This window comes from Lycium barbarum, chromosome 1 (assembly GCF_019175385.1).
Source record: "Lycium barbarum isolate Lr01 chromosome 1, ASM1917538v2, whole genome shotgun sequence".
Classification (NCBI taxonomy): Eukaryota; Viridiplantae; Streptophyta; class Magnoliopsida; order Solanales; family Solanaceae; genus Lycium; species Lycium barbarum.
Genome location: NC_083337.1, coordinates 162,837,483 through 162,980,264, shown reverse-complemented (window position 1 = coordinate 162,980,264; position 142,782 = coordinate 162,837,483). Strand labels below are relative to the sequence as shown.

Here is a 142,782-nt window from a genome sequence, read left to right as displayed (position 1 = left end):
TTCAAGATTATATAAAAACAATTAAGGTGTGGTTTTGTTAGATATGCCCTTTTTCCAATCTCTTCGATCAAAGTCTCCTTTAAGAAGATCAATGTTAAAATTGAGAATAAAAGTATATCCAAATTTATCTAATGCAAAATCAAACACATATTTTATATTATATCTTGTATCATGTTTTAATCGAATGAACCAAATATCTACAAATAAATAAATCTACTAAATAACTCATTACTATTATTTAGTCATCATATTATATATGTACATTATAATTTCAGTACAATTTGTTTTCGGACAAAACGACCCTTAGGTACACACTTCCCGACTATAGTATAGTTAAATGTGGTCTAGGACTGCTCTAGGTAAAAATCTCTCTATTGAGGAATCAAAAATCGAGGACCTAATCGAAGTTTAAACAAAACTTTAAGGATCGCTTTATAATTCACTAGGTACATACTTTAACGCACGACGTCTCACTCCCCTCAGTTGAGTTTCAAGAACTCCTCGAAGATTCTTTTGGCAGGTAAATTACTAATTTTAGGGTTTTTAACTCAAAGTTCTTACATCTACTGTATCATCCCTTTGTTTAAAATACATGCTTTATACAGACGATAAGAGAAAGAGGGTACTGTGGTGGAATTTAGGGTTTATATTCAATGAACTTAATGTGATTATGTTTGTGGGTTAAATTATACTGTATATACAAGGTTAAAATTAATTTTTATGTATATATATATATATATATATAGTAGATGTTGAATTTCCTTGGCTTTTTAGTGAAAATGTTGGCTCCGCCGCTGCCCATATTTATGCTGTACATTCTGTTTAAAACTTTAACACGAGGTGCAAAACTTTTAAGATCAATAGTTTCAGTATAAAGGTTACTAAGTTGTTTATTATTTGCATTTGAAACATTTGTTCTGATGAGTTCTTATTTGGAGATTATTTGTTTTGCAAAATTCCGGGGTCTCACTGCATAATGGAGTTTGTGTTGTTTTCTAGAGAAAGGAAATAATATATTTTAGAATTGAAAAGAAAACCCTATTGTTCATTTTGGTGTAAAGAGGGATTGGTATTAGGTTCATCTGTTGGCTCACTAGAATAACCTATCTGAGTTTGATTATGTTGTAAGCTTTTTAATTCCCTTCATTAAACAGAAAAAAATAAAAAAAAAATGGGCATAATTGAGCTTTTCAAATGATCTGTCTTCATTTTGGTTATAATAAGCAGGGTCACTTATCTTTTTATGTGTCAGCATACTAGGATGACCATTCTTGATCGTCTGCGCGAGAATTTAAAAGTTTCTAACATAGCTAAATGAATTTGTATGAAGCAGTAGTGAATTTCTCGTTATTAGTCGGAATTGGGGTTCAGGACTGAATTTGAGCCCTAGCATACTAGAATAGTCAATCTCGATCCATTTGGGTGAAAGCATGTGAACATCCCTGATGTACTTAAGCGAACACACAATCATTTTCATGAAAGCACCCCATGTCCTTAGAGATTGTTTTTTGAGCCATTAACACTGCATATTCATTTGGCATAAGAACTTGTAAGCACGCTTATTATAGTCAAGTACACTAACTCGGAATTTTACAAATGCAAACAATATACATATTTCTCGCTTGCTTTAACAAATAGGATTTGGAAATGCTTCCTAGAGCATTATCTTGTTCCTTTAGGCCTCAAACTTGCTAGCATCTCCAAATATAGACTGGGCAGAACCATATTTTTTTAACAAGGGGATAGAACCTTATTCTTGTACTTATTCAACTATTAGTTCTGGTAGAGCTTGACATTAATCGAAGCAATCAGGTTACCTCAGTTAGGTGCAGGCAGTTGATCATCCAGCTGTTAAAAGTCACTTAAAACATAATAGGCCTTTTCCATCTATGTAGATAACAGTATTATATCTTTCCAATAGTGTCTTAACTTCAACCTCTGATACATGCATGTCATGTCAATATAATGTGCCTTTAACTCTTTTTGTTCCTAGTTTACCTCATGTATCTTGCACTTCAATTTACATTCATTGTCTCCAAGTCTTTATAATATATGTTGCCACACCATAATTTTTGGAACTAATAAAGTAGAAAAGGTAAGAACTTCCTGTGTTTCCAATTTCTTTTTTTAATTTTTCTCCTTAGAAGCTCCACCACTCTCTCCTGGAAAAAAAAATAGTTTCATTCTGACTCCATCTTTTGAAGTCTGTTCTGATTTTGTGGTCCATAACCTTCTTTTTCACCTTTGACCTTCTGTTATCTTTCACAATTCATGGGCTGTCTAAGCCCGCCATTGGAGCTTATAATGTCAAAGTTAAAATGACAACAGCCCTTGTAGCATGTGTATGATCCATTCCTTTTTCAGCAGGCCTAAAAGGGATATACAGATAGTACTCAAGAATTCGTCTTTCATTTTATTGAAACCTAAATCATAGCTTTTGATCTTGGGATTTGAGAGAAAAACATTTAGAAAACTCTCTGAGTGAAGGTGGATAAGAAAAAGGAATTGGAAGATTTTTATATTCAACAAAATGACCTGTGATTGCATTACTGTATATCTTTCATACCCAGGTATAAAAACAAACGACAATGTTATGATTGTCCAAATCTTTACTTGATTAGGCTGTGTTCAGTTCTTTGTTTGATCTCTTCAATGAATCACCTTTTCCTAGAAAAATGAGCAAATGCCTCACCAAGAAAGTTTAGTCAGCAAATACTTTAATTCCACGTAGCTCTTGTATGGTGACATTCTCGCATCATTAGTGTGATTAGTCCATATTAATATTATTCTAACTTGTGGACTTTCTATTGTGGTTTTGACAAGGTTTAAGCATACGTTTACTGTAGAAGCTGGCAACTAAGTTTCTGCTAACTCTGCAACATGTCAACTGGACTTGGGCTTGAGTCTCTTGTTGATCGTAAGTTATCCTTGTATTTATTTTCTCTGTCTTGCTTTATGAGGTTAGCTCATGTTTTAAGGAATAACACTCTTTGTTTTTTCTTTTGGTGCTTCCAGAACAAATCTCAGTTATTACAAATGATGGACGGAATATTGTGGTGAGACACTGTTTGCTTATGTTGCCAACACTCTGACTGGAGACACTTTATTTTGCTGACTAGTTGGTTCTTTTTCAGGGAATTTTGAGAGGATTTGACCAGGCTACAAACTTGATTCTTGATGAATCACATGAAAGAGTATATTCAACAAAGGTCCGTCTAAGCCCATCTGAGAATACATCAATCATTTCTAGACATTTCATTTTAATAGTGATGTACAGTAATTTATAAAAAATTCTTTTGAACAATGTTCTGGATATATGTGGACTTTTCCTATTTATTCGTTGCAATTCCCTTGGATACCAAGTCTTCTACCAGCTCATTAATCTTTGCAATAATTTCTTCTGTCATTACACGGCAGTCTAGTTAGTTGCTAGGAATAGTACCTTTGGTCTAGTTTTGTTGCTAGAGAGTAAACCATTTGAATGCCTGAATATTTTAACTTTCAGGTTCAACTTTCTATCTAAGTAGGTAGTTGTCTCATAAAAAATTGCCAAAGAAGTACAAAGCAACATGCAACTATGCCGTCTTGTCAAACAGGATTGCCGAATGTGGGACCTAACTACTATCTACTTTAAGTTTTGGTGTTACTGGAACAATTCATTTAGTCGTTCACTGCAATATGAGAAATTCCCTCATGGTTTCATAGTCTGAGAATTGAAGAGTGAGATTACATCTCGTATTTTGCTTTATCTGAAAACGGCGTATCATAATATCCTCATGGCGGAGTATGGTTTTCGTGAATGTCCACCCTGTAGCAGTAGATGTGAAGATGTATTGGTATGACTGAAATTGTGTTTGCTAACTAGAGATCCATGCTATACTCGTCTACTATAAGTTTCGGGGTTACTGGAACAATTCATTTGGTCGTTCACTGCAATTTAAGAAATCCCTCATGGTTTCATAATCTAAGAATTGAAGAGCGAGATTACATCTTGTATTTTGCTTTATCTGAAAACCGGGTATCATAATATCCTCATGGCGGAGTATGGTTTTCGTGAATGTCCACCCTGTAGCAGTAGATGTGAAGATGCATTGGTATGACTGAAATTGTGTTTGCTAACTAGAGATCCATCCTATACTGGCTTCTTTTGCATTAAGATTCCTTTTTTGCCATGCTTAATTCCTTTTTCCTTCATTTCCAGTTATGCTGTGGTTTATTGGCATCGTTGTCCTTGGTGTGTTGAGTAGTACTAATCCTTATCTTTGATGTGCAGGAAGGTGTGCAGCAACTTGTGTTGGGTCTTTATATTATAAGGGGGGACAACATGTATGTGTACTGTTTGCTGCCACTTCATATTTAAGGATGAATATAGTTTGCCAAAAACAAGGATTCCTTTTAGCTCTAATAGGTTGTTTTGTTTCATTGTCGCAGAAGCGTCGTTGGGGAATTAGATGAAGAGCTGGATGCCAACTTGGATATGTCAAAACTGAGAGCACACCCTCTAAAGCCAGTCGTTCACTGACCTGCAACTTGGTGTGAGAGTGGAATGAGGGACTTTTGTACAACTATCAAGTTAAAGCTTCAGACATGTTCTGTAGCTAAGAACACAAAACTGTTTTAGTTTGTTAGGTGCCATTATATGTCTTTAAGTTTCCCTTTCTGATATTAGCTTGTGGAAGATTTTGAACCCTGAGTGGATGAAACATCAGTTGAGGAACTTTTTTACAACTATCGAATTAAAATTGCAGTCATGTTCTGTGGCTAAGAGCACTAACTGTTTTAGTTCGTTAGGCGCCATTATATGTCTTCAGTTCAAAAGAATTTGAACCAGAAATGCTAAGTATCATGTAGCTCTTCTGGTCCTGATTAATTGTATTAAAGTCTCTTGCAGTGCTTAACATAAGCAGTCCAGAGGACGGATGGGTGGGTTAGGGGAGTGGGGTTGTGAAGATGACAAAGTATAGTTGTATAATTTTGATGATAAGAATCATGGTTAGTGAATTTGTATTTGGGTTTAACCACCTGGTATCTGAAGGAAGAAATTGTACGGTTTGCCCCTCAAATGGGCTGGTCTTTAATTTTGCCCTTCAAAATTGAAGGCATAAGTTCTTTATGCCTTGGCGGGTAGAAGTTCTTTAAGGGTGTGGGCGTATGGGATATTGTGATGAATATGTAAACTTATGTTCCGCGAAAAAGTTATTTTGTTTTGAAGCGCAAAAATAATGACCATTGACCAGCACAAAATGCGGCCAAAAGTGCAAATGGCCCTATATGAAGCTCAATGCCCCCAGATAATTCCAATTCACGCTGGATAAGTCCACTAAGGTAAAACGTTTCTATTGAAATAAAAATTCTCAACTCTATTCCCCCACCCCACACGACCCCACGCCTTCACCCCAGGTGGTGACTAGTAAATTACTAGATGGCCTATGTAAACACTTTAGATTATAGTGTATCTATGTGTATGTAGTTGTGTTTGAATAGTGATAATATATATATATATATATATATATATATATATATATATATATATATATATATATATATATATATATATATATATTATGTTCAAAACACGATTAATATAACATTGTAGTTTGTGTTCCGTATCTAAAACTTTATTATATTCGTGTTTGTTACTAATACAAAGTCGGTAAAAATTTATTAATACTTTTTAAAAGAGAAGACTTGTTTAAAAGGAAACTATTTTCCTCTCTCTGACATAAAACAATAGCAATATTTAAGCATCAGTTGATATTTTTAATTTTAATTCGATTAATTTAAAGGTGTAAAATACTTATTATTTTTTATGAAATTTTGATTTAGATAATTCTAATTTAAATTATTAAATTAATTTTACATCTTTAAAATAAAACAAAGTAGAAATTAATTTTCTATTTAAATGAAGAAATACTGTTTTTTAATTTTTGGTAAATAATCTCGGTTTAGCTCATTTTACTTGTCATGTTGTTTTTTGTATGATTTTTTTAAGGAAACGTCAATTAGAATTATAATTTGACTAATTTATCTTATTTATTATTTGATCTTCATTTGATATTAATCTCTTTTCACATTTATTAGAGTAAGAATAAAAATGTAAATTCTATCTTATTTTAAAATATAAATATTTTAAATATATTTATTTTAATAAACATAACAAATAAATGACATGGCGGAATAACAAATACAACAGTTAAATATCTAGATTAGATATCAGGCTAATATAAGAAAAGAAAGGAAATTGTATGTATTTGGCTACTTAACCTTTTGAAGAAAAGCAATAATATGGGGTCCATATTTTTTTGCTGTGCAATAATTTTATTTGCTTCCACTAATGGGTTGATACGCATGTGACAATGAATCCACTATTATTGACTTGATGGGGAAACTTTGGGAATGACATGAATATCGTTTGGATTTTTAATATACGGGGTGCATATTTTTTTTTGTTTTGACATTATATCCACTTTATTATATCCACTAAAGGGTTTACTTTTTTTTTTCCATGAGTTTGGAGAGAGCGGGTCCACTTTTTTTTATGAGTTTGGAGAGGGTGGGATCCACTTTTTTTTCCCTTTTTTTTTGTAAATATTGCTTGGTGTTTTTAGTATGGGGTCCACCTTTTTTTTTTTTTTTAAGAGTGACGAAGCATGGGTAAACCGATGCTTCTATATAGTAGAAAAATAGAAATATAATAAAGTATTTCTATCTACATTTTTTTGCCCTTAAATAAAAAAGTGGAACTAAAGGACGGACGATGATCTTGCTTATAAACTGGCTCTTCTATATAGTAGTAAAATATAAGTATTTTAAGTATATTTATTTTAGTAAACATAACAAATAAATAACATGGCAGAATAACAAATACGACGTTTCAATATCCAGATTACATCTCAGGCTAATATAAAAAAAAAATTGAATGGTTTGGCTACTTAACCTTTTGAAGAAAAGCAATAATATGGGGTCTATGTTTTTTGCTGTACAATAATTTAATTTGCTCCCACTATTGGGTTGATACGCATGTGGTAATTAATCCATCATTATTGATTTAATGAGATACTTTGGAAATTACATGAATATTGTTTGATATTTTATATTGGATGCACTTTTTTTTTTACATTGTTTGTTTTTTTAATATGGGATTCACCTTTTTTTTAAAAAAAAAATTGCTTGATTTTGTTAATTTGGGTCTACTTTTCTTTTGTTTCCCGTGACTTTGGAGATGGTGAGTTCCACTTTTTTTTTTTAATATTGGTTTGTGTTTAATATGGAGCCCACACTTTTTTTTTTTAAATGAATTGACGACTGATGACGAAAAAGTAGTCAACCGGCTCTTCTATATAGTTAATAACATTATAGTTTGTACTCCATATCTAAAACTTTATTATATTAGTGTTTACTATGAATACAAAGTTTGCACTTTTTTTTTTATATTATTTTTTTTAATATGAAATTCACTTTTTTTTTTATATTGCTTGGTTTTATTAATATGGGATCCGCTTTATTTTACCGTGAGTTTGGAGAAAGTGAGTTCCACTTTTTTTTTTTATGTTGCTTTATGTTGTTTAGTATGGGGTCCACCCTTTATGGGGTGCACTTCTTTTTTTGACATTATTAGTTTATACTATTTTTATGCATATAATATATATACATATACTATATTCAAAACACGATTAATATAACATTATACTTTGTGCTCCGTATCTAAAACTTTATTATATTAGTGTTTGTTATGAATACAAAGTCTGCACTTATTTTTTAACATTATATTTTTTTTAATATGGGGTTCACTTTTTTTTTTTTTTGATATTGCTTGATTTTGATAATATGGGGTCCACTTTTTTTTTCCCATGAGTTTGGAGATGGTGAGTTCCACTTTTTTTCTTCCTTTTTTTTATTGCTCGGTGTTATTTAGTATGGGGCCCACCTTTTTTTTTAAGGGACAACGGACAACGAAGCATGTGTCTAAACCCATGATTTATATAGTTTCTTCTTTTTTTTTAATATTTTTTTTATATTGCTTGGTGTTGTTTAGTATGGGGCCCAACATTTTAGACATTATTAGTTTGCATTATTTTTATGCATATAATATATATGCATATACTATGTTCAAAACACGATTAATATAACATTGTAGTTTGTGCTCCGTATCTAAAACTTTATTATATTAGTTTTTGCTACGAATACAAAGTCTGCACTTTTTTTTTGACATTGTTTGTTTTTTAATATGGGATTCACTTCTTTTTTATATTGCTTGATTTTGTTAATATGGGGTCCAGCTTTTTTTTTTCCCGTGAGTTTGGAGATAGTAAGTTCCACTTTTTTTACTTCTTCTTTTTTTTTTAATATTGGTTGGTGCTTTTTTTTATTTTTTTAATATTGGTTGGTGTTTAATATGGGGACCACACTTTTTTTTTAAATGCTTAACGGACGACGAAGCATGAGTTGAGACCCATGCTTCTATATATATATATATATATATATATATATATATATATATATATATATATATATATACTATTTTCAAAATACGATTAATATAACATTGTAGTTTGTGCTCCGTATCTAAAACTTTATTATATTAGTGTTTGCTACGAATACAAAGTCTGCACTTTTTTTTTGACATTGTTTATTTTTTTAATATGGGATTCACTTTTTTTTTTATATTGCTTGATTTTGTTAATATGGGATTCACCTTTTTTTTCCTTGAGTTTGGAGATGATGGGTTCCACTTTTTTTACTTCTTTTTTTTAAAAACAATATTGGTTGGTGTTTAATATGGGGATCACACTTTTTTTTTTAAAATGCTTAACGGACGACGAAACATGGGTTGACAGCCATGCTTCTATATAGTAGTTATATATATATATATATACTATTTTCAAAACGCGATTAATATAACATTGTAGTTTGTGTTCCGTATCTAAAACTTTATTATATTAGTGTTTGCTACGAATACAAAGTCTGCACTTTTTTTTTACATTGCTTGTTTTTTTAATATGGAGTTCACTTATTTTTTTATATTGCTTGATTTTTTGTTAATATGAGGTTCACCTTTTTTTCCGGTGAGTTTGGAGATGGTGGGTTTCACTTTTTTTTATTTTTTTTTTAAATATTGGTTGGTGTTTTTTTTTTAATTTTTTAATATTGATTAGTGTTTAATATGGAGATCACATTTTTTTTTTTTTGATGGGGGAGGACTGACGACGATGTGTGGGGGAGGACTGACGACGATGCTTTGGCTACTCTATAGAAACGCTTGATTTTTTGTTAATATGAGTTTCACCTTTTTTTCTCGTGAGTTTGGAGATGGTGGGTTTCACTTTTTTTTACTTTTTTTTAAAATATTGGTTGGTGTTTTTTTTTTTTTTTTAATATTGATTAGTGTTTAATATGGGAATCACATTTTTTTATTTTTTTTTTATGGGAGAGGACTGACGACGATGCTTTGGCTACTCTAGAGAAACTCACGTTTCTATATAGTAGTAATATTTTGCTCCCATTCTTCCAGTGGTGCCAATTTGGTCTTCAACTCCTCATAACATTAGATTTGTTTTATGACCAGGTAGACAGGCAATTTCAATGGAGCTTTTAAAAAGTTCAAATCTCCAGCATAACAAAATTTTAAAACGCATTCACGATTCACGAGAATACAGAAAAAGCTTACGTAATCAATGAGTCAATGGGCTTGTAGCTTAGTAGCATTTGATTCTAGTCTGAACCTTTAGCTTGTGGGAGGTGGTTTTTGGCAAAAATGAAAACAACAGACTGCTATAACAAATAGAGTTGGATCATTTGCACTTTTGTCCCTATTTTGTGCTGGTCTTTAATTTTGTCCGTTGAAATCGAACTTATGCCTAAAGGGCATAAATTACGCATCAATTATATCCACAAGTTATGCTAGCGCCTTTTAAGAACCTATGCCCCCCGCTAGGCATAAGTTCGATTTTGAAGGGCAAAAATTTTGAAAACCAGGCCATTTGAAGGAAAAAAATTAAAGACCAGTCCATTTGAACCGTGCAATTACTTCAATAGAGTTTCAAAAAGTCCAAAACAATTGCTAACTCATTTCAACCGAAAGCCTCCTTAGTCCTAAAAAGATTTTGAAGATGGACAAAATCCTGCTCCCTAAGCAGAATTGGCATAGATAAAGAAGAGTCATTGAAAAATCAAAAGGAAATAATAGCGCTAAACTCTAAATAAATGTGTCCACAATTTAGACCATTACCTACACAGTATTATCCTCATTCTAGTCTAATGGAACAAGTCTTCAAAAAACCAAGTGAAGTATCAGTATTAACAGCCTATACGGTTGTAACCCACTAATATCAACATTAACAGCCTCGTTTGCACCAGCTCAGATCATACTGAACAGGTCATCCAGATCAAAGATGCCTTCATCGTCAATGCTGGTGTTTGAATTTGGGCATACTCCAAGACCAAAGTTAGATGAAGGGGCAACGGGAGGTAACTGAGAAGGACCAGCCACCATGTCCTGAGGTGTACTCATAGCGTCGATACTAGCAACTGTGGGCCATACTCCAACACCAAAGTTAGGTGAATGGGCAACGGGAGGTAACTGAGAAGGACCAGCCACCATGTCCTGAGGTGTACTCATAGCGCCGATACTAGCAACTGTGGGCCATACTCCAACACCAAAGTTAGGTGAATGGGCAACAGGAGGTAACTGAGAAGGACCAGCCACCATGTCCTGAGATGTACTCATAGCACCGATACTAGCAACTGTCGGCCATACTCCAACACCAAAGTTAGGTGAATGGGCAACGGGAGGTAACTGAGAAGGACCAGCCACCCTGTCCTGAGGTGTACTCATAGCGCCGATACTAGCAACTGTGGGCCATACTCCAACACCAGAGTTAGGTGAATGGGCAACGGGAGGTAATTGAGCAGCCACCCTGTTCTGAGGTGCAGTATTAGAACTTACACTAGCAACTGAGGACCATACTCCAACACCAAAGTTAGGTGAAGGGGCAGTGGGAGGTAACTGGGAAGGACCAGCCACCGTGTTCTGAGGTGCATTCGTAGCACCAATACTAGCAATTGTGGGCCATCCTCCACCACCAAAGTTAGATGAGGGGGCAATGGGAGGTAATCGAGTAGGATCAGCCACCGTGTTTTGATGTGCATTTTTAGCACCGATACTAGCAACTGGATAGCTCGGCATTCCACTATGAGCAGCAGTGGACAGCATTGCATGAGAAACAGATGCTTTCCCGACGTTATAAATAGAACTGATATCATTGTCTCCCACCATATGTTCAGTGACCAATGCTTCAAGTTCACTCCCAATTCTAGTGATAGGATGACAGTAAGTTTCACTGCTAGCATTACACGGTTGTTTGCTGGGTAATTGGGATCTTCCGGTGTCAACCAGAAACCCGGCTTCATTAGTGCCCTCCGGCTCCACGATTAGGTCATTAATATTTAATATGAACTCATCATCCGCATCAGGGGACAGACTATTCATTCCATTGACAAATGCAGCACTAGGGCCTGAGGAGCCTCCTCCAGCAACTGCTCTCATCTGCTCAGCATTGGTACTTTCTCGAGGCAACATGCTCTCATTGTCCGTGCTTGCCGCTGAGTGTGATCTTCCACAAGCTGGCCCAATCATGACCTCAGTATTTGGTACTTGGGAAGTTCCAGCGGTTTCAGCATCCACACTAGTTATATCGTGAATGCTTGATCTTCTATTGTCTTTGTTGACGGCTTTGAGGCGATTGAAATACTTTTGGGCATGGCTAGCCACCTGCGTTGGTGTTCTAGATATCACACAGTGCCTGGATATACTTCTCCAATCTCCTCGCCCAAATTTCACTAACCCCCGGAGAAATGACCTATAACAGGAAAGAGGAAAAAAGAAGTTATTATCAGCTTTGAAGTTAATCCAGGAAACAAGATCGCAAGACAGCATTTACTTAAGAGTTCTACGTTCTTTCAATCAGCTAACCACGCAATACATCTTATAAAACCCAGAGCCAAATATGTATGATTCCATAGGCATATTTATTGCCATCTGCATGCACTGTATAACATCACAGATAACACTATCAAAACTAACAACACCCTAACCCCAAAATAAATTCACCATCCATTTATTTTTTCGAGAAAGAGGAAGGGACCTAAAATCAGGGGATAACAAATGTCATTCTTTGGATACCTAAAATCAGGGGATAACAAATGTCATCCTTTGGATATGGGACTCCAATATTTGCTGAATTATCCATTGCCCACTATTTTTCGCTCAACTACATGTGTTTTTTTTATAACCACTTCAACTATATGTGCTGTTTAGCTTCTCAACTTGGAATAGGCTATCCTCAAAAGTGATATCTCAAATGTAATTTCTTACTCAAACAGAAAAGTGAGAAACATCAAGAAAAAGAAGAAGAAGAAGAAGAACAAGACATATCCATGAAAAAAAAATGCCCCCAGGGGTTGGTTCACTTGGCAAAGGTTGAGACTTGTGTCTTAGGTCACAGGTTCAAGCCCCACGCCAAGAGAACTGACTCTGGTATTTAAGTGGAGAAGGTAGAGGGGTGGGCCCAGCATCCCCGAGTTTCGAATGCTGCAGTTGGCCCGAAGGGTTGGGTCCAAATGAATTTCTCGGTCATAAAAAAGAAAAAAAGATACATCAGAAAAAAACTTCATACCAAATTAATGACCAAATTCAAACATATTATTGGTTAATGGAGCCTTTAGATGTGGGAAGAAGCCTTTGGGGGGAGGGAGGATGGCGGCTTTATTACATCATTGAGGAAACCTAGAGCCCAATCAATTTCTGATTTAAGCCCAAGCAACAAAGAAATTGAAAAAATTAAGGAGAGAAGAAAAAGAACACAAGCACTCATGTGGTTATGAACACCAAAAACACCTATGACATATATGGATCTGTTCTCTGCTCCACAAAGTAAAGGACTAAAATCTCAAAAAGTAACAAGAAAATTTCTTCGAGAAAAACATTAACATTAAAATGCACAAATTCCAAAAAGACAAGCAAATAAGCCCTTTCCCTTCATTGCATTGTGTTTCAGAAAATCACTCCAGATGAAATAACATTTTACTATTTTTTTTCTTTTTCCATCAGTGGGTTTCACTAAGGTTACAGAATAGCGCATGGATCTAACTAATGAGCAAGACACAATTATAGAAATATAATAATAGCAATTTAGATGATTAGAATTTAGAAGCACACCAACTAGGTTATTAAGAAATAGGAAATTTTGAAAATCCTTTCTAGTAAAGTGAAAGACGTGCAATAATTACAAGACATGATTATAAACATCAATTCAGATGATTAACAGCGTCCTCAAGAAATGTACAGGAAACCCACCTGTGTTCCTCTTCCGTCCACGCAACCCCTCTTCGCCGTTCTAAATCTGCTTTTGAAAATCTACTATTCTGGTTGGAATGGCTTGGCATTTCTGGATAATTCGGTAAGGGAACACTTCCCGACTCGATCGCATCCACATCTTCAACTAATAAATTGTAGTGATGAGTGATATCATCAAGTGATTTTCCAGGAAGTGCTTCGGCCATCTTCCTCAATAGATGGTCATCTGTAAAGTAGAGCGCCAGGGTATTCTCAAAGATTTTATCCTCTTCCTTAGTCCAGAAGGAGCCATTGCATGTCTGATCGGTGTTCATTTTCTTTTAGATCTACAAGGAAAGGCTCAAGCATGAAAAGGGAAAGTTCTTGAAAGAGGATTCAGAAAACAGATGAGTTTCAATATATGACAAAAACTGCCTCAAAAACCTCTGGCTTCTAAAATAAGATTCTGTAACCCGACACTTGGTATATAGAAAGAACGGCAGCAAGACATATATTCTTTTAAATCAGTTATAGATTCTAAGAGAAGTAATGAGCGACTGGTAGAAGGAACTGACAGGTGGCATGACCAAAACAGAACGACCAAACAATCAAAGTTCTCAGAAATACAAAAGATTAATTGATGAGGCCCACGGGCACAATAAGCAAGAATGATATTTCTAAAAAAAGTTATGGTTAACGGTATCTGATAATAGTCATAATGTAATCTACTATATAGGTACTTCATATTTATTAGAATGGTTTCCAATCAAGTAAGGCAAAAGAAGTAGATGAAAGATGTTTAATTAAGGAGATAGCGTAATGACAGTTCACATTAGTATAGGACAAACACGACGATACTTCCGAGTAGCATATATGGGACAAACACGACGATACTTCACCAGTAGCATATATGGGACAAACACGACGATACTTGTGGTATACTTCCCATAAAAGTCCCAAGAGATATGAAGCATATTAAGAAAGCTTCTACGTTCTTTACCTTTTCTATCAGATGGAAGGTTTTATAATAAGAAAGAAGAGTGCAAAGAAGAAATTAATTGTCTCAAGATAAACAAAAATTATATCACCGAAGAATCTATTTCTGTTCTTTTAGTGACGTCAAAAAGATTTATGGCCTTGTACCACATAAAGGGAAAGAAAACCTGCCAATCCAACATATGTTTATCAAAAGAAATCAATCCACATATGTTTTTAGGTTTTACATTCACACTAAATACAGCTTAACACAACCTACATGACACTGCTCAATAGAATCTTACCATTACCATTACAACCAAAGCCTGGCTTTCAACAACTAAGAACTCATTATGTGATGATGAAGACTTGAACCAATCATTAAAAATGCTAAAAGGATAAATTCAGAAACCCGGAGTAGTGGATTACCCAAGCTCTTAATTCACCTTGACATACTCGTGTCAAATAGTTACTTCAAAGATAAGGATATCTTGTATGGAACTTCCAAAATACACTAAAAACTTACTAGAAGTGAGCAGTGGCGCAGCTAGAAATTTTATCAAGAGTGTTCAAATTTTGAAGAAGTAAATAAACTTTTATTTTGTTGAATTGGTGCACCAAAAGTTTTAATCAAAACACATAGCAATATGTAGCTAAATTATAAAAGCATTTATAACAGAGCTAAAAATTATATAAATCAAGATTAACATAAAGAAGTCAACAAAAAAAGGTTCTTTCAGTGAAAGCATAACTCAAAAATATATTACTTTCAATTACACTCGACGAGGTTTCATCTCTTGAAATATATTTATAATAGACTCATTAAAAATAGTATTAAATACTTCTCTTTCTGCAAGAAGCAGTATACAACCTCCTAAAATTTTCGTCATTCGTTTGATAAGTCATTCTTGATGAACTTCATTACTGAAAAACTCTTTCAACTATTGCAGTGGCAACTGACAGAAGCAAAGAACATTTCCTGTGTGGAATACAAAAGGATAAATAATTTGATTCTACGACGCCGTAGTGAATAAGAAAGAAAATAGAATTTTAAGATAGAGAAATAAAAGTACATCTCCTTGTTCTGCAATTTGACTTTCGTTGAATTTTCAATTTATTTAATATAAGAATAATAATATAATATCATAACAGGAAAAAAGAGAGAGAGAGAGAGAGAGAGAGGGCACCCACTTATGTAAAGCTTATACTAGATTTCATAAGATAAGCACATTTAAACGAAAATTGCATTAATTATCAAACAAGGAGAGTGAGATTATAAAGGTCATGCCGCTTAAAAAGAAAAAGTATAAATGAGTCAAATGGAAACAAGAATCTATTTGTAGACTGAAAATCAACGAATTTCACAAGAAAAAGTGGCGCCGGTTTCGTTTTAAAGAAAAAATGTAGGCCAATGTGCAAAAATAGTAGCGTTGTAGGCAGGTATCGAACACATGGATCCCAAGTCGCCTTGAACACCATTCACCGTTGGGCCACCTATCTTGGATAGCACCGAAGGTGTTCAAGAAGAGGTATATAGCAGTAACAAGTGATATTTGACCTATATACTCGGTAGTCAATATGATTTTCCAACGAAGGATGTTCGAGTGACCACCCTTTCCCAGTGATAAGCATTGTTTGCTTCTATTATGTTCTTGTTATGTTATCCTATATGTTCTTGTTATTTCGGAAACAGCTTCTCTACCTCCCAAGGTAGCGGTAAGGTCTGCATACACTCTACCTTCCCCAGACCCCACTTGCGGTATTACACTGGGTATGTATTTGTTGTTGTTGTTGTTGTTGTTATGTTATCCTATACATTGTTTTCAAGAAATGGTAGGTCTTTTGAGATAACCTCCATCTATATGATTTTAGGTTTTAATAGTCTCCTCTAACTGCCTTTCATTATTGACTGTCGTAACAATAACTTATCCAAAATCATCTCAAACAACATTTTCTCAATTTATATGTGCACTTACAAACCCTCTATACTTAAACTCCAGTCAGATATGATCATTTCTAATTTTGTCTACTAAGAATTCTTCCAGAAGAAAGAAAATGCTTATATAAATGAGAAAAGTAAATTTTCTAATCTATTTTACAAATTTTAGTCATAAATGTAACTATCTAGAACAATGATCACATTATGCCACAACTATCCGAAGCCTCAATCATGTGAATGTTAATTTTCTATTGCAAAGTTAAAATCATCACCTTTCCTCAACTTAGATATAATGTGCCAAGCTCTCCAAATAGACATTTTTGGTTTTCCATATTTACTTCTCCAATTTTTATGGGTAAGTAGAGCGGGATGGAAGGATCACGCATATGCATCATGATTCCTTCATTACAACTATAACCTTATAATTTGAATTTTGAAGCAAGACCACAAGTGGACCCACATTGCGTTTGGTGGGTGCTAAAGCACCCATTACTCTCGATTGGGATGCTATATACATCTATAGGCTATTGGGATAACTGTTAAAAGAAAGGAGTGGGCACCCACCAACACTAAAGATATATGGTTGTCTCGGTCTTGGTAACTGTTTTAATGGGTGCCGACCCTTGCGTATGGTCTTTGACAATCCTTACATAATGAACTAGCTTTTGGGTTGAGTTAGGCCCAAGGTCCATTTACATGGTATTAGAGTCCGGCCACTCACGTTATGATGTCTACCACTGCTGGGGCCCCGTTTTATGCTGTCCACGCTCCAGTTGGTAGGCATACGTATGGGAAGGTGTTAAGTGTCCCACATTGGTTGATGGAAGAGTTATTTGTCTTCTTATGGTCTTGGGCAACACTCACCTTATGATCTAGCTTTTGGGGTTGAGTTAAACCATGGTACATTTTTTTACGCTAATATATAAATGAATTTTACCTAAGCTATACTACTCCATTCTAAAATTTAGGTTTTCTAATTAACAAGGAACATATCTAAAGTAGTAAGAGCTTATATTGTCTCTATATATTAATAGAAGTAGGTCAGAAATAGAGATAAAGTAAGTTTTTGAAGATTGCAAACTTGTTTAAGACAAAACTGGGTTAATGGTGCTTTGTTAACAATCAAATATAACAAAGCATTAAAGATCCTAAGGAAAATAAACACTTTGTTTCAAAGAATAGGAAATTCAAGAGGACACAATTCCAATATTTGCTACTATGAAAATAGTAATTAAGAAGCTAGACGTATAATCATATTTGGGGGAAATAATTGCTAAAGATTGTAAAATAGTAATAACTGAAATGGCTAAAATTTGGTATCAAGCCGCTAGTCCATTGTGTTTCACAAGGCCCAAACTAATTCGTGATTAACTAGGGATAGTATTCCACATTGATAACAAGAAAGATGAACACCATATATTTACAGATTAGGAGCAATATTCTAGAGTAATACCTGAAAAGCTTTCTCTCCTCAAAAAGTAGAAATTTAACAAGACGAATGTAATCAATTCAAATAAGAGAGTGTCAGTTCGCATCCCTTCATAATCAACCCCAAAATTCACAAGGTAAATAAATCACTATGATATTGTCAATACATTCTCCTGTATCTTCTAGTTACTTATATACAACTTGAAATAGCAAATGATTGCCCATTTAGCAAAGGAAATATCCAAAATCCCTTGTAACACAATCTAACCACTTAAACCTAAGGTACGTACAAGATAACTTATATCCATGACAAGAAATCAAAAGGAAAGCTATACAAAATCTTATTTTTTTTTTCCTTTTTGAGAAACACTCATAATCTCTACACATTAACTTTCAAAATGGAAAGCATGTTAATGAAGAGTAAAAACAAGATTACTCTAATGATGTTCAAGTAGGTGAGTATCACTTTGCATATATCTTCAGAATACACAAATCAATCATTCTGCGATTGTCTATACATTCTCTTGTATCTCTTCTATTACCTTTATACATCATCAAATAGCATATTATTGTTCAATTGAGTGAAAGTTTTACAGAACCACGACAACAAACTAAATAAATAAAGCTATAAAAAGTATCACTTTTCCCTTCAAAGAACCATTCATATCAAGCTTTATAAACACAAAGTATATTAAAGAAGAGTACCGATAAATGTTGGCACAACTGATGATCACAAAGCACAGTTAAGCAAGCTTCTGAATAAACCAACAACACTGATAAGCTGTATCACTTATGTATACAAGTATTCAACCAAAAAGGAGATACACATATATAGTAAAAAAATAAATTCACAAAAAACACAATAGATTTTATACAAAGTGATTATTTTCACACCTGGATTTTTTTTTTTACCTTACATTAATTAAGAAACTTCTTAATAAAGTTACTTAATTAGGAATTTTACACATTTTAAGACAAATATTGATATCAAGATTAATGTAGTTTGTAACTTTTAACAGTTTACTATAATAGAAAGAAAAAAAAAATCTAATATGTGCAGAGCTGTATTACCTAATCTGCCAAAACTCGGCAAATTAAATCCTCCTTCCGGTTTTCGTTGAATTGAATTGTGAAAAAACCGGCAAAATTTGAAATCAAGGGCACTGAAAGCTTCCATATTTGGTAACTCCATAGATGAACAATTGAATATCATACTTTGCATATTGGGACCTTTTAGGGTTCTTCTATCAATTGATTTTGAAGTTTCAAGCGAATTGAGAGACAGATTGAGTGTAGGAGAAGTTATCAAGGTGATGAAGAGAGATGGCTTTGAAACGAATTAAATTCAAAATGATAAATTCGGTTCGTTTTTTTTTTTTTTTTTATATATTCAAACCTTAATACAATAGCTTAACATTCATAGAATTTTTCACTTTTTTTCTGATTTTTTTTTTTCATCTTATTTGAAAATATAAGCATTTGGCCATAAAATTCCAAATATAAATTGAAATTGTATCAAATCTATTTTCACTTTTTTCATTTTCAGTATATTCAAATAGTTAAACATTTTTTGTAAAAACTATAACCAAACATAACTCCATCTTCAATTCCAACTTCAAAATTTTCAAAAAAATTAAAGTGAAAAATATTTTATTTTCATGCCAAACGCCTATTAACATTCACAGAATTTTTCACTTTTTTTGGATTTTTTTCACTTTATTTAAAAATCAGCATTTGGCCATAAAAAAATTTAATTGAAAAAATACCTAAAACCTTTTTTTCACCTTTTTTTTTTCACTTTCATTACATTCAAACAACCAAATATTTTTTACAAAACCGATGATCAAATACAACTCCAACTTTAAAAATACAAATAAAGTGAAAAATATTTAATTTTCATAGTCAAACGCCTACTTAATCAATTCAAAAAAATTAATTTTAATGAAAGCTGCTGGGGCCTAAAAAAATGACATGTTTTAAGCAGTTTCTCATTTACCAATTTCACTTGGTTTTATCTCAAAAATTAATCATTAATACTCCCATATTCGAGGCTCCATGAGAAGTGTTCCTTGCATCTTTTATTTTATATATGAATAAAAATAATCTCTTATTTTAGTGAGAAATAGGAACTCTCATATCGCAAACCACGCCATTTATAGTTGGATTGAAATTCCAATAGTTTTTCTAATTCAATATAAAAATCCCACCTCACAGAAATCATCAGATAACACGAAACTACCTTTTTAATAATGATTCAAAAATTTGTCAAACAACTCATTGAAAAAAGTTGATTATGTTATAAAATAAAACTATGAAGTAGATACACAGAAGAAATATGTAGAGAGATATCAGATTATATTACTTCTACTCTTTCAACATTGCATCTGTGCATCCTATTTATAGAGAAACAGGACATGAGATATTTTGAGATATTTTGGGATATTTTGGATATCCACTATTTGGGATATTTTTGACACTCCCCCTTGGATATCCATTAATAGATGATGTGTCTCGTTAAAACCTTATTAGGAAAAACCCTGTGGGAAAAAGTCCTAATGAAGGAAAAAGAGTGCGCATATCTAATAATACGCTTTGAGAGTTGCCTCATTAAAAACCTTACCAAGAAAACCCAATGGGACAAAACTTGGTTAAGGGAAAAAGAGTACAACACGTATTTCACTCCCCCTGACGAAGACCAAGATTCAGATGTCGGAGTCTTCGCATTCCAATCTTGAATATCATCTTCTCAAGAGTTGAAGTTGGCAAAGATTTAGTGAACAAATCTGCAGGATTGTCACTTGAACGGATTTGTTGCACATCAATATCACCATTCTTCTGGAGATCATGTGTGAAAAATAACTTTGGTGAAATGTGCTTTGTTCTATCTCCTTTTATGAAACCTCCTTTTAATTGAGCTATGCATGCAGTATTATCTTCATATAATACTGTTGGTATTTTTGTATCACACTTCAAGCCACATCTTTCTCTGATGAAATGTATCACTGATCTCAACCACACACATTCTCTACTTGCTTCATGAATAGCGATTATCTCAACATGATTTGAAGAAGTAGCAACAATGGACTGCTTGGTCGATCGCCATGATATAGCAGTACCTCCGCATGTAAACAGATAGCCCGTTTGAGATCGAGCTTTATGTGGATCAGATAAATAACCTGCATCTGCATAACCAACAAGATCTGTACTACCTTTGTTAGTATAAAACAGACCCATATCGCTAGTTCCCTTCAGATATCGCAATATATGCTTAATCCCGTTCCAATGCCTCCGTGTAGGAGAAGAGCTATATCTTGCTAGCAAATTAACAGAAAATGCTATGTCAGGTCTTGTAGCATTAGCAAGATACATAAGTGCACCTATTGCACTAAGATATGGTACTTCAGGACCAAGTAGCTCTTCGTTTTCTTCCTGAGGTCGGAACGGATCTTTGCTCACTTCAAGTGAGCGAACAACCATAGGAGTACTTAAAGGATGCGCATTGTCCATGTAAAACCGATTTAAAACTTTCTCAGTATAGGCAGATTGATGTATAAAGATCCCTTTTGCGAAATGTTCAATTTGCAGACCAAGACAGAGTTTTGTCTTTCCGAGATCTTTCATCTCAAATTCTTTCTTCAAATATTCAATCGCCTTTTGGAGCTCTTCTGGAGTTCCAATGAGGTTTATGTCATCAACATAAACAGCAAGTATAATGAACCCTGATTTTGTTTTCTTAATAAAAACACATGGACAAATGGCATCATTTATATATCCTTCATTTATCAAGTACTCACTTAGGCGATTATACCACATACGCCCTGATTGTTTTAAACCATATAATGATCTTTGTAATCTGATTGAATACATTTCCCGAGACTTTAAACCAAATGCTTCAGGCATTTTATATCCTTCAGGAATTTTCATATAAATTTCATTATCAAGTGAACCATAAAGATAAGCTGTAACTACATCCATAAGATGTATTTCAAGGGTTTCATAGACAGCTAAACCCATGAGGTATCGAAATGTTATAGCATCCATAACTGGTGAATATGTTTCTTCATAGTCGACGCCGGGTCTTTGAGAGAATCCTTGTGCAACAAGGCGTGCTTTGTATCGCACAATTTCATTTCTCTCATTTCTTTTCCGTACAAAGACCCATTTGTGACCAACTGGTTTTACACCATTAGGCGTTTGGACTACAGGTCCAAAAACCTCACGTTTAGCAAGTGAATTCAATTCTGATTGAATTGCTTCTTGCCATTTTGGCCAATCATATCTTCGTCGACATTCTCCGACAGATTGAGGTTCCTGATCCTCACTGCCCTTTATAATATTTAGTGCAACATTATATGCAAAAACACTATTCACCACAATTTTCGAACGATATAGTTCTTCACTCACTGAAGTCTCGGGTTTGCTGATTTCTTCAGGAATATCAGAATTAATCAGATCTTGAATCTCTTCATGAGATCCTTTCATAGTGTCATTCTGATCATTGTTTGTATTTCTTTTTCTTGGATTTTTATCCTTGGAGCCCAATGGCCTACCACGCTTCAGGCGTGGATGAGATTCAGAGGCTATGACACTAGTAGATTGTCCCTTTGGAACATCAATTCGAATAGGCACATTCTCTGCAGGGATATGCGACTTAGTTATTCTTTTCAAATCAGTAAATCCGTCTGGCATTTGATTTGCTATTTTCTGTAAGTGGATGATCTTCTGGATCTCCTGCTCACATATAGGGGTACGTGGATCAAAATGAGATAGTGATGGAACTCTCCACGCAATTTCTCTTTTGATTTCTTTTCTCTCTCCCCCTAATTGTGGAAATTTTGTTTCATCAAATCGACAATCTGCAAATCGGGCAGTGAATAAATCTCCCGTCAATGGCTCAAGATAGCGAATAATGGAGGGTGATTCAAACCCAATATATATTCCTAACCTTCTTTGGGGGCCCATCTTAGTGCGCTGTGGTGGTGCTACAGGCACATATACAGCACAGCCAAAGATTCGGAGATGAGCAATATTTGGTTCATGACCAAATACTAATTGTGACGGGGAGTATTTATTATAATGAGTCGGTCTAAGACGAACAAGAGATGCTGCATGTAAAATAGCATGACCCCAGACGGTTGTAGGCAACCGTGTTTTCATAAGTAATGGTCTTGCTATCAATTGTACACGCTTAATAAATGATTCAGCAAGGCCATTTTGGGTTTGAACATGTGCTACAGGATGTTCAACCTTTATCCCAACTGAGAAACAATAATCATCAAAAGCTTGGGATGTAAATTCTCCAGCATTATCAAGATGTATAGCCTTTATAGGATAATCTGGGAAGTGTGCCCTTAAGCGTATTATTTGTGCCAATAATTTCGCAAACGCCAGGTTGCGAGACGATATGAGGCACACATGAGACCATCTTGAAGACGCATCTATTAGAACCATAAAATATCTAAATGACCCACAAGATGGGTGAATAGGTCCACATATATCCCCATGTATACGATCTAGAAAAGCAGGGGATTCAATGTCAACTTTCATTGGTGATGGCCTGGTTATCAATTTGCCCTGATGACAAGCGACACATGAAAATTCACTACTTTCAAGAATCTTCAGGTTCTTAAGTGGATGCCCTTTTGAATTTTCAATAATTCGTCTCATCATTATTGATCCAGGATGACCCATTCGGTCATGCCAAAGCACAAAAGTTCCTGAATCGTTAAACTTCTGGTTTACGATTGAGTGTGCTTCCATTGTACTAATTTCTGCATAGTACAGGCCAGAAGACAAAGTTGGTAATTTCTCCAAAACATATTTCTGGCCGGAGACATTCTTTGTAATGATAAGATATTCATCATTTGTTTCATTTAATGTCTCAACGTGATACCCATTACGGCGGATATCTTTGAAACTCAACAAGTTTCTTGGGGATCTAGAAGAGAATAGTGCATCTTCTATAACAAGTTTCGTCCCCTTAGGTAGAAATATAGTAGCTCTTCCGGAGCCTTCAATTAATTTCGAATTGCCAGAAATTGTATTAATATTTCCTCTTTTTCTACGCAATTGAGAAAAGTATTTCTCATCTTTGAATATAGCATGCGTTGTTCCACTATCAATCACACAAATATCTTCATGATTCGTCATTGATCCAAATAATATTTGAGGATTTTCCATATATTCTTCAAAACGAAAGAATAGGCAAAGTAAACATCGAAGTAGATATTTTGATTAGACAAAGTATTTCACACACTTTATTATATATATATGGAAACATAACCACATTAGATAATACAAATGACATGTATGAAATATCTAAGTTAATACAGATCCATCACCGATCAGATGATATATTTTCCCTTCAGGGAGTTCAAAGAAATCTGCCACATCTAGATGCATGGGCTCAACATTATCTTCAGACATAAAATTTGCTTCGGCATCCTTTTCTGCCCTTTTGAGGGAGGCTTGATATAGCTCAACAAGGTGCTTTGGCGTACGACAGGTACGTGACCAGTGCCCTTTTCCTCCACATCGGAAGCAATTATTTTCTGAATTTTTCTTTTGCACAACTTCATGCTTTTCATCCTTCCTTTTACACTGCTGGTGGTGAAGGGTATTATATGGTGCAAAACGAGAATCATGATTAAAATTCCTTCCTCGACCACGACCATGACCACGACTGGGGCCACGACCTCTTCCACGCCTAGAATGGCGAAAATTTGCCTCATTCACTTCAGGGAATGGGGCAGTACCAGTGGGTCGGCTTTCATGATTTTTCATCAGTAATTCATTATGTTGTTCAGCCACTAGAAGATGTGAGATTAGATCAGAATATTTTTTGAACTTCATCTCTCGGTATTGCTGCTGCAGGAGCATACTCGAGGCAGGAAAAGTGGAGAATGTTTTCTCCAGCATATCAAGATCAGTAATATTTTCACCACATAATTTCAATTGAGAAATAATTTTAAACATAGTAGAATTGTATGCCTTAACAGATTTAAAATCTTGGAACCTTAAATGGAGCCAATCAAAACGTGCTTGTGGAAGTATGACCATCTTCAGGTGATCATATCTATCTTTCAGATCATTCCACAGCGTAAGAGGATCTTTAACCGTGAGATATTCCATTTTCAAATTCTCATCAAGATGACGGCGGAGGAATATCATTGCCTTAGCACGGTTTTGGTTTGATGCCTCATTTTTATCTTTGATGGTGTCTTCCAGACCCATCGCATTAAGGTGAATCTCGGCATCAAGAATCCAAGACATATAGCTATTATCGGATATATCTAAGGCTACAAATTCACATTTAGTAAGATTTGCCATTAGTAAAGGAAAACGAAGAAATTAATACCTTCGAGGTTTTGAAGTATTTGCTCGAGATAACAGAGTCTCGTGCTGATAACGTGTTATAAAATAAAACTATGAAGTAGATACACAGAAGAAATATGTAGAGAGAATATGTAGAGAGATATCAGATTATATTACTTCTGCTCTTTCAACATTGCATCTGTGCATCCTATTTATAGAGAAACAGGACATGAGATATTTTGAGATATTTTGGGATATTTTGGGATATTTTGGATATCCACTATTTGGGATATTTTTGACAGATTAGTATTTTGGAGATTTAGGAACGAAGGAGGTTGACCCTTTAATTAGTTCCTAGACAAAAGTTGATAAGCGACAGTTTAATAACTAAAAATGATTAATATTGAGATAATATTTCACAACAAATAACTTAATATATAAAAAAATATAGAGAGAAAAGTAAATGCTAAAGGAAAGAAAAATGATTAATGACAACTAATCTATATATAATATAAAGTTAGGCATAGACAAAGTGATGTGGCACCTCTCTATGGCCTCCATTGATATTTATCTTTTTTCTCCTTTTTTTGAATTTTTTTATACATAATCTACTACCAAATTGGCTTAGAAAAGCCTCACAAAATAAATGTTGAAGCCCACGTATCAGTAATCACGTCAAATCTTAATGTTAATTAATTTTGTTTGCATTAAGCAGCTCCCTAATAAATGAGGAAGTCAAAAGACACAGTTTCACAAATATCGAAAAGACGCTGTTAATTCTGGTCAAAGGATAATACATAAGAAAAGGAAAAGACACCAGTTCAAAAGATTTAATTGACATTGTTTCAAAATTTTAATTAAGGAAAGAGAAATGACACCGTTTCAAAATTGTAATCTTAAAACCAAAAGAAACGTAATAAACATCTTTAACTGTCCAATATAAAGAGGAGTAATTCCATTGCATGTGCAGATTTGCTTCTGCTCCGATGACTATTAGTTATTTATCCAATAGAATGTAACAATTAAGTTCACCAAACATTTGATACAAGAGCTTCTGATGTTAAGGAGATTGAGAAAAGATATAACATTATGACATGGGATTCCTGTTGAAGCTCCCACTAGAGAACTTGCCATCAACTAATCTCAATCGCTTTGATTTCTACTTATTTCGCATAATAAGGTAATAACATGTGTTTCCTGTTAGTTTTTTTCTCTCTTCTTATTTTATTTCCTTTTGGTCCTCTTTTTTCTTTTTATCACTTTCTTATATGGTTATTAAGGTACATAGAGAAAAAGAAAGCAGTTGGGAAACAAAATAATAATCTATTGATTGCTTGATCATTAGAATTGTAGTGTTGGGTAGAAGACTTTTGATTGCTTCAGTAACTGTTCACCGTATGTTTTTCATTTCTTCTCTGCTTTTGATCATTAGAATGGGGAGATCATTTAATTAGGAGATGTAATTAAAGTGGGCAAATTCGGAACTTGTGTTGCCACTTTTTTTTTCTCTTTATGTGATATATTTCTTCATGCTTTCTTTTATTTGAAATGAAGCTTTTGAAAAGCTAAAATTATATTATCGAATTTTAGAAATCTAATATTACTATTGGAAATGAAAATATTCTTTTATATCTTTTTTTAAGGAAAATATAATAATAAAATTACAATTCATCTAGCCTTTATTCTCATATAATATTTTACAATTGCAATTTCAACGATATTTGCAATTCTTTTTTGCATATACATGAAAAGTTTTATCTTATTTGTTTTTACAAAACTAATGCACCGCGCTAAGCGCGGATATATTTCCTAGTTCAAAATATATTTTCTCTTCTATTGTTTCATCCTTATTGCCTCAAATGTGCATTTTGACCAATTTGACTCTTAATACTATAGTATAGTCGAGTTTGCTCTATTTTCTTATTTCTTTAACTACCAATAATATGATTTTTTTTTTTGGTAAATACCAATAATATGATTTGCTTATTAAGGAAACAAATATATGCACCTTAAAGGTTTCGTCAACTTGGTTTAGATTCTTTAATTTCTTGTTTAATTATTGTATTCTTTTGCTAATTAGTTAAATCGGATAGTTAATATTTTATTTTCAACATTAAAAAGAATATTTATTATTTATTTATTCAAATTCTTAGTATTAGCTCATTTCAGATATTGAATATTTAATTATAATTATAATCTTATCTAGTAAGAATTTTATTTTCAAAGAGTAAGGAATGTCAAACGAATGTTGATTGATAAAAAATGATCAAAATGTTAACCGACTTTTCTGCCCTTCAAAAAATGAATTATTTCTTCAAACTTGGATAAATTATAATTCAAATCTTGGACTAATATTAAGTCACAAATGTTAGACAGAGATAGATACCTCATAAATCAACTTAAAATTACGGTGAAAACTTATATTAGCACTGGATGTTTACAATAGATCGATACAATTTTCCATCGTTAAGTAATTTAATAAAGTGAATATATACATTAATTAACCATGATTAAGTGATAGTTATGTATATACAAATACATATCATGCGTCTATTTTCTATTTTTTTTATGTAAATACCCTCTTTGTTGATAATTACTACCTAAAATTGTCTTCTCTACGTTTTATATGCCAATTAGGGTGGCTCAAAGGAGAGGCTAGGCCTTTACTTTAGGCCTCAAACTATTTTTTTTCTTTTTTTGATAATAAACTGTGAATATATTACCGTACCAACAAAACAAAGCAATACATCATCCAAATACACAAGAGCAATAGCCACCTTCCAAGAAGGTTGCTATTCTCCAGTGTCTCAAAGCTAAAACAAAATGAAACCTATACACTTCTGAATCTAGAAATGCAAAACAGATTTTGCTAGAATTTCAGCTCAACTACACAATTGTTAGACCAAGTGTCTACTACTATAAGCTCTTTTTGTACATCTGAAGAATCCTATTCTTTCCTTCACCTCCTTCTGGATTTGGGCAGTTGCAAGCTAAGGTTGCACATACTTTTCCTGAAACTGCTTTCCATTTCTTGCCATCCAGGTGTGGTATATCATAGCACCCCAAATGGCAATGACCATCACCTTCTTGAACTTCTTCCATTTCCTTCTCCTGACCCATTGCAATGTGTGTTGAGTACGCATACTCCTGTATGAGATCCCAGACCAGTTGACTACTGCATCCCTCAATTCTTTAAACCATGCACAATTTGCAAATATGTGCCTATGTGTTTCCAGCTGAGCATTTGAGCATAATCCATAGGTTTCATCATCAACATGTATGTGCATCTTAGTAAGCATATCCTTTGTCAACAACCTTTCTTGATTAGCTAACCACACAATGAATCTATGTATAGGTACCATGATAGAGTTCCAAACCAGTGCAGCTTCAATCATCCTTGTGTGCCTGCCTAGCAATGCATTGTAACTCTTTGAAAGTGAATATTCCCCATTCTTTGTCAGGATATACACCCCATTCCTATACCATTGAACTATTGTACTTTTCAGAGAGTTGATTTTTTCAACTGCAATCCTTTGGTGCTTGATGTTCCCAGATATCTATTTCCCCTTTCATATAAATACCATGCACCCATTTGACCCATAACATCTCTTTATTGTTGGCTAGTTGCCATATGAGTTTACCTACTGATGCTACATTCCAGAGCTTGCAACTCTTAATATTCAAACTACCAGACTTCTTAGGCAAACATATTTTTTCCCATGATACCAATGCTATTTTCCTTTTCTCCTCAGAACACCCCCACAAATAATCCCTACACTTCTTATCCACTGCCTTTATGATGCTCTGAGACAGGATAAAGACAGCCCCCCACTAGCTATATATAGAAAATAGTGCAGCCATAATGATTTGCAGTTGCCCAGCATAAGACAGTGTCCTAGCATAAGCTGCTGTAATTCTAGCCTCAAACTATTTTAATTAATAGTGAATTTAAGATTTTATTTTCGCTTAAACAATATTGAAGTTTGCAGAAAAAATGTAAGAAGTAAAAAAAAAATTAAGAAAAAAGAAGAAGCATTGACTACCTTTCATAGTAGAACTATTTTAAAATTTGAATTAAACTACTCACATCTTCATATTAGTAAATACAATTTGATATAATAACATCCAACAGATTGTACTGCAATCACATGGATAACATCCTATTAACTTAAATTAAATCTTACTAATATAAATGATAATTTGATATTTTACCAACTTATCTTTTCTTTAATCTAAGATTTTTGCTATGTCTAATTGATAAAATAATGCATTTAATGTCGTTTACTCCCATTTTACAGGTTTTATATGATTGAGAAGTGATCGGGAAGAAACCAAGTGAAAAACAAGTCAAAAGAGACCAAATTAAAGAAAATGAGAAAAGTGGCTAAAATTGCAAAAATGGCCAGATCTGGAAATCTGAAGTTCGAAGGCTATTTTTGTCACTTTTTATTGGGAAATTTTTGGAAACTTTAAAAGCAACACTTGGGAGACAATATTTTCATCTTGTAATGATCCCGATAAGGATCTAAGCTCGAACAATTAGAATTACGAAAATTAAAGAGATTTTGGGACAATTTTCTGATTTATTGAAACTGAAAAAATGGTACTCGATTACAAGAGAAAGAAATGCGGGATTAAACTAAGCTAATTGAATGGGTAGCTCGCCATTGACGTTGCAAATCTGTAGGAAAAGGGAAAGACGAGAAATTTAGAATTGAGAAGGAAGAAGAGAGAAAGAGTGTGAAGAAGGGGAAGAAAGAGAGAGAAAAGACCTGCAATATTCGTTCATTCCTGTAGCTAGATCAGTTAGGGATTATATCCACTCCTCAAAGAGACTTAATCTGGACCGTCCGAGCTCATTAATTGAAATGTTATCTTGTGCGTACACATGAATTATTTTATCCACCACTCTTGTTTTTTATTTAAAAGCTCCAGGTCATAACATTCTCGCCCGCTAGAAACAATCCTTGACCTCAAGGATTACGATCAAAATCAGAAAACTTCTCACCTTTGTGCCAAACCAGGTGGTACAAACTCCACGTCCATACACGTCACAACTCTTATTTGAAACCATATAACAAGGTATCCCTCCTCATTGGCAGATATGACAACAACTCCGTAAATAACTTCATCACATCATCCATCAGCTTCGATATTCCATTATTTACAATCTCAGCCATAAAGGTTGCTAGAGCATCGAGCCTTGAAAGTATGCATACATTTGAAGCATCCAATTCTACCCAATCAAAGCAAGTCCATAGATCCTGTCCGGTATCAAACCAATAGCAAATGTGTAAGCCTAAGTTATTTCCAAGACACAAAGTGACTCAGGTAACTTGATTCATTCATCTGTACTTTAGCAGCTCGTCAAAGAGTTTACTCAGAATGGAAATGTGAAGCTGAAACTTTATAGTAACTGGAAACAGATGGCTAACTACACCAAACATGGAGTCCACATGCCACAGAGAACATTCACTCCATTGAGGCAACACAAAGAGTCCAATAGCACTTGAACCTATCGCCATGAACTCAAAACTAATTACTGGATCCCAAATCTGAAATGTGTTCTTTACAAGTAAGAGAGTGTGTACAGATGCCCCTGGTTTCAATTGATGAACTTGGAGGCGTCCAAAATTGGTTATAATGAATAAATTCGAATTGGGATCAAATGGGAATTGATTCAAAATACATTGATCATTAGACGTGGAATCAATTTGACAGGCTAATAGCGAAAGATTGATTTTCACTGTCCAAGAAAATATAATCGCCCTTGCTCCCGTCCAGTGTTGAGCAGCCGAATGCATATGTCTTGTTCCCTGAGATTGAATCTGTTTTGGAAGAACCCACAAGCCATGTGAACAAGGTGTATTTAAGCTACTATTGATTACTTCCCATAATCCTGTCCAAATGATGTGGTATCCAAATGAGTCCATAAAGCCTTTCTCTAATTGAAGAGTTGTTGAAATAGTTCTAACAAGACTGCTACAACCTTCCATTTTCAAAAAGTCTCCTAGTACAAAAGTCATTAAAACACCAGCCAAATATAGCTTTTCCACCAACAGAGGAATAATAATTCCATGAACATCCGTAAAGCTGAATTTGCTTCCATATGTTGGAATCCACAATTGAATAGGGAAGAATGATGTCCCTAGACTAAATATCCCTAATTCAACTTCATCTTTGGTTGACCAATTCACTAGCAACTCTCTTCGAATTACTTGTAATCATGTAACTTTGTCATCTTCAGGTTTACCATAGAAGTTAAGAGCAGCAGAACAAATTGCAATAATGCAAAAGAAACCTAATAAGCATAGTTTCCTTATCTTGCAACAATCTGGTTCTTCCACCTCCGTATCAATTATAATTTTTTTATAGTTTCTACTAGGAGTTCCTCCAGTGATATCCATACTTTCACACTACCGGTAGAGTTCATGGTTAAGAGAGGTATTTTGTAACTTAAAAACCAATGATGCACAACAGAGGGATGCATAAACCACTGCCATCCCGTATCCCAAACTCGATTGATGTTATCAGATAATCTATGCAAACAAAACATGTTACTGATATCCATCAATAATTCTCAACATTATTTGTGTGACCAACAAATTTCACGGTCTTTAAACCTATCCCTGGATCCGATACAAGAACAATCAGTCCATTTCTAACTAAAACGAGAGGGAACTTGCTCTTTATTCTTATTAACATATGTACTACTTAGACATGAGCCCTTTCAGAAATTTTATCAAACAAGTAGGAAGCAACTCCAGTTGTCTTAAATTTCACATATTCCAGCCATATATTAAAGCATACACTAGACAAATCAAGTTCTCGAGTACACCCGAGGACAAGAGAATCGAGTTCTACCTGTGGATCACCAAGTCCGTGAAAGTCGAAAGGTTGATTTATCTCAGTTTCATCGCATTTCATACCTTCACTTCCTGGAGAATTAGTACCACTTTTGATACAGATGTCGCACTCGCAATTTATACTGTACACACGGCATCCAATTCCATCGCAGTTCAGATCTTCCCTTACGATACAGATATCGCACTCACCATCGATGTTGTATTCACAACTTCCTGCACTTCCTGGTTGTGCGATCTTGGGTCCTCTGTTAGGAGTGGGCATGGTACGGTATTTGAAAATTCAGTTCGGTAACTTCGGTTTTCGGTTTCTAAAAATACTATACCATTACCATATCAAAATAATTCGATATGGTTCGGTGTTTCTAAGTTTGGTTTCGGTATTTTTCGGTACGGTAATTCGGTAACCATAGTTTGTTTGACTTCAACTTACATATATACTCATATAATAAAGGATTATGACTTCGACTTTTCATCGATGTTGTATTCACAACGTCTCAATTATATTGAACTAACACCTTACACATGTAGACATATATAAAAGAAAGTACATGCAATTTTCTTCGTTATTCAATTACACAAAAATGAAATTTGAATCATGATAGAGTAGTCGAAGTTACAAAGTCTAAACAAAATTAACCAAAATTAAGCATAATCCTTAGTCCTGTACAATTTTACACCAAAAATTCATTTAGTGACATCCAAAATCTAACTTGAATGGGATGTATTTAATTGTACAAAAACTAGGCTATATATTTAATAGTACTAAGTATAACATAAATGGATTGTATATGTAGTATAAACTTCGGTACAGTATACGGTATCTCGGTATTCTTTTTATAAATACCGAATACCGTACCGAATACCAAATAAAATTAAAATGCATACCAAATACTGTAATATCAAAACGGCGGTATTAAAAATTTCAGTTTCAATATGTTATTCGGTATATACCATACCATGCCCACCCCTATCCTCTGTTAGGCCTCCTCTCTAACTGAGTCAATCGATCTAGAATTTGCTCTAAAGTATGTTGGATCTCATTCTGAGTAGCAACCATAACCCTTTGTTGCTCATTCAGCTCATCCAGAACCGCATCATGTTTAGTCAATTTCTCCTCCATAATTTTCATTTGTGTTCCGTCCACCATTGCTATCAACAGGTCGCAAAATCGAGGCTCTGATACCAATTGTAATGATCCCGATATGGATCCAAGCTCGAACAATTAGAATTATGAAAATTAAAGAGATTTTGAGACAATTTTCTGATTTATTGAAACTGAAAAAATGGAACTCGATTACAAGAGAAAGAAATGCGGGATTAAACTAAGCTAATTGAATAGGTAGCTCGCCATTGACGTTGCAAATCTGTAGGAAAATGGAAAGACGAGAAATTTAGAATTGAGAAGGAAGAAGAAAGAAAGAGCATGAAGAAGGGAAAGAAAGAGAGTGAAAAGACCTGCAATATTCGTTCATTCCTGTAGCTAGATCGGTTAGGGATTAAATCCACTCCTCAAAGAGACTTAATCTGGACCGTCCGAGCTCATTAATTTAAATGTTACCTCGTGCGTACACGTGTATTATCTTATCCACCACTCTTGTTTTTTATTTAAAAGCTCCAGGTCATAACACATCTTTGGCAGAAAATACAATTTTTGGAAGCTAGGGTTTTTGCACCACACTTTGGGGTTGAAGATTTGAAGATTGGGTTGAGAATTTTCTTAAACTTTTCTCTATTTCTTTGATTCCTTGCTTTGTAATGAATATCTAAGTGTGTAGTATTTATTTTCTTCACTTGAATCTTGTTTATGGAAATATTCTATGATAGAAGTGTTGGATGAAACTCTGTTTTGCTTATGTATTGAATGATTTTTATTGCTAATGAAGTGAGTTAATGTTGTTTTAATTAATCTTGTTCTTTAATGTTTCTTAACTGACTAGCTAACCTTAAGACCCACCCATTTACTTCGATTTGAGCTCGAAAGAGGAAAATTGAGATTGAGAAAGATTAATTAACAAGAATTTGGGGCTTTTAAACCTCAACTAATAACTTGAGCTAGAGATAGGAAAGTTACTTGAGATTATATTGATTGTTCACATATTCTACATTCTAAGGCTTGAGAAAGCTTAGTAATGACATTTATCAATTTGGTCGAGAGACGTTTGATGAGATTTTAGAAATCATTATCTAATTAGCATAAATTCACTCTTAGTTGTAAAATCGTGAAATACGTTGGATCGTTACTTGAGCATAATTTCCTTTGTATCCATACTTGTGGCCATTGATCATTTTACCCGCTTTCCAGTTAGTTTTATCTTTGTTAGTTGTTAAACCAAAAATTAAATATTGAAAAAGTGTTTGGCTTAACTTAGTTGGTGATAACTCCTTGTTTGTTTAAATAGCCTTTATATTGTTCCATGTGGATTCGACCCCGACTCATAATTGGGTAAATTATATTGTGATGACTGTGTACACTTTCTCTTTGAGGAGTGAATTTGGACATTATCAATAAATGATAACAATAATATTACTATGTGAAATTTAAAGTTTTATGTCTTTAAACAATACTACACTACAAAAAAAAAGTATGGGGAAAATAAAAACATAGGCCTCTTATTAAAAAATAGCTTTAAGCCACTCTTTTCGATCCCGCCGTTTGCAAAGGTGGCTTAATAATTAGTGGCTAAAAGCTATTTTTTACACAATCTATTATTTTTCCCTTTTTTTTTAGCATCAATCCATGAGTCGAAGCCAGCAAGGTCATCCGCACTCAGTTCGACCTTGGTAAGTTTACCAAAAACATTGTTTGATTTATTTGATGACTAGTTTGTTCTTTGAACTTGAATAAGTTTGTTCTTTGAACTTGAATAAGAAATCTCTTATTTTCGATCGTCTTCTCCGATAAAAGACCTCCGATCAAAAAGTTTCTATATTGATGTGGACTATGAAGCTCTCTCAGAAATGATAAAACTGTTCTTATTCTCAGTGCACCTTCATCCACCCATGTGCACTGCTTGGTCTGCGACAAGACCTTCAACACTGCACCAGCCAAGGACAGCCATTATGAAAGATCACACAAGAAACATACACACCAATGCATGTATTGCAGCAAGCAATAAGGCCAGACCCAAGCTAAGCTGGAGAAACACTAGCGTTTCTACATTCATTGAAACCCCTCTACATGCCATTGAGGTGCCAATACTACTCTCAATAGAAATTTAGTTAAAAGAGATAGGTATAAAATTTGTGATAACATTCAAATCCGCTTCTCAAGTGAGAAAGTATACACGGTCGTCGCAATATAATTTATTCAATTGTGAGTCGGGGTCGAATCCCACATAGAACAATGTAAAGACGATTAAGAAAGTAAAGGATATATCACCAACTAAGCTAAGTCAAATACTTTTTCAATATTTGATTTTTTATTTAAAAACTAACAAATATCAAACAAATCTAGAAAGCAAGTAAAATGATCAATAGCTACAAGCATGGATACAAGAGAAATTATTCTCATTCTCTCAAGTAATGATCAAATGTATTTCACAATTTTACAACTAAGAGCGAGTTTATGTAATACATAATGATTTCTAAGATATCATTGAAAGTTTTCCAATAAAATCAATGAATTTCACTTTAAGATTTTCCAAGTCTTAGAGTGTGATATTAAGTACAATCAACTGAATCTTAAGTTAATTTTCCTATTCTTAACTCAAGTTATTAGATGAGGTTTAAAGCCTCAAATCTTTGTTTTTTACTCTTTTCCTAAGCCTTACTCTCTTTTCCAAGCTAAGTAAAGGTAACTAGACATAATTAATGTTTGCAACCATTAAAAGACATTAAGCCTCTGTTTGGATGATCGTTACCCATGGTTTCATAATGTACAGTATAATATTGTATAATATGTTATTGTATTATTTTGTACTGTATTAATGAATACAATGTTTGGATGGACTGTATCGTTTGTTATGGTTTAATAATATTTTATTGTTTGGTTTGACTGTATGGTGTTGTATAATAACATGTAAGTTTACTAAAATACCCTTAACCCTTAATTACAAACTAGTGTGGTGTGTGTGTGTATATATATATATTTTAAAGTTCTTATATATATTTAAAAAATAAGTAGGTGGTGGGTGGGGATAGATAGTGTGGGGTAGTGGGTGGTCAGGTGGGGTGAGTAGTTGTGGGTTTGGGTGGTGGTGAGGGTAGTGGGTCATAGTGGGTGGGAGGAGTGGGGGTGGGTGGGGTGGGGTTCGTTGTGGGTGGTAGGGTGGATTTGGGTGTGATATATAAGGGTGGATGGGATGGGGGTATAATGGGGAAATGAAATACGTAACCACGCAAAAATCACCAAATCCGTGGTTATAAAAATTGACTTTTTCATGGTTATACCACCACGGGCTTACAACGGGTTTACAACATCATACAACTATAACATAATTTTAAAAACAATGGAAACATACATGATTTCATAGAAAACAATACAATAATGAATCACGAGAAACAACCATCCAAACAGGGGTTAAAGCTTGAAGAATAAATAGAAACATTAACCCACTTCAATAGATATATGGAAATTAATGTGGTATAGAGAACATATAAGAGGTATTTACATTTAGTAACTACACTTTACTTTACTTACATCCGGTAGCTAAATGTTGTATTTTAATTATACAATATAACTAATACCTCTTAACATACGGTTCCTTCTCCTGCATCAAAATTATTCCACTGTATCTAATCGTTTCCCTCAACCTTCTCTCTCTTGTCCCTCAACTCTCTCTCTTGTTTTCTCTCTCTCTCTTTTCAACAATGGATTCACCAAAATCTCTGTCCATACGATTGCCTAGAACTTAATTAGTTTAGGACTTGGTTGTCACTTTTACCTTATAAATTTTTTCGTAAGAAAAGATGAATATTTTCTAACTGATATCTCATGTACAATACAAACAAGGTCACACATACAAGACTTCATCCTTCACTGCAGATCTAGCTCATTTGACACTTGTTATCAATTTTTTTGAGTGTATTTCTCATAACCACCGATTAAAGAAAGCTTCACCATTAAAACATCCCTCGATGGCTTCTCTCCTCCACCGCCGTCATCTTCTCTGGCCCTCATTTCTCCTCCACCGCCGTCGTCTTCTATGGCCGGAACCCTTGGCCAATCGATCGGATTTTTCTCAGATCTGAGTGTATTTTCTCAGATCTAAGTGTATATTATTTCTTGTATCTCAGATCTGGCTGTATTTTATTTCTTGTATCTCAGATCTGGCTGTATTTTATTCTTGTATCTCAAATCTGAGTGTATTTATTTTTCTTGTATCTCATATCTGAGTGTATTTCAGTGTATTCGTTATTTTTTTAGTGTAAAATAGAGTATTTCTTTATGTACTTTTCGTTTGTATTTCAAGGAGATTTTTTTTTTGTATACAAATGAATACAGTGAATTTTGAATACAACTGAATATCCCTGTATTTTTTTTGCATTTATGTTGTTTGAATACAACCGAATTTAAATACAATAAGTTGAATACATTGTATTATTGTAAAAGTTGTTACGAATGAATACAACCAAATTGAATACATCCGAATTGAATACAACGAAATACAACCAAATTGGAATACAATCGAGTTTTGAATACACGTTACTGTAGCTACGAAATGTAATTAGCAAAAGTGAAAGAATAAAATACTACATACTTAATACATAACAAGAAAGTGAAGAAAAGATTAAGAGTTCGCTCATTAAAATACTCCAATCTTCTCTTTTAAAGTGTTGGTTGATGAAACTCTAGCTCCACGAGCTTGGAAATGTGGCCAAATATGAGAATAATATCTCCCAAATCTTGCTTTAATAGATCCAAAAAATTCTCAAAAAATTATGACCAAAACGGCTCCAGCTTTTCAGATTTCAGATCTGGCTGTTTTTGCAAATTTAAACTTTTTGTATTTCTTCGATTTAACCTCTTTAAACTTGTTTTTCACTTGATTTCTTCCCCTTCACTTCTCAACCACATAAAACTTGTAAAACACCAAGAAAACATTATGGGTGTGTTCGGTACGAAGGAAAATATTTTTCGATTTTCTCATGTTTATTTGGTCAAAAAGAAATTAAAAACATTTTCTTTAGAAAAAAAGTTCCTTCAAAATGGGAAAAATGACTTCTCTAATCAAAGTATGAAAAACAAGTCCACAAAGGGCATTTCACCAACCATCCTATCACCACCCAACCCACCCCCCAACCACCAAATCCCAACAACTCCCACAACCCCATAGACCTCCTCCACCCACCACCCCCACCCCTACCCCCTAATTGTTTTTTAAAGTTTTTAATTATTATTTTTTTGTTTGGGGGGGGGGGGGGGGGGTCTACATCACCCATCCCCCACCCCCGCGTACTGTGGGACCCCCACCCCCCACAGCACCCCACCACCCCCTCCCACCCCAACACTCCACCACCCCTCTAAATTTAAGTTTTCAAAAGTTTTTTATTTATTTTGGTTTTCTACGACACCCCTCCCCCCACAGCACCCCACCACCCCCTCCAAAAAATTTAATATTTTTTTTAAGAAAACTATTTTGGTTTTCTACACCCACCTCCCCTCCAAAAAATTTTTTCTTTTTTAAATAAAAATTTTGAAAAGTTTTTTATTTATTTTGGTTTTCTACAACACCCCCTCCAAAAATAAAAAATAAAATTTAAAAAAATCTATTTTGATTTTCTACAACCCCCCGCCTCCCACCACCACCCCTCCAATTTTTTTTTAATAAAAGTTTTGAATTTTTTTTTATTTATTTTGGTTTTCTACGACACTCCCTCCCCCCCCCCCCCTCGCCCCACAACACCCCACCACCCCTTCCAAAAAAAAGTAATTTTTTAAAAAAACAAAATTTATTTTTGATTTTCTACACTCCCCCACCCCTTACCTCCTCCCGAATTTTCTACTTCATATTTAATTTTACCTTTATAAAAAATTTATAAAAATGAAAAGTTTGCGTAGTTAGGTATGGGTGGGTTGTATTTGGGGGTTGGGTGGTGGTGAGGGATAGTGGGTGGTGGTGGGGCGGATAAGAAAAAAATTCTCATTTTTTATAAAAGTTAAATAAAATATATGAAATAGAAAATTTGGGAGAGGGTTGGATAGAGCGGTGGTGTGGCGTAGAGGTGGGTGAAGATGAAGTGGTTGGAGGGTGGTGGTTGGGTGGGGGGTGGGATTTGGTTAGGGGGTGTGTGGGGTGTGTGGTGGAGTATGGGTGGTGGGTGATTGATGTGGTATGGGGTTGGTGGGGCATGGGTGGTATTTTCCGAAAAATATTTTCTACCAACCAATCGAAAATGAGAAAATAAGTAAGAAATTCACTTATTTTCCACAACCCAACCGAACATGAGAAAATGAGTAGAAATTCACTTATTTTCCAAGAACACATTTTCCTCCCTACCGAACACACCCTATAAGTGCACTACTTTTCTCACTATCATTCACAAAAGCCTAAGTAGAAAGAAGAGATAAGTTGGTAAAATATCATTTTTCTTGTGCGGATTGCCCTTCAAAATCACTGGTCTTTAAATTTTACCCCTCAAATTAGTGGTCTTTAATTTTTGCCCTTCACCTAATACCTCAAGGTTTTGGGTTCAAACCTCAACTCTGTAAAAAAAAAAAAAATCGCTAGGCAAAGGTTTGAATTCGCAACGCAGATGCAAAATTCTACCTGCAGGCAGAATTTTGAATGGATAAGTTCAAAACTCTGCATTCAAATGTAGGCAGAGTTTTGAACTCTACCTTAAGGTAGAGTTTTGCATTCAAAATTCTGCGTGAGGCCTAACTTTGCTATAAAACTCTGCCTTGCGTAATTTTTTTTTTACTGAGCCGGGGTTCGAACTCCAAACCTCATGGTATTAGGCGAAGGTCAAAAATTAAAGGCCACCCAAAAATAAGGGCATTCCTGCGAATTGCCCGTAAAATACCGACTTATCAGTTTATAAAAAGAGTATCCCCAGCCTTGATATAAAATTGTTCCTCAAGAACTTGGATCTTGACATCTCCAATGACGAATTAGGGAAAGTTATTAACTACGGTTCAAATCATGGCCATTTTAATCAATATGGCAAATTAAGTTCTATGCTACTAGATGAGAAAGGAGTCAGTAAGGGCTTTCCATTTGAGTGCTCCTCCACCCCCCTCAATAGTTTTCATGGTCTCAAAGCTCGAAAGCAAGTTGTATAAGATGGGCCTGTAAGTTGTGCAAAGAGTTTTGCCCTTGCAATCATTGGGCACGTGATGAAGGTTGGCTAGTTCTTTATGTTCCTAAAGGTCGAGAATGGACTCATGGAGGATTTTTCTATATGAGATACTCCTGTGCAAGCAGCAAATGTTCTCCAGTACAACAGTTGGTTCACATTCAGCGAGTATGAGGAGCCAGTAACTGTCCGTTCTTGCCGACCTATTCATGCTAGAGAACTTGGAACTCAAGCTGGGCAGGTCAAATATGCACAAAATGGTCGTTTAGGTGGTAATAACAAAGGATTTGTTGTGTCATCTACTGGCATCAGTATGGTAGGATCTTTCACTGAGGGTGCAGAAAACCTGAGCACCATGCTTGCTACTGCTCCTCCTAAGCAACATAACCGAGTCTTTCAGAAATAACCTCTCTACCTCCACGAGGTAGGGAAAGGTCCGTGTTCATTCTATACCCTCCAAGCCCTATCTATGAAATTGAAATATGCCTTGGAATGAACCCACACACCAATTGTCTTATTGTGGGAAAAAATTTCACTGACACAACTGTAAACCTTAATTAACATTAAACATTTTAATTCGCATAAAAACATATTTTGACATGGGCTGAATGAAATTCCTTCACTTTAATTAGATGTTCAGTTTTTTGAATAGAAAATCCCTGGACAAAAGGTCTTTATACCACCTTTCCTCCTTAGGAGTTTACGCAATACGTTGCTTGGTAATTCTCTTGTGAGCTTATCCGGTATTAGCGGGTCTCAAGTAACGCATAGGAAACAAAAAAAGGTCTGCACAAATTGAAATTAGTTGGAATATCTATTATCTAACATTTAAACAATAAAAACTCGCAAAGGAAGAAAATGGAGGAGATAAATTACAAAGGGATTTTAACAACTGAGAATAGCAATTAGTGGTTTTAATTATGAAATATAGGGTAAAATAATCTCTAATTAATAAAAGTTCTGTTCAATAAGAGTAAGAAAGTCTAAACAACTTTTTTGTTACGGAATGATGTGACTCAAGTAATTTGTACAAAATTTCTAAAGTTAGATACGAAACAAATTGCAAATCAAGAACTATAAATAAAAATCAAGAAAGCTCCAACATAAACGTATATCAAGACGTCAAAATTATTGACATCAAAGTGAAAGTTAACAAAAGAGAATCGAAATACAACGATTGAGTGCATATTTAAACTGGCATTTGACGCATGCATATTTTTGTCACGTCCCAAAACCCATCCTAGACGTGATCGGCATCCGACGTCATGTACAACATCGGAAGAAACTAAACGACACAATAATAACATTTGAACCCGCCAGGTTCAATATTCGCCTCTAACAGTTTATAAAATAAATGTAACAAATCATGAATATATGAATTAAATCAGCAGAAGTTTTTATAATTTAAATAATTCAACCAAAACATGATAGTGTGCCCAAAAGAGTTACACAACAACTCTTCTTCTATCCACATTCGAATGTATACTAAGGAGCTTCTCGGAATAAGGAATAAATGTCTAACTCATCAGGACGCAGTCTGGAAACTAATATAAATAAATGGAATTAAATAAATAGGGTGTCCCATGAATGAATGTGTGGGCTCACCAAATCAGCAGCAACAGCAAGTCCTTCCTAAACATCCGGAGTATCAAGAACCTGCTCTTCTCCGTTACCTAACATACCATCAAAGACAACAATGGTATGCCTGAGTACTTCGTACTCAATGAGTGTCTCGGGGACAATAAGTAATATGAAAATAAAATATAATAATACATAAAGAAATCAGTTCTGAAAAGATAGTATAAAACAGTTATTCCACTTTGTGCTTCTTAATATGATTTGTTAAACAGTTTACAAAGCCGTTTCAAAATCCCAGTTTCAATTATGCTTTAAATCAATCAGGCATAAATACCGGTTCCATAATAAAGATGGATATCACAATCGCCCATATAGGCCCAACTCAACATCAACAACACTGCGCAATACACCGAAATATGGATTCACGGTGGCTACTCTTCCTCTCGAATAGCAAGGCAATTAATACACCCCAGGTACCGAACCCAGAAGTGGCCACTCTTCCCCCCCGAATGGCAAGGCAATTAATACACTAGGATCCATACTGGCTACTCTTCCTCCCGAATAGCAAGGCAAAACACAACAACCAATTCTCATAGCATAGAAGCCAATTCATAATTCATTTGTAATGTAGTCACATCATCAATTGTTATTAAGGTTCATTATGCCATATTGAAAGAATAAGTCATTCCAACCAATGTTTTGAAAACGTATAACTTCTTTACGAAAGATTTCCATGTCCTAATTCATCAATGAGAATATCATTACCAACCCTTAACCATCACTATTAATTAAGCATCTATTATACAGGAAAAGATTCATAATATCACATACATATATAGGGTTTGTTGCAATCTAGGTTTAATGTGGGTTTCTCCCCTCACACACATTAACCACCATTTAGACATGAATTGGAGTTCAAGAAACATGAAAAGATTACTTTTCCTTTCATTCATTAAAGAATCTTGAATAAAATTTATACTTCCAACAATAGTTTCAAAAGTGATTTTCATTCAAAATAAGTTTTCAAAAGAGAGACATACCTTAATATGTTAAACAAAGTTTAATAATTCACTTTTCTAATGAAGAACACCCAAACCCTAGCTTGAATCACTTTGGGAAGAATTATGTTGCAAACCCTAGGTTTTGGTCACAAGAATCATGTTAAGAATCATGGGTTTGATGTTAGAATGGATTAGTAATGTTAAGGATGTTCTTACCTTTGATTTGAAGACTTGGAGGAATGATTTTCGTCCTTAGGGTTGTTCAGAAAGTGGAGGAATACACAAAACAAGTGTCTTATTTATATTTTTCTGGTGAAAACGGGCCAAAGGACGCCCCCGAAGGACGTACCGTCCTTCGTGTTACGGACCGTCCTTTGGACTGTCCTTTAGTGAAAATTTCCAGAGAGTTCTGGTGATTTTTAAGGCGTTACGGTTCCGTGTTACGGCCCATAACACGTGTTACGGCCCGTAACGTCTCACCGTAACACAGGCCAAATTTCCAGTGAAGATATGCTTCAGTAAAACGGGCATAACTTTCTGTACATAACTTTGCTTGGGTTGGGAGACCTACCATTGGAAAGCTATTTCAAAGATCTACAACTTTCATCAGGAAGTTTTTCCAAATTCGCAATACATTTTTATGGAAATCGCCCAGAAGACAGACCTATTAAAACTTAGGCGAATTTAAGAGCCCTTAAGAACTTCACTAGTTGGTTTGACTTCAAAACGATCATCTTCCACCCGAATTCATCACGAATGGATTCATATAGATATAATATCATCTTAACACTAGATTTTTTTACACATTCACACCTAGTTCAAGTCTACGGGGTGTTACAATTTTACTCGCTAATAAAATGAATACAATAAACAAATTGGCATAACTATATATGCGTATAATCTATGAAGTCATAGATGGGACTTACTTGTTAGTCGTCTTTAATAGAACTTGTTAGCTAGAAGAATTGAATGATGTTTGTAGATTTTTCAAAAACAAAAATTGGAAAGTGAAGAACGTACTATTTCTTTGTTCCATTTTCAAACTTGGAAATACCAACTTTATAACATTTAACCATAAATAAAAATGGAACAGAAAATTTTCGAAATGGAAATTAACTTATAAACATGCTAATTAATTTCAGCAGTCTTCCTAATATGCTATTTTTGGAAGTGTCAATCTAGTCTAGATATTGAAAAGTGACTTTGCAAATTTTGGAAATAGAAATTAACTTATAAACATGCTAATTCATTTCAGCAGTCTTCCTAATATGCTATTTTTGGAAGTGTCAATCTAGTCTAGATATGAAAACTTACTTGGCAAATTTTATTCATCTAAGATTGTACGAAAAAATTGGTTTTAAGAAAAAGCATGTTAAATAGGGATCGGATACTATCTCATTACATTACCTTCATTTTTACTCGTTTTGACCTAATATGTTGATGGACCATTTTTAGTTCAACTTATTATGACCTACTAACCTCTTAATTAATAGACACCCCGTTTAATATTGGGGAATTGAACAAGTTACGTAATAGTGAATTAGTGTTTCCACGTCTAGTTTAAAAATGTAAGTATTTCTAAATTCTTTCCTGAGTAATAGAACGGTCTCCTACTCACAAAAAAATGAAAAGATTCAATACTAGAAACCCATAAACTTTTCTAAGAAACGTCAATAAGGGAAATAAAGGCATGATTAGTTCCACAAATCCTTCAAAAATGAATCAAATGGCTTACACACAAAAATTGGTAATATTTGGGATTTATCGTGGCAACTCCTAAAAAAAAAAGTAATTCATACTCATAAATGATGCTTGCGTCATATTGGTGTCTTCCCATTTAAAGAATATCTCATCGTCTAAACTACTATATTGACCCAAAAAAAAAAAAGGGGGGGGGGGGGGGGGGGGGGGGGTGGTGTTGTGGGGGGAACTAGAACATTAGGTCAGTATCAATTGACAATGAGACATTCCCTTTTACTCCCATAAAAAAGACTGGATTGGCCCTTTTGTTTCTAAAGCAACCATCTTCATCCCAAATTCAAACAAGTTACTTACTATAACAGGTAAAGGTTGGAGACTTAGAGCCTGTTTGGATTGGCTTATAAGTTGCTTATAAGCTGTTTTCAACTTTTTTGAGTGTTTGACTGGCCAGCTTAAAGTCATTTTGTGCTTAAAATAAGCTCAAAAAAATAATTGGGCCCATTTGACTTAGCTTATCTAAAGCAGCTTATAAGCTGAAAACAGCTTATAAGCCATTTTAGCTTATAAGTTGTTTGCAGCTTTATAAGCTGCTTAAAATAAGCCCATCCAAACAGGCTCTTAAACAAGGTACCTGCTGCAACAAGTAAAAGTGACCTAATGGTGTAAAATTTCCTTACACAACGGGGCATATAATTAGGCTCAGAGAAATTTGCTCCGTCTTTAGGGGTACTAATAGGGAACTAACTAGGTTAGAACGAAGAAGAATTGCAGTACTAGGCTCAAAAAAATTGACAGTAAAGCATGCAGAAATTCAACATCAAATCATAATCAATTAGAGTAGATTTAAAACTCCAGGAAGAAAAGCTGTCATTAAGATTCCAAATACCATCAAAACTTTCTTGCACATCACCAAAAGAGTAGCAAAACTCATCTACACGACAAATCTTGATTACCAATTTGTTTTACCTTCTGACAGCGTAGCATCAGAAGTTGGTGCTTTCCCAGCGTCAAAAATGGAACTGATATCATTGTCTCCCACCATATGTTCAGTGATTAGAGCTTCAAGGTCACTCCCAATTCTAGTGATAGGATGACTGGAAGTTCCACTACCAGCAGCATTACACGGTTGTTTGCCGGGTAATTGGGATCTTCCAGAGTCAACGAGAAACCCGGCTTCCTTAATGCCCTCAGGTTCCAGGATTAGGTCATCAATGCCTAATACGAACTCATCATTCACATCAGGGTAAAGATTATTCATTCCATTGACAATTGCAGTACCAGGACCTGAGGACTCTCCTCCAGCAACTGCCATCATCTGCTCAGCATTGGTGCTTTCTTGAGGCAACAAGTTCTCATTGTCAGTGCTTGCCACCGCTGCTTGTGATCCTCCGTCAGCAGGTCCAAGCATGTGCTCGGTATTTGGCACTTGGGAAGTTCCAGCGGTTTCAGGATCCACACTAGTTATGTCGTGAATGCTTGTTCTTTTTTTTCTTCTGTTATCTTCGTTGACGGCTTTGAGGCGACTGAAATACTTTTGGGCATGGCTAGCCACTTGAGTTGGTGTTCTAGATATCACACAGTACCTGGATATACTTCTCCAGTCACCTCTCCCGTATTTCTCTAAGCCCCGGAGAAACGACCTGCAGCAGGAAAGAGAGAGAGAAGTTATCATCAGCTTTGAAGTAAATCAGGAAACAAGAACGCAAGACAGCATTTACTTAAAAGTTTTACGTTCTCTCAATCAGCTAACCACGCAATACATCTTATAAAACCCAGAGCCAAATAGGAATGATTCCATAGGCATATTTATTGCCATCTGCCTGTACTGTATAACATCACAGATAACACTAATCAAAACTAACACCACCATCTCGCTATCCCCAAAATAAAATCACCATTCATTTATTGTTTCGAGAAATAGGAATGGACCCAAAATCAGGGGATAACAAATGTCATTCTTTGGATACCTAAAATCGGGGGTTAACAAATGTCATCCTTTGGATATGTGACTCCAATATTTGCTGAATTATCCATAGCAGACTCTTTTTCGCCTTGTTCCTATATGCACTCACTTCAACTATATGTGCTATTTTTTATAACCACTTCAACTATATGTGCTATTTAGCTTCTCAAATTGACATAAGCTATCCTTAAAGTGATATCTCAAATGTAATTTTCTTAAACAAAAAAGTGAGAAACATCAAGAAAACAAGAAGAAGAATAACAACACATATCCATAAAAATACTTATCTTCAAACATATTCTTGGTTAATGGAGCTTTTAGATGCGGGGAGAAGCCTTTTGGGGGAGGGAGGAAGGCGGCTTTGTTACTGCGTTGAGGAAAACTAGGGTCCAATTACTTTTTGATTTAAGCCCAACCAACAAAGAGATTTAAAAAGAGAGAAGAAAAATAAAACAAGCCATACTACAATGTTCCGACACAAGTTTTTGCCCTAGTCTATTCTGTGGATTATGTATTGCCAGCATAAAAGTGACTCTTCACGTGATATTGAAAATTCAGGAGGTGCTAAGAAAGTGTTAGCAGATTGAATAGACTACCAATTTTTTTATTTTTTTTATTCATGGATTCAGTCTAGTTGGATGAAATATATGTAACAAGTTCCTCAAAGTATTTCCAGCATAAGCCAGAACTGAAACCCTTATGATGTGATTAGCTTGTCTATCTGTAATATAGCACCCATGTGGTTATGAACACCAAATACACCTATGACATATATGGAGCTGTACTCTGCTCTACAAGTAAAAGGACAAAAAGCTCAAAAACAAGCAAATAGGCCCTTTCCTTCCTTGCATTGTCTTTACAGAATATCACTCCAGATGAAATAATATTTCACTCCAGATGAGCCGAGGGTCTATCGGAAACAACCTCTCTACCCCACAAAGGTAGAGGTAAGGTCTGCGTACATCCTACCCTCCCCAGACCCCACTTAAGTATGTTGTTGTTGTTTTGTTGTTGTACTCCTGAGTCCTGATGAAATAATATTTTACTTTTTTTTTTCTTTTTCCATAAGTGGGTTTCACTAAGGTTACAGAATAGCACATTGTTCTAACTAATGAGCAAGACATAATTATAGAAATATAACAATATCAATTTAGATGATTAGCAGCACGCCAACATGGTCATTGAGAAATAGGAAATTTTGAAAATCCTTTCTAGTAAAAAGTGGAAGTCGTACAATCAATTACAAAACATGATTATTAACATCAATTCAGATGATTAACTCAAGAAATGTACAGGAAACCCACCTGTGTTCCTCTTCTGTCCAAGCAACCCCTCTTCGCCGTTCTACATCTGCTTTTGAAAATCTACTTTTCTGGTCGGAATGGCTTTGCATTTCCGGATATTTAGGTAACGGAACCCTTCCAGACTCAATGGCATCCACATCTTCAACTAATATATCATAGTGATGTTTGATATCATCAAGCGATTTCCCAGGTAGTGCTTCGGCCATCTTCATCAATAGATTATCATCCGTAAAGTAGATTGCCAGGGTGTTCTCAAAGATTGTATCCTCTTCCTTAGTCCAGAAGGAGCCGTTGTATGTCTGATTGGTGCTCATTTTCTTTTAGATCTACAAGGAAAGGCTCAAACATGAAAAGGGAAGGTTCTAGAAGAGGATTTTCAATAAATGACAAAAACCACCATAAATATCTGGCATCTAAAAAAGATTTTCTGTAACCCGACACTTCGTAAATAGAAAGAACGGCAGAAAGACATGTATCCTTTTAAATCAGTTATAGATTCTAAGAGAAGAAATGAGCGACTGGCAAAAGGAACTGATAGGTAGCATGCCCAAAACAGAAGGACCACACAATCAGAGTTCTCCGAAATACAAAAGATAAATTGATGAGACCCATGGGCACAATAAGAAAGAATGATGTTTCTAATAAAATTTCTATGGTGAAAGGTATCTGATAATAGTCAATAATGTAATCTACTCTACAGGTACTTCATATTTATTAGAATGGTTTCCAATCAAGTAAGGCCACGAAAGATGTTTAATTAAGGAGATAGCGGAATGACAGTTAACATTAGTATGGAAAGCTATTTCTCACAGAGCCAAACAATGAGCAAGTTGACAAAATAACTTCACCAGTAGCATATATGGGGCAAACGCGAAGGTACTTTTCGTGTGGTATACTAACCACCAAAGTCCCCAGAGATATGAAGCATATTAAGAAAGCATCTATGTTCTTTACCTTTTCTATCAGATGGAAGGTTTTATAATAAGAAAGAGGAGTACAAAGAAGAAAACTATTTGTGTCAAGATAAGAAAAACTTATATCACCGAAGTATATATTTCTCTTCTTGTAAGATCTATGGCCTTGAACCACATAAAGGGAAAGAAAGCTTGCCAATCCAACATATGTTATCAAAAGAAAGCGACCCTCATATGTTTTTAGGTTTACATTCACACTAAATACAGCTTAACCTACGTGACAATGCTCAATAGAATCTAACTATTACAGTTACAACCAAAGCCCGGCGTTCAACAACTAACAACTCATTATGTGATGGTGGGGGGTGGAAAGATTCTTCAAGTAATTCAAGGTACAAATATAACGTATCCATCACTATTTCTATACATGATGCACCAACTAGGAATTAAGAAATCGTTGAGCAATTTCAATCACAAAAAATGCAATTATGACAGGAGTATTATGATTTTATGATAAATGCCAAGTATATTGCTTAATTTCAAATATAGCCTTGACCCAACAATCAAAAAATGCTAAAAGGATAAATTCAGAAACCCAGAGTAGAGGATTACCCAAGCTCGTAATTCACCTTGACATACTCGTGTCAAATAGTTATTTCGAAGATATGGATATCTTGTAAGGAAATTCCAAAATACACTAAAAACTTACTAGAAGTGAACATCTCTGTGTAAGTTTCACACCTGAGTTTTAACACTATTATAAGCTCGAATCCATGTAGCATAACAAGTTAGTCTAAAAGCTCGAATCCATGTAACATAACAAGTTAGTCTAACTGAAATATGAGTGTCCGGGCAATTGGATCAGTCTAAGTTGTCAAGAAAAGCCAAAAGGGTTATTAGGTTATACACTAGTCTTTTACTCGTCCTAAAAGAAATAAAAGTTCCAAGAAAAAGTATGAGAGGGCACCATTGTGAAGTTGAGAAAATTGAAAATCTTAGTGGCAGATATCAAAGAGGGATTGATGTTTCAACTTCAATCCTAACCCGACTTCAACTTGCAGAGGGTAGTATTAAGACAAAGCTATAAATTCTCAATGTTCAAACGAGAGAAACCTTAAGACAATCTCCTGATAACCATAAGCTGGTAACTATATTGTTTACAGTGTTCCTAATTTACTTCTTTTCTTCCCCTAATTTTACTTCATAGTTACTAAGTCAAAAAAAAAAAGGATCACCTCCCATCTTAGAAGGAGGCTGATATGTAGGAAAGCAAGTATCGCTGTCGACACCGTCAATAAAGGCAAACGCTTGATTATAAATTTTAGTAATGATCCAGACAATTGACGAAATCATAGCATTATATGTCTATGCATTCCAACGGTTGTCAAGAATTCTTTTGTCAGAAAAAAAAGAATTATAAGTGATTTCTATTGTAAGCTTTCAGTAAACAATTATACCCTTGGATTATGCGGAAAGTGGAAGTTCTAATGAGATTTTCCTTTAATAATTAAGAAAAAACACTAAACTCAACAACCATATGTTGCTAATATATATTATTTGATAGTGTTATAATCTTTGAATCCTTATAGCAACTCAGTCGCAATAACCAAAAAAAAAAAAAAAATCTACTCTTCTCATAGCCTCAAAAGGGGCCGACATATGAGTAAAGTGAGTTTCAGTTGTGATAGTGTCGATTAGGGCAAAGCACTCAATTGTTATTAGCTGAATGATCTCTACAGTTGAAAGTGAAAGTGTTGTAGTATTACATGCCTATGCATTTCAATATCTGTCGAGAATTCTTTTCGGTCGATCAACTATGCCTCAATCATAAATAAGTTGGGGATCTATATGAATCCTCCGTATCCATTCTGCTCTATTCAAGTCCATTTCCTTCGAGTACTAAATCATTTCACATTTAAAGCAAATTAAGAGTTTTCTAAAACTAAAGATTCTCAAAATGCCACACTTGTCCTTATACCGACATACAAGCTCTAAGCATAAAAAGACTCGTGACAGATGCTCGAACCTAATGAAAGCAGAACAACAATTAAACTTTAATCCTAACTGTGAAAGAATCCCACATCAGTCATTCAAGGGATGGGTGGTCTCTTTAATATGGCTTGGGCACCCTCACCTCTTGAGCTAGCTTTTGGGGTTGAGTTAGGCCCAAGGTCCATATCTTTAACACTAACTAGTTTGAGCCGAGGGTCTTTCGAAAACAGCCTCTCTACCTTTCAAGGTGGGGGTAAGGTCTGCGTACACTCTACCCTTCCCAGACCCCACATTGTGGGATTACACTGGGTATGTTGTTGTTGTTGTTGTAACTAGTTGGTATCATCGGTATGGATCCTTAGCTTCTATTATGTTCTTGTTATGTTATTACCTATATCCGCGTTGTTTTAGAGAAATGGAAGGTATTTTGAGACAACCTCCATCCATATTATTTTAGGTTTTAATAGTCTCCTCTAACTGCCTTTCATTATCGTACTGTCGATCAAAACAATCACCAACAACATTTTCTCAATTTATATGTGAACTTACTTACACACCCTCTATACTTCACTCCCGTCAGATATGATTCTAATTTTGTCTATTAACAATTCTTCCAAAAGAAAAAAAATGCTTATATAAATGAGAAAGGTATGTTTTCTTTTCTATTTTACAAATTTTAGTCATAAATGTAACTGTCTATAACAACGACCACATTATATCTATAACTATCCAAATCCTCGATAATGTGAATGTTTTTCATCTATTGCATGGTTAAAATCTTTATTTTTCCTCAATATAATATAATGTGCCAATATTTACTTCTCCAATTTTTATGGGTGAGTAGGAAGGGATGGAATGATCACGCATATGCATCGTGATTCCTTCACTTTCCTTAACTGGTGAAGTTATTGGCATGTGACCAGGAGGTCACGGGTTCAAGCCGTGGAAGCAGCCTCTTGCAGAAATGCAGGGTAAGGTTGTGTACAATAGACTCTTGTGGTCCGAGGTTGTGTACAATAGACTCTTGTGGTACGGCCCTTTCCTGGACCCCGCACATAGCAGGAGCTTAGTGTACCGGACTGCTCTTTTATTCCTTCACTACAAATATAACCTTAATTTGAATTTCGAAGCAAAACTAGGGGCAGACCCATATTGTGTTTAGTGGGTGCTTGAGCACCCATTACTCTCGACTGGGATGTTATAATATCCATAGGCTATTGGGATACTGCTAAAAAGAAAGGAGTGAGCACCCACCAACAGAGAAGATAAATGGTTGTGCCGTTTAAATGTGTTCCGACCATTGCGTCGTAGGATCAAGACTTCTTCATAGCTTTTGCAGTTTACAGCTTATGCTTTGTTTCGCCTTCTATTTTCTTTTATGAGCTTTCCTTTTAACCCTTTTCCCCCATTATAGGCACCTCTTCCCAAAAAGCAATTCTTTTTTCTATTTGCCTTTGTAGTTTTTTCTTTTTTTTACTTTCATTCCGACTACTCAACCTCACCTTCCCAAAATAGATAAGCACTGTCTTCGCATACAACCAATGGCGATGCTAGAGGAGCGGAAGGGGATCATCCAGACTCCGTTCACCGAAAAATTGTACTGCATATATAAGGTCAAAACATCTTTTTTACGTATATATAACAGATAATGAACTCCCTTGATGAAAATTCTGTCTTCGCCACTGCCTATAGCACAAACAAACTCATTTTTTCTCCTCTTTAGATCTCGTCTCAAGCTGCACCCAGGACCTTAGAATCTTCGGTCCACCAAGATAAATATAAATTTGGATTTTTAAAAAGTACAATTTGTACCAAAAGGCTTTTAATGAGCTAGTTTTTGAGGTTGAATTAGGCCCAAGTTCCATTTACATGGTATTAGAGTCAAGCCACTCCTGTTATTATGTGTTCCAATATCGTGCCCCCGTTTTATGTTGTTCACGCTACAATTGGTAGGCATGGATGTGCGGGGAGGTGTTAAGTGTCCCAAATTGGTTGAGGGAAGAGTTGTTTGTCTTCTTATGGTCTTGGCAACACTGACCTTATGAGCTAGCTTTTGGAGTTGATGTAAACCACAGTCCATTTTTTTAAGCTAATATGAGTTTTATACTATTCCATTCTAAATTTTAGGTTTCCTACTTAACAAGGAACATATCTAAAGTAAGAGCTTAAATTATCTCTATATATTAATAAAAGTTGATCAAAGATATAGACACAGTAAGTTTTTGAAGATTGTGAACTTGTTTAATACAAAACCGGGTTAATGGTGCGTTGTTCAGAACCAAATATAGAAGAAGCATTAAAGAGCTTATGGAAAAAGAAAAAAAAACTTTCTCTCAAGAATAGAAAAATCAAGAGGACACGATTCTGATATTTGCCACTATGAAAATAGTAATTACGAAGCTAGACGTATAATCATATTTGGGGAAAATAATTGCTAAAGATTGTAAAATAGTGATGACCGGAATGGCTAAAATTTGGTATTACAAACTGCAAGTCCGTTGTTTGCTAACGCGACCTTCCTTCAGCTGGCTTCGCCCTATCTATTTTTATCAAATGAATATATAGGGATCTCTCTCGTTCATAGATCTTGATACTAGATCAATATCTATTTTTTAATAGATCTATTTATTGATAGAAAGATATAGATATCTATATAGATCTATCTCCATCCATAAATATAGAAGAACAGACACTTAAAGGGCGTAACCAACGGAAGGTTCTCACCCTGTCCCCGACATTGTTCTCCGACAATGTTCCCTGGGCACAAGAAGCTACCATTCTCTTTCTCCTTCCAATCAGGACAAGTGGGTTGGTTCGTTTCGTCCACCTATCTGCGTAATTCTCTGTCTTCGTTCGTGATCATGTTGAGCGAAAGCTAGTTATAGAGGAGTGGTGGTGAAACGGCGATTCTCCACTTTCCATTGAAGTAGGTAGGGCCTCCTTCCCCACCATTCCGGTCCTATTACTGAGAGGGATTTTACCGGTGCTGAAGATAGCTTGCTTACCAAGCCACCTACTTGAGAAACTAGTCGCTAGGAAAGAGCGAGGAAACGGTGAGGTTGTCGATGAAGCTTTGTTTCTCCCCCCGTAGTCGTAATACTCGCTTTGTCGCTACTTTGATGACAAGGCCCAAACTAATTCGTGATTAATTAGAGATACCATTCCATCATGGCAACCGGAAAGACGAAATAAACACACGAAGAAGTCAAGGGGATTCAACATCTACTATATATACATAAAAAATAATAATTTTAACCTTTTATATACAGTGTAGTTTTCCGTCAAAGGGGGTCCTACCTGGCTCCGCCCCTGACCCCAAAATCCATGAGGTAAATCAATCATTATAATATTGTCAATACATTCTCCTATATCTTCTTGTTACTTTTATACATCTTGAAATAGCAAACGATTGTCCCTTTAAATGGAAAAGGAAAATCCAGATTCTCTTGTAACATAATCTAACCACTTGAAACTAAGAAACGTGCAATGACAAATTATATCCATGACAATAAATCAAAAAGAAAGCTATACAAAATCTTATTTTTCCTTTTATGGGAAACAGTCATATCTCTACACATTAACTTTCAACAATGGAAAGCATGTTAAAGAAGATCCCCGGTAAATGTTGACACAATTTTTCTCTCCTGAGAAAGTAGAAACAAGATAAATCTAATGATATTCAAGTAGGAGAGTATCACTTTGCATCTCTTCAAATCTACCCCAAAACCAATATATAAATCAATCATTCTGTGATGGTCTGCACATTCTCTTGTGTCTTCTATTACCTTTATACATCATGAAATAGCAAATTATTGTTCATTTGAATGGAAGATTTAGAAAACAACAACATACCCAGTGTAATCCCACAAGTGGGGTCTGGGGAGGATAGGGTGTACGTAGACCTTACCCCTACCTTTGCGGGGTAGAGAGGTTGTCTCCGATAGACCCTCGACTCAAGAAAAGCTTTTTCCGAAACAGGAAGATTTACAGAACCATGAGAACAAGTCAAAAAAAGAAAGCTATAAAAGATCTTACTTTTCCCTTCAAAGAACCAGTCATATCTCTATACATCAAGTTTCATAAACACAAAGCATGTTAAAGAAGAGTACCGAAAAAATGTTGGCAACAACTGGCAGAAACAGATTTTCACAAAGCACAATCAAGCAAGCTTCTGAGTGAATCAACACTGATAATCCGTATCACTTATGTATACAAGTAATCGACTAAAAGGGAGACACACAAACACTCATACACATATATGATCAATAAAAATTCAGAAGAAAAGCTGTAAATTTTGGGCGAAGAGAATATTTTCACACCTAAGTTACTCCGTCAGGATATAAGACAAATATAGATATATCAAGATTACTGTAATCTGAAACTTGTAACGGTTAGTGTAATAGAAACAAAAATCTAAAAGGTGCTGAGCTGTACTACCTATCTGCCAAAACTCACCGAATTAAAGCCTTCTGCCGGTTTTTGTTGAATTGAATTGTGAAAAAACCAGCAATAACACACTTTTATTTGTATACAAGTATTCAACCAAAAGGGAGACACAAACAGACACACACATATATAAAATCAATAAAAATTCAGAAGAAATGCTGTAAATTTTGGGGAAAGAGATTATTTTCACACCTGGAATTTAACCTTACAGTAATTCTAAAACTTCCTAATAATGTTACTTCATTGAGATTTTTACTAAGGCATTGCATCAGATTTTAAGACTATAGGTATTAGGATTATTGTAATCTGAAAACTATAACGGTTACTGGAATACAACAAAATATCTAAAGTGTGCCGAGCTATATCACTTACCCCCTGTTTGGATGGTTGTTTCACGTGGTTCATTATCGTATTGTTTTCTATGAAACCATGTTTGTTTTCATTGTTCTTAAAATTATGTTGTATGGTGTTGTAAACCCATTGCAATTTTGTATATAACCAAGAAAAAGTTCAATTTTTGTAAACACGGATTTGGTGGTTTTTGCATGGTTACGTATTTCTATTTCCCATTATACCCCCACCCCACCCACCCACCCACCCCACCCCCAACAACCCCCACCCCACAACCACCCACCCCACACCACTCACCCCTCCACCACCCCGACCACCGACCCAAGACAACCCCTATCGACCACCTACTTAGTTTTTAAAGTTCCTATTTTATCTTTTACCATAGTTTTATTAATATATATAAACCAGTTTGTAATTAAGGGTTAAAGCGTATTTTAGTAAACTTACATATTATTATACAGGTGGGATTTCACTGGGTTGTTGTTGTTGTTGTTGTTGTACATATTATTATACAGTACCACAGGGGCGGAGCCAAAATTCCGACGAAGAGTGTTCATATTTTAGGACAGGGGATGTGTGAGCGATAGTTTGCACACCCTTAGCCGCTAGGCTATCCTTCGTTTCTATGTCAAGGTTGTTCATTACTAGTATATATCCACAAAATTCTATATTTATCATAGGCATTCGATAATTTTTTCCGACGAAGGGTGTTCATATATGAACACCCTTCAATGGATGTGGCTCCGCCACTGCAGTACCATACAGTCAAACCAAACAATAAAATGTTATTAAACCACAACAAATACAGTCTATCCAAACATGTATTCATTAATACAGTACAATATGATATTGCACATTATGAAACCATGGGAAACGACCATCCAAACACACACACACACACACAGATATATATATATATATATATATATATATATATATATATATATATATATAAAATCAATAAAAATTCAGAAGAAATGCTGTAAATTTTGGGCAAAGTGATTATTTTGACACCTGGAATATGACTTTACAGTAATTCTAAAACTTGTTGATAATGTTAAATTGATTTTAAGCATTGCATCAGATTTTAACACAATATAGATATGAGGATCACTGTAATCTGATAACTATAACGGTTACTGCAATACAACCAAAAAATCTAATATGTGCAGAGCTGTATTACCTAATTTGCCAAAACTCAGCAAATTAAATCCTCCTTCCGGTTTTGAATTGTGAAAAAACCCGCAAAAATTGAAATCAATGGTAATTTCATACTCCATAGATGAGCAATTGAATATCATACTTTGCATATAAAGGGTTCTTCTGGCCATTATTTTTGAAGTTTCAAGCAAATTGAGAGACATTGTGTCTGTAGGAAGTTATCAAAGTGATGAAAAGGAAGAGATGGGTATGAAGAAAACGAATTTACTTCAAAATAATAACTTCGCAGTTCGTTTTCTTTTTCTTTATTTTTTAGTAGTACATATTCACTCGGTCCCAATTTAGCCTGCACGTTCCAGAGTTAAACCATTTTTTCTTTAACCATAATTTTTTTTATATGTTTTTTAAATTATCAAATTGAGACTTTGTAGTATTTTTTAAAATAACAACATACCCCGTGTAGCTTCACAAGTAAGGTCTAGGAAGGTAAGATGTAGGCCGACCTTACCTCTTTCTGACCCTCAGCTCGAAAGGAAAGGCACTTGTAGTATTTCTTACCTAGTACTAGATGATGAAAGCCCGTGCTAGCACAGGCCCAACACAAAAATAGTACCACACTTCTTTTTTTTTTAGTCTGTCTTAAAAAAATGATATATCTTTATGTTTAGAAATCATTTTAACTTGAAACTTCCCCTTTTACCTTTAATGAAATGATTTAAATCCACACAAATATCTATGACTTATTTTAGACCACAAGTTTTAAAGATCATTCCTTTCTTTTTTAAACTTCGTGTCTATCAAACTATGTCACATAAATTAGGATAAAGAGAGTACATTTTAGTAATATAATTATGGAATTTTTATTATAGAAAGTATTATAATTCAATTAATTGAAAATATCAATAAATTATTTTACTTAGTTCGCTTCTCCCATATATGACTTTTCTGGTTTGGTTCTCCAATTGAAAGATTTGAAATACACCTTCTCCTACCGAGTTTCATGTCATCATCTCTTTGTACTCAACAACATTGAAAAGCGCTTTAATGTGTTAGCATCTGTTGTAGTCTTAAATTTTTAAGTATAGACCAACTTTATCATTTTAAGAAAATATGTGTATATGTTTGTTGACCGTTTATATTTCGTCTTCTTGATGTTATTCCTCATTATTTGTGTGAGACGGATGTGTCTAAATTTATACCCAAAGGCATAAGTTTTAAATCTTTTGGTTTTATGACTTCTTTAGCGGTTTTTGTGTTCAATTTAAATTGTTATTTCTTTTTTCATGAACTTCTCTTCTTTAAATTTTCTCTAAGCATACCTTTACCATTTTCTAAACTTATTATCATTATTTAAATATCTTATTTCTTATTTTATTTTTTTGCAATTGTCTCCTATATCTTCACGTGGACCCCACCTTAATTTTTATTTTTTTCAATTGTCTCCCACTTCTTCACGTGGACCCCACATTTTTTTTTTGCAATTGTCTCCTAATTTTTCACGTGGACCCCACCTTAATTTTTTTATTATTTTTGTATTTCTGCTATTGTAGAAAAGTGGGCGGTTGACGACCAAACCCACAACTAAATTAGAGAGTTTGACTCTCGAAACTCGAACAGTAACACATAAAATAAAATACAGTGACAGTATAAAGTAGATCAATTGATTTTATAGCCGTGTACTTTTATTTATATTTTTTATAAGAGGTTATATTTTTATAAATTTAAAAATTATAGTCTTTTTCCTCCTATTTAAATTGTAAAGGATTATATTTAGTCATTTCCCCTATGGAGATTAGGGAATGGACATGCGCCTATAAAAGAATAGTATATGATTTTGATTTGAAATGGGTTGATTGAAATTCTTTCCCAGTAAGACCTTTCAAGTCGCCTTTATACTTATCCTCTTAATAACTTATCTAGCACGAATTAAAATTAGTTTGCTAGTTAACTCTTTTAGTGAGCTTATCCAACATTAGTGGGTTTCAAATACCGAATAGCAAACAAAAAAAGCCTGCATGAATTGAAATTAATTGGAAGTTCTAGCACGAATTAATGTTTCCACCTTCAGTTCAAATGCAAGATGTCCTCAATTCTCTCTGGAGTAATAGAAAGGTCTCCTAGTCACAAAAAATATGGAAAGACCCGATACCCGAAACCGTAAACTTTTCTAAGAACTTGAACGACATGCACACATGCATGATTATTTCCAAAAATCCTTCATCAAACGAATCAAATGGCATAGGGCAATCTTTTACACACAGAAATTGGTAATATTTGATAATACCGTGGCAACTGCTAAAAATAATTGATAGTGTTACTATTGCCTTCTCCCTTCTAAATGATGCTTTCCCCTTTAAAATGTGTCATATAAGTGGTGTCTTTACATTTGAACAATATTTCATCATCTAAAGTCTAAACTCCCAACACTCCCATAAAAGATCCCTGGATTGGGCCGTTTGGTTTTTTTCTGTTTTGATGACAAGGAACCCACAGCCGCTAAATAAAAGTAACATGATGGTGTAAAAATTCCTTATACTAACGGAGCATACAACTTAAACTCATCGTAATAACACAATGTAAAAGAATAGAAGAGCTGCAGTACTTAGGCTCAGAGGAATTTGCTAGGGAACTAACTTGGTTGGAAGAAGAATTGCAGTACTAGGCTCAGAAATTTGACAGTAAAGCATGCAGAACTAAAGCACCAAAGCATAGTTAATTGGAGTAGATTTAAAACTCCAGCCAAAAAATTTGATGTCATTCAGATTCCAAATACCATCAAAACTATCTTGCACATCACCAAATGAGTAGCAAAACTCATCTACACTAGATATTTCTCTAAATAAGAAAAATTTGCAAATTGAAACACCGCAGTAAAATTGAGCTGTATCCATTAGCAGAACAATCTGGAACATCAGCTGCTATCTCACTGGTCACCAGGCATACTCTTTATGATATCCGAATCACCTGAGTTGGAGAAACAGAAGCTACGTCAAACATCAAAACTAAAATCCACATTCAACCAACCAATAATAGAGCAAGTGAATGCATAAGCATACCTGGATCAATGATGCTGAGGCAACAGACTCTGTAGTACTTACCACATGCAGTCCCCAAATCTACGTTGTCTGGAATAAGAGGGAGATATTTAGTACAAGAACCACAAATTCACAATAAACAATAAACAATATACCAATCTGAAGAACTTGATAGCAGATATAGAGCGACCACAAGACAAGAGCTGGGGTAGCTAAAGTATCCAAGGACTTGCAAAGAGCAATTTGCTAAGAATGTTTCACAAATAAACACGATTTTATACTGAGTGTCAGACCTCAGCCCTACGTGAAACCTAGATACAAACTCACTTTCTCTTCTTGGGACTGATAGTATATCAAGCAACAAGGTTAATACACAATACATGTGAGACGAGAGAAGTGACCAAAGAAAACACAGATATTCACATGCTTAAAGAAGATCCACACTCCACTATCTATTTTGATTTATGGATCGGACCATTAGATTTGTTAGTCAATTTGTTTTAGAATGCATTTGTTAGTCAATATTATTACCCAACAAACTCACATATACCCATCTCATCTAGCAATGTTTATTTTTTGTTGCAGTGTATCTTCTTACTGCTCATTCTCAGAAACAATACCACTCAATCAATCCAAATTGTAATGTTATAGACCTTTGGGGGGCCAACCACTGATGGAGATATGAGTTGAAACGTAAGATAGAGTTGACATTTTTTTAAATGGAATGACATTCTAAATATTTTAGAAACTGGCAACTTAAATGACATTCTAATTATCATGGAAACATACAAACAGGAAGTACATTACTTCATAGCACCCACACACAGCAAGGAGACATTATAGGCATATAATAGCATTTAGATATCAAAGGGCACGTGGACAAGAAAACGCACTTCCATTGTAGTGGTGGACTCCAACCTTTGCCAACATAGCATAGTACTCAATCTCAGACTTCCTGAGGGGAGGGCAGTTGTTGGCAATGATGATTAGTTTGCCTGCAATAAATATACAACCCAGGTTACACCACAAGTAAGATAACTCCATCTCTAACAGTTGAAAGTCATGACTAGTAAGCTACGATCCTCTACCTATAAATTCAATGCAAATTTTCTCCGAAACAAATCACTAAAATCATATGCATTGGCCTTCTTCTGAATCAAAATCTTTCGTCAACCTAGTTATCTTGGATTCCCTATATTTCTTAATCTTACTTCCTCTTTCTCCTCCCAAGGTAGGGGGTGAGGTCTGCGTACACTCTACCCTCCCCCATACCCACGTGTGGGACTATACTGGGTACGTTGTTGTTCTTACTTACTCTTTCAAGTTCCCGAAAATCAAAGAAACAATAAGCATGCATCGACAGAATCGGAGAAATGATTCTGTTAATCTTGTATCTATCCTGGCAGAACAGTGTTGGACTTCTCCTTAAACATATAACTAGTAGTATCTCTATCAAATTGAAAAAAAAAAATGCTACAAGATGTGTCCTCGCATTTCTAATCAGCCATTCTTTTTTCACCAATGTAATTTGATCATCGACCAAAATGTATTTATTACTAATCTACTTGCACACAAAAAAAATAGCTTCAAGGATGGCACAATTTACAGCTAAAGATTATCCATTTTTTTTTAAATCCCAGCACAATAATTGGCGATGCGCATTAAAAGGTATAACAATAAGAGCAATAGATATAGAGAGAGTTAATTGAGTGAGAGTACCTTTGGAGCTCCTAAGGGTCTTGAGAACAGTTTTGTAACCCAAAGTGTATTTGCCGCTCTTCATTACGAGAGCCAGCCTGTTGTTAATGCTCTCATGAGTCTTCTTCTGCAATTATTATCACATTTAAACACTAACCATTCTTAAATTACACAATATGTACGGATAGATACAGATAAACAGAGAGATACTTACGGTTTTCTTTGCGGCAACCATGGTGGGGGAATGAAAATTGGAAGAGGCAAGTGCGTCGACGGCGTTAATGGAGGGAGTTTTCTTGTATATGTTGTACACTACAAAACTGGTGAATTACCCTAGGGTTTTGGAAGAACGAAGTATCATGGGCCTATAGTTTTAAGGCTCGTTACTGATCTTTTTGGGGTTTAAAATAGGGCCCAAGTTTAAGATTTTCCTGTTCATAGCCCAGTAGATTAGTCTTCTGATCTTATCAAGAGGGGAAATTTGCACAAATGGGACCATTTGAGGTTGTAATTTAAATTTTCTTAAGAAATTAATACAAAAAATAACTTCAGTGCTAGAAGAATGAAAATTATATTTCTACAAGTTATGTCGCATGGGGTATAATTTGTATATAATTTTCATTCTACCTACCCTATTAAATTGTTCATAAATCTTGTTGGATTGCTAAATCTTGCTTTGTTCACAAGTTATGTCGAGCAAAGCATAACTTTTCAATCTTAACATTAAAATGTTCACGAATCTTATGGAATTGGAAATTCTTGTTTTGTTCATTATTTATGTTAGTTGTGTCATGACTTTAATACATTTTCACTCTATGCATTTTATTAAATTGTTCATAAATCTTGTTTGATCAACAAAATTTGCTCGTTTTGGTGGTAATCAAAACATTTTGAGCTCTCAACTCCCTTTATAATCCTTCATTATCTTATGGGATAAAGTTTTTTTGAGTTTCTCCATAGCTTGCAATTGTGATAAATTCATAAATCTTGCACTCTATTCGTTCCAGTGACATTTTTGAATGAGCATGAAGTTTAAGAAAAAAATGAAGATTTTTAACTTTTGAGATCTAAAACAAGTCTTAAACCTCATTTGTTTGCACTTGATGAATGTCTTAATCCTAATCATTCAGATCTAAAATTAAGTTTGTTTGTTTCTTTTAGGTTTGAATCTTAATCATTTAGATTATAATTATAAAATGCATTTATTTATTCTATTTTAATTTTATAACTACCTAATGTATTTGTATAGAGCTAAATAATTAAGATATATTAAAAAGTATTAATATAATTAAGATGTATATTCAAGAAATTCTGTAAATATGACGGTTCACCACTACTCCATCCACTTTTACGCTGACCGTTGCCGCCATCCATCATTATCAACTACCACGACCCACTGCTCACAACCACTATCATCAACCATAACCATCACCCTCACCAATAACCACGGCCAGTCTTCATCGCCATTATCCACCATCTACGATCATCACCATCAACCACCGTTATAATCATCAATCACTGTCGACAGTCACCGCTAAATATCACACGCCAACAATAGTCATCATCAATAATCATTATCATCCCCGTAATTATTAGTTGATACCACCAACTACCACGATCAACAGCCGTTGTTGGTCACTACTGACAATCGCCATTATTGTAACACTCCGTAAATTCAGGCTAGGTGTGAATATGTTAAATGGGAATTAATGTGACATTTTAGCCATATGAAGTCCCATCGTAAAGGTGGCAACCGGTTCGTTATAACCGGTAACCGGACCGGTTAAACCGGAACAGGTATAACCGGTTCCGGTTAACCTGTATTAGTTTACCGGTTCGGTTCCAATATTTTGGAAATCGGAACCGGTTTAACCGGTGAAAAAAAAAAAGAGTCGTTGGGCCGTTGTTAATGGACCGTTGGCAACGGTCCATTTGTAAAATGGTCGTTGCCAAACGGTCATTTTCTTAATTTTTGGCCCCCATTTTTTTTTTTTAACACTTTAACCCATCCCCACCCCTATATAAACCCTTCTTCATTTTCATTTTAATTCACATCAATTCACTCTTCTTCATCTTTCTCTCAAATCTTAATCTCTCAATTATAGTTACTTTGCAATAATTAGCCACAAAGTCTTATTATAGTTTCAACTTTCAATTATTAATTTTGCAATTATAATATTGTTGGTGGAGTTGGTGATTTTGCAACAATCCTAAGTAGCTTTGGTGGATTTGCAATTCTAGCCGCCTTCACTTTGTTGGAAATTAATCCGGCAATTTGGTACCTTCGTTCCAACTCTATCTTTAATTTTCGCAATTTAATTCTAGCAATTTATTTTTCGCAATTTAATTTGTTGTAATTTATTTTCTTTTGATTTATTTGATTGTGATTTAAATTAATTTTATTTAATAATGTCAAAGAGATTAAGACGTGGTGTCGGTAGTAGTAGTCGTACTGTTAGGGGTGCGCTTAATGAGGAAACATTTGTGGAAGAAACACCTAATTTAGGTATTGATGTTGGTGGAAATAATCCACTTTTAGGTCATGAGGCAATGCGACAACATTTGACCGACACTTTTAATGAAGACTTAGATGATGATGATGAAACACAACCCCCCGAAAATCCCATTGGAGATACATGTCCTGCACAATCACATACACAAGACAAACCGCCTAGAACTCGTAAGCCAACAGCTAAAGTTTGGAAATTTATGACTAAGAATAGGGAAAACCAATCAGCTACATGTAATATATGTGGACAAGTATTTAGTTTTAAGCAAGGAACTGGTAAGGATGGTGGAACGGGTACACTAAATGCTCATATGAGAACCAAACATATGGATATTTGGGGAGAGCAAACAGGTTCAAATGTGTGTGTGGGGGGGGGGGGGGGGGGATTCAAATGACGATAGACCCAAGAACCGGTAGAAATTTTAAGTATGACAAGAAAAAAGAACGCGTAGAAATAGCTAAAATGATAGCTTATGATTGTTTACCATCTTCCTTTCCCTCGGGTTTAGGGTTTGTTACTTACATTCAACGTTGTTATAACCCGTTATTTGAGGGTATTCCTAGAAGTACTTGTAGAGCCGATGTTATAGATTTGTTTAAAAAATATAGATTTTATTTGCGCCATGTATTTAATTCTTTAAATTGTAATGTTTGTCTTATCGCTGATTTGGGTCTTAGTATTAACCATTTAGATTTTTTTGCTATTACATGTCATTGGGTTGATGACAACTGGGTTATGCAAAAAAGACTTATAGCTTTTTTATACGACGAAGGAAAAGGTCGTCACGATGGAAAATTTTTAGCCGATTCAATGTCTACTATAATGAGATTTTTTAACATTTATAGAAAAACACTTTGTATTGCTTTAGATAATACTTCTAATAATACAAAGGCAATTGGTCTCTTAAAAAGAGAAATAAACCCTCCTCTAACAAATATTTTTCATGTAAGATGTAGTTGTCACATTTTAAATTTAATTGTTAAAGATGGTCTTGAGCATTTTGATGATTCTGTTCAAAAAGTTAGAAATGCCGTTGCGTTTCTTTTTTGTAATGCTAATAGGGGAAGAATTAGAGATTTTAAGAATGCTTGTGTGGAAAATAACCTTAGACCTAGGAAAATTCAAGTAGAAATTGAGACTAGGTGGAACTACACTTACATTATGCTACAACAAGCATATGAGTATAGGATTCCCATACAACAAGTTCACAACAAATATAATATTGATAGTGAGGATTGGTTAACTTTTAGGCATTGGGAAGATGTTAAAGAATGTATTGAACTCTTAGAAATTTTTTATAATGCAACTCTTGCTTTTTCTAGACAATTCTATCCCACGGTAACCGGAATTTTAGCCTACTTAGCGGAAATAGCTAGAGTTTTACAAGAGTATAAATATAAACCCGATTATCAAGTGGCTATTTTTGAAATGATAATCAAATTTAAGAAGTATTTTTTTCCCATCCCAACTTTATTTATATTGGGTTCCCTTTTAAATCCTTGTTTAAAAGTGTCTTATACTAAAAATTTGGTTAGTCAAATTTATACATTTTTAGAAATTGAAGAGGGAGTTCAACCATCTTTAGCTGAAGCCGATCTCGCTATTGATGATGAGTTTAGAAGAGTTTTTACTCATTATTCTAGTTTGGAAGAACGTGCTACACCCGTTGCTCCACGCCCTACTACTTCTCAGAGTAGCAAAAAGGGCTTGTCGGGTTTAAAAGTTTTACATTCACAGGCAACTTCTTTTTCTACTGCAAACTTTGATGAATTTAACTTTTATTTGATGCAGCCAAATGTGGATATCAGCCAACTGGCTGAGGTGGACGTCTTAGCATGGTGGAAGAAGTACAAGGCAAGCTATCCGGTACTTTCAAGAATGGCTCGAGATATCCTTACGGTTCAAGTATCAACCGTGGCTTCGGAGAGCGCATTTAGCCAAGGAAGACAGCAAATTGGAGACCATAGACATTCATTATCCGGCTTTAGCTTGCAAGTACTAGTGTGCATTCGAGATTGGATTAGATCGGAGCGACGCAACCAAAACTCATAAGTGGAGGAAGGCGAAGAGGAAGAAATCGAAGATTTGATAGCTAGTGGACCGGACCAAATGGAAGACTTTGAAGATATTTCCATGACCGAATATGATGTGGGGGAAATTAACGAAATGGTTCAAAATTGGTGATTTTATTATTCTACTATTTTTGTACAACTCATGTATTATTTGCAAGTTAAAAAAAAATACAACTTGCAAATAAATGTTATCCAAGAATGAATAAAATATATAGCTCATTGAGCTTTCTTCTATTTACTTGTGTTCATATTTTTACTTTTATTAAGTTAGGAATATACCTAAAATATACTAAGAATATACTTATAAGTATATTAAGTTATATAGTATACTTAAACATATATAAGTATATATAGTATATATAGAAAAAATAGTATATATAGTATATAAGTAAGTATATATAGTATATAGTACATATATATAAGTATATATAGTATATATAGTATATATATTAAGTTATACACATATATAAGTATATATAGTATATATTATATATAAATATATATAGTATATATATTAAGTATATATACTTATATAGTATATATAGTATATATGTATATATAGTATATATATTAAGTTATACATATATTTAGTATATATATGTAAGTTATATATATATATGTATACGAAAAACACTATTCTGTATTGCTGACTTGCTGTTAGGCTGTTAGTCAGTAAATATTTAAACTTTAATTATAAAGTTGTATAACATATGTAAATATACCTACAATATACTAATAAATACTAATATATATATATATATATATATATATATATATATATATATATATATATATATATATATATATATAATACAAAAACAAAACAAAAAAAAGATTTTAACTACTCCAAACCGGGCCGGTTCCGGTTTGGAGTTTAAAACCGGTTAACCGGAACCGGCCGGTTCCTTAACCGGTTACCGGTCCGGTTCCGGTTCGAACCGGTTAACAGCTTTATCCCATCGGGATGAACTTGGATGGAAATAGTGGTTTTGAAATCAAGGCGAATAGTGAAGTGCATAAGATTTGATAGAATCGACTAAGTTATGATAGATCTGCATTCAAGCCTAGTTTCGTGAACATCTGTTGGGAATTGGAGAAAACTTAAAACATGAAAGTTGTAGCCCTTTGAAATACCTTTCCATCCTTATAAGGTGCAGCTCAAACAAATCTTTGTACAAAAAGTTATGCCCATTTCACTGAACGTTGCTTGCAAAGTCGAAAAACGTAAAATTTTCCTAAATATGAAATGGACTAGGATCTCACTGAGCTAAGCTCAAAGCGAGACAGGGTCATGCCATAAACCTCGCTCAGCGAGGTAAGAGGTCCAAAAGTGAAAAAATCATTAAAAAATTCTAAGTACATTTTGGACCGGTAAGCTTGCTCAGCTAAGCTCAAAGCGAGGTAGGACCTCGCTAAGCGAAGCCCATAGAGAGGTCACACCTCGCTTTGTAGCTCGCTCAGCGAGCTAGGAAGTCCAGAAGTCCCGTCCTATAAATTCAACACTTAACTCAAAATTTCATTTATAAAATATTCCAACTCGTAGAAAATCCTTGAAGAACGATTTTTCTCTCCTCTCAACCTCCCACATCAAGGTGAGAATATCTCTACGATTCCTAATCAATCCTAGCACTAAATACATGATTCTTAAACAAAAACATAGGACTAGCAAGTAATCCTTCTCCAACGGTTCAAAGTTAGGGTTTGGGTGTTCTTCGTCAGAGAAGAAAGATAATTCGTTGGGTTGGAGCGTTTACAGGTATGCAAGGCTTCTATCCACGCGTGAGAACATCATTGTTCTTATCCACACCACGTTCAATCTATAAAATCACGTTTTGCTTTAGAATCAAGGGTTTTACACTAGTTCATGATAACCCTAGGAATACGCGTATCTATACACCGTGCTTAATTTACGGCTTCATTAATTTTATTCATGGCACATCATTACGATTGTCATGAACCTATTCGTAATCCATGAATACCCATACTTTGAATCCCATGGGTTCTCAATTGCAAGTCATGGACCAATATTACTCTACTCTATGAGTCACGTATGTTTTCATGTTTCATACAAGTTATGTTATGTATCTATATACATATTAGATTATGTTGACAAACCATGTTTACGAACCATCTTTGCAAGTTATGTTACAAGCAGTGCTCACAAGTTATGTTTTACAAACCATGGATTTAGATGCCACCTATATTCATGCTCATGTTTTTGGGAGTTGCACAGATTATCGAGAAGGCTCAGATAGCCTGAAACTACGCATGCCAGCGTTAGGATAAAGGTCGCTCAGCCCAGTTAAGACGACACCTTCATGTTTCTAATTATGGGATATTTTATAGATCCATTCATGTCATGTTCACGTCTTATACCCCGACAAGGTGCGAGATGACTTAGCTGATTGGGCAAAGATCTGACGCTATGTGCTCACATGGTGGTTACATGTCGATTATACTAATGCTCTCTCACTTAAAATATTTTACTCATGTTACATATATATATTCATGTCAGAAATTACTCATGCCCATGTTCAACTTATAGTTTAATCTCAGTTCCTATTATTTCACGTGTCATGTTTATTTATTCAGTTGCTTGACATACTAGTACAATTCAAATGTACTGACATCCTTTTTGCCCGAGGCCTGCATTTCACGATGCAGGCATTGATTTACAGGACGACTAATCTGTTTGTTAGGACTTCACACGTATCAGCTATTGGTGAGCCTCATTTCATTCGGGATGTTATCCTTATTTTACTTTCATGTTATGTCATGCAGTAGAGGTATGCTCTTGTCCAGGTGAACAATTTAGTATTCAGATTCATGTTAGAGGTTTCATAGACTAGTTTAGCATACCATGTCAGATACTCAGTGGTGGTTAGCCTTTTTCGGCTACATATTCGTGATGTTCCGCACTTTATGTTTTAAAAGTATTTTCAGTATTATTATGATATCACATACTTTATTCATACTTTTTTCATGTTTTAACTTATATTCCGCGTCAGTGCATGTCCCATATTGATTGAGCAAGCTATGTGGTTCGCCCGGTCACATGTAGTAAGACACCGAGTGCCGTGTTACGTCTAGGCCATGGTTTAGGGCGTGACAATTATAAATAATTACTAGTTACTACCACAACTATCACCATCACCCAACATAGTCCTAATTGACGCCCACAACCATCACGACTAGCCGTCATCATCACCAACTGCCATATAGTTTTTTTAAAAGTATCCAATTGATATAGTATTAGATTAACTTTGCATTTTATTTTAATTTTATATTTATTACTGTAGTTCTTAAATAAAAATTTAATTTTATATGTTCAAATAATAAGAAAATAAATTGTTTAGTTATTTGATATTTAGATCTTAATACAACATCTTGATATTGAGACGTGTATTAGGTTCAAACATTCAAATCTCAATGCCCATCTTAATATTTAGATGTGGATTAAATTTAGATATTTTAATCTTAATAAAAATAAATTAAATCTTAGACATCCATGGATGTAATAAATCATTTCATTAAAATTGTCAAATTATTTTTAAGTATAAAACATGTCTCTTTTTTGAGACAGGCCAAAAAAGAAAAAACCGGCAAGAGTGTGTTTAATATGGATTTGACCCGAATAGAACTCGTTTTCTAACCCGTTTATGATGACCAAATTCTATTTAACCGTCCCAATTTAATTGTTTGCCACCAAAATAAGAAAGAAACAAATAAACCCCTAGAACCCCAATTGACACCAAAGAAGCTCTCTAAATTATCAAAAAAGACGCCATCCGAGCATGTAATTTTATTGTCAAATCAATTCTAGGTCATTGATTCAAACCCCCTTTATCCGGTTCTAGCATTAATGATTTTATTTGTTGTGATTCTCTGTCCAATTTTCAATTTTTTTAATATACAAGAATTGTTTTTTGTTATGCTGTAGAGGGAAATTTGTCATTAAAGTTGATTACTGTACTGTTTAGTATATGCATTTGATGTGTTTCCTTAAAATTGTTGACATGTTTCTCAGGATTCACAATTTTGGTCCGATAAATACAACAATGTCTTCTAGTTTTCAAGCTTCTATACTGGTGGTTTCCCCATCTTACCCCAATTCTATTGCTTGGTCAGAGGAGAATTTGGTGGCAGTGGCTTGTGGTCATATTGTTACCATATTGGTAACTTTCAATTTCACATTGACAATTGATTCCCTTGTGTCTTTCTTGTAATAATATTGTAAAAGTTTGTATCTTTGGTTATTTAACAAGGTTTCAATTTAGCATTATTTATTAGGTATTGAATCAGCACACGTGCTAGTGATAAAAAAAACTTGTCTTTCTTTCAGAATCCAGCTAAACCATTTGGAGCACGAGGTCTCATTACTATCCCTCCTGGCAAACCTTTTCCGATTGGGTTGATTGATAAAAAAGGTAATGTTATGTGTCTCGTATAATTAATTTTTGGTGCAAGAATGATATCCTTGTTAGTATAAGTGATGTCGTCTATGGAGGACCATATTTTTTATAGGTTCCTTGCTTTACTGCCACTTGGGTATCGGGAAATTACCCATATCAGTAAAACTTTTACCTTATTAAAAAAGGTTCCGTGAATTAGTTGGACAACTGTATATATGTTCCAAATATGCCTGAATTTCTACTTGGAATCTTCACAGATTTACTTTCTGGCTGTATGTTACATATTGCATTATCTCGAGACTCATCTGCTCAAGAAAAACAATATCGAGAAAACCGGCCATGTGTTCGGTCAATATCCTGGTCACCTATTGGATTTGCTCCAAATTCCGGGTATGATCAACTGGAGCATATCAGTTTAATGATCTTTGGCGTTTCTCAACTCTAATGTGAATAACAATGTTATTGCTTGGTGTAGTTGTTTGCTTGCGGTCTGCACTACTGAAGGACATGTAAGGCTTTACCGGATGCCATATCGTGAGTTTTCAGCAGAATGGGTAGAGGTATGAACCAAACAAGTATGTGGAATAGCATATTCATAGCTTCTTGCTACTCTACTTGTTTTTGTTTGTTGTAGTGTCTCAAATGTATAGACAAGAAAGCCGTTTGATTCAACTACATCAACCTACAAGGAAAGAACCACAATTGGTGATATGGAAGAGTAAATAATTCTTTGAGTTCATTCGCCGGATCATGAGTGAATAGAAAATGTTCAACACATGACTAGATTGATGTTGCGAAGAACTATAGAATTCTCTTGTTTCATTTTGATCTAATTTTTGCTTTTTTGGGCATCATTTCCATGGCTTTTCAAACTTAAAGCACCAAGTCCCATTGGAAATGCAAGGGAGATAAAGCTTACATACTAAATGGAATCTATCTCGAAGAAGATCACCTAACACTCCATAGATCTGATGGTGTACTCTTTAGACTCTTAGTTTCACTTAGTGCTATGTTTCAACCTGCCTTCCACCGGATATACAAGACCTTAGAGCTGCCTAACCAGCAAGTCATCTTTGCATGGTTGAAGAATGGGCTACTTCCTCACAGATTGAGGACTTTAATTACCCAGAAATATTCTTTTGAAACAAAATATATTACTACCTCATCAAATGCCCCAAAGCATTCAATAAATCTTTTGCTTTAGTTCATGACTTTGGTTTTCAATATTGTATTCCTGATCGATTCGCCTTCCAGATCTCTTTTCACTTTGGTGTGAATAACGATCTCCAAATTGTATCTAGAAGTTCAGTTTTAGAATTTTAGAGTCCTTAGTGATCAAACCACGTGGTTATCTTGAACAAGTTCCAATCGCATTCTCCTGTTTCTTCATAATAATCTTCTGTCTTTTATCCTTCTAGTTTTTGTCCATTGATCTAATTATCAAACTTCAACAGGTCATGGATATATCAAGCATGCTGTATAGCTATCTCACAACTACTAATTTTCAGGCAGCAAGCTTTAGTGCCTCAGAAGTTGCTGATGTAAGTTAAAATCACTGCTTACTCCATTAGGTGGATTTATTCTTTTCACATGATACAGTGCCTTTTCTCTGTATATTCAGCTTATTTGATTTCACTAATTTCTGTTCTAACAGCCTAGTCAAGCTTGCTTTGATGAGGGAGATGATGATGATCTGCCAATCTCTGTCATGAGAAAGGAACTTAAGCGTCGGAGACTGAACTCATTGACCGTACTTGCTGATCTCTTTGGTTCCTCCAAGTATTTTCACTATGCATGAATATTGTACTGTTACATGCTGTAATTACTTAGACTGCAAAGAATGTAGTCCTTGAAAACAAGTGAACATTTAAGAACTACCTTGGCTAAATGATTATTTAGTTATTTAGATGACGAAGTTCGCTTGTTACCAACTTCAACGCGAGCTTTTCTTGTGATGCGATTACTTTCTTGTTAGGTGATGGAGGTCAAAGCTTGCAGTCAGAAAGAGAAAAATACTTTTAGTGCTCCTCGCTCAAAAACAAGATTTTATAAGAAAGTAGTTGGAGATGACAGTCAATCACTAATCACAGGCGAAGAATATGCCTCTCGCTGTGCGATGCTGTCTTCACTCATTGTTGCGTGGTCACCCTGTCTGCCAGAGACATCTGGATGTGGTATATCTACTACTAATGGCTTGACCAGTGGCTGTTCTGTACTTGCCGTTGGAGGGAAGTCCGGCGTACTATCATTGTGGAGAATTCATAAACCAGAAGGCTACACTATTATGAACAGCCCTGACTCAAATAAAGCACTGCTTGTTGGACTTCTCAATGCACATGATAGTTGGATCACAACAATCAGTTGGGGGTTGTTCATATCTGATGCTTCAGATCCTTTGCTTTTATTGGCTACTGGATGTTCTGATGGGAGGTATGTAGTTGTGCTGATATTATTGAATAATCATAGCAAAATAGCAGTGTTTGTGTGCAGTATACTTCAAATTATACTGCCCTGCCATGAAACTAAAAAGAAGTTAACCGAAAAAGGAGTTGTTAGCATGCTGACTCCACTCTTTTTCACCTGATTGTCTGGAGACTCCTCTGCTTTGTTTTTTCCTCCTTAATATAAATCTTATCCCTCAATAAAAAAATCAAGACAAGGAATTCCAAAATAGTTTAGAGCACTTAGCTTCTAGATGAAGGAATGAGATTGTTTTATAATTGCCAATGAGGACAGAATAAAGTAAAATCAAGTGGTAAATTAAGAGGGGAAGAACATTTGAATGACAGCCTTAAATAAGAAATACGTGTTAGTGACCATCCTATTATAGTAAAGCTAAAGAACGTTATTAATTGTTAACGTGTAATTGGCAATAAGGAAGAACTGAAGTAATCAATAGGTAAAGCAAGAGGCAAAGAACAGTTTGGCCAAAGTTTTCAGGAAGAGATATGTGTTAGTGCCATCCTATGTTATAAAGCTAAACTGCCTTGTTATTCAGGAAGAATTAAGTGATCAAATGGTAATAGAACAGTAGAATGGGAACTTTCAAGGATAGAAATTTTAGTAAACATCCTGGATCAAACTGATGCTAAACAATTGGAAGCTTTCAAGGATAGAAGTGTTAGTCAACATCCTGAATCAAACTGATGCTAAACAAACATACTAATTGCAGAAGACGCCTATACATGTAAAATGTTGACGTCAATTAGTGCAACGGCCTGCAATATATTACCTTTTTGCACGAGTTGATAGCTTCAACAATTTATTCTTCTTCATTTTGTAGTGTGAAGATCTGGCAGGCGTGTTGCAGAAGACTAGTTGAATCATCAGAACTTAGTGATTCACCCTTTTCTCTATTGAAGGAGGTCTCCTTTTTACGTACTGATCTTTCTTTAGTTATTCTTTTTTCACTTTTTAGTCTCATTATCTGTTTCTTATTGTCTCCTAAACAGGTAAAAGCTGCCGACTTTGCAATGGCCTCTGTGGTTTCCCTCATTGTGTCTGGGCAGTCACCTAATAAAATGCTTTTAGCCATTGGCAAGGGATCTGGATCAATTGAAATGTGGACTTGTGACATTCCTGCTCGTAGATTTGAGAAAGTTGGCTCCTGTGATGCTCATAACCATGTTGTGAGTTCTTGTTGATAATAAAATCCTTACCTCTTTATCATCTGGAGATATTAACTTGTGTTGACGTGTTCTAGGTTACAGGTCTAGCTTGGGCTTTTGATGGACGTTGCCTATACAGCTGCAGCCAGGTAAGCTACTTTGTTATTTGGTGTTTCGACTCGGACTATTTTATGTCTGTTTTGTGATTTTCGGCATAAATATTTAACCACAATGTTACCATTCTCTGAGTGGTGTTATCAACATAATGTAAATGTAGAGCACTCTATGGCTGTCTCTGTCACTATGATGGCTGTAAAAGTAATGTAGCATCCAAGGATTTTCCAAATTCCGTCCCCCAAATCCCTAAGTGACATATAGATGGAAATTATGCATTTTGAGCATAATTTAACGGTAGAAAAACTTTTTATCTGAATATTTTGCAGGACGACTCAACCCGCTGTTGGATTTTACATGAAAATTCCCTGTGTGAAGTACCTATCCCTTCCAATACTCCTGGTGTGAAAGGCTCTGCTGATGTACGCACATGTATCTTGGTTTCATGCATCTCTATCACATGCTGTTTCATTTAAAATGATTTTTTTTTTGCAGGTGCCAGATGCATTTTGTTCTTGCTTTGGTCTAGCTGTATCTCCGGGAAATCTGGTGATGGCTGTGGTAATGCATCATCCGTTCAGTCTTTATTTTGATAATATACAAGTGTGGTTTGTCTGCATATTAATTTGTAATTTGCAATGAACATAATAAACATCTATCTCCTGATTCTGCAAAAGATTTTGAAGTGCAAAGATATGTACTAATAGTCTAATACACCAATAAGACCAAATATGATGTATTTCCTGATTTGAAAGAAGTAAATGTCTAATTTAGGGTTGATTCACAAAGTACTCTGTTTTGTTTTCTAACTTTTCTTCCAGTCATCCCAAGCCTAAGATGTTTAACCTTTAATTTCCTTCCAAGTAGTGAAGGGACGACCCTTCTTTAAATGTTGTGTTCTTCTTTCTCATATATGAAAGTAATCAAAAGGTAGAGATGAATCTTTCGTATTCCATTTGATAGATTTTGCTTTTCCTCCCCTGCCTGCACAGGATAACTTGACAGCTCTATCCGCTAATAGTTGCATCTCAGCTGTGTATTAATCTAGTAAAATCACATTGAATATATTACAGGAAACTCTCCCACAAAAGCTCATCAGATAGATAATTTTTGCCAGCACCTTAGGTGTTACCATCTTGGTATTTGTTTTCAGAACAGAACGCGACTAAGTTTCTTACTAAGCCTTGATAACATAGGTTTCAGCAGTTAAATCCAACTAGAACCTCCCTCCTGAATCCATCAAACGCCCTTTATAAGATTTACTTTTCTTTCTTTACAAGCTTCTTGCATTATAAACAGATCATCAGGTAAAGATCCTTCTTGAATAATGGAAATTGTTGAATTGACATGTTTTCTCTTTTATGTTCTGTTTTAATACTTCTATACCAACAAAAGTTATACACACCGTGCAGGTAAGCGGTTTTGCTACCGAGCTACTAAATCAAATGTATGAGGCAAGGTATTCTATTTCCCCTTTGTGGCTGTTTGTTGTTATGTATTTGTAGATGCCAACTTTCACCAGGATCTAGGTAGATATTTAACAGGCTACAGGTTTATCATGTACTAATAAAAACTCGTCCATGTTCTTCATAATACTTTTTACAAAAGAAGGGAAACTGCTGCTTTCCAATATGCATTTATCTATCTTTCAATTAAAAGTACATAAATCTATCTACATGAACAAAGGAAGGATGTCTATACTTGGAATTGTCATTGTGATAAATGACATTTCGTTGATTATCGACATATTGTCTTCTGTAAAGATAAGTCTTACATCTTTTACGGATTCATACACTAATAATCTGACACCTGCCCTGTCTAATCTATTTTGGGAAAACGAGATGATAGACTAGTAGCAGTGCTTTGGTGGGAAGGATAACTTTCTTGAGAAACTAACATCACTTTTCTCAAAACTTCCAGGGCTCTGAAAGCTGCAGTAGAATTTCTATGGATTGGAGGACAGCAACTGGAGATTTCCGCTACTGTTTGTCCAGATTTTGATGTCAAAGTTTTCCCGGATTTTCCTGAGAAAGAGCTAATTAGTTGGGAGAATAATATATTATGGTCATTAAATCAGCATGAACTTTTGGATAAACCACTGGTTGTTTGGGATGTTGTAGCAGCACTCTTGGCCTTTAAACAATCTATTCCGAAATATGTGAAACATATTGTACTTAAATGGTTGAAATCTTCTGTTGGAGTTTCTGCAAATTTGTCTGAACCAATTAAATGTCTATCAGAGATCTCCTCGCGTAAGTTGCAACTCCTCAACATCATCAGCAAGCTGGTAGTCTTGAAAAAGATGGAGACAGATAAAGTTGATGGGAAATCACAGTTTTTAGAGGTCTTTGGCGGTGCTGAAGATGAAAGATTGGATTGGACACAGCTTCATTCAAATAGTGAAATGGAACTGAGAGATAGGCTGGTTGGCTATAGCTTTACTGTCTTTCTTGATGTCGCCTCTGGTTCTGATGGAAAGGGTGGTAAACCTGGTTGCTGGCTCCCTATTGGAACAGCACAGATGGAGCAGTGGGTTGCAATTCGTCGTGAAGATATAAAGAATCATCTGAAACTTCTTGCAGACAAAGTACGAGCCGTTAAGAAGAGGTAGTCCCGCCACATGCCTGCCTTAATAACTTCTCTTACGCATGATCTATGCCATTTGCATTGTCTTTATATTGTCACATGCTGATGTTTCAGTTGTTTTATCAGCTATTTCTATTAAATTATCTTTTTAGTGTAAAATAGAATCAACATTTGTGATCTAAAAATGGTGCTTGTTTCCTCTAGATCTTAACCTGATACAAACATTGATTGGTTTTCAGGAATATAAAGGAATGGGTAAAAGAAAAATGCGTTTTTATCTTACTCATTGTTTGAATTCCATGTTAACCAGTTGATTAGGGTTTATCACATTGATGCAAACAAAACGTCTTCGTTCTTAATATGAAATTTTGAATTTTCACGTGTCAGTAATTGTTCTTTAGACCGATTGGCTATTCCGTATCTATTGATGATTAGTATTCAAGTTGATTTTGGCGTGATGAGACCGATACATGTAATATGTTGATGTGAAAATTGCTTATTCTCACTCGCTGTTTCTTATTTTGTAGTCGGCGTCCCTCCATTTGTGAATATGTAGAGGAGGAGGAATGTAGTTTCTGCTCAGCATCAGTTCCATTTAACTCTCCAGATTCTGCGGTCTGTCAGGGCTTGAAGTGCGATACTGGGGATGGTCCTAGACACAAACTATTTCGGTGTGCTGTTTCTATGCGTGTCTGCCCAATTGTTCCGATATGGCATTGCATGTGTTGTCAGAGATGGGCTTCAAAATTAGCCCCTTCACCCGTTTTCAAAATGCTTGGATATCCTTTAGATTTCAAGTCTCTGAGCAAGTCTACCACTGATGATGAACATCCAAAACCTTGGTGTCCCTTTTGTGGGATTCCGTTAAAGAGATTACTGCCAGAATTTCTACTCTCGCCATCCTTTGTATAGACTGAAACGAAATTTGAGTAAATAGGGACAAAAGGACTATTAAGTTACTAATGTTAGTCGATTTCATTAAAAAATCATTATTATGTTGGTCGAAAGTAACGACGTAGAGGGAATCACTACTTTGAAGCAATTGCTTAAATTATGATTTTGTCCTCAATAGTTTAGGTACTATGTTGTGTCCCTAATTTAAATGGTCTTAGATGGTGAAATTGGTTGCCATTATGTTGAATGATGTTATGAGATCAAGGCTTGCTTTACCTACAAATGCAATTCAGTTGATATTTTTAACAGTTTCCACAAAATATTGTATTGTGCTCAAACATATTGTTTTGTCCAAAGATAGCTTATAACTTTGACATAAATATTTATTGGCTAGTAAATCCATGCCTGAAAGTTATGCTGTACGTATATCATAAGTTAAACATTACATTTTATTTACATACCCTACTGAAATGTCTGAACTTGCCACCGGGACAAAGTTCAAGGGGCTGGCTATGTATTTGGCACTAAGAAAATGATGAAAAAGTTCTTTTATGTTGTGGGGTAAGTTAAAAGATGGTCCCTTAAAAATACTGGTCGTAATCATTTTGAACCTCTAAATTTGCCAAAAAGTGAGCTTTTCTTTGTCTCCTAAGAGATTTGGATAATACAATTCGATTTGGATTTACAAATGCAATTGTAAAATATTACGGTTTAATCGTTTGGATACGGTTGGCTTTAATTATCAACCGAACCAATCCGAACAAACCAAATTTATATGCCACTAGTGACTAATATGACTAATTTGGTATATGTAATGTGGTGTTGACGGATTTGTATGCTTGCACAAGTTGTCAAACTCTTGTTTTGCTATTTATATGCTATTATGCTTGCAAGTTTATAGTTTTTTCTTGGTTAATGTCTTGGTTATAAGGCTGCAAGTTTAGGATCTCATTATTTTTTGTTATGTTTACTCTAAAACTGAAATGAAATAGTTACTTGTTTAAATTTTGAATAAACCGAACAAATCGATTTGTGTAACCGAACCGAAATAATAAAAAACGAATCAAATTGAACCTAGAATGGATCGAGTTTGGTTGAGAATTTTAGAAAGTCGAAATTCAAAATTTCAACTCGATGATGCCAAAACCGAACCGAACGAACAGTCCTATCTTTCATGTGTTAAAACAATGTATTTAAAAATAGTTTACGGGGACATAAAACGAAATATTAGTACCTTTCTCTCTCCAAAAACCCCACCTTAAATCTCAAATCAACTATCCCATCACTGCTATTCAGCTACAAGTACAAGCGACACAGTTACACATACTCAGCTAGGGTTCTAGAACGTTCGGTACCGTCAATGGCCCAAGTAATGGATGAACGAAGCAAGGAAAATGTGAACAACTCGCCGGATTCTTCTCCACCACCGCCGCGTAGTCGCGCAATGGACGTTCCGGTTGAACGCCGCCGTGAGCGAAGCAAGGAAAACGTGAACAAGTCGCCGGAGTCTTCTCCAACACGGCTTTCACCACCGCCGCCGCATAGACGTGTAATGGACGTTCCGGTTGAACGGCGCCGTGAGCGAAGCAAGGAAAACGTGAACAAGTCGCCGGAGTCTTCTCCCACACGGGTTTCACCACCGCCGCAGCATAGACGTGTAATGGACGTTCCGGTTGAACGGCGCCGTGAGCGAAGCAAGGAAAACGTGAACAACTCGCCGGAGTCTTCTCCACCACCGCCGCATAGACGCGGACGGAGAGATGAGAGAGAATTTGATAACCGAGGTGATTATTACTATGATCGTAACCGTTCTCCTCCGCCGCCGCGAGAGCGTGACTACAAACGCCGTCGTCCTAGCTTTAGCCCTTCTCCGCCTCCATATCGTAACCGTCGTAATGGACGTTCTCCTTCTCCACCTCCGTATCGTGACCGTCGTGGTGGAGGACATTCTCCTTCACCTCCTCCTCCATTTCGTGACCGTCGTGGTGGTGGACATTCTCTTTCGCCTCTTCCTCTTCGTCGACGTTCGCCGCCATTTCCACCTTACAAGCGCTCTCGGAGGGATGATTACCAAGGCAGCCGTGGACGCGGACGTGGACGTGGTTATCGACCTACTGATCGGAGGTAAAATACATAAATGCCCTCTATTTTTATTTTATTTTTTATAACCGTGGTGTCTAGTGTTTTAGCACTGTTTTAGCACCAGGTACAGGGTAACTTTATCCACCAAGACTAAGATAGACGAGAGGAAATTATGTAGTGTTTTTGTCTCCGCTAGGATATGAACCTGAGACCTTACTCACTTCATTGACTACTAGGCCACACCCTAGGATGCAAATGCCCTCTATTTCTTCTTTTCTTTCAATGTAGGCGCCTGTGAAGCCAATTATGATTTTCTTTTTTCCCTCGGCCAAAATGTCTTCACTGTGTACTTAAACTAGCTACCTAGTTTGAAAAATTTCATTGTGAAATCTGAGGAAATATTTGCCGGAAGTCACGTCCCAAAGTTTCCCCTTGTGGCTAATGTGAGCAAAAAATGCAAAAAAGGAATGGGAGGGATCCTCTCCATTTTGACATAGGTAGAGTGATAATTGCTCGTTGTGCATGAGCTATGAGGCCATTACTTAGTTCAATGTGCTCATTGGTGCCTGGGCTTGAGCTGTGGATCATCCAAGGCATATTATAGCAGTATACATGCCAGGGGCTTACCCCTTTTTTTTCAGAACACAATTACTATGCCTCAGTCACAACTTGTTGGGGTCAGACTATATGAATCCTCACTAAATATGTTTCTCCATTGAAACTCATTTTATGCCATAATCATTCCAAATAAATATAAAAGTAGAAAACTAAGCTAAATATATATATATATATATATATATATATATATATATATATATATATATATAAATACAATATTAAAAGATAATATTAGAATTTTCTTTTGCCGGATCCACTCATGATACTATGACATGATCATTTACGGTATTTGTCCTTCCACATAGTCCTTTATGAATTTTTCAGTTTTTCTGCTTCGCATGTTTACCTTTTAAAATAAAATTCTCATCAACGTCCCAGTATATTCTTTTGACAATGCTTGTGCGACATCTTTTCTTTTGTATGGTATCTTATTATGTACTTTGGACATTGCAGGTATGGTTATGACTATCAAGTTGGTTATGAGCGCGAGACAGGAGGCAGGCTTGGTTATCACGACGAGAGACCTCATGGTCGATTCGTGGACCGTTCCTCAGCTGGCTATCTAGGTGATCTGTCTTATTAGTACCTTACCTTCCTAGAGTGCAACTTTTGGTCACGTGTTCTCTTATTTGGTTGTTCCGCTATTAGGTTTCACGGTTCAATCATCTATTTCACAATTTTTTGCATCTCCCTTCTGTTTGCTTTGCTTGCTGTTGACAAGTTGTGTGTTTCCGGTTTCTTGTGTGGTTACTTTAAATTTACTTCTAATGCTTCTCTAGTTAGTTTAGAGATCACTTCTAATCCTCTTTATGTCTCAAAGAATGATTGAAAGGTAAATGTTTCATATTTTAACCTTTTATCTAGGTGTGTAGGTATATTTTGGCTTAGTTGACTTCAATTGTATGATATGTGTGCTAGTTAGTGTTTTATTATAACAAAAATTGATTTTACAATGTTTTTGGCCTTCATTTCTAGGTTGATTCTTTTAAGTGATAGTCAGTACTTTGTTTTACAACATGCTATCAACTTTTACTGAAACTTCTTATCTCTATGTCTTTTTCTTCCAGATAGGGATACTGGCCATGATGGATTTGCTAATTCTCTTGGTGCAGGGAGCAATGAAAGGTCTACAATTATGTATCATAAAGAATTTCCTTTCCATTGTTTGCATTTGTGTTTTCTTAGCTTCGCAACTTCTAGTTATTGAAAGGGTTTTTCCTAGACTCCCATCTATGTTTAACCAAGTTCTACAGTTGGATTTCCATTTGCATGTCGTGAGTTGCGTGAAGAATTCATCCTATGCTCAGCTGAATGATATTGTTTGTTTTATTTTATCTTTGTGGTGTGACACAGTGGAAGTAAGCTTGTTCTGGCTAATATTGTTGGTTTTATCTGTGGATCAAGAATTTGTGAGAGAAAAGAAAATGTGTCTTGTGAGAAAGGTTAAGCAAGGTAAAATAAATGGAATGAAGACGATCTCTTCCATATGTTTGTTCAGGTGGAAAAGAAAGTAAGTAAGAACAATCTGGTCAGTAACAATTTGAAATTTACTTTCTTTTTGCATTAAACAAAGCGGATATATATGAACCAAAAGAACAATCTGGTCAGTAACAATTTGAAATTTACTTTCTTTTTGCATTAAACAAAGCGGATATATATGACCAACAAGGGTGGCTCAGTTAGTTGAGCACGGGGCTTTCATAATGGAGGTGTCAGGTTCGAAACCCCCTGCCTACAACAACAGGGGACTTGCCTTCTGGGCTGAGCTCATCACACGGGGCTTGCCTAGTGGGGGTTATCTCACCTGTGTGGTTTGCGAGCTATTGCACAAGAGCTTGATTTACCCCGTGCACACCCGAAGGGTAGCGGCTGCGGGTTCCCATGTCATCACCAAAAAAAAAAAGCGGATTTATATGAGATTGAATGTTGGGCTTGTAAATCTCAACAGATCCGTAAGATGAATTTTGTAATGGTCCAAGTGTTGAAGTGAATGCTTTGACGTATAAGATTGGGCAAAATAAGAAATGATGAGAGGATGCAAGTAGCATAAAAAATACTATCAAATAAAAAATGGTCACTTGAGATAGTTTGACCATGTCTTTATGTAGATCTTCACATGTAGAAGCTCCTTAGGTGTGATAATAGGATGATTTCGGGGGTTAGATGCAACAGTTGAGGGATTTGTGTCTTAGGTCACAAGTTTGCACCTTGTGCCAAACGAACTAAGTCTAGTATTTAAGTGGAGAAGGGTAGAAGAGCAGACCATCATCCCTGAGTTTCGAAGGCTGTGGTTGGCCCAAAGGGTTTGTCCAAACAGAATTTTTGGTCGTAAAAAAGGACATGGTAAATATAGAATCACATGGAGGAAGTTGTCTTGAAAGATTGCTCTGGCAATCAATTTAGGTTAGGTAACTGATTGGGGTAACTTTGTTTGATGATGAAGAAGCTCTGAGTGAAAACCAAGAAACTAAACCAGCAAAAACTATACCGAGATAATTTTGGTTGGTTTCGGTTTGTCGATTTGAAAAACCAAACACCAATGAACCGCATCAAACTTTTCAAAACCGACGCGACCTGACCTAATGCCGACACCTAGAGCATGGCAGAATCTTTATGCACCGGGTGTTTTTTCCAGGATACCTGTGAGATTTAGCAAATGTTTAATTTGCCTTAAAAGACAAGTAATTTAGTATTGGAATAAAATGGACTTGAATAGAGTAGAATGGATGATATAAGAGGATTCGTATAGCCAACCTCGACTGTATTGAGATTGTAATGTATTTGATTGATGGGTTGTTCAACCACATAATGCCTTTTTTGCATGTGTGGAAAATTATGGTTTTATGTGATTTGCATTCGGTTTAACTGTTTATATGAAGTTTGTCGAGGATTGGTTTTGTAATTTGTTTGATGAATGAAAATGTTATGTACTTTTGGACTGTTTTGCAGAGAAGGATTGAAGTCTTATAAGCAGTTCATTCACGAGCTTGAAGATGATATTTTGCCAGCTGAAGCTGAGCGCAGGTCAGAATGGAAACAGCTCGTTGTACATGTTTCAGTTTAGCTTACTTGGTTGGCCCCTGGTCTAAATAGAAAGGCTTCTTCTATTACATATCGCCTCTCTTATATTTTATATATGTGAATGTCATAGTCAAATTATTGAGTACTTTTTATCATTATGCAGGTACCAAGAATACAAGTCTGGGTATATAGAAGCCCAAAAAAGAGCTTATTTTGATGTTCATAAAGATGAAGAATGGTACTGTCAAATTCTAGCTCCTTTTCTTGGGAGGTGGGGCCTGGGGGTGGGGAATAAGTCTGATGTGTTACAGTTTTCTAATAAGAGTTATTTGATTGTGCAGGTTGAAAGACAAATACCATCCTACAAACTTAATTTCTGTTATTGGAAGGTGCATTCTTGTTTGCACTCTGGAGAGTTTGTAAAGAGACCTTTGAGATGCCACTGTTTTATTAGTTGGACAAACTGAATGCATGTTGCTTTTAACAAGTTTATGTTGTTGGTTATATTAAATCCATCCTCTCTCCGTCATGGTCTGCAGGAGGAATGAACTTGCACGGAAGTTGGCAAAAGACTTCGTCCTTGATTTGCAAAGTGGAATATTAGATTTGTAAGCTCTGCTGCGCTCCTTAATGACCAAATGTGCAGGATGAGAACACCATACTGCAGTTACTAATTAATTCTTCTGTGTGCAAAATAGAGGTCCTAGGGTTACGCCTGCTTCTGCTAACAAGCCAGGACAATCAAGTGAGCCAAATTCTGATGATGAAGCAGATGACGGTGGCAAAAGGAGGCAGCATGGAAGGGGACCCACTAAAGATACCGATTTACTTTCAGCTGCTCCAAAGGCTCACCAAGTGAGTTCTGAGCCTAGAAGAGTCCAGATTGATATTGAACAAGCACAGGAACTTGTGGGCAAGCTTGACTTTGAGAAGGGAATAGAGGATAACTTACTGTCTCAGTCTGATAATGATAGGGGAAGCAGAGACAAGTCTCATGGGGATACCTCTGGCCCTGTAATTATCATAAGGGGCTTAACTTCAGTAAAAGGTCTTGAGGGGACTGAGCTGCTTGATACACTTCTAACCTATTTGTGGCGCATTCATGGGGTGGATTACTATGGCATGACTGAAACAAATGAAGCTAAGGGTTTGCGGCATGTGAGAGTGGAGGGGAAGGTTTCCAATGTAACAACTAATGGGGCAGAGTGGGAAAAGAAACTTGACGCACGTTGGCAAGGGAGGCTGAAGGGGCAGGATCCTTTGGAGCTAATGACTGCAAAGGAAAAAATTGATGCAGCTGCTATAAAAGGTTTAGATCCCTATATCCGTAAGATTAAGGATGAGAAGTATGGTTGGAAATATGGTTGTGGAGCTAAGGGTTGTACAAAGCTCTTCCATGCTACAGAGTTCGTCCATAAGCATTTGAAGTTAAAACACCTTGATCTGGTGATGGAGCTTACTTCTAAAGTGCGTGAAGATCTATACTTTCAGAATTATATGAAGTAAGTTTTTTATGAGTAGCATTTCTTTTCCGCCTTCATTTATTTTAGCTGCAAGACTAATGCCTTTAGCTTATATCAGTGATGAAAATGCGCCTGGTTGGACCCCTGTCATGCAGCCATCTCTACAGGTAAAATATCTAACTGAAGTCATTACTTGTGCTTTTCCCTTGACAAATATGGTTGGCTCGCTTTAGTTTTTCTCTCAGGGCTTTTCTTTTTCTAATAATGTCTAGATACTTCCGTTGTTTCCAGCTACAAAACATCTTTACTTTAGTCGTTATAGGAAGGCTTTCTTCCGCAAACTGAGAGGTGTCAGTAAGAGTAACTGAGTTTCTTCAGGGATACAGAACTGCTAGATCACAACCCTCTATATGGACTTGATTTTCAAATTCTCAAAATGTTATGATAACTCTATATGATCTACCAGATAAGAGATATAGAATTGGTGGACAGGAACCTAATTTTTGATCCTCGGTCTCTAAGGTTTAAAACATTTTTAGCTGCTTAACTGTGTCCTCCTGAGGTGAAAAACTGGAGCTGTTATCATTTAATTACAACCAAACAGATTGCACTTGTGGTTTTGCCAGAAGGTGCACATAACTATGTGGAGGTACTGTTATGAATCAGTAGAAGTTTGAACAGTGTAGTAGACGACGTTGGCTGAATGAAACTAATAACCTCCTAGTGGTTTGAACTTAGAAGAATGTACAACTATCCGCTTGGATTGAAATATCGCCAGCAACCACTCCAGTTATAAAACTGTAAATATGGGATGCATGTTTTAGCCTTAGGCATTGCTTCTTACACGGCTGGCAGATTGTGATGGCTCATTATAATGGCTTTAACCTGATCAATTATGGGTTTCTGACATCTTTCCGATTTTCTGTGCTTCATTTTTCACCTGCTCACTCGTTCTTGGCGGTCTGCACTTGATTGTTAGGCTAGTCCTATTCGGAACTTTAGTATAAACCTTCTTTTTATATGCTTATTTTTGTTTTTCTGGACAAATTTTTCTGAAGAGTTACTTGGTCTTTATATAATCTTTGGAACATTTTAATCTTGTGTAATTGTTTGCTGCTGTAGTCTTTTTATCTGTTTTTACTTTATGGTGATTTAACTGCATCTAAGGTGCTATGCAGAAAGAGAAGGCACTAAGGCATCGACTTGGTCCAGATGGTAGAGTGAAGGATGACAGAGGGAACCGTAGAGATCGTGATGGTCGAGCTAACGGTGGTGAAAGGTTTGATAGGTCAGAGAACTCTCAATCAGGGGATTTTCAATCCAAGAATGATGGTGCCAGTCAGGACAATGCGGATGAACATATGTTTGACACCTTTGGTGGACAAGAGCTTCCAGTTGCTCCTTTTTCCTCAGACATAGCTCCTCCACCTATGCTGATGCCTGTTCCTGGTGCCGGGTAACTTGAGTTGATTATTTTTTAGGTCCCAGCTATGAATTTGTATTATCATTGTTATTGAATTTTTTGTCATCTTTCGTCTTCATTGCAATCACAGTCCACTTGGGCCTTTTATACCTGCACCTCCTGAAGTTGCAATGCGAATGATGCAAAAACAAGGTGGCCGGCCCTCTATTTTTGAAGGTGGTAGGTTGTCGGGGGCTGCAACAAATGGGCCATCCCCAATAATTGCGTTACCTCCTGCATTTCGACAAGATCCTCGTCGTTTAAGAAGGTATACTGTGCCTATTCATAGTTTTTCCTATTGTTTAACATGAACCTTTGTTGCCATGATCCATCATTCTGATCTCACTAAAATATGCCGAAGCTAGTGAGTTGCGAACTAAATTGTCAATATATTAGATTCTCTTGTGATCAGTTTGCTATTAAAGTTGAGGGAATTATTTTTCTTGGGGAAAAAGGCAATATATAATCCAAATCTTGCTAATACTTTTGGATGAGTTGTCCTACAAGTCATAAAAAACTAAAAGAGTAAATATTAGATTAAGAGTTTTTGGATGACTTTGAGAAAGATCATCGGAGAGGCCTTTCACAAACTTATTTGAAGAGCTAGTGCTTAATCTGTTATACATCTAGAGGATAAGTTAGAATGTACAAGGATGCACTAATCATTCTTAATTTAGCCATGTCTGTCGGATTCCACCTTTAATTGTATAATTTTCTGTGTTCTTGGGACTACTGGAAATTTTGGGCAGCATCTCCCAAGATCTCTCTTCGTGTGATATGTGTTGGATTTAGCTCAGCAGCTATCTGAGAATAGCTTATCCTTTTTATTCTTAAAAAAGAGCTGTACAAGAGCGTTTCAAAAAGCTTACAGCTGATGTTTACCCAACTTCAAAATCAAAATATTCTCTAATAGCTGCTGAGCTCAATATAAGCTATCCTTTTTATTTTTAGATAAGAGTGGTTCAAAGAGCGTTTTAATGAAGCTCACAGCTAATTTACCTAATTTTTCTTCATTTCATCCTAGATATTCTCCCCCAGATTTAGCATTCGCTGATTTCTGTAAGTCTGAGCATACATGCGTAGTATCTAAATACATGTGGCGTTCCTGATGTAGATTTATAACAACCAAACAAGTGCTGTTTATAGATCTGTGCATTCGCCTGTACTGAACTACAGTTTTAATAACTTTGCAGTTACCAAGATCTTGATGCACCTGAAGAAGAAGTTACTGTGATAGACTACAGAAGTTTGTAGCACTAGGCACGTATCTGTTGAGTTGTAGATGGAAGAGCGTTTAAAATTGTGTTGAGGTTATGAAGATTGATCTAACCACATTGACATGCATAAGATCGTTTTATAGTCGGGAGAAATTTTGGGTTTGGCTGCTGTTCAGATGAGCTCTAGTGGCACAATCATTCCAGCTCTCTGGATATTTCCAGGTTCCGTGTTTGGTTTTTGAGTTATGTAGAATTAGCATTTTCTCCCTTCTCCCCCTCGATGTGGCAAATTTTAGGATATATGTTCATAGTCTCTTAAAATGGGAGAAATGCTAATGATCACGATGTGCTGCTTTTTCGTGTTGCGCATTAAAGCAATTTTAAGGAAATTATAGCAACTGTTGAGACATCTGATTAACATGGAACAGATCATTGATTGGTCGTGCTGTTAGAAAATGGTGATTATACTGGCAGTATATGGTGATAATTGCGAAGAAGAGAGTTCAAAACTAAAAGTCCGTAAAAGTTGGTACTCTTGTTGCCTTCACCTTTTTTTTTTAATGCTGACCTTTTTTAATTTAAAAAAAAAAGAAAGTTCCACCTTGCTGGTGGGGGTTAGGCATTGCCCAACCTGGTATATTTATCAAAAACCAAAAGTACACGGAGGAGGGAGGACATGGACCTTTGCCTCCAAAACATAAAATAAGAAGGTGATACTATGATCAGATCCCTCTTGCCAGAGCTTCCCAAAAACATCTAGAGAAAGTTCAATAATTACATGAGATGGGGAAAAGATGGAAAAATACAGAGCCATAAGGATGACTGATAGTTCACTATTTCACCAGATCATAGGGAGATTAACAAAATTGTTGCCTTCTGTCTAATGAACAACTTACATAACATAAAAAAGAAATGGAGAAGTCTCAATATTTTTGTTCGCCCGTAAAATTGCCTCTACTAGTTTGAGTGTCATGGATGTGTTAAATTTTCTCAATAACATTTGATTTTATAACTTGTTGCATAAGATCTTACACTTTTTGTTTAGAGTTATATTGTGGCTCAAGAAAGTATTGACTTTCAGAGGAATTGGAAAGTTGATTCTTTATTGGTATCGAGTTCCAAAGTGAGAGAAAGGGAAACAGATGGAGAGATGGATATTTTTGTCAGATACGTTGGTCAATTTTGGTTTTATGAGAATCGAACTTTTTCTTTTAAGCACAACTTTTTCATAGTTCTATTGCTTTTCACATTTATTTCTTCTATTAAATTTGCATGAAATCAGACGACGACATTTTACAATTCAATTTGAAAAATCAACGGAGAACAAGTATAACTAGTTCCTGTGTAATAATAGTAAGCTATCAACCCTAAGATCAACTTTTACTAATATAATAGGCGAGGCTGCTTTCACAATATTTTTAACGAACCTAGTCCATAGAGATATGTGCGGAAAGACCGACCATAATTTTGTACCTTGTGGGATTAGTTGAAATGCATGCAGACTGTGACTCGAGCATCAAAGCTATTATACAAAATGACCAATCACAATTCCATCGTACAGCGTTTACAAGTTTATCGCTCTATCAGTTTGCAGTTGCCTTTTGGGCAACTAGTTCAATTTAAGAGGTTAATTTGATCAACTTTGACATAAACCGGGAAAATATTATCTTAATTCATATTAAAATAAAAGATTGACAAACGACAAGAGTATATTTGTAGGTCCTATTTGTCTTAATTGAAATATCTAGGTTAATGCAATATGCAAGTTGCATTTAATTTCATCCTCTCAAAATGCCGCCATCCCCAAAAGTTCCAATCTTCAATTCCTTGGCGCTTGCAGAATATGAAAAGTATGTCAAGAATATAACCTGGGTTGTTCAAGCAAGAGTAATAGCAAAGGTATGAAATTACCTATATTGGGGGTACTTATAGAAAACTAATCAGACTGTTAGACATACCTGCAAAAGCATAAGAAGTGTATTAAGAAAAACATCTGCCCTTATTCCCAACTGACTAAGCCTTGGTGGCCAGATTTAATTGTGCTACATGGACTGGTGGGAGGTAACATGTATCCAATGAAACAGTTGAGGTGCAGCAAATTGGCTTGAACACCATTGTTTAGAAAGAAAGAACCAAAAAAGAAAAAAACACATGGCCTTGCATTCTTGAAATTAATAATTTACATGTACAAATAATGCAGAAAACGCAAAGCATGTAAAACTGCTATCCTACCTAAAGCTACACAATGAGAACTTGGACAATTCCAAATTCAACCATCCTAATTACACGTTTAAAGAAGAATGTCAGCACCACTCCAATCCGCAGGGTTATCTATTCACACAACTGGCTATAAATAGTAAAAGAACATAACTTCTATTTCCTTTGCTTTTTTGCCGGAATCTCCAGTTGCGACTCAACCTGCCATCCAAGTTGAGGTGAACGGTTAACGTCTAACAAACAAGAAGGGCCTGATCAATGTATCAGTCAAATTGATCAAACACAAATATCGATGTTGACAGACTGTAGAACTGAACTCCTATGTGGAAGCTACAAAATATAACACTTCATCACACTATCTGGAAACATCCTGGGAAAGGCCCCAAAATAAGCACCACTGCATAAGCTTATTTCTCGTTCTATGATAGTCCATGGCTAAACTATGTACTTGGACATGTATACACACACATGCATGTACTGCATGCTCCTGTTACAAGTATTTGGTAAAGATAGACATCTATTAAATTCTTAAATGTGTCGGAGAGAGTTCTAGATGTCAGTGAAACAAGCTTTTATTCGTGATGAGATTAGCAAATTTAACTTTTATTTTGTCTCCTTTTGGTGGACTAGAACATGTATATCATTTTAAGATGTTTGATACAAGAAATCTGCTTTGCTATAATTAACTCATTATAGATCAGCCATCTACATGACCACTTCCTTTTTTCCTTTTTCTTGTACTGTTATATTCTCATATTAAGGCGCCAAAATTGCTACAAGAAGATCAAGATTTTTTTTTTTTTTTTTTTTTAATACGAGTTCAATGAGATATGTGATTCAAAATGAAAATACACAGACAATATTATTTCCCCGCAAATGATGTAAACCTGAAAAGTGGACTTCCGACTTTCATTAGACGAGATATCCTATTCTCATGTCATAAGAATTATATTGAGTATTGTTCAAGTAGTTAACAGCGAAGGGTTACTGCTTCGCACGTAGTCTGGAAGAGAATTCCAGATAGATAAATTGATCGGATTACATCGAAGACAAACTTCAGCAGGAAAACCGTTTCCATTCAGGTTTAACTCTAGTCTATTTGAGTGGAACAAGGGAAAACTCCATAATGACAAAGCAGTGAAGTCAATTTTATCTTCAAAGGTTTTCAAGTTGGATGGATAAAACAGATGATATCTACTAAAAAGGCCGAGGGACTTACTGTATTTGACAGTTGCTCGCGGATATATGCCATTGACCTCAACATGGCACCTAAAGTATCTCTAGAAACCTGAAATTTGACCTCTGACTCTCCTGAAGTTGTTTCTGTATCTTGAAGCTGAAAGAAAGGGATTCTGAATCAGTAAGACACTACTGCAGAAGCCGATGTGTCTACTTGATTTACAAGATAGCCTGCATTTAAACATAGTGTTCATATCTGTGGAGTATTTGTCTCCTATACTTCTCTCCTCAGTCCACAGAAATAGCTCTTGGTTACACCTCTGGTCACCAAAATGTTGTAACTAACAACAACAACAACAACAACAAACCCAGTGAAATCCCACAATGTGGAGTCTGGGGAGGGTAGAGTGTACGCAGACCTTACTCGTACCTTGGGAGGTAGGGAGGCTGTTTTCGAAAGACCCTGCTCAAGAGAAAGCACCAAAATGTTGTAACTAATTGACATTAAACTTCATCTGTTGCATCACCTTATTTGTTTCCATGTATATAACACCATAAGGTCATGTATTCAGTATTTTTTATTATTTTTTATTTTTATTATTTTTAAAGTTAATGACAAAAAGACGATTTTACTGAATAAAGGGGGAGAACCCCACATACAAAATTTACAACATGTAGAGAGCCTCACAAGAAAAACATGGTTCTCCACAAAATGCACTCAATACTCGGTACTAACAGGAATATCCAAAGTGTTCCAATAATGTATAGAAAACAAAAAGGTTCCTCTAATAGATTCAAAAGAGTTCTATTCCATCAAATGCCCTCTCCGATTCCCCTCTCCCCCCACTAATCCACATGACTGACAGGGCTACTATCTCCCATGCCCTCCTTCGATTTTTTCTCCTGAATTTCCATCCTGGCAAACTCCTTTAATGTTCCTCCGAATAGCAAAGCCAGTAATTTCGCTAATGGTGGTCAAGATTTAGTGTGTGTATATATATATATATATAAAATAAGTAATATCTGACACCTACATACACAGTGACAAAACATGTTCCACTGTACACCAAAGCCTATGTGCAGCAAGACGATGAAGTAATAGGTGGTTGACATCCTCCCTACTCTCTTATACATGAAAGTCCAAGTGTACACTTTCTCCTCTTCCTCAAGCTTTCTACCGTGAGAATGGCTCTCCATCCAAACAAAGAAAAAAAAAAGGCCTCGTACATACTTTACTCCTCCAACTTTCATAAAAATCCCTCCTACACATTTTTCTTTGCATTACGCACCTTAATTGGCAAGATCTGTATCTAAAACCCCTCAGATCCGCTTAAGACCACTTCCTCCTGGGAAGTGGATGCCACACATCATTCGGGATGCAATACATGTCATAAAGTCAAAAAAGAAAAAGAAGACAGGAACTAAGAAAACAAAATTTCTACTTTATCTTCAGAAATCGAACCCCAAGAACTGAAACGACAGACAGAAACCTCCAATTAAAGGTGAAAGCTCACAATGGTCTCTTCTACCACCACCCCTTAAGCTTAACCAAGTTAACCGACAAAGACATTCAGTTCAAGCTTAAATACACGACTTCTGTCCGAATCTAATCCAGTTAAACAGTTTGGACAAATCAGTAAGTATGAGAGAAGTTGATGAAAAAATGCAGTGTCTGGTGTTATGGGCAGTAAGGACTAGGAGACCAATCAGAACGACAGGTGTTTAAGGAGGAATCTTTTTGGCTTTATCTTCCTTGCCAATTTGTCAATCTATATTCTATTTCCAGCCTTAGTATTGCCTAAACTATAATTACGTGGATCATTCTGGGATGTACCACAGGATTTATGTCTAAGGTTATTTGTCTAGGTTTTGAACTAATGTGTGGATATGAGTATTATACAAAAGTATAGTGCTACTTTGAGGAAGGCTCATTTACCCTTCATACCAAGCTGAATTTTTCATTTTTCCTGCTAAGTCCCCTTTCCTACCTGGTTTACTTTGGAAAAGAAAAGTACACTTTCTGATGATGCATTTGCCTATGACATGCGCTGCCATTGTATGTCACGGAAGATTAGATTTCTTTCGTGATCCAAACAGATCTACCATGTCCTTATACCAACTGCCTTTTCCTCTCCCAAAAAAGAAAGAGAGAAAAATAACAAAGGAAAACAGGAGGATAAGAAACATATCAGCGCTTAAAATAGGAATAGGATAAACTGGAGGTGAAAGAACATGACAGAGAGACTGAAGAGGACAAAAAAGTGTACGTGGAAAGGGGATTGATATAGACTGAAGAGGAATGGATAACATCACCTTCTCATCAGAAAATAAATAAATATAGCATGTGTACACACCTAATAGTTAAATTCTCATAGAGATGATATTATTACTAATTTTCCACACATACCTTCAGATTGATGACAGCAACCCTATTAGCCGGGGCGGAGAGCTGCTCGCTGATATAAGCCATAGACTTCAACATGGGCTCTAGTGTGACCCGGGATAGCTGAAACTTCACTTCTGATTCTCGTGAAGGAGTCCTACTGTAATCTTGCAGCTACAACCAAAGAAACTCAGTAAACAATAATTGAACAATCAAACCCATGACATATCAGCATTAGAGAACATGATAACTGAAATTAAACAACGACACATGTGGTCACAAAGTTGGCCAGAGGAAGCACACAACCCTGACATCGCTATCCAAAAAACATTTCAGTGAAATTATTATCGAAACAACAACTAATCAATTCACCAACATGATAGTCTTTAAGAAAAGAGTTTAAAAAGTGAACTAAAATCAAATTATACAGAAAGCTCTGAAACACACCTTCAGGTTGATGACAGCAACTCTATTCGCAGGTGCCGAAGTTTTATTCTCCATCACCCAAGTCATTGACTTGAGGCAAGGAAGAATCACCTAAGAACCCCAAAAAGATCAATAGTGTACACCTTGACTTAAAAAAAACTGCTACTGAAATAAATAAGATAAAATGAATTTCAGTACCGTGTTATCTGGATGACCATCATCACATTGAAGAGACACAGGGGCCATGCGCTGGGCATTTAAATCAGCAACAGCCCGAGCAGGACTACCATTGTCATTAAGATTAAAGTGCTTTGTCATTTCATCTTGCCGTGGCCACAATAATGGCGTCATTTCTGAAGCAGAGGTAGATGTCCTCCTATCATCATAGCCAATACTAGTGACCTGTGAGCTAGGAGATGAAACTTTAGCAACATTTCTTTTTGCAAGAGCCACCTTCTTTCCTCCTTCTTTAAGAGCACTTAATGCAGCATTATATGTCTCTTGAGCCACAGCCCCTTCTTCAGCGTATCTTATGGCTTCCCTGCAGAGATTGTTGTATCTCTGTGCCATTGATTCAGTACCATGTAGTAGTACATGTTCATCAGATTCAGCACCACATTTTGCATTTATTGTCCATCGCTTCAAGATGTAATGAGACGGCAATGTAAGAACATTAGTTACTGTAAAAACTGTAAGAATATGTCTGCAGAGGATACCACTACATTCAAACATCTGGCAGCTACAATTTGCTTTCAGCTCAGATATATTCAACGAGACATTATATGCTTTCTGGTCATCCTCAAATTTTGCAACTCTGAATGTGCTGAGAACCCCATCTCCATCAATTCTGTTTGCAGTATAGACAAATGTCTCCACTAACTCTTCTTGAAATTTTGAGAATATCTTCTTCGTGTATAAAGTTGCTGCCTGTTTCTCCATTGGAGATGGTGTCCTTAGCGCTGGAGTGGTGCATATTGTATTAAAATCAGCTTCTGTTTCCTTCTCAAATGAATTCTCCAAGGCTCTTTCATACTGCCTGAAGAACAATGGCAATGTAATTTGTTGATTCACATAGCCATCAAAAAATGAGCATTCATATTCCTGGTTAGGAGAGACGGCTGCAAAGAAAGTATTGCGAAAATAAACTGGTACCCACTGGCGACGTGTATTATATATGGATTGAAGCCAATCATTCTTTTTCAGGTCATACTTATCAAGGATTATCTCCCAATATGATTCAAATTCTTCGACTGTCTCCGTCAAATTGATACAATTATAGAGTTCAACCTGGAAATTTGGGTACATGTGACATACATGAGCCATTCTGTCCTGGCCACCCCTTAATACATGCCACTTGTTGATACAATGCTGTGTTTCAGGAAAAACTTGAGCAACTGCAGATTGTATAGCAGTGTCCTGATCAGTAATTATTGAGACAGGGGCACGGTCATTCATAGAGGCAAGGAAGGTCTTAAATAGCCAGACAAATGTAGCCTCAGACTCATCTAGAAGAAGTGCACAGCCAAACAAAGTTGTCTGACCATGATGATTTACTCCTGTGAGCGGAGCAAATGGGACTCTGCACTGATTAACTCTGTACATTGTGTCCAGTATAACGGCATCACCAAAATGACGGTATGCATTTCTCGACCTTGCATCAGCCCAAAATACATTAGCCATGCGATTATCTTCGTCCAACTGTATGGCATAGTAAAATCCAGGATTCTCAGCCTGCATTTTCTTGAAGTAATCAAGAAGATTCTGAGCATCTCTCCCTAATGTTCTTCGTTGACTGCAGTGTCTAGGAGAAAAACTCTGAAGTATAGTATTCTTAACAGTTTGATCCAACTCTGCAGTACGAGTTCTCTTAGCTCCATGGTTCATCTCTACAGGGATGCGGTTACCGTCTACTGAGACATACATTACACCACTAGGAACAATTCCAACGCCCTGATTATTCTCAGGTACATTCTTTTTTGTCACCGCAAAATGCCTGTGCGATCTCTGATAATGCACCTTATTAGGATACAAGAGTGAGTGACTATGCTCCTTCACATATTTGGTCACAACCCACTTGTTTTGACCTTTTAACTCCACTCTAAGCATTGCATCACAGGATTCACCCGACACTCTTCTCAAACCAACCTTGTCACATAAGAAATCAGTCTTCAGTCGATTAAACTGACATACACGGGTGGTAAAACCCAAACGCCTAGCATACTCATCATAGAAATTCTTTGCTTGATCTTCAGAAAGAAATACCATACCCATTTGCGGCTCAACAACGTCATTTGATCTTCCATTTACATTTGCTTCTCCACTCTCACTGGGTTCATCATCGCCGTCATCATTTATGCCACCTTGCTGGTGCATATTCCCTTCTTCAACGTCGATCACTTCAACATCCATCCCCCGAACATGTAAACCACTTTAGGAAAATGAATCACATCACTAGAGGTACTCCAGCACATATCCTTGATGATGCCATACATAACCACGTCACGACCTGCAAAAGTTGTCACTTTTCCAATATTCACCATAACAATCATCCTTAGCTAGTGCTAATCTTTTCATCCTACATTCCTTTATTTACCATGTCCTCATGTATTCAGCAATTGAGGTTGAGCAAAGTAAAGCAAGCATGAGTATTGCAAGTCAACAACACAATAACAAATTACCCAATATGACGAAGAAGAACAGTAATACTCCATCCGTCCCAATTCATATAACACTCTTTCTTTTTCAGTCAGTCCCAAAAAGAATGACACCTTTCTATATTTAGTAACAAATTAACTATAAACTCCCTATTTTACCCTTACTGAAATGATTTATAGCCACACAAAAATCTATGGCTTGTTTTAGTTCAAAAGTCTTTCTTTCATTCTTAAACTCCGTGCTCAGTCAAACAACTTCAGATAAATTGGAACGGAGGGAGTAACATAATTCATGCACAATGTTTTTCTGTTGTCCTCAATCACCGACTATTCCTTTAATATACCCATTATATTCCTTAAGAGCTCATTCAAAGTACTTCCTCTGTCCCTTTATATAAGACACGGGAGTCAAAATCAATTTTGTCCGCGACTACACACATTTTATAGATATATTGTAGCATAAAAGGTCGTATTAGCACTTTCATGTAGCTTCTAAATATGTAAATTTTTATCTCCAAAACTGAGATGACAAAGTCAGAGCTTACACTGAAAATTAGACTTCGCCATTCAATACTTTCCATAATTCACTTCATCAACTTAAAATCATACTCGGTTAACAAAATTACAAAAAAAAAAAATTAAAAAAAAATACAAATTTACACTAAATACACCTTAAACCCCCCATAAACATGGTCCGATACTTATACACAGAGAAACACACATTCATGCAGATAAAAAGTCCATATGTATAGTCACGAGAGAGAGACACATGCATACACATACAATACTTTCCATAATTCACTTAATCAACTTAAAATCATACTCGGTTAACAAAATTAGAAAAAAAAAAAGTATAAAATTTACAGTAGTAAATACATACTCAGTACATTTACAGCATATGTATAGTCACGTTATATATAGGCACGTAAATACATGCACATATATATATATATGTCTCTATGTATAACAGAGAGAGATAAACCGGTGATCGGGGAGAGAGAATTAAGGCCAAACGGATCTCAAACAATTTGCGAGAAAAATACTTCCGTTATCTTAAACGGAAGTTTAAGGTTCTACTAGAATTAAAACGACGGCGTTTTGGGAAGATTTTTGCGTACCGGAGAAGTTGCAGAGGGGCCGGAGTTAGGAAGAAAACGGGGAGAGTTAGAGTTAGTGGGTGTCGTGTGGATTACCAATGACCCTAAAGGGAAAACAATTTTTAGCCGTTTGATTGAAATTAAACGGTGGATATTAGTCTAAAAGATACCTACTTGTAGTTTACATCTAACTTATGCTGAGATGAAGAAGTTGTGGGCCCCGAGGAGGTTGCTGGTTTGATACAAAATACACTTTGCTCAAACACTGGTATTTTGGATTAATCAAACAAGTTATTTGAGGAAATGAAAATATTCTAATTAGTCACAATTTGAATTTGATGTTAGGAATTTCTTACATCTTAATATGAAAATCTTGTAAAATGAGTCGTATAAGTAAAGAAACTTGAAGTTAAGGCATATATTCAACAAAACTATTGGAGCGACAAATAAAAGCGAAAGTTTATAGTCTCTCTGTTTCAATTTATTTGAACCTATTTTCTTATTAATTCGTGATAAAAAAATGACATTTTTTTATATTTGGAAATAATTTACCTTTATGCAATGATTTATAGCCACACAAAATATATTTGACTCATTTTACACCACAAATTTAAAAGTCTTCTCTACTTTCTTAAACACCGTGTCCAGTCAAATGAGTTCACATAAATTAAAACGGAGGGAGTATTACTTACTAATTTATAATTAAGAGATAAAAGTTTATAAAGGGAGACATTTACGCTCATTTATAATGGTGAATCCAACTATGAATTTGGAAGCATGTGATAGCTTTGTACGTGGGAAAAAGCAAACATTCATGTAATATTAGAAACCATGAGAGTTATATGGGTGAATACTTAACCTTACTGAGATTTACACCAAAATATTGATATCAGTCCTACTGTCCTAGCAGTTAAAAGATTAAAGTGAAAAAATCATATCACTTCATCATGGTTAATTGATAAATATGTATATATAAGAGTAAAAGGAGCATGTTTTGCGTTTCTGCTTTGGTGTGAACACCCGAAACGAATATGTTTATCCGAGCTATACGTGTTAAAACGTCAAAGAAGATTTGCATAGTTCTTTCTTTAAAAAAATAATTTGCAACACTGGAAAGTGGAACAAAAAAAACCTGTTTTTAGAGGAAAGAGTGAGCCAGTGAGGCAACGAAGAAAAAAAAAAAAAAAAAAAGGAAGAGCGAGGCAACCTAAAAATGGAAGTTGTCAAGTTACATAAAAAAGGTTTGTTCGCCGTTGCCCGGATCGAACCCGGGTTATCCAGGTGAAGGCGGAAATACTTACCACTATACTACAACGACATTCTTGCTGGGCATTCTCACAAGTGAGAGAAAACTGTAATCTAAATGTCAATCAATGGCGAAGCTAGAATTTCTACTAAAGGAAATATAAAGAAGCAAACACTTGAAGCAGCCAAGGGGATTCAACATAGTATTATACATACATAAAAAAATAATTTTAACATTATATATACAGTGTAATTTTTCACTGAAAGGGGTCCGGATAAACCCCTGGCTCCTTATTGGCTCCGCCCCTGATGCCAATGAGAAGCAACTTTTTACTACAGTAATTACGCACACATTGATCTGAACTATTAGAGCAAATTCAGATTTCTTTGAATCAAATACGCCACTAGAATGCCACTTTTGGGAGAAGCAATAGGGGGAAAACAATGCCATTAGAATGCAAACTGTCTTCTCCTGGATGGCTGTGATTAAGTGAGTTAATTAGACTTTGTAAGGACCCTAACATTAAATCGTCCAGTAGAAAGTTTTTCTTTCTTAGTGCAATTATAGAGAACCAAAATATGATGCAGACATCGAGTTTCTCAAACCATAACAAGTGACATAAATTCCTCTATCCATAGTCCATGCTGATTTGAATGTGGAAAAGATACAAAGAAAATTACAGAATAAATACTTAAATATTTATGGGTCTCTCTCTTATGATTTAAGTTGTAATATCTACCAAGAATTGTATTTGAATCAGAAAAGGCTGGTGAAAAACATAATGGCCATGCCAACAACAAATTGAATCTTGGAGAATGAAATGATTGAAGCTGTATTATCTTTGTTGTCAGATGTAAGATTAGACGTTGCAAATCCTCCTGAGAAAAGAAATAAGATATTAATTGAATTTCCTAGTTAGTTCCAACAAACAAACAAAAAAACTCAATATGTTAACACAAATAATTTTTAATCATGCGAATTTGTAAAATAACTCAAAAATTATTCACGCCACAAAACTATAGAATAACTATTGTAAAATGTAACTCTGTTCTTTTGACTTAGCATAACTATCTGTATTCTTCCTACTTATGCTCGCTAAAACGAGCATAAATATTAGTTACTCTTGAGCCCGTTTGGATTGGCTTATAAGTTGCTTATAAGCTATTTTCAGCTTTTTTGAGTGTTTGGCTGAACAGCTTAAAGTCATTTTGTGCTTAAAATAAGCTCAAAAAAATAATTGGGCCCATTTGATTTAGCTTATCTAAAGCAGCTTATAAGCATAAGCCCATCCAAACAGGCTCCTTGTTGTGTTAAAAACGTTTTTTTTCCTAGTTGAAAATACTTGACAAAATCTATAGTACTTCTAATTTTTCTCGAGTAATGTTTCCTTGTAAACAATTCTAAATGACATAGGGTATGAGTTGAGATAGTAAGTTCTTAAATGTATATTATACTTGTTGTTGTTGTGTTATTTTTTTTAATTTTTTTTTAGTGTGTGTGTTTATGTATAAATCTATTTATAATCATACAGATCGCTAAGCAGCTAAGGGAAAGTTTTGAAATTTAAGCATTAATTGGATTGATTGAAAACTCCATGGTTAATCCCACTTGTCACCTGCTTTTATTTAGATTTAAGTACTAAATACATTCTAGGGAGCGCTTTCTTCAATAATGAGTCTTACACAATGTGAATTCGAATTTTAAAATGGATACTAATCACTTGGTGAGAGAATTCAAGAGTTTACCAGGTGATGGAGCAGGACCCTCCTCACTTGCTAATGGAGCTCCGACTGGGACGCCGAGATCTTTAAAAAAAGGGGAAGGAAAAAAAAAAAAAAAGGCAATTCATCATTTCCATTATTCCATATTGGATATGATATTAAAAGGAAAACATTAAATTAGAGACTCACAGAAGATTAAACGCGTCAAGTATATCACTTCATGACAGGTAAAATAGTGCTCTCCCAATTTCACTTTATTTGATCCATTTTTCGGTTTAGGTTTATATTTCCCAAAATAGATATTCCACATCAGTAGGTTTCAGTATCTAACTTTGTTAGTCAAAACTTGTAATAAATCTTTCATTAAGCAATCTGGTTAAAGGCAACTCCAATCTAAAAAGTAGATCCCCCAAATTTCCCCAAATTAAATATAAGAAACAGAGAGTTAAAAATGGTACCTGAGCAAGTGCTAGCTGGTGGAAACTGCAACTTACAAGCAGAAGGTAGTTTAAGTGCCTTATCAACATCAATATTAAACCCAATTTTAGCACCAGATTGAGCTCTACCAAGCATATGACACAAACAAATAGGGTTACTATCTAACAATCCAGCAATTTCAGGGCAACATCCTCTATCAGGTTTACTCAAATTACTTCCTCTTTCTACAAATGTTAAACAATCAGACATGTTTACTAATACTCCCAAGCAATCTACTCCAGGACTTGGTGCTGGAGCTGATGGTGCTGGTGGTGACTCTTGTGCTTTGGAGAATAGTGAGAGAATGAGAAATGTGGTGGCTATTGTTGTGGTGATTGTGGTGGATGTGGCCATTGTTGTGAATTTGAAATTTGAGATGAATGTGTTAGCAGTGTGAAGTGAGAAAATGAGTGAGTAGAGTTGTGAAAACAAAGGTATGATTGGTACAGGAGAGGTAAAAGTGATGGCTTGCTTTTGGTAGCCCAAAAGTAAATTTGCCAAAAAAGCTCCTTTTCTTTCTTTTCTTTTGTGTATTTTTCTAAGTTACTCGGATTCTTCGAAAGTGTTGTCGCACTCATGTCGGATCCTCTAAAAATACACTACTTTTGAATGATCCGACATGCACCCAACGACATTTTAGGAGAGTCCGAGTAACTTAGGTATTTGTGAATACTTTGCCTCGAAACTTATCATTTTATCTTTACTGATGACATGATTATATACCCATACAAATGTCATGACATATTTAAGATCAAAAGTTTTAAAAAGTTTATAGTCACACAAATATCCTAATATGTCTAAGATCATACTCCCTCCGTTCATTTTCACTTATCCACTATACGAAAAATAAATTTTTACTTTTACTTGTCTACTTTAGCATATCAAGAGACATACAATTTTTTTTTCTTATTTTATCCTTAACATTAATTACTCATTTTCAAATATTTCTTCCATTCTATTAAGATTATACACTAATTAATATGAATATTATGATACAATATATGATATTTCATTTGTTAATTCTTAAGGGGCTTACAAAATCAAAAGTAAATAACTAAAAGTGAACGAAGGGAGTAAGTTTCAAAAGAAATTCTTTATTTATTTTCTAATCTCCATGTTCAATCAGAACAGAGGGGGTATTGAAAGCTACCCCAATCCGTTTTATGTTCTTTCTTTATTATTACTATTATGTTGACACACTTTCTGGAGTAGTAAAGGTGGATTTGAGAAAACCAATACTCGTAATATCTTTTTGGTTTTCTAAAGTGGTAGTTATTTACCCTGAATTTAGGTAATTAATTAAATTTGTAAGTGAAGTATAAGATATATGGATGAACTTTAATCTATTTTGGGTTTATAGGAAATAATTATAGATTTGCGTGTTATAGCATGTGTATGTGAACATATGCGTTAGTGATTCGAATCAAGATACAAATGTTTATGATTAAGCCAACTATATTGGAAGAATAAGCATAAAATGCCACTGATCCGGACCAAAGGAGAGAGAGCTTAAATATATAATTTCTATTACAATGTTCTTGATCTTGAAAAAGCTAACCCTTAAAAGTAGGGAAATGTCTCTTATTTATAGTTTTGCCTTATGGGCCTTGCATACAACATAAATTTTTTTCAGAATAAAGTAAACCCTAAAAGGATAAGGTTGGGCCGTACGGTCTGACACCCGTACGGCCGTCGATACAATGTGACAGAACGATGTTGACGCGTGACGATTTTATAACTGATTAACCGGACTAACGACCACGATCAACTCGGTCATGCTGAAACCGGACCAACGGCCACGATCAACTCGGTCATGCTGAAACCGAACCAACGGCCACGATCAACTCGGTCATACTGAAACCGGACCAACGGCCACGATCAACTCCGTCATGCTAAAACCCAACTGGCTGTGATGCGGAGTTTGGTCCGGTGATACCGGACCAAACAGATTCGCTTCACTTTTCTCAGGTCAACCGCAGCCGGGGCAATATCACCAGTTCTAAGGGAAGACTTAGTGATCATGCCTGTCTCTTCTTATCTCCGGTCCCCGGTCTCACCGGTCTTGCTTATATCCGGTTTTTACCGTATACAATACTATATACTTTGAACCATTTTTTTGGCTGCTAAAATGACATATAAAAAGGATTAGAAGAAGGTATTATGCAACTCTAGTGTTTGTTTTTTCCATTTCGATATCCCCGTGAGAGACAAAACAAAACGGCACTTGTTCACTTTCACACATTAGCTTAATTTCAGACTCTATTTTCTTTCCGGGAAAACAAAAGTTTAACTGAGAATTTTATGTGGCATTCCGGTTTGATTTTGGTTTAATTTTTTGAAAAAAAAAAAAGAAAATCTATAAGAAAAACAATTTTGGAGAAAAGCTATACCTTTGAGTATGCTTTTGTGAAAATATTTTTGAAGTGATCATATATATGTTTCCTATTTCAAGTCAACCTATAGTTATGATTCTCCCTAATAACATGTACTTGTACTCCAACTTTCCTTTTAAAAAAATCACAACTCCGGCCTCGTTAAGGCATCATAAATTAATGTTACAACACCATTGGAATTTTCTTTAAACTAAGATTGGATCCGATTTTTAAGCTTAGTAATACAATTAAACCATCTTTAATTTAAAAAGTCCTTGAAATAAAACCTTTAGTTTTTAGCAATGCAACATCAGATTCTCTCTATTCACTTAGAAAGCACTGTATTGATTTTATAAATGTGTTCATCCATTACATAGTTTTATCTGGTAGTACAAGAAATATTTCAGCCAATTTACATAGGAAGCACTGTTGTGACTTTATAAATGTAATCATCCGTTGCACTGTATTTTGCTATGTGACATGAGAGATATGTATGGTCCAATAATAGGTATTGTTTTGGATTTCAATCACATGTTTGAACTTTGAACAAAAAGGTTTGTTTCTTTTTTGCTAGAAGATTCGAATCAAAGCTTTACTTACCTGGGCATGAATTTGAATGAATATATACATAGCATACAAATTATTCAATGTCCTCGTATGCCCGAATAAGCAACAAGAAGTTGGATGGGTGGTAAGCAGCCTTCATCATCATCCAGTCTTCTTTGATGTCCTCTGCGATAGGCTGTTTAAACTCGATGAGAAAAAGCCATGAAATTCTGAGATTACAGTGATCATTGGGTTGTTGATGATAACACAATGGTTAACTAGAATTCCCAATTGAATTTAATTGCCCGGGGGGGGGGGGGGGGTGTATACTACACATGTTGGTGTCTTGTGCATATGCAGGCAAGCTTCTTGCACACAAGGTGGCAGTGCTCGACCAATTGTCCAAGTGATCATTTGGCCTCATAGTCCATTCTGCTTGCCCCAATTAAGATATATCTAAAAATTAGTGAGCGAGAATCTAGAGAAGCCTGGAAGTTGAAGAGAAATGAGCCAAATAGTAGTTGAGATTCAAGAAATTGAAAAATGGCCTTTTAAAATCCGATCACATGTTGTTGTCTTAGTATAGGAAAATGTATCTTTCCATTTTTGCGATGTAATAGATTTTGGCATGAATGAACATGTAGTGTATGTTTGCTTTCAATTTGTTGAGAAGTTGGCTTTAAAGCTTATAATATTGTAGATGGTGCAAATATGCTATACATTCTAAAGATGAAGTATTACCCACGAGCAATATAATCTTAAGATGAAATATACATTCTAAAGATGAAGTATTACGCATGAGCAATTTGTTGAGAAGTTGGCTTTAGAGCTTTTAATATTGTAGATGGGGCAAATATGCTATACATTCTAAAGATGACATATTGAGCATTGAGCAATATAGTCTGAAGATGAAATATACATATCTTCATTAAGATATAAATAAAATTAAAGCTAGTTCGGACCAAATATATTTCATGATAAGTATTTCAATTCACAAAGAGTCAAGTCTCTTGAATCACCCCAAAGAAATTTCCACATTCACCAGCACCAAAAAATCAGAATTACTCAGATTTGCACCGGAACAGCACGAAAATTGCACCAAAACTGTAGCAGAAAAGCACCGAAACAGCACCAAAGCTGCATGAAAACAGCACCGGAAATGCACCAAAACAGTACCAGGAAAGCACCAAAACTGCACCGGAATTGTGTTTTAACTGATTGATTCAAAGCGTGGACAGTAGGCGTTCACTGATTGATGCAATCTCTTGCCGAGCTGCAATCTTCCGCTGTTCAATTTCCTTCTTCACTGTTTCAGCTGCCTCTACTTGGGTAGCAAGTTTTACTATCTCGGCTTGTGCACTCTTAAGGTACGCTTCACAATTTTTTTCATAGCGCTTCAAACGCTCTACATCATACTCAATATTAGCAACCACTTGTTTCTTCCTACGAATCTCTTCTTCTGCCTTATCAATTTCTCTCTTCAGAGGTTCCATTTTCTCCTTTCCCCTTTTCAGTTTTCGTAGGATAAGTTTGATATCCTGTTGAAGTTGATCAGCACGAATAACAGCCTCTTCATATTTGTTCTCCAATTCTGGAAAAGACGACATATGTCCTTTTTTCTCTTCAATTTGCAAATTGTGTTTCTTAGAAATCAAATCCTTCACATCTCTGTAGAAACAACCGTAATCAGCACTGAGACATTTCAACATAGTGAAAGCGCCAATGGCAAGATTAACCATATCCTCCACGTTAGCAGTGGTCTTAGAAGTGAGACGAGACACCAAAAAAGACTTGACACCAGTGATCATATTCTTTGATTGTTCGTTCATTTGGGGATAAGATTCATTGCTACTAGCAGTATGTGTTGGTTTTAGTGCCTCCAGTCTTGATAAAGGATTTAAGTTTAGTTTTCTTTCTCTCTCTTCTTCCTCTTCATCACCAGGAATTTCCAAGGGCCTCTCACTGCTTGATCCCGGTGGTACTACAGTAGGTGGGGGAACTTGTTCCGGAGCAATTGTGGGAGCTGCTGGAGCTTTTGTTGAAGCTGTCACATTAACAACATAAGCACTTTAGTCTAGATACTGAAAGAAACAAACAGGGAAGATCAATGTATTTGAAGAAAAACTTACTGCAGACTTCCGGAGCAAGTGTGCTTGTCGAAACTTGCCCAGGAGCATTTCCATTTGAAACCCCTGGTGGCACAGGAGGTGATGGAACTGCTGGAGCTTTTGTAGGAGCTGTCACATTAACAACATAAGCACTCCAGTTAAAATTTCGAAGCAAAACAAACAGGGAAGATCAATGTATATGAATAAAAACTTACTGCAGACTTCCAAACAGGGAAAAAAATAATGTTTGCAGTACATATATGAAGCAATCTCATCCTAAAAAAGATATATGAATACATCTGGATCCCTCAATCAATGGTATTTTTAGCACTAAATCTGGTTAGTGCAACTTCAACTATATTTGGAGGTTTAGAACTTTGAATAAGATTAAAACCTTTATGTGGCTTCGAACATGTCATAATAGATTATACCTATAAGCTCCTTCCCTTTTAAAAGAACACATTATACCTGATGATGTTTGCAAAATATGCACGCGAAAGATTTCTGGAACAAGGTATAAAATAACCACTAGACAGTCTCCTATTAACTATGTGAATAACCCTGACTCATATTATTGGATTAAGATTGAATGTGCTAGGGGAAACTGTGTTTATAATATTCTGAAATGGAAGGAAATGTTGCCAATCTCAAAAAAAAAAAAAAAAATGAAAATGGGCATACTAAGGACCCCTTTTGGCCATGAGAATTTTTCACTTTTTTTTGGAATTTTTTTTCATTTTATTTGAAAAACAGTGTTTGGCCATGAAAATCTTGTATTTGGGATTTGGAAAACACCTAAAACCTTGTTTTCACTTTCACTACATTCAAACAAACAAATATTCTTTGCAAAAACTATAACTAAACACAACTCATCTTCAACTCCAACTTCAAAATTCCAAAAAAGGTGAAAAATAATTGGTTTTCATGGACAAACGCCTACTAAGTTGGAAAAACCTACTGCAAAGACCACAGGCTTTCAAGGAAATCCTTTTCTTGTAATGACATTTGAATGTTGGAGATAATAAGCTTGTAGCTGGTTGTTGTAGTTGTAGAGAATTTCTTCTAGCCAAACTTAACCTTGTTGCTACCATCTTTCTCTTCCTAAAACTCTTTTCTTTCTAGTTGTTTTGTAATTGTGAGATATGAGTGAAGACTATTTCAAAACCATAGTTAATGAACTCTACTTGAAACATAGAAAAGGCTGAGGCTCTAGGCTGCAAAAGCTTTATTTTGCCAATTAAGGCAAATATTTTGTCTTATGTGAATCAAATATGCTAGTACTAATTTTGTGAAAAAAACAACTTTTCATCAGTGTGACAGAAAAGAGAACGTTATGATGGTAAAATTGCATTTGATTTCCTCTGCTTTGGTGATTACTCTATTGACAAACTTTTTATTGTTTTTTTTTTTAAAAGAAATATAGGTTCTTAACAATATTTTCATGGATTCTACAGTAGGGATTTTAAGAAGTCATTGTTCATGTGGTGAAAACTAATGGGCTTTACATTATTAATAAGACATAGTTGTAGAAAGTACTGAAATTGGGAGAAGAATATCATAACATGTTTACGACCATAATATCATAACATGTTTAAAATCACAAATTTTAAAAAAATTATAGTTGTACAAATATCATGACATATTTAAAAATATAAGTTTCAAAGTTTTTCTTCTTTATTTTGTAATCTTCGTGTTCAGTCAAACATATTCATATAAGATGGAATGGAGCAAGTAATAGAAAGCTACTACATTCCCTTTTATTGTTCTTTTTCTTTTTTTAATGTTTGACCCACCATATGGAGTAGTAAAAGTGGATTTGACCAAAAAGAAAAACCTTTTGGTTTTCTAAAGTGATATAGGAGTATACTGTATATTCTAGATCAATTTTTTTCTGCTAAAATGACATATAAAAAGGATAAAAAATTTATTGTGTGAGTCTAGTGTTAGTTTTTTCCATTTTCAGTATCCCCGTGAGAGACAAAAAATAAGGCACTTGTTCACTTTCACATATTTGCTTAATTTCAGACTGTTGTTTTCTTTTTGGGGAAACAATACTTTAAAGAGTTTTATGTGACATTCCGATTTGATTTTAATTTAATTTTTAGAAGAGATCTTTTAAGAAGAAAAATGATTTTGGAGGAAAGCTATACGTTTGAGTATGCTTTTGTGGAAATATTTTTGAAGCGATCACATATGTGTTTCCTATTGCTCTACGGCATCAAATGAATGTCCAAGCAATTCCAACGCCCGTTCATTTTTCACCCTTGCCATATTCAAACTGCACTTCTGCAAGCTAACATAAAATATAAAGAAAGAATTAAAAATTGAAAAAAACTGTTTCTATCTATCAATTATCAATCATAAAACTATTAGAAGCATCAATGTTTTCAAAGATGTGATGGACAGGAGAATCTCAAGCAAAAGTACAATCAATAAGTTTCAGTTTTTAGCAAAGCAAAACATCAGGTTCACTCTATTCAGTCAGAAAACACTGTTGAATTTATAAATGTGCTCATCAGCTACATATTTTTATCTGCTAATACAAGAAATATTCCAGTCAATTATATAGGAAGCACTGGGGTGACTCCATAAATGTAATCATCGGTTGCACGGTTCTTTGCTCTGTGAGATGAGATGTGTATGGTCCAATATGTTCTGTTTTGAATTACAATCACAAGTTTGAACAAAAAGATTTGCTGCTTTCTGATAGCTGGAAATCATACATATATTTTAGGAGATTTGAGTGGACTTCCTTGTATCTGTAAGGGGTCGTTTGGTAGATTGACTCATTAGTCCCGGGATTATAATCCCGGGACTAATTTATCCCATCTATTGGGATTATTTTATACCATCTAAAAGATAATATAAAATAATCCCAGTATAAGTGGGATAAGAAGGTATAAGCTGGGATATCCCAGCACTAATTTTTGTACCATGTTTGGTATAAGGTATAAATTTATCCCAGCACTAATTTATACCTTCTACCAAACATGATATAAAAATTAGTGCTGGGATATCCCAGCTTATACCTTAAACCAAACGACCCCTAATGGTCTATTAACACCAGAAGCTACTTATGTAATAAAGCTACTAATACAGGCTCAATTCCAGTTTAATAATTGTCCGTGATGTCACTGTGCTGGGGAGGTAGCACGTGCCCTATGGAATTCAAATGTGTGCAATTAGTCCGGACGCCATTGATAATAACCGGTCATGACGTTGTTGTGAGTGGTGACTGTATTTGGAAGAAGTTTCAACGGGACAAAGTTCAGTTTTCTATATGTAATATCTGTGCTGGTTGCATGATAGATCCAAAGTAAACACTTTTCAGTTTTCAGCATCACTTAATCAAATATCCAACACCAGTAACTGAATGTTTGTCGACTGAAAGAAGTTAAGGCAGATTAAAAGAAAAGGGGGGATGAGGACTGTCAATGCAGAAGTTGATGAAATGTAATGTCACAAGAAGGAGCTCAAAATTCGACAGTAATATAAAAGCAGTGAAACCTAGTTATGAGTCTTGCAGACTGCTCGGGATATATTTCGAGCAGACTGTAAGATATGGGTGTACCCCTATCTTGCCTGTCTTTATCAAATCTGTAAATTTACAGCAAAAAAATAACTGTGCTCATTTAGGGGGAAAATCCACAAAACAACTTCTCTGCCTTGCTTCATCAAATCAGAACTAGCATTTAAGAAATCATGGTGTTAAAGCAACACTAGATTCTGCATCCCCTATAAATTCCTGAAATAGCATTTCAAGTCAAATTCGGCAAGATACTAATCATCTACTTTCTCAATATGCCAGCACAACTTTGAAATCAAAATCTGATAGCCAACATCAGTTTTTTTAAACAAGTAAAACTTTTGACAGCCAACATCAGAAAATTAACAGAAATACTGTTACGTCCTAAATCGATCAGAAATTAAAAGTAGACAAGCCTTTGTAGTGCCAGACTAAAGAGATCAAATAAGAGAAATGAGCGAAAGAGTTGTAAAGGATACAGACTGTACTTTCAATTTCAATGTCAATATAAATGAGAAAGAGGAGAAATGACGGTCTATGGAAGCTTTGAACAACAACAAAAAATGGCATTTCATACATGATTAGGTATTGCCAAAATAGAATTACTCTGAGGATCAATGACAAACTGCAGTCACTTCTAGGCCTTCACCCTCCAAGTCATCTTACGCCTGTTGTACCAGCTGTTTCTATCACCATCCGTTTGGTTCTTCTTTTCTTCAAATGAGCACTGATCACCACGTCTACCTTTACCATTACGCCTTCTCATTCTATTCTCTAACCTTAAACCCCTTAGAGCTTGGACTCGCCCCTCGATCTCCAAAGCTTGAGAGAAGTTCCAGATCCTGACAATACCTTCTTCACCAGCACACACAATACGGTTAGATCCAACATCCACCGCAAACAAATTAGTCCCAAATCCATGCAGCATTCTTTGTGGTGGTTCGACATTGTTAACTAGATTGTCAGCTTTAGAAGAATTATTCAGCATGGAATTCCGGTTTGTTCTCAACAACTTTCTCACATCAATAAGTGAAAGTTTTCCATCACTTGAAGCTGAAACAAGCCAAGGGAACTCAAATGCAAGAGAATAAACAGAACTTGAGTGAGGATTCCAAGTTGCAACCCGCCTGACATGATACCTAGTATTTTCAAAGATCTCAAACATGTGAATGGCTCCATCTTCCCCACCAGTGAATAGAAGCTTCCCGGTGTGGCTTCGCGCCAAAGAGTAAGTATAACCAGCATGAGCATTGTTGATGACAGCAAGTTTTGACCCATGATTCGTATCCCAAACATAAAGATCCGAGCCTGCTGTGCTCGCCACTGTTGTATCATGGGGGGCCAGATTCCAAACCCAGTCATTGTGTATCAAAACTTTCAAACACTCCAAAGAAGATCGATCCCAAACACGAATACTCATGTCCCATGAACCACTATACATCCTATTGAAATCCAACGCAAGGCATGTTATCGGCCCTTCATGTTCCCAAACTTCGAATTCCATATTCTGGTTGTTCTGCGGTGGTGCTCTAAGATCAAACAAATGAGGATTTCCTTCATTCGCTTTCCAACCATGTATGAATCCACTAGTACCCCCAACCACTAAGAGCCTAGAATCAGCTGCAACTGCACGGATAGTGCAGCCAAGAGGTCGAGATGATGTAATCGACAACCCTTCTTCCAAGTCCCACATTCTCACTACTTGATCATACCCTGAAGTAAACACAAGTTTCTTCGAAGATAAAACAAAAACTGCTCTAACATCCTCAGTATGACCATACAACGTATCAATAGTATAACGTCCCATGAACGTTTTACTACGAAACTCTTTCTCCACAAAAAGCTCCTTCCATGACTTCTCGTCCGAATCCTCAGCCTGCAATATTGGCTGGCCCCACCTCTCACAATAGAACTCCTTCCACACATGATGTTCAGACGCAATACGATACAATAACGTACTAGCACACGAAATAATACCTAGCTCTTTCGGTTCTAAACAATTAAGTATCTCCGAAATCAATGCCGGTGGAAGATCATTGATCGACCCACAATCCGGAAAAACCTCATTAACACTAACCAGCTCTTCGTATTTCGAATTCACAATACTACCTTTAACATCTAATTTATACAAATATTTTCCTTTCTCTGAGACTAATGCCAAACTATCTCGATTCTTAGAGGGTTCAATTGAACAATTTTTCAAATTCTCAGTAACTTTTTGGCATTCAAATGCCATAAAAATGGTTCCCTAAAACTATAAATTGAAGAGTATTGCCCTAAAGCAACTATAAATGCAAACTACTGTTTCAAGGCAACCTAAAACTCAACAATACTGTAATTAAGCTCAAATAGCAAAAACCTAAAAACAATTGAACTCAAAAAAAAATAAAAAAAATTGTTATTCAAAAACTAAAAATTGGAGAAAGACCCAAAAATTCAAATAAAAACCCTAATTAAATTTCACCAACAGATGAAAAAAAAAGTTCTCTATAATCCGAAAAGGAAATTAAAAAAAGTATCTGAAGAGATAGCAAAAAGAAGATAAAAGGGAAAATAAATGAAGAATTGAATAGAGTATATACCTAAAGTTGTTATACAGTACCTAAAGAAGAGCGATTCGTTTTGCAAATTGCTATGTATGAATTTAGGGATTTGAATATTTGGGGAGAGACTTACGAAATGATTGTTGAGGCAGAGAGTGACAGAGACATCGAGATCTACGGTGTCTGAGTCACTGAGGGTGACAAGAACTAGGGAAACGGACGGTGGAGATGACTCGGTGAATGGTTATGAGAGTGCGTGATAGTTTTTGTCGGTTAAATTTCACACCGAATCACATACATAGATTTTTTCCATCTATTTTATCACTTGAAAATCACGATACTAGTAGTACTAGTATAATTTTTTATATGGGCTTTTTATTTTTTTCACCTTTTCTAAACAAATAACCATGAAAAAATTGACAAAAAAAATTCACCAATAAGCTTTTGACACATTACTACCATTTTTAGGGGTGGCGGAACCAAACCCATCCCGTCCAACCCATCCGGTGTTTCTACTGGTTGGGTCATGATCCGTTTGTTGAGTTGACCCAACCGGTTGAACCCAAAATGAACCTTCAATCAATTGGAGCAAAATAGGACGGATTTGTGTAACCTGCCGGATCAAAATGTAACCCAATATAAACAAGCCAGAATATTTTTAAAAAATTGTAAGTTTGAAATCCAATAGAAGAATATTGATATTAATATTATAAAAATATTAAATTGGTGCGTAACTAGGTATATGTTACAACATTACTTGAGCTAATATTCTGGAATGATTGGAGCAGGTTTAACTTATGGTGATTTGATTTTTCTAATTATAATCACATGCTAGAAGTCTAGAGTTTGATGTTCCTAAAAATAGGACATCTATGTTTAATAAGCAACCAGATATCTGTGCTAATATATACATTAAAAACAGTCTATTATATGGCCTCTTTCCTTATTCTATTTAATCTTTTCTTCCCTTTTTTTTTCGTTTATAATGGGGAATACATAGAAGACAAAATACTTTTCAGCTATATTGCACCTTAGTGTGTGTCATTTATAAAAGCTGTGATATGTTTAAAGAGGGGAGAGGTTGGGTTATGACCCATCTTAGACCCACCATTCTGACCCAAGTAAATTTGGACGGGTTGGGTCTTGACCCAATAATTAATGTGACCCGTTTTAACCCGCCCCAATTTGCCCAATCCGCCCATTTGCCATCCCTTATTTTTCCACATTACTTCTTTTATAAACTTTGTGTGACTGTAAAATCGTAATGTTCAATAAAATATACACCTAATATATAGAAAATACTCTAATTGGGCCATAAGTTCTTATATTTAGGATATCATTATTAAGCAGTAGTAATAATATAACTCTTTCATCACCAAAGATTACGGTGAATTATGGTAATTATCCCTCCGTCTTTAGTCAAACGTCTTAGATTCGAGCTCTCAGCATAGAGCATAGAGTTGTCTGATAGAGAACGTTCGCCCAAAGGTAGACTTATAACTTTTCGATAGCTTTTAATTATTTTTTCGTCACTAATAATTTTATTAATCACCAGGAGAGAAAACAATACAAAACCTTAGCCCAGCTATATAACTCAGTTGGCTAACAGAGGGTAAGTCTCAAACAACAAAAACGGTTAATCCAAAGTTATGCTAATTAAACACTTTACATAACATCAAAACATGTGATGTAGCTTTGGACTAAATTCCTAATTCCAAGTGAAGCTCGAATGTTGCACATATATGTAACCTCACTTGCAATGCAGTCCCATCCAGTAGCTCATTTGTCATAGATTTTCTAGTTTCTTTCCAGCCAGATCCTATGTACAACTTCAGCATTCAACAATCTAAACACTCTAGTTGTCTAGGATTTTTCTTTAGCATTTCCAACAGCCCATTGCAGGTGGAGACTGGAGAGCCCAATTTCCAGATTGGAAATTACCTCTCTGTGCCCAACTAATAACTTTTGTCTACATCTGTCTTGCATACTGACATTCAACAAAGAGGTAATCTCTAAATTCAGGAGAGTTTTGGCATAAAGTGCAAGCAGGATCCATGTCTAAACCCCAGTTGAATTTATCAGTAGTCAGCAGTTTGCATTACTGCTATGTGACGAGGAGGTCACGAGTTCAAACCGTGCAAACAACTTCTTGCAGAAAGGCTGCGTACAATAGAACCTTGTGGTCCGACCCTTTCCCGAACCCCGCGCATAGCGAAAGCTTAGTGCACTGACTGCCAGCAGTTTGCATTGTAGCATAAGCCACATAGTGAACCTGGATTTTGGCCTTGCATCATTCCTGAATATAGCTTTTACTTTAGAATCGCTACTTTTTGATATTGATTACTTAGCTAATATCTTTTTAGTATGTTATTACTAATTTTAAATACAAAAGGCTGGGTAAGACTCAAAGGGTGCTTGAGCAATGAGCACCCAGTGCCTCAGTTTATATCCGTTGTTATATTCAGACTCAATTCTGGATTGATCAAGTACCTTTGTGGGGTAGAGGTTCAAAATAGATTGAGTTAAACAGCCCAAGAAAGTGGCATTCTTTCAGGTAAATATTTGAACAAAAAGCCCAACTCCCCTACAAAATTGTGCTAGAAAATCAGGATTTCCAAGTACTAAAGTTTTACTTGGGTTTATCTAACTTGTGCCTTGTCATATTTACTAGGAGTTTAGTTATCACTCTACATAGGAATTGAATACTACTTTCAACCAAAAAAAAGAATTTAATACTACTCATTTGCTTTTCTAATTTCAAGAGACGACTGAAAAGGACGGTCACCTCCGTACGATAGTTTCGCCCCGTAAGGCACACGCGAGTCCGGCACTTTTGTAACCAAAAAAAAAAAATTGGAACCAAACTAACCCATTAAAAAAAAAAGAGAACCAAACTAGGCTTCGCGCACAGAATGTGTGCGTGAAACCCTTCCCTAAAAACCCCCGACCCAACCTTCATTCATTCTCTTCTCTTTCATTTCCTCCATCTTCACCCTTTCAACACACTTTTGCACTTCCAAAAACATGTCTCACAATTTTGAAACTTCAATGTTTGCTATACAACCCGATATTTGCGAATGCAGTTATTACTGTAAACTAAAAACATCAAAGACCCAAGATAATCCGAGTCGCCGTTTTTGGCGTTGTAAAGTGCCCGAAGTAAGTGTTTTTACATTTTTTTAGTGTCTTTTTTTTTCACGTTATCCATATATTTTACTTTAAAAAACTGATTTTCTTGTAATGTTTATAGGATATGGGCGGTTGCAAATACTTTCGGTGGGAAGATAGCATTCACGTGGATAAAACGGTGACAGCGAAGTTTAAAAATTCAGTTTTGGATAGAGATACCGCGACTTCACGTATCTCTAGAGATACCGCTAAGTTGGACTCGGAATTTAAGCTTGTGGAAGCTGAAGAAAAAATTGAAGGTTTGGAGGTGTTGCTCACCGATTCCGAAAAAAAACGAAATTTGCTGAAGGTTAAACTTAGAGAGGCTCAACACGAGAAAATAGCTTTGAAAGAAAAACTTAAATTGTGGAAGATTATTTGTGCTATCTTGTTGTTGTTCATTATTTATATGTATTTTGTTTATTAAGTTTAATATTTCTATGGATTATGTTTTTTACTAGTTGTACCTTTTCCCCTATAATGTAATCCGCACCCTTTATGTACTAATTTATTTGTGTTTCTTTGTTAAATTGTCAACTAATAATAGACTTTAACAATAAAAGGAAATTAAAAACATGTCAAACTAATTCAAATTGATGACTTCATCATCAAATAAAAATACAAATTAACAACCTTAGTCCGAAACTTAAATGACTCATAACTAAGACAGTGAGCCTAAATAGACTCTAATCGTCATTAGAATAGAAGTCCTCAATATCATCCTCAGGACGATATTGGCGGTCTCTTAACATACATATTTTTTTTCAGGAGATGTTAGTTCTCTATCGGTTGATGATGCTTGTTCTTCAGCCAACTTTAGTATGTAAAATCTATAACGTCTGGCCAGCATTCTATTGTTTTCTTTTCTAATCCTTTGTATGGCCATTTTGCAAGTTGCTGGACCTACTCGAGGCATGGTTAGTGAGTACCTTGTTGGGATTAGAGCGTTGAGATTTTTCAAGTCATGAACAAGACGTTCTAATTCGGCAATCCGATGTGACCATTCTCGGCGTAAACCGCAATAATATTCTCGCGGATCTGAATATTTCACACTGCAGAAATCATCATTACGCTCTACCAGAAGGTGCGGATTTAGCTCGTCTAGTTTGAAATCACTGGTATCACTCGAAAAACTGTTATGATTTGAACTCTCATCATCACTGCTATTTGGTTCTTTTGGAAGGAGTAAAGACCAAGCTGAGTTTCTACTAGTCGACATTGAATATGGTGTAGTCTAATAACAAAGGAAATGGCTACTTATATAGTTGCAAACCCCCAAGTACCCTCAGGGGGGGGGGGGTCTTTATGACCCTACCTACTTACCTTATTATAAGAAAAATATTAATCTTCATCGGACATTTCACAGTCCGAATCCCATTTGGATCTAAATCTTGTGCTATCATGTATACCATATTCTATCGTATGGTAACGTATTTGCATCCGATTGTTCTCTTCGCGAAAACGATTAAAAGCAAAATTAAACTCTTGTAGAGTTCCGCGAGGCATTGACATAACACGTTTTTTTGGGCGTTTAAGCCCTATTGAAGCTAACTTTTGCTCCAGTGCTTCAGCCTCCCTAACACGCCAATTTCACTCCTCTCTCATTGTTTTATTGTATTCTTGATTGAATCTTTTGTTAGGGTTATTTGAGTAATGAAAATCATCATCATCTAGTTCCCATGTCCTACCCATTGCTTCAAATATTTTTGCTGGGGTAAAACATGTAATAGAATTAAGATTTCCAAATTGGTTGTAGAATGTCATGATAACTCGTTTTAAAGTGAATACTAGTTGTTTGTCAATCATGTTATATATAGTACTGCATTTTTTTACCGTTTATTTGAATTAAATTCATATTACGCAATGTTCTTGTGCGCAATAGGGCATGATTTGACAACACATCATGCATGCCGATTTCAGTTTTTTTATGACACCTAAAGGACCGATTGGACAATACAATGCTGCATTTTTTACCGTTTATTTGAATTAAATTCATATTACGCAATGTTCTTGTGCGCAATAGGACATGATTTGACAACACATCATGCATGTCAATTTCAGCTTTTTTATGACATCTAAAGGACCGATTGGACAACACAATGCTGCATTTTTTACCGTTTATTTGAATTAAATTCACATTACGCAATGTTCTTGTGCGCAATAGGACATGATTTGACAACACATCAAGCATGCCAATTTCAGATTTTTTATGACACCTAAAGGAACGATTGGACAACACAATACTGCATTTTTGACCGTTTATTTGAATTAAATTCATATTACGCAATGTTCTTGTGCGCAATAGGGGTGAATATGAATCTATTTAAGAAGAATGTTGGACGAGGTAAAAACTCATCCATTTCGTAAGTTTAAGTCTCTTAAGTCATTCAAAAAAACCTATCTTAAGTCATACAAAAAATGGCTCAAGATATTTCACCAGTTAAGGTTTCAATACATTGGGATGGTATTATCCTTGATGACAATAGTACAGTTCGTTACAATAAAAGACCAAACGTTCATGTTAAATGTCAACTTGAAATGTCTTATGAGTCACTAGTCACCTACATATATAAAAAAATGAAGGTTAGTCCAGATGAGTATGAAATCTCTATAACAGGCAGATATCCACAATCAGTTTCCAATGGTATAGTGCTTTATGGTAGGCATTATATCAATGATGATGATTCTTTAAGGGATTATTTGAATGCGCCAGAAGAATTAAAACATTTAGTCGCCCTTAATGTTCTGGAGATGTATGTTGAAAAGATACCCAGAGAGGTCCCGCAACAACAGCCCAGTCAAGTTAACACGTATGGAGATTTTAGTTCTTACAGGGGGTATTTTGAGTGGCCAGGTACCGCTGAAAAATCTTACCCAACAATTAAATCAAACGTGGTAAATATGCATTCTTATATTATTATTTTGTGCAGTAGCACGTGTTTATTGTATGTATTGGTAAATAATCATTTTTAAATCTTTGTAAGGATTATAGATCTGATACGAGTAATATTGGGCAGTCATCTCAATTTAGTGGAGCAACTCATTATTATCAGAACTCTCAGTTCAATGAAGCTGATTATTATAATAATTTTCAGTTCGATGTAGCTGATTATTATCAAAACTCGCCAGTGGTACCAACTGCGGATGAAAGGCAGTCCTCTCAGTTTGGTGGAGTTGATCATTCTCCACACCATGGTCATAATCAATATGTGTAGGTTCATCACCTAGATGCTAAATAATATATATATATATATATATATATATATATATATATATATATATATATATATTTGTGAATTTGGAATTTAACATATGTTTTTTATCGTGTAGGAGGAGGCCTTTCTTGGATGACGCTAATTGTCCAAGTTATGTGGATACATCAGAGAGTGATGGCGATGAACCATCTAATAATGCAGAGGTCACCGATGATGAAGATAGTGAAGGGGATGAAGAAGATACGTATTGTAGTCCCCAAAACCAACCAGAACCAACTCACCACCACGTACCTCCGATGGCCGAAAACCCAATTCCTGATAGCTCGATGCAATGGCATTCTGACTATATTCCATATCTTGACAGTCTCCAAGGTCGTGAGGATGCATTTGTCTTCACAAGAGATGATTATCAAAGTCACCAAAAAACGTGGATTGAACAAAAAAATCCCATGACTGATCAATGCGTCATTGCAAAGGGAATGCAGTTCACATCAAAAAAGATGTTGCAACGGGCTGTCAGAATGTATTGTGTAAAGGGTATGAGGGAGTTTAAGGTTGATGACTCAAACAAATCGGTATGGAGGCTGATTTGTAAGCGACATACTCAAAGCTGTCGGTGGTTGCTTCGGGGAATTGCTAAGCCGGATGGTCTGTGGGAAATCACAAAATTCCACCCGAAGCACATTTGTGATATGGGACAAAGTCGACCAGATCATTTTAGTCTAGATATAAACATGATTGCTCATGTGTTACTTAAAAACATTGAGGAAACTCCAAGGTAATTTATCTGACCGTTTACATTATATATCTTATAGCAATTAAAATATCATTGTTAAATGTTGTTTGTTTAAACTTATGCAGGATGCCTAACAAAACTTGTATTAGCATGGTCCACTCAAAATATGGTAAAATCATAAGCAAGAGAAAGGAATTTCTCGGGCGTCGACGTGCTTTTGAAACGATCTTTGGAACTTGGGAATCCTCTTTTCAGGCATTGTCGGGGTATAGGCGGCTCTACAACATGCTAATCCTGGCACTATTGTACAGTAGCGGCTTTTAGAGGGCAGAATTTTCGACTTCGTCTTTTGGGCATTCAAACCAAGTATTGATGGTTTTGCTCACTGCCGGAATGTGATATCGATAGATGGGACCCATGTGTATGGCCGATATGGCATTAAGCTCCTAATTGCAGTAGGTATGGATGCCAATGGGTCAATATTCCCTCTTGCTTTCGTAATTGCCGCCAACGAGAGAAACGAGACATGGGGGATGTTCTTGACTCATCTACAAACTCATGTTATTAAGGGTCGTCAGGGCATTTGTGTCCTATCGGATCGTCATAAAGGCATATTGCACAATATGCGTACTCTGGAAGGGTGACAGCATCCACATGCTTACCATCGATATTGCTTAAGGCACTTAAAGGCTAATTTGAAAACAAAGTTTGGAAATGGCACTGTAAACAAATTGATGTGGGGGGCTGCAATGCAGCATCAACAAAGAAAATAGGCTGCAAAAATGGAGTTGCTAAGGGAAGTGAGTGAAGAGGCATATGTTTGGTTGATGAAATTAGAAGTTGAAAAATGGACTATTTATGCTGATGGAGGAAGGAGATGGGGCATGCTCACAACGAACAACTTGGAGTCTTTCAATGGACTCCTCAAATCTACTCGAGGACTACCTGTCACCGCAATGGTAAGACTAACTTTCAGGCAGGTCGTGGAGCGATTTGCGGATAGGACAAGGCAGGCCATAGCTATATTAGCCGACGAGGGAACATGGATGCCAAAGCCCTACAAAAAAATGGAGCACCATAGAAGAAAGGCAGAGGGTCACCAAATGACCGAGTATGACGCCGTTCAATGAGTGTATGAAGTTAGAACGGGTTATTGCGACGGCAAAGGAGGAAACAAACATATCGTTATTGAGCGTACACAGTCATGCACTTGTGGTAAGTGGAAAACGTACCACATAACATGTTCTCATGCAGTCAAGTGCTTTGAGAGAATGGCCAGAAATGTAAACGATTATGTGGCGGAGGAATATAAGGTCGTAAAATAGCTTAAAGCATAGTCCGTCCAATTCCGTCCCCTTGGTGATCAAGCTTATTAGCCAGCCGCGCCGTTTTCTATGATTGCGAACAAGAACCATATCCGTAAATTGGGAAAAAACAAGCTAACCCGTTATTACAATCAAATGGATGTTAGCGAAAAAACTTATTCTTGCAAGTGCTCGGCATGTAAGCAATTTCGACATGATAAGCGTTCATGTGGGCAAAACTCCCGTGGTGGCAGCACATCTGGAAGTAGAAGAGTGTCTAGAACTTGATTTTTTTTTTAAGTCTATTATAATTTAATGATGTATTTCGTTGCTAATGGAATGAAATATTTTTCAATTATTATGAACCTCTCGTATTGGATGAATTATTTTTAAATATTATATTTATTTTTGCACATTCAAAAAGTGCGGATTACACAATACAATAACAAAATAAAAAAGACATAAAAGAAAAAAATAACCTTATACAAAGCAGAGTAATTTTTTCTTTTCTATCTTTCTTGAACCAAAAAAGTACTTTCATAGCTTTGGGAGTAAAACAAAAGAGATTAATCAAAACTCTATAAAAGATGGCACTTAAACCTAAATTAACAAGTTTTTAAACGTACTTCGGAGCACTTTACAACCCCTAAAACGACAATCCAAATGTATATGTATACTTGATGTAATGAGCCGATATTATTGTACACTAAAAAAAATATTAAGTTCTATATAAAATATTTATATTCCGGTGTTTTGAAACGTGACTAATTTTCGGTCAAAGTACGCAAAAAACCTTAATTTTTGAGTTTGATTTTCAAAGAATAAAGGTTGGGTCGGGGGTTTTTAGGGAAGGGTTTCACGCAAAGATTTTGTGCGTGAAGCCTAGTTTGGTTTTTTTTTTTTAATGGATTAGTTTGATTCCAATTTTTTTTTTTTGTTACAAATGTGCCGGGTCCGGCGCACGCTAGCTTTTTCTATATTTAGCAAATATACATAAAATGACACAGTATACGTGGGTAAAGGGAGTCAGACAAATTACAGCATACGATCTTCTTCATTGTGGAGACAAGTCATGGAGTTTTCTACCAAAAAATGAAGCTAGTATTTGAATTTCATGAGTTCTGAGTATCAGAATATAATTCATGTGATTTATTGCATTCGAATCAATCGTTGGTGCTTATTTAATGAATCATATATATATATATATATATAGACACACAAAATCCAAGCTAAAATTATTAGGTTCACACTGTACATATCTCCTTCTGTTTCTGGAATGTTACTTGTTAACGTTTATGATTTGTTTTATATATACTCATCGTTAACTTATCAACTCAAAATATGACTTAAACTTTTATTCCTAGTTACATGGACTAATAGTGATCATCTCCTTCAATGCACGCAATAAAAAATATATAACAGTCTAATAGAGGCTACAACGTCATCTTTATATACAAAGGGGCAGAAGACTGCTCAAGTTTACAACTGACTATAACGTTAGAACGATATAAAAATTTCTATACCAAATTAAATAATTAGAAACCTAAAATATTCGGTAAATTCAAATTTCAAATTCTTACTACCAATTCAAATACAATTAGTAACCTAAATTATTCGGTGACTTCAAATTTCAAATTTTCAAACTTCAGTTCACAATATTTCACACATTCTAAACGTGTCTATATGTCTGCCGTATACATAATTAATCAATTTAATTATAAGAATCATAAAGTAAAGTGAGGATATATATCATTTAATCATGTTAAATAATGAAATTTATATGCAAGTTTATATGTTTTGTATTCATTTTATTTGATGTAAATATCATGTGCGTATAAAAAAAATCCCCCTAAAAAGTCTTTAATGTCACATTTTAAATATTGCAGCATGGGAGAAAGGTCTTAAGTATATCCCATGAATTTGAAAATAGTTGCAAAGATGATTTCATTAAAAAGAAAAAAAATCTTTCTTTACGACTATTTCTTTAATTAAGAAAATAATAATTCTTCCACCCACTCCAAATGGTCTTTCACGTAAGATGACCATACTACTTTGTTCATTCGCATTGAACATCTTTTTTTTTTTCCACTACTTATTATTTATTTATTTTTTTTGTAAGAAAAAAACAGGATTTCAAAATTTTGCTCCTTTAAAGGGAAGTATCTAAAGACTTCTAACTTTTAGTCTTAGGATAGAATAGAAAAGAATATATTTTTATATATATATATATATATATATATAAAAGGTAAAAAGGGGTCCCTACAAGTTTCTATTTTGCCTAATGCATGATTTTTTTCCCAAATAGTTAGACATCTTTTTGGACTACCAAATAAAAAGAAAGTTGATATTGAGACTCCTATATGTGATATGTCCCTCGAAAATTGTTGCTTTGCATTAAAAAAAAAAAAAAAGGGCAGTCTGGTACCTGAATTATATCATATTTAGTTGGGCTCGAGAAAGAGTCGTACCTCCGGGAGTTGTGATGCAAACAACTATCCTAAAACAAGCATTAATCATTAATTTTAAGACTCGAACCATAACTTATAGGTCATGCGAAGGTAATTTTTGCTCCATAGCTCCAATCTAATTGTTCTGCAAAAGAAAAAAAAATAATCCAGTACACAAAGCATTTCACATTAATAGAGTCTAGGAAAAGGCTACACCTAGGGTGTGATAATGGCCTAATCTAACTGTCGCTTTGCATAAAAAGAGAAAAAATATTTGTCAAGTGAAACATCAATTTAGGATGCCAAAATGAGAAATGGGTGAAATTCATTTGAGAAGATGAGAGGAATTATAATTCTTATAAAAACAGAAAAAAGACACCCATTTTTAACCCATTGATAAAAAGGAAAAATATACAACATCTCTGGTCTGGCCTTGTTTAGACCAGTACCAAAACCTCGAGCAACAATAGTAAAACATATGTGGAGAATAGTACCAATATAGGAAAGGACACTTATTAATTAATTTATGTAAGAGACTTAAACGGGACTATCTAATTAATTATATTCCTCTGACTATGTTCCCCTGGTGGGGTAAGTTTGGTGTGACTAAAGGGATTATTAAACTTTCCTTTTTTAAATCAAAAATCAAACGCACTCCTCACTTAAATTCTTCTGTTCATAGTAATAATTGCTTAATTGAACTCATTCCACGTATTAAATAATTCTACCCTTCTAAGCGCCACTCCTTAATTAATAGGACTACTATGTTAAACTAACCACTCATCCTCCATCAAACATTCCAAAATTAATTAAACAGATCTTTCATTAACACTCTGGCAATGTTAAATTTACTTTAACGTAACTGTTATTTTGCAAACTTTAACGAAACTGTTATTTTGCAAAACTTAACTTCTATTATATCTTTTGTAATTCATAATAATATATTTATTATAAAAATAAAAAATTATTTTTGATTCAGTTATAAATAAATCGTTAAAATAATAAAACTTCATGAAAGACAAACACGTGAAATTTACTCTTATATAGAGTACTTTCAACACCAATTAATAAGTTAAGAGGTTTGAGCCGTGTGAAAGTTAAATTGACAAAATTTTACATTAATATATACATTAATTTGAATCGTGTGAAAGAGAAGTGGATACACAATTAATTCTCTCTCGAATGGAAGAAGGAAAAGAATTCATAAACGACGAAATTCTTGAATTGAGCAATTTTTAATAAATGGCAGTCTGATTATTTTTTCTCTAGGGAGTGCCACTTTATTGGCATGTTGTGGGTCCCATAATTACTTCAAGTATCTTAATCATTTAGTCATAAATAATGATTAAACCCAAACGCATACTATAAATAAAAGATAATAAAGGAGTAGTAATATTCTTTTAAACCTCACATAGATAATTAATTCATTAATCATGAATATAAATGATTAAACCCAGCACATACTATAACTGAATAAACAATAAATAATTTAATAGCAAAACCCCCACATGTTAAAAACTCTCAAATGTTATAATTTAATAACAAAACCCCCACATGTTAAAAACTCTCAAATATGTATGATGTATTAAAATGTCATTTGAATCTTGTAGTTATAATTTTGCCACGTAGGATGCTTGAATTGATAACTTATTAAATATAATTTTTTTTAAGACATATCAAAAATAAAAGTAAGACATTTAAATTAGTATAAATGAATAATACCAATTCTTTTAAACCCCACTGAGATTAATTAATCCAATAGTCATGAATATAAATGATTATGATTAAACCCCACCACACACTATAAATGAATAAATAATAAAAATTTAATAACAAAACTCCCACAAGTTAAAAATTCTCATATTAAAGATACGTATAATGCATTAAAATGTCATTTGAATCTTGTGGTTATAAACTTGTCACGTAAAACACAAAAAATAAAAGTAAGACACTTAAATTGACACGGGGAGTAATATTCTTTTAGACCCCACAGAGATTAATTACATTTATTAATCATGAATAAAAATGATTAAACCCCACCACATGTACTATAAATTTAATAACAAAAGCCCCCACATGTTAAAACTCTCTATCTCTAGAAAGTTGAGTCTATAAATGTCAAAATCACTCCATCTTCACAAAGTGCCATTGCCCCATTGCTACGCGTAGTTGTTAAATTGAAGCCAGAGAAATAGAGAAAGAAAATAAAAAATGATTGCAGAAAAAAGAAAGTTTCTTTTGCTTCATTTTTTTTCCTTTGTTTTTCTCCTTTTAATGTTGTTGTTTTTGTGTTAGCATTTCCTCATATTTCTCTTCTATCTTCCCTCTTCTTTTGCCATCTATTTTCATTTATTTTTTTCCTCACTTTTTTGAAATTCCATAATCAGCTGACACCTTTATAAATCTCTCCCTCTCCTTTTTTTGTTTTTTGTTTTTTTTTTTGTTTTCATTTCTGTTAAACAAAAATCTAGAAAAATAAGTGGATCTTGAACCGACCCATCAGCAGGGTTTCAAAAAAAAGCTTTTTTGCCTCTTTTTACCCCATTTGTGTGAAGTTGGACATGTTGGGATTCACATTTTAGCTTGTGGGTGTAGGATTTTTGGTGAAAAATTTGAGGTTTATATTTGTATGATCCATATTTAGGGTTTGGATTTGAGGTTATTTTGGTATATTGGGTTTGGGTTTAAGACATTTTTTGTTTTTGTTTTTGTGGGTTCAATTAGATTGAATCCTATTTTAGTGTTTTTCTGAGTTTTGAAGGAACTGTTTGGTGGTCCACTTTAGTTCAAGAGAGTCCTTGGGCAACTTCACCAGCTTTCTTCATTTTCAGGTAAAATTATATGCAAAAATAATGTTATGATAATTTTATATAACTTTGATAATTTAGTTTCAGCTTGTTATGTGTTATTATTGAGGTTTTAGTCATGTTAGGGCTTGTTAGTTGCTAAATGCTAAGCATTTATTTATCATGATAGTTGAATTGTTTTTTTTGGAAATGTATCATGATTTGATTTGGTCTTTAAGTTATAAAAGTTTTAGTATTGATTGGAGGGTTGGGGGATGCTTATTAAGTCTCTCTATTGTTAAATTATTTGAGGCATTTCGCGCATTCGATTTGACATTTTGAGTCTTTCTAGGTTGAGGCTATGTTGAGTGATCCAATAATTTGTGCATTTTGAGCTTTTTCTATTTATTATTTGTCGTAATGTTTTTTTTTTTAACTCATAAATAGTTTGTGAACAAGCTCCAATTGGTAGACGAGGTTCCCCCTATGAGCGATTGATTTCCTTATCAGCAAAGTCATCGAGTTTGTTGGTCGATTTGAAGCTAAATGAGTGGTTGATGTTCTTGTGGTTGATGTTCCTGGGGGTTTCTGTTATGTTGTTCAATTGCTATACGGCTTACAAAGTATATTTTTACTTGAGTTTCGAACAAATCATTACTTTTTCATTCAGCTGGATGTTGAGCTAGTGTTTTCTTTGTACGAGTATGAGTATGGGATTAAGGGTAGTTGATTGATTGGTTTGTAGACTCGCACCCAAGGGTGTGGCCTCGTGGTCAATGAAGTGGGTTGAGAACCATGAGGTCTCAGGTTCAAATCTCAGTAGAGACAAAACTACTAGGTGATTTCTTCCCATCCGTCCTAGCCTTGTGGATAGAGTTACCAACAGGTGGGGGAGGTGACAGGTATCTCGGGGAATTAGTCGAGGTGCATGCAAGCTAGCCCGGACACCACGATTATTAAAAAAAAAAAAAAAAGAACCTGAACCCTCTCCTCGCCGTATTCCCTTCATTTTGTTTCAAGAAGTTATTATGTCACATTATTTGGTAGTTAGATGTGACAAGGTGATGTGATGGGTTTTTAAAAGTTTGTGTTCAGAAATCGTATCATGATATTTGACTGGTCTCAAAATGACTAATCCTTTTATTGAGTTGAGAGGTACGGGCTTCATTATTAGTGTTGCTGAAGTCTCTAAACTGTTAATATTGGAAGTTCCTTTTACATTAATTTTTAGAGCAGCACTAATTTGTGCCATTTGCACATGTTGTAGTTATTAAATTTGACATTTCAAACTTTTGAGGCTGATAAACTGGGAATTTTGAGTTTCTTCTATCCCTCCGTCCCAATTTATGTGGCACCTTTCGGATTTCGAGAGTCAAATGAGTTTTTCTTTGAGCACAATTTTTTCATATGCTTTTAAATATTTTGAATTGTTAATTAATGTAATCTATAGTAATTTTCACTTAAATTCAAAATATGTAAATTTTATGTCCAAAAACATAAGATTTTATGTGCATTTCACTGTAAAAATTAAGAAGTTTGACTCTCAAAATCCTAATGGTGCCACATAAATTGGGACCCGGGGGGGTGGGTGGGGAGTTATAGTGGAACCGACAATGCTTAATGGTGTAAAAGGTTTTCCTATGTACAATTGATTTCCTTTTCAGCAAAATGATTGAGTTCATGAGCTGGCTGGAAGCTAATTGATTGGTCAATATTCGTAGCGGTTTCTTTAGGTTTATAAGTTATGCTTATTTGAGTTTTGGTCAAAAAGTTCCTTTTTCTCCCAACCTGGATGTTGAGCTTATTATTTTTTTTTTTTTTTGGAGTATGAGATTGAGGTATAGTTCATTGATTGATTTGTTGATAAATAAGATAAACCCTATTTCTGCCCATGTTTTCTTCATTTTATCCCAATAATTGATTATGTCGACTTTTTTCCCTTAGATATGTGAACATTTTATTGAAACAAAAAAGAGCACAAAGATTGTGCTATGAATTACATAGGGATCCTTACAAGTGCACCAGCTTTTTATTATGTCACTTCAATTGGTTGTTGTGATAAGGTGATCTGATGGGTTTTCAGAAGTTTGGTATCCTGGGAATGTTAGAATTTTGAATTCAACGCAGAAGGAAGAAAAGGGCTTCAAGGTAAAAGAGGAAAGTGTTTCTGATTTCAACAATGGAGAAAAGGGAAAGAGGCTATCGGAGGAAAACATTTCCAACACTTTGGTTGTATCGAATACCAACTGGGCTGATAACAATTGGGCTATTTTGGTCAAATCTGGACCATCGAAAGTTGACAAACAGAGTATAGCCACACGATTGAAGAAATCAACAGCTGTACAAAATAAGGCTACTTGTTATCAGCCCAGTTGGTATTCGATACAACCAAAGTGTTGGGAATGTTTTCCTCCAATAGCCTCTTTCCTTTTTCTCCATTGTTGAAATCAGAAACACTTTCCTCTATTTCCTTGAAGCCCTCTTTTTCCTTCCGAGTTGAATTCATAATTCTAACAAGGAAATTTCAGAATAGGTTATTTGTTTCGTCATAATTTTTTTTCCCCATCTTTGTTACTATTATTTAAGAATCTCAATCTTGGTTCTACAATTGGCAGTTTCTTTATTGTTCATTTTTATAGTAAGCTCAACTGGCTCTGTCATGAATGATATCACTCCTTTTGGACGCGTTGCCCTTATTACTCCCTTGTCCTAGTAACAAACTATTTTATATCCCTTACATTCGCCGTCACACACTGTTGTTTATACTTCTTCAACCTTTTAGGATATGAGTATGAAAAGTGAAAGCGATGACAGGATGACAGCACAAGTTGGTGTGGATTCGCCATCTGTCGATGAAGCTTGTGGTGGAGGAAACACCGGAGGAGGCCTACCACTTAAAAAAGGCCCCTGGACTTCTGCAGAAGATGCAATTTTAGTGGATTACGTCACGAAACACGGTGAGGGGAACTGGAATGCTGTTCAAAAGCACTCAGGACTTGCTCGGTGTGGTAAAAGTTGCCGTTTGCGGTGGGCCAATCACCTGAGACCAGATTTAAAGAAAGGTGCATTCACTCCCGAGGAAGAGCGGCGCATAATTGAACTGCATGCTAAAATGGGAAACAAATGGGCACGAATGGCTGCTGAGGTTCGTATCATCTCAAAATCTGATCTGTCGTTTCCGTCTATTTATGCAAATGTCTTACTTCTCCTCAAATATTAATTTTATAAATCCAAAATGTGATCAGATGTTATTATTATTATTATTTTTTTTGATAAGGTAAATATTTTATTAACAAATGGGGAAATCCCCGTATACAAGCCGTATACCAAAAGGATCAGATGTTATTTTGTTAGATAAATTATTCTCTAGAATTTGGTTAAACTGACAGTTCAAGATAAATTTTGTTAAAATAGCAACAGCCTTATCTATATGATTACCATTCATATACTCAAATCAATCTATGAAATTTTTGAGTTAAAAAACAGGCATGAAAAATATCTTATGTAAAGCTTTTTTTAAAATTTTTTTTAGAGAGGATTCTTGCCTTTAATTGATTTAACACATTGATATTATCTAGAGGGCTGTTAAAAGTTCATTCGTTAAGTTGGTGAATTGTGCTAGTTTAAAAGCCTTATCTGCCCCCCTAAATGATCTAAACACCAGTTTTGATCACGCTTCTGGGAAATGATTGCCCATCCTTTCACTTTTAAATTTCTATTTCATTGAGTTCAATTATGTGTTTTAGCTGGATGTTATACCTGCCATTAATTGTCAAAATCTATTTTGGATTGATAATCACTATTAACACTTTCCAAACAACCTTTAATAGTCGTTGATTATTATTCTTCTTTTTGGGAGAAGCAATTACAAGCTTTCAAGTGTGATGTCTAGGAACCTTGCTTACCTTTCAAAAAAAAAAAAAAAATGTATAGGAACCAAAGCTTGAATGAAGTTTTCAAGTATGATGTCTAGGAACCTTGCTTATTGCAAGTTTAAGTGTGATTTCAAGGAGTCTTGCTTATTGCTAGTTTTTCAAGTGTGATGTCTAGGAACCTTGCTTAATGCCAGCTTATAGAAAAGTAACTTTTGTTTTGTGAGAAGCAATTAGCGTTCTTTCAATCTGTTTTCTAATTGTGTGCTATCTGTCTGTCCTTAAGTTTTCGGTGTGATGACTAGGAACCTTTCTTGTTGCAAGTTTTTATCACTAGACATTCTTATCTTTTCCCTTTTGTAGTCTTCTGTTTGTTATTAAGTTCTCTGAACTTTCTTATCTTTCGTTTTGCTATTTTTCGTCAATTATTGGGCAGTTATCATGTATGAAGTTATGTTTGTTCCTCAATGATACTTGGTTGTAAGGGTATAAGTCTGTAATCTGGTAATGATCTTAACATCCTCTTTGGAAGGTAGTAGAACACAAGCTGGTCAACTGTACTTTTTCAAGAAACCGGTCTTGATGGTTGGTCCATCTGGTCGGACCGAGATAGTGAATCTTGTTATGCCTGATTATTGATTGAAAATGGGCGACTTAGGTCGGATTGTGTGATTCCCATCTGGTTTTCATTAAGCTCTTGCTCCATCATTTATAAATACAAAAACCCTTTCTCAGTCTTCATCTCAATTTGCTAAGCAGAAGAGAGCTGCACAGCCTCCTGCTGCCTCTCCTGAAAGGAATGTTCCAGGGCAACTTTGTTTAGGCGTTTGGCCATTTTTTTTGGTAACTATGTGTTGGCCCTTTTGTTTGTTCTTTATTTCCTTATTTTTCTGTTTGCAACATGTGCAAAAAAGTGAATATATTTTATACTTTTGTAAATCAACTATACCTCAACCCCTGATAGTGGGGACAATGATATTTTTGCAACTAGTCGAAAGTGGACTTATCCATAACTTTAGTTGACATTTAGGAGCTACATATGTCTAGATATCGCGAAGGTATGTGCCTCTTATGATATGTTATGAAATCTCTATTTTTTCCACTGTATTGGATTTTATATTTGACGACAGCTGTGGGTTCTGCTTTAGATCCTGATCAGGACACCAAATTAAAAATACTATGATATTTGTTCATATGTCCATTTGAGAAGTTCATTGCACTGTTGATGAAGTGTCATACTTGTAGCTTCAAGACCTATTGTGTATTGGCCTTGTTACTCTTTCTGTTGGAAGTACGGCCAGTACTTTCTGATTAGCTGTCTGCTGTAGTATCCTCTAGCATCTCCTTAACTCTTGGTTTTGTCATCATTCTTAACATTGAGTGGTGAAAATGTGACTAGTCATAGCATGGTGATAAGTGTTATGATATGAATGTAGAGCTTAACAATGTTAATCATTAGAAGTTTATGAAACCTAGATGTAAAAGTGTCTGGCACATTGAGATTCATCATATTATAAGTGTCTTCTCTGCCTTAAACATTTCAAGTAATATTTATATAATTCTATGTTACACTTGGCAGTAATCTCTTGACTTGGATAGGAACTATCTTGATCCAGTGAGTAAAAAAGGCAGGGTATAACATAGAGAAAGGGAAGGTACTCATAGTGAATGCTACATTGCTGGGACCCCGTGATAAATCTCTTTTCACTCTTTCTGAGGCTTTTTGTAATGTTCCAAGTCCATTATTCCATCATATGGTGCACATGATTTTGCTTTAGGTGGTTTTCTGCAATGTGTTAACCGGATATAAATAGTGCTTTGTGCTTGGTGGAACTTCTGGGTATCTACATATTTGAATAATGTTCTTCTTGGACTAGAAATGTGGATTTCCCTTCTTTTATCGTACATTTAGCTCGATATCTTTTATGATTTCAGATGAGTTTCTAACCTCATCATGCCTCGAATTGGAAATATTGTGGTATACCTAATACCATTCATTATTCCAGTTTAACTTCTAATGGCCCTATTCTACTCCTTTTCAGTTGCCTGGGCGCACAGATAATGAGATAAAGAACTACTGGAATACCAGAATAAAGAGACGACAGCGTGCAGGCTTGCCAATTTACCCACCAGATATTTGTTTTCAGGCAATTAGCGAAAACAATCAAAATGAGGAGTTGGGTACATTCTCCTCTGCAGATTCACAATATCCTGATTTCTTACCGATGAACAATTTTGAGATCCCCGCTGTCGAATTCAAAAAGTTGGAATTCAATCAGCAGTTGTGTCCACCAGCACTTCTTGATATTCCCACTTTTGATATTCCTGCAAGAAGCCTGTTGGCACAGGGTCTTAATTCTGCCTACTACAGTCGGTCATTCCTCTCAACGATGCATCCAGCCAAGCGTATACGAGGCTCAGAATCTCTGTTCTCTGGTTTAAATGGCGATTGTTCTCCGTCAAAAAATGATGATTCTTTTCCGACCTGCCATCAATATCATGATGATGGTTCTTTGCTTGCTCAGTCCTTGGGATTTTCTTCTTCATATGATCATCACCCCTCATCATTGGGTGTAATTCCTGGCAGCCATGCCCCTATAAATGGCAACACCTCTTCTTCAGAGCCCTCATGGGCAAAGAAGCTCGAGCTCCCTTCACTCCAAAGTCAGATGGCAAGTTGGGGCTTACCTTCTTCCCCTCTTCCTTCACTTGAGTCCGTCGACACCTTGATTCAGTCCCCTCCAACTGAATCACCTAGAAACAGCGGTCTGTTGGACGCTGTACTTTATGAATCACAAACTATGAGAGCTTCGAAGAGTATCTTGCACCACGAGAATTCTGGTGATGTGGTTGATAATGATCTCCACGAGACAGGATGGGAGGAAACATATGGTGATCCAATCTCTCCTTTAGGTCATTCTGCTACATCAGTGTTTAGTGAATACACCCCTACTAGTGGAAGCTCATCCGAGGAGCCCCAGTTACTGACAATGCCAGGTGAGACTGATAATAATTACATTAACTTCTCCTAATTGTGTTAACAGTTGAAAGCATATAGTTATGTAATTTTTGATTGTTTTATGGTGATGAAGCTTGCAAGGTTAAGCAGGAGAAGTTTGATTTCAGACCCTATGATGGGAAGGACGATGCATCAAACCCGATCTTTTCCAGGCCTGATTACTTGCTTGAATCCAATTGTTTTGGTCATATGCAAAATGCTGTAAGAACCATCTGGCACTGAAAGAAGCATTTGGCTCCGATTTTTTGATGATTACACTTGGTTAGCCGCACCATCAGGTCAAGGCTGCTGTGGACATGGTTCTAGTGCATGGGATGCCATGTCCACCATCCAGTCAATAAGCTCAACAAGATTATGGTACTTTGAATGCCTTGCAAACATTTTTGCGATGCAAACTTTGGTTATTAAACGACTATAGAAGAGAATGTAATATTTTTCATGTTAGATTGTGTTGAGTTGTGATAGTCTTTTAGATATTGAAACAAGAAACACTGCTTGTATGCGGGCATTGAATTGCCTGCCTTTCAAATTCCATTGTGTTTGAACGCAAATGCAACACATTTCCTTTGTGCTGGGACCAAGTGACATTAATTAGAGTTGAAGTATTGCTCCCTTTTTCTCCAGTTGAATTGTGTACTTTTTATTTTTATATTAGACATATGATAGAGGGCTATAATAAGAAGCACCGAGCACGAGGATAAAATAGGAGAATGTCGCTTTTAGATACTGTAGTTTGTATGTCATCATGAGCAGGCCTTAATGATTGAATGTGGTAGAATGTTACAAGGAAGACCTATCAGATGACATGAAGTTGTCTTAATGAAGACTTAACTAAGAATGGTCTGCAATGGAAACAAAGGGTTCATGAAGGCAATGATGGCAAGCAGGACTAATCATAGATTGAGCAAAGGCCTTAAATCATATATATATATGTAGACAATGCAGTTCTTATCATCCACTTATAGTCTTAAGAATCGCTCTGAACTATTCCCTTCATATTTACATATTATATATCTGCCTTGGAGCTTATCAAAAAAAATCGTTTCAAGTTGTAGGATGGTGAAATAGTCTTCAAATACTTTTGTGGAAATCATGGATTTCACATTACCAAAAAAAATGTACCTACTTTTATCATCCTTCGAAATTTTATATTATTCTTTATAGAGTGAGTTTAAGAAGATGAATCATTTTTATTTTATTGAACAACTTGTAAATATTAATAAAAGAATGTGAGAACTCTAGAAATTAAAAATGAAAATTATGCTTGTTTTTGCTTTTCTCTTTTTATGACAAGAGTAACAAATGTAGAGCCAATGGTTTTTGTAAAACAAACTTAGAAATAGCATAATCCAAGAAATTTCGCTATTTTATTTTAGGATGATCAAAATTTCTTGTCAATTTAAGTACTAATGTATCGGAACGTTGAGCATTAAATCTAAACATTTAACATTTTTGTGATTTCTGACGTAGTAATGCCCACAAGTTGATTGGTGACCTTTTCAATTTCATTAAGAAAATACACACATATGTACAAGGAATAATCTTTGGATATTCTTTGCCTCCTTTTTCTTTAAGGCACACAGAGAAAAAGGCAACCTAGAAATCAGAATGCTTTTGGTAAGTCCTTTGCAAAGTCTTCACGTAAGTCCCTGCATTACTATGGGCAAAGGGAGACACTGTGGGTGTCATTCATTTAACGTATACTCACAATTCCTAACGTCATCTTGTCTTTTGGGATGACCATTGTAAACCCTTTCACGTCATCACAAATAAGCTTTACATATATCATTTCAGTTTATCTGATCCTATTTGATTGAGCACATAAAAAGTAAAACTTTCAAAATTTATGGTTCTAAACATACCTTTACATTTTTTGTTAAAAAAAATAAAATCTTATTATTTATGTAGCTATAAAAACTTATCATGTAAGTGTGAAATGAAATATTCAAGTTTATGATCAGTTTGCAAGCATGCCGAGTTCTTTATCCTTATTTGATGTTACACCTAATTGTTAGTAGAGTTGATAGAATAACATGTAAGTTGATTTAGTCGCAAAGCTGGGATTTTCGATGTAATGAGATACTCATTTCTGCAAAAAGTAAACCAGACACCTTCTATGAAAACAAGACTTGTACATTGGATTGATGAACTTATGATCAATACACTTTTCTTTCCTCTCTTAGTTCTTCCCTTTCTAAATTCTCAAATTGCTTCTTCCAGTCCAGTGAGGTTTCCCTGCTTAAGTTTTTCAACATTCTGGTATCAGCGCATTTGATTTTAAAGCGCTCGCACATACACATTATGTCAAAAAAATACATGACAATCTACAAAAGTCTAAGAAATGCAAGGGAGTACATGCAGAAACTAACAGGTGATGTGGCTCAGCTTTCCAATAAATTCAGCTCACAAATTTAAAAGAGCGGTTACACATTTGGATCTCGATTTACGATTCATGAAAAAGTGAATTTCAACATCCAAACAAATAAGATATTCACTACAAAACGGATGAAAACATAAGTGCTCCTTGGCAGTGTGTAGGTTTATGGTGGTTCTGTTCACAAGTGAATTTGGACGAAGACAACATCAGACACTGTCCACAGAACACATAATATTATATATTTTACGTGACCTTCAGTGTAACAACTTCCCATATAAACAGGTTCGACCGATGCCCTCCCACACGTTGCCTCCCTTCTCTTGCGATGCATGTGGCGGATCAGAAAAACCAATGAAGCGGGGAATATTCCAATCCACACTTTGCTTCTTACATTTCACATAAGTTGGAACATTTTGCTTACTATATCTAAGCAGGAATGAAGTGTTACTGCTGCCAATTGTATTGTTGTTGATTGCGATTCGCATTTGAGCCACGTCCAGTACCAGAAGACCCATATGGGGCACCGTGAGGATAATTCGGGCGGGGACCACCTCCACCTGGCATCCCTCCTGAACCATATTGGGTACCCCTTCCTCCTTGAGGTGGATATCGACCACTGCCATAAGCTCCACCTTGGCCACGAGTAGGGTGACCGTATCCTCCAGAAGGATTTCCACCAGCTGGATATCTGCCTGGTCCTGCTGGAGGTCCATGCGGCTTTGCATAGTGGTGGCTAGGTCCGCCAGCAGCCTGAGGATGGGATGCATGCATTGGGGGATTTGGCCCTGGTCTCATTGGGTGTCCTTGCCCCGACTGCTGAACCGGTGGAAGCCGACCATGCTGCTGCTGGTGATGCAGTTTCTGACGTTTAGCTGCTTCGTCGTGTTGCCTCTGCTGCTGACGCTTTTTCTTTGTCTGGAACTCATGTGAAGCTTCATAGGTTGGCAAACTGCTCAAGCAAATAAGTCCGAATTAACAAAGTTGCTCACCTAGAACATATACGGAATGATTTTCACCACCCAACTTTGCTTTAAAAATCAAACTCCCCCCTTAATTATGAACAATAGTCATTCTCCCCCCCTTTCTCCTATGCAATGTCTTGACATTTTCACTCCTCCATCTATGTAATATCTTTTATATTATATAAAATTTATTATTTTAACCAAGGTATGTATAGTTTTTTTTAATTGAAATATATTATAAGTAGAATAATATCACAAAATCTAATGTTACTTTTTATGCTTGATATTTTAATATTATATGGCTTAAGCATATATTATGTATGTACATGCATGAGCCCCCGCACTCGCACATATTACCTATTATTTTATATATATATATATATATATATATATATATATATATATATATATATATATATATATATATATATATATATATATGTATGTATGTATATGTATACTGCCCCACGATGTGGGATCTCACTGGGTTGTTGTTGTTGTTGTTGTATATGTATATGTATACTTAAGTTTCACTTCCATCTTATTCTCTGTTGTCAATATGCAAATGAGTTTTGGTTGTCATGAATGGAATATTATAAATTATAATTTAAAATTCATTCTAATATAAATAGATAATCTTTAGGAATTTGTTATAGAATATACCTCTATTTTTATTAATTATTTTGTATTACCTGCATTGAAATATATTTATAAACTTATTATTACCTGTTATTTATACTTGTACAAATAGATATCAGAATTTTGATTATGATTAATAAAAAAATTCTTATTCTTCTCATTTATTTCATTATAGAATGACATTAAATTATATACTACATTAAATTATATACTTTTTTTCTATCTCGAAAATGATATTTAATTTCTTAATTTGTTACATAGATTAAAGAGATTAAAAAAATCATGATTTTAAAAAGTAAAAGAAAAAGAAAGACAAGTTGATAATGTAAAGGTAGACTAGGAATTTAAGAAAGTCAATTAGGATAAAGGGGGGAGAATGATTATTGTTCAAAATTGAGGGGGGAGTTTGATTTTTAAAGCAAAGTTTGGGGGTGAAAATTTTCACCCCATACGGAATTCATAGAGTATCTCTTTTTTGATAATTTTAAGGGGAAAAAAAATACCTCTTTGGATCGCATGGTAATGGATCAGTCCAGAAATACTCGGCATCAAGTGCATCCTTGGCTGATATTCTCTTGACAACATAAAAAGTAAATGCAAGTCAGTCAGGACATTGACATCATTCATAAGAACTAATCCTTAATTGGCATTGGAACAGATGCGGTTTAGGAACATAATTGACTTAGATCAAACATCCCGAAAAGACAAATAACCTTTAAGAATGATATTAAATTAACACTTGACTAAATTCTCCCAAAGTCTGGTAACTCTGATAAATTTCTTATCAGCAGAAAATAGTTAAGGACATTGGAGAATTGCAGTGAATTAAACAAGCAAAGAAATGTATGTGGCTTTTTGTTTGCTCGTCTTTTCCCCCCAAACAAAGTTTGAAAGCAGTGACAACATATACTAGAAAATATGATGAACTTGGACACGGGATGCTAGCTTTGGTCTAAAAAGTAAAAAGCACCATGAAACACGAACACCTGCATATACCTTTTCAAATATGAGTTTGAACATTGTCCAGTACTTAGAACAAGAATAAAGCATGCCATAAATGCCAGAGAAACTGATACCTGAGATGGGTCAAGGGTCAGCATCTTGTCAAGCAACTCCAAAGCATGTCGATCAAAGCTAAAGCCAGAGACACAATAGTATAAATACACAAACATCTATTTAACACCAACAACAATGCTACGGAGCTAAAGTAAATATAGCACATCATGTATAGTTTACTTACTGTCTGAAAACCTCCCTTAGACGTCTTTTCATTGGCTTTGATGGTTTGAAACTGTTATACCATGGAATCTTGGAAACTCCAGGCCAATTAACCTCGTCTGGAGCGCCACACAACTCAAATATCTTGTTCAGCTGCTCTGGCTGAAATCAATGTAAAAGAGGCACCTCAACACACTAGAACTTCGACACAACCTAAAGTCACATTCACACATGCTTCTAAGTAGGTTATTCGGGGAAAAGAAAATTGTTAAAAATACAGAAAACATCAAAAACAAGTCAAGTTCTTGCCTTAAAGCTTCATAAGTGACAAGAAAGTTTGAAAAACCTAATTAATTTGGATTATGCAGATACTGCAGTTTGTGTTTTTTAAATCTTTGGCAAACAGGTGTACAATGAAGATCTTTACCTTCCCTATAGAAAAAGAAGATCTTTACCTTCCCTATAGAAAAAGAAGATCTTTACCTTCCCTATAGAATGTAGAATGAAGATCTTTAAATCTTGTCATAAACTGGTGAACCACAGCTCAGCTATAAAAGAACTCTGACGGTGAATATTCAAATCTAGAGATGGGACAAATTAGGTGCAGAAGCAAACAGTTGTCTGGAACAGTCTTGACTCACAAAGATTAATCAGGCATACCATCAGCCAAAAAAAAAAGTTATAAATTAGGCAAATATCACCATCACAATTCTTTTCAAGTGGAAGCTGTTACTATTATTCTTTAGACTATAGAGTCTTCCTAAGGCCAAGAACACTGAAGGTAAGTGCATTTTAGTTAGACTAAAAGCTTACATCTTCACTACTTTCGTAAGATTTAGGACATTTAACCGACAGAAAACATCAGCTACCTCATCCTTCCCTGGAAAGATTGGTTTTCCATGAAGCAGCTCAGCAAAGATGCAACCAACCGACCACATATCAACAGCTGGACCATACTTTGTGGTTCCAAGAAGCAGCTCAGGTGGTCTGTTTGATATACCACAAGTCACCACTCACACAAGAAGAGAATTTAAAATGAAATCCAGCTTACCCCCAAAGGATTGGTATTCCACAAATCATACCTGTACCATAAAGTAATCACACGATTTGTAAGATTTGCATTGTGATCATTTGAGAAGGATCGAGCAAGCCCAAAATCGGCAAGCTTCAAATTGCCTTTGTTGTCAATGAGAAGATTGGAACCTACAAGGAAAAGAAGAAGCCTTTATCACCACACCTAGAGAATTTGAAGTTACAAAATCAGCATGAATTTCCTAAATCAAACCTTTAATATCACGATGAAGTACTTGATTCACATGACAATAGTGAAGTCCTGTCAAAAGCTGCCTCATATAACACTGCAAAGAAAAAGTGAATATCAACACCTACTCACTCTCTTCTTTCAAGCATCTAATTTTGCTCAAACAGGTTCTTGCCAAATTATGCTACCTTAATCTGCGGAACTGAAAATCTCATTCCAGGACGATCAGCAAGCCCAGTCAAATCATGGTCCATGTACTCAAAAACCATGTAGATTCCACCCTTATACTTGTTACCATCTGCAAATGAAGTCATATGGTTACTTCAAATATGACAAACTCAATTAGATCAGAAGTGATGTCAGGCCCCAGAGTTTGGTTTTTTTTTTTTTGGTGGGGGGCACGCAGTAAAAGCATCATATTAAACTAAAACTGAAGGTAGAAACACTTGCCTGGTCTCCCTTGCTCATCCTTCTCACGACCTGCAACAATAAAAAAGTTGATACTTTCGCAGGAGTGTTCACCACTAAATAAAGAACAACCAAAAGAAGGGACACAATAATTACTAAACTTTCACAAAACTTTTTGGACCTTTTTATGATGTAAAATCTGATATCAAAAGGACCTTGTTTGCCATTTAGTTCTGTTCGATAGTTGAATGTATTTGGATATTCACGAAGATCACAGTCAATGCAGGCAAACATTAATAGGCTAGCGGTGGAAAACATAAGAAATGTTTAATAAGATAAAGAAATTCTTGCTAGCGATGCAATTGCAAGGGCATAAACTTTTGTATGATTTTTTTCATTAGTAAAGAGAAAAAAAACACAAAGAAGGGCATATAAAAAGAAAAAAGGACCAGTAACTATTGTATGTGGTTTTTAAGTTCATGTCAACAAGGGCCCGTTAGTAAATAGAAATAAGGCCCAAGAAGGAAGCATGTGTATTACTTAAATCTCACCTGGAGATGTTACGATCTCTTTCAGGTCAATCACATTTTCATGGTGCAGCTTCTTTAATATTTTAATTTCACGTATTGCAGTTATTGGAAACTGCATAAGAAAGTTAAGAAAAGCTTCAGTGAGAAGAGTTTGAAAGAACTAACAAAATGCAAATCATATAAAAAATAAGAAGCTTACCCCTTCTCTTTCGTTGTCCATACGTATCTTCTTCAAAGCAACAATTTCTCCTGTTCTAATTTCTTTTGCCATGTAAACTTGACTGCAAGGTAAAAGATATGCCACATTAACAGTTGTACATCTAAATATCCATGAACAAATTGTTGAGCATAAGTTCAGGTAATCATCCTTTTTCTACAAACTAAAAAATGGATAAACTACCTACTCCCTCCATTTAAAATCTAACAACCATGTTTGCATTTTGATTTGTATTAAAATCATATCCACTTTCAGAAGCACAGTTTAGCACATCAAATTTACATATTCCCACCTATACAGTTGTCAATAACAAACTTCTCTTCCAGAAAATTCAAAAGAAAATTTATGACCCGTACGTGTTTTCCGATTTAACATAAACAAAAACATATATCATTTTTCCTCTTAATAAATATGCAGATTTAGAAAAGAATTCAATATAGTGTGGGATTGAGGCCATGAAAGCAGATATGGGACAGAGAGCATACGGTTCAGTTAGAAATTTTCGATAATACAAATATTCAAAATCTTCCAAGTTTTTTTTTTTTTTTTTGAATATGCGAATAATTTTCATTTATAAAATATCACTCCCAGTAGAATCCATTAGACGTAATTAAACCAAACACTTGAACTGGCATGCTAAATGTTGGTACCCCTAATCTGACTGATACCTAAGATTCTTCCTGCTGAATCATTTGGATTCCAATTGGTTTTGAGTGTTCTATTGGTAGTGTTTTGGTAAGGGAATATCAACATCAGTTTTATGTAGCTGAAACCTTCCATTCTTGGGTTAGAAGAGTGTAAAATATGAGGCAACCTCAGTTTCTATAAGCGCATGCGATATTTCATACTCCCTACTCCTTATTAAGGACATAATATTACTTTAGTGAGATAAATAGGAAATAAAAGGAGCTGGAAAGGGTTTGTCACCATCTATCCTCAATTCTACTTTTTATTGTTAAAGTAGAAACAACAAAAAGAAAAAAGGATCTGCTTTTTCGTGTTAAGAAAATGCAAATTGAATTAACTACAAAAATGTCCTAATTTAAATTTGCTTTTTCCTTTTGTGGTTGAAATATTGTTAATTGAGTCTGCTCCCAATCTTATCATTTAGTGTTGTGTTCCCCAAAGAATACAAAAGCTATAAGCTATAAGGGAAACAATCCCAGCATGTATATGGTGGTCAGTATGAAAATGAAGGAATTAAAGATGTTTTGGAAGAAAAAAAGAGAGTCTATGAGTTGAAGTATAACAGTTTCTCTTTCTGCATTTTGGTGTAAGTTGCAAAATGGATATGTAGTTAATTTAAAACAGCTTCTGAGTTACCTCTTCACTCATTTATAAAAAAGATAGTCTACTCTTTCGATTAAGTACCAAAAGCTGAGAACTTTGAGCTGAAATTATCATCTTCGTCACTATAAGACAAAAACTGAGACCATTAAGCTAAATTTTCTTTGTCCACGACTCTATAAGCTAAAATACTGCTTTACTAACTTTTGACCCCAAAAACACCAAACCTCTTCCATTTGCTAAAGAGCTATGTTTTTCACATAGGGTTTTAAATTTTGCAAAAATTCTCTAGTACAAGCGATGAAATAGTGAATGCACCGGACCTCAGGTGTATAATTAAGGTCGATTAAAACCTTATGCATTTATTACTTTCTATTTGGACCCATTTCATTCCAATACCACAATAGTATGTGTTTTAAACAAAAAAATGACAACTTTAACACACACACACACCCGTGCTACATATAGAAGAAACAATTCAAAATAGAACAACTGACCAATAAGTGCTCTCACCAATCTGTGTTTTAAACAAACAAAAAAAATGACAACTTTAACACACACACACTACATATAGAAGAAACAATTCAAAATAGAACTGACCCATAAGTGCCCTCACCAATCTCTGTGTTTTAAACAAAAAAATGACAACTTTAACACACACACTACATGTAATTTTTGAGGGCACTAGTAGCTCTATCCAGAAAATTAGGATGAATTGTCTAAATCTCTTCTATTTTTGGTGTACACAAAATTTGTGGGGGGAGATAGGAGACCTGGTAGATTTAGTAGGGCAAGTGTAAGTGTAAGTTTTTGTTGGGTGCTCCTTATACTTTTGCTGTAAAGATTACAATTCAGCTTCAATTGAAGCTGAATTTTACTGTGAATACAAGTCGTTACCAATTTCTTTAAAACACACACACACACACACGCACTACATGTAGAAGAAGCAATTCAAAAAACAGAAGAATTCAACTGACCCATAAGTGTCTTCACCAATCTGCTCAATAGTATGTGCATTAAACAAACAAATGACAACTTCCAACACAACGACACACACACTATATGTAGAAGAAATAATTCTAAATAGAACTGACCCATAAGTGCCTTCACCAATTTGCTCAATAGTATGTGTTTTAAACAAAACAAAAATGACAACTTTAACACAACACACACACACACTACATGTAGAAGAATTAAATCAAAATAGAAGAACTAACCCATAAGTGCCTTCACCAATCTGCTCAATAATGTGTTGTAAACAAAAAAATGACAACTTTAATACAACACATACACACACACTACGTGTAGAAGAAATAATTCAAAAAAGAAGAACTGACCCATTAGTCCCTTCATCAATCTGCTCAATAGTATGTGTTCTAAACAAAATAAAATAAAATACAACTTTCACACAACAACACACACACACACTACATGTAGAAGAAATAAATCGAAATAGAACAACTGGCCAACAAGTGTCCTCACCAATCTATGTGTTTTAAACCAAAAAAAAAAAAAAGACAACTTTAACACACACACAAAACATGT

The 142,782-nt window shown here is 35.3% G+C and overlaps 12 protein-coding genes across 21 annotated transcripts in view; 4 read left to right on the top strand and 8 right to left on the bottom strand.

The window, feature by feature from the left end:
• Positions 1-339: 339 nt before the first annotated feature.
• Positions 340-4,765, top strand: LOC132603605 (sm-like protein LSM8). Of its 3 annotated transcripts, none has more exons than XM_060316751.1 (6): positions 340-520; positions 2,847-2,917; positions 3,016-3,056; positions 3,135-3,209; positions 4,274-4,326; positions 4,432-4,765. In XM_060316751.1, the coding sequence occupies exons 2-6, from the start codon at positions 2,881-2,883 to the stop codon at positions 4,520-4,522; spliced, it is 297 nt and encodes a 98-aa protein (XP_060172734.1). In that variant the 5' UTR covers positions 340-520; positions 2,847-2,880; the 3' UTR covers positions 4,523-4,765. The 3 variants fall into 3 exon arrangements, with proteins under 3 accessions (XP_060172734.1, XP_060172720.1, XP_060172729.1); XM_060316737.1 differs by having other exon boundaries at positions 345-520; positions 2,824-2,917; XM_060316746.1 differs by lacking the exon at positions 340-520 and adding an exon at positions 550-622 and having other exon boundaries at positions 2,824-2,917.
• Positions 4,766-10,021: 5,256 nt separating this feature from the next.
• Positions 10,022-19,069, bottom strand: LOC132603598 (uncharacterized). Its single transcript, XM_060316726.1, has 3 exons — positions 18,747-19,069; positions 13,355-13,680; positions 10,022-11,858 (listed from the first exon to the last, which is right to left on the bottom strand). Exons 2-3 carry the CDS (start codon positions 13,666-13,668, stop codon positions 10,358-10,360), a joined length of 1,815 nt encoding a protein of 604 aa, XP_060172709.1. The 5' UTR covers positions 13,669-13,680; positions 18,747-19,069; the 3' UTR covers positions 10,022-10,357.
• A 26,114-nt stretch (positions 19,070-45,183) lies between these two features.
• On the bottom strand, positions 45,184-56,829 carry LOC132603582 (transcription factor SRM1-like). Of its 2 annotated transcripts, none has more exons than XM_060316711.1 (3): positions 56,527-56,829; positions 47,641-47,966; positions 45,184-46,013 (listed from the first exon to the last, which is right to left on the bottom strand). In XM_060316711.1, the coding sequence occupies exons 2-3, from the start codon at positions 47,952-47,954 to the stop codon at positions 45,323-45,325; spliced, it is 1,005 nt and encodes a 334-aa protein (XP_060172694.1). In that variant the 5' UTR covers positions 47,955-47,966; positions 56,527-56,829; the 3' UTR covers positions 45,184-45,322. The 2 variants fall into 2 exon arrangements, with proteins under 2 accessions (XP_060172694.1, XP_060172702.1); XM_060316719.1 differs by lacking the exon at positions 56,527-56,829 and adding an exon at positions 54,656-55,483.
• A 2,384-nt stretch (positions 56,830-59,213) lies between these two features.
• LOC132603575 (large ribosomal subunit protein eL30) lies at positions 59,214-61,611 on the bottom strand. The gene is made up of 5 exons (XM_060316705.1): positions 61,452-61,611; positions 61,259-61,364; positions 60,433-60,534; positions 59,561-59,629; positions 59,214-59,468 (listed from the first exon to the last, which is right to left on the bottom strand). Exons 1-5 carry the CDS (start codon positions 61,470-61,472, stop codon positions 59,428-59,430), a joined length of 339 nt encoding a protein of 112 aa, XP_060172688.1. The 5' UTR covers positions 61,473-61,611; the 3' UTR covers positions 59,214-59,427.
• A 7,874-nt stretch (positions 61,612-69,485) lies between these two features.
• LOC132603565 (uncharacterized) lies at positions 69,486-77,716 on the top strand. Its single transcript, XM_060316699.1, has 16 exons — positions 69,486-69,642; positions 69,847-69,994; positions 70,162-70,246; positions 70,489-70,621; positions 70,707-70,791; positions 71,686-71,772; positions 71,886-71,981; positions 72,207-72,661; positions 73,515-73,596; positions 73,684-73,860; positions 73,935-73,988; positions 74,283-74,375; positions 74,449-74,514; positions 75,366-75,412; positions 75,874-76,560; positions 77,067-77,716. Exons 2-16 carry the CDS (start codon positions 69,878-69,880, stop codon positions 77,449-77,451), a joined length of 2,649 nt encoding a protein of 882 aa, XP_060172682.1. The 5' UTR covers positions 69,486-69,642; positions 69,847-69,877; the 3' UTR covers positions 77,452-77,716.
• Positions 77,717-78,647: 931 nt separating this feature from the next.
• On the top strand, positions 78,648-88,517 carry LOC132603559 (serrate RNA effector molecule-like). Its single transcript, XM_060316692.1, has 12 exons — positions 78,648-79,557; positions 80,587-80,699; positions 81,201-81,258; positions 83,083-83,157; positions 83,318-83,392; positions 83,496-83,543; positions 83,694-83,762; positions 83,853-84,656; positions 84,736-84,784; positions 85,796-86,073; positions 86,171-86,347; positions 87,273-88,517. The coding sequence occupies exons 1-12, from the start codon at positions 78,794-78,796 to the stop codon at positions 87,331-87,333; spliced, it is 2,571 nt and encodes an 856-aa protein (XP_060172675.1). The 5' UTR covers positions 78,648-78,793; the 3' UTR covers positions 87,334-88,517.
• A 917-nt stretch (positions 88,518-89,434) lies between these two features.
• LOC132603540 (protein FAR1-RELATED SEQUENCE 3) lies at positions 89,435-97,420 on the bottom strand. Of its 4 annotated transcripts, none has more exons than XM_060316666.1 (6): positions 97,138-97,420; positions 93,700-96,007; positions 93,523-93,612; positions 93,100-93,249; positions 90,733-90,849; positions 89,435-89,714 (listed from the first exon to the last, which is right to left on the bottom strand). In XM_060316666.1, the coding sequence occupies exons 2-6, from the start codon at positions 95,908-95,910 to the stop codon at positions 89,670-89,672; spliced, it is 2,613 nt and encodes an 870-aa protein (XP_060172649.1). In that variant the 5' UTR covers positions 95,911-96,007; positions 97,138-97,420; the 3' UTR covers positions 89,435-89,669. The 4 variants fall into 4 exon arrangements, with proteins under 4 accessions (XP_060172649.1, XP_060172659.1, XP_060172640.1 ...); XM_060316683.1 differs by lacking the exons at positions 89,435-89,714; positions 90,733-90,849 and adding exons at positions 90,897-90,923; positions 91,123-91,155; XM_060316676.1 differs by lacking the exon at positions 90,733-90,849.
• A 1,673-nt stretch (positions 97,421-99,093) lies between these two features.
• Positions 99,094-101,174, bottom strand: LOC132603534 (non-specific lipid transfer protein GPI-anchored 12-like). The gene is made up of 3 exons (XM_060316642.1): positions 100,678-101,174; positions 100,244-100,303; positions 99,094-99,376 (listed from the first exon to the last, which is right to left on the bottom strand). The coding sequence occupies exons 1-3, from the start codon at positions 101,048-101,050 to the stop codon at positions 99,255-99,257; spliced, it is 555 nt and encodes a 184-aa protein (XP_060172625.1). The 5' UTR covers positions 101,051-101,174; the 3' UTR covers positions 99,094-99,254.
• Positions 101,175-104,479: 3,305 nt separating this feature from the next.
• Positions 104,480-107,061, bottom strand: LOC132603527 (uncharacterized). The gene is made up of 3 exons (XM_060316634.1): positions 106,681-107,061; positions 105,744-105,851; positions 104,480-105,658 (listed from the first exon to the last, which is right to left on the bottom strand). The coding sequence occupies exons 1-3, from the start codon at positions 106,811-106,813 to the stop codon at positions 104,838-104,840; spliced, it is 1,062 nt and encodes a 353-aa protein (XP_060172617.1). The 5' UTR covers positions 106,814-107,061; the 3' UTR covers positions 104,480-104,837.
• A 2,608-nt stretch (positions 107,062-109,669) lies between these two features.
• LOC132603521 (F-box/WD-40 repeat-containing protein At5g21040-like) lies at positions 109,670-112,104 on the bottom strand. The gene has a single exon (XM_060316622.1). The coding sequence runs from the start codon at positions 111,482-111,484 to the stop codon at positions 109,886-109,888; it is 1,599 nt and encodes a 532-aa protein (XP_060172605.1). The 5' UTR covers positions 111,485-112,104; the 3' UTR covers positions 109,670-109,885.
• A 12,643-nt stretch (positions 112,105-124,747) lies between these two features.
• On the top strand, positions 124,748-132,961 carry LOC132603506 (transcription factor GAMYB-like). 2 transcript variants are annotated; one of them, XM_060316613.1, is made up of 4 exons: positions 124,748-125,492; positions 128,262-128,592; positions 131,362-132,316; positions 132,412-132,961. In XM_060316613.1, the coding sequence occupies exons 2-4, from the start codon at positions 128,263-128,265 to the stop codon at positions 132,558-132,560; spliced, it is 1,434 nt and encodes a 477-aa protein (XP_060172596.1). In that variant the 5' UTR covers positions 124,748-125,492; position 128,262; the 3' UTR covers positions 132,561-132,961. The 2 variants fall into 2 exon arrangements, with proteins under 2 accessions (XP_060172596.1, XP_060172591.1); XM_060316608.1 differs by having other exon boundaries at positions 128,230-128,592.
• Positions 132,962-134,703: 1,742 nt separating this feature from the next.
• LOC132603488 (cyclin-dependent kinase C-2-like) overlaps positions 134,704-142,782 on the bottom strand; it is a 9,051-nt gene continuing 972 nt past the window's right edge. Inside the window, exons 1-12 of one of the 3 annotated variants that reach the window (XM_060316594.1) lie at positions 142,332-142,391; positions 139,933-140,014; positions 139,755-139,845; positions 139,246-139,275; positions 138,984-139,093; positions 138,820-138,892; positions 138,617-138,737; positions 138,404-138,521; positions 137,557-137,696; positions 137,393-137,450; positions 136,820-136,890; positions 134,704-135,664 (exon numbers count right to left, since the gene is read on the bottom strand). In XM_060316594.1, the coding sequence (XP_060172577.1) occupies positions 135,160-135,664; positions 136,820-136,890; positions 137,393-137,450; positions 137,557-137,696; positions 138,404-138,521; positions 138,617-138,737; positions 138,820-138,892; positions 138,984-139,093; positions 139,246-139,275; positions 139,755-139,845; positions 139,933-140,004 (1,389 nt within the window). In that variant the 5' untranslated portion in view covers positions 140,005-140,014; positions 142,332-142,391 and the 3' untranslated portion in view covers positions 134,704-135,159. Of the gene's footprint in view, positions 135,665-136,819; positions 136,891-137,392; positions 137,451-137,556; positions 137,697-138,403; positions 138,522-138,616; positions 138,738-138,819; positions 138,893-138,983; positions 139,094-139,245; positions 139,276-139,754; positions 139,846-139,932; positions 140,015-141,837; positions 141,857-142,331; positions 142,392-142,782 lie in introns of those variants that run through there. The other 2 variants (XM_060316601.1, XM_060316587.1) reach the window with 2 other exon arrangements.

What these genes read in the sequence shown, in the direction of transcription:
- LOC132603605 (XM_060316751.1), top strand. Translation starts at nt 2,881, where the DNA reads ATGTCAACTGGACTTGGGCTTGAGTCTCTTGTTGATC. An exon ending in ATGATGGACGGAATATTGTG is followed by an intron (nt 3,057 to 3,134) that starts GTGAGACACTGT and finishes GTTCTTTTTCAG; the next exon opens with GGAATTTTGAGAGGATTTGA. An exon ending in AAAGAGTATATTCAACAAAG is followed by an intron (nt 3,210 to 4,273) that starts GTCCGTCTAAGC and finishes TTTGATGTGCAG; the next exon opens with GAAGGTGTGCAGCAACTTGT.
- LOC132603534 (XM_060316642.1), bottom strand. Translation starts at nt 101,050, where the DNA reads ATGGCCACATCCACCACAATCACCACAACAATAGCCACCACATTTCTC. An exon ending in ACCAGCTAGCACTTGCTCAG is followed by an intron (nt 100,304 to 100,677) that starts GTACCATTTTTA and finishes CTTTTTTTAAAG; the next exon opens with ATCTCGGCGTCCCAGTCGGA. An exon ending in GGGTCCTGCTCCATCACCTG is followed by an intron (nt 99,377 to 100,243) that starts GTAAACTCTTGA and finishes TTCTTTTCTCAG; the next exon opens with GAGGATTTGCAACGTCTAAT.
- LOC132603521 (XM_060316622.1), bottom strand. Translation starts at nt 111,484, where the DNA reads ATGGCATTTGAATGCCAAAAAGTTACTGAGAATTTGAAAAATTGTTCA.
- LOC132603582 (XM_060316711.1), bottom strand. Translation starts at nt 47,954, where the DNA reads ATGAGCACCAATCAGACATACAACGGCTCCTTCTGGACTAAGGAAGAG. An exon ending in TGGACAGAAGAGGAACACAG is followed by an intron (nt 46,014 to 47,640) that starts GTGGGTTTCCTG and finishes TTCCTGCTGCAG; the next exon opens with GTCGTTTCTCCGGGGCTTAG.
- LOC132603506 (XM_060316608.1), top strand. Translation starts at nt 128,233, where the DNA reads ATGAGTATGAAAAGTGAAAGCGATGACAGGATGACAGCACAAGTTGGT. An exon ending in GGGCACGAATGGCTGCTGAG is followed by an intron (nt 128,593 to 131,361) that starts GTTCGTATCATC and finishes ACTCCTTTTCAG; the next exon opens with TTGCCTGGGCGCACAGATAA. An exon ending in CCAGTTACTGACAATGCCAG is followed by an intron (nt 132,317 to 132,411) that starts GTGAGACTGATA and finishes ATGGTGATGAAG; the next exon opens with CTTGCAAGGTTAAGCAGGAG.
- LOC132603565 (XM_060316699.1), top strand. Translation starts at nt 69,878, where the DNA reads ATGTCTTCTAGTTTTCAAGCTTCTATACTGGTGGTTTCCCCATCTTAC. An exon ending in GTCATATTGTTACCATATTG is followed by an intron (nt 69,995 to 70,161) that starts GTAACTTTCAAT and finishes TCTTTCTTTCAG; the next exon opens with AATCCAGCTAAACCATTTGG. An exon ending in AATCAAATGTATGAGGCAAG is followed by an intron (nt 75,413 to 75,873) that starts GTATTCTATTTC and finishes CAAAACTTCCAG; the next exon opens with GGCTCTGAAAGCTGCAGTAG.
- LOC132603540 (XM_060316657.1), bottom strand. Translation starts at nt 95,910, where the DNA reads ATGGATGTTGAAGTGATCGACGTTGAAGAAGGGAATATGCACCAGCAA. An exon ending in TTGCTGTCATCAACCTGAAG is followed by an intron (nt 93,250 to 93,522) that starts GTGTGTTTCAGA and finishes CTTTGGTTGTAG; the next exon opens with CTGCAAGATTACAGTAGGAC. An exon ending in TTGCTGTCATCAATCTGAAG is followed by an intron (nt 91,156 to 93,099) that starts GTATGTGTGGAA and finishes TCTCTTGAGCAG; the next exon opens with GGTCTTTCGAAAACAGCCTC.
- LOC132603559 (XM_060316692.1), top strand. Translation starts at nt 78,794, where the DNA reads ATGGCCCAAGTAATGGATGAACGAAGCAAGGAAAATGTGAACAACTCG. An exon ending in GTTCATAAAGATGAAGAATG is followed by an intron (nt 83,393 to 83,495) that starts GTACTGTCAAAT and finishes TTGATTGTGCAG; the next exon opens with GTTGAAAGACAAATACCATC. An exon ending in GATCCTCGTCGTTTAAGAAG is followed by an intron (nt 86,348 to 87,272) that starts GTATACTGTGCC and finishes ATAACTTTGCAG; the next exon opens with TTACCAAGATCTTGATGCAC.
- LOC132603527 (XM_060316634.1), bottom strand. Translation starts at nt 106,813, where the DNA reads ATGGTAGCAACAAGGTTAAGTTTGGCTAGAAGAAATTCTCTACAACTA. An exon ending in GAAAGCCTGTGGTCTTTGCA is followed by an intron (nt 105,852 to 106,680) that starts GTAGGTTTTTCC and finishes TTAATGTGACAG; the next exon opens with CTCCTACAAAAGCTCCAGCA. An exon ending in ACTTGCTCCGGAAGTCTGCA is followed by an intron (nt 105,659 to 105,743) that starts GTAAGTTTTTCT and finishes TTAATGTGACAG; the next exon opens with CTTCAACAAAAGCTCCAGCA.
- LOC132603575 (XM_060316705.1), bottom strand. Translation starts at nt 61,472, where the DNA reads ATGGTTGCCGCAAAGAAAACC. An exon ending in GACCCTTAGGAGCTCCAAAG is followed by an intron (nt 60,535 to 61,258) that starts GTACTCTCACTC and finishes TATTTATTGCAG; the next exon opens with GCAAACTAATCATCATTGCC. An exon ending in AGTCCACCACTACAATGGAA is followed by an intron (nt 59,630 to 60,432) that starts GTGCGTTTTCTT and finishes CTCTTATTCCAG; the next exon opens with ACAACGTAGATTTGGGGACT.
- LOC132603598 (XM_060316726.1), bottom strand. Translation starts at nt 13,668, where the DNA reads ATGAACACCGATCAGACATGCAATGGCTCCTTCTGGACTAAGGAAGAG. An exon ending in TGGACGGAAGAGGAACACAG is followed by an intron (nt 11,859 to 13,354) that starts GTGGGTTTCCTG and finishes TTCCTGTTATAG; the next exon opens with GTCATTTCTCCGGGGGTTAG.